This window comes from Aptenodytes patagonicus, chromosome 10 (genome assembly GCF_965638725.1).
Source record: "Aptenodytes patagonicus chromosome 10, bAptPat1.pri.cur, whole genome shotgun sequence".
In the NCBI taxonomy this organism is placed as follows: domain Eukaryota; kingdom Metazoa; phylum Chordata; class Aves; order Sphenisciformes; family Spheniscidae; genus Aptenodytes; species Aptenodytes patagonicus.
The window spans coordinates 11,940,466-12,066,155 of NC_134958.1; the positions used below are offsets into that span (position 1 = coordinate 11,940,466).

Genomic DNA, 125,690 nt, shown 5'->3' on the forward strand with positions numbered 1-125,690 from the left:
CCAGGTGCTTCACCCCTTCCCCACCCATCCTGCCTGTGCACAGAGGTGGCCACCTCCTGGACACCGGCAGCAATGTTCTGGCATCATCAGGCACCTCTTCCAGCCCACACCTGCTGCCTTCAGCAGGGCTTACTGCTAACGGCAAGTTAAAACAGAAATGAAGAAGAAAGCACAAAGCAGCATTGCTCATTGCCCACTTGCCATCATGACACAGGGCTTGGCCACGTTCCTTCAACTCACTGCTGGTTATCTTATCTTAAGATAATTTAAACCATCCATCTCCCCCATTTTGCCCCAGCAAGTGGCCTCCTTGCCCATGGTTTTGGATCTGCTTTGTCCCCCCTGTGAGCCCAGGCTGAGGTTGCTGGCCTGCGGTGGCACATCCAGACGTCCTCTGCAGCAAGGACTGCTTTTCCTTACAAAACCAGCAAGATCAGTAAGGAGAGCACATGAGTTCTTGCAAGTGCTCGCAGGCTGATGGCTTTGGCAGATATCTGGGTCTTTTCTTTCAAGCATATAACTAAAATATGGAGCACAAGTGGCAGGAAAGCCCAGGTTTGATTTGGGCAGAAGGTCGGACTGGTATCACCCAAGAGATAGTTCCCGGAGAACTACAGGCCAGTCAGTCTCACGTCTGTGCCTGGGAAGATTATGGAACAGATCCTCCTGGAAGGCACATGGAGGACAGGGAGGTGATTCGAGACAGCCAGCACGGCTTCACCAAGGGCAAGTCCTGCCTGACCAACCTAGTGGCCTTCTATGATGGAGTAACTACATCAGTGGACACGGGAAGGGCTACAGATGTTGTCTGTCTGGACCTCTGTAAGGCCTTTGACACGGTCCCCCACAACATCCTTCTCTCTAAACTGGAGAGGTATGGATTTGACGGGTGGACTGTCCGGTGGGTGAGGAATTGCTTAGATGGTCGCATCCAGAGGGTAGTGGTCAACGGCTCAATGTCCAGATGGAGACTAGTGACGAGTGGCGTCCCGCAGGGGCCCGTATTGGGACCGGTACTGTTTAATATCTTCATCAATGACATAGACAGTGGGATCGAGTGCACCCTCAGCAAGTTTGCAGATGACACCAAGCTGAGTGGTGCGGTCGACATGCCAGAGGGACGGGATGCCTTCCAGAGGGACCTGGACAAGCTCGAGGAGTGGGCCTGTGTGAACCTCATGAGGTTTCACAAGGCCAGGTGCAAGGTCCTGCACCTGGGTTGGGGCAACCCCCAGTATCGATACAGGCTGGGGGATGAAGGGATTGAGAGCAGCCCTGCCGAGAAGGACTTGGGGGTGCTGGTGGATGAAAAGCTGGACATGAGCCAGCAATGTGCGCTCGCAGCCCAGAAGGCCAATCGTATCCTGGGCTGCATCCAAAGAAGCGTGGCCAGCAGGTCGAGGGAGGGGATTCTGCCCCTCTACTCTGCTCTGGTGAGACCCCACCTGGAGTACTGCGTCCAGCTCTGGAGCCCTCAGCATAAGAAAGACACGGACCTGTTGGAGCGGGTCCAGAAGAGGGCCAGGAAAATGATCAGGGGGATGGAACACCTCTCCCATGAAGAAAGGCTGAGAGAGTTGGGGTTGTTCAGCCTAGAGGAGAGAAGGCTTTGGGGAGACCTTATTGCAGCCTGTCAGTACTTAAAGGGGGCTTATAAAAAAGATGGCGGCAGACTTTTTAGCAGGGCCTGTTGCGACAGGACAAGGGGGAATGGCTTTAAACTAAAGGGGGGTAGATTTAGACTAGATATAAGGAAGAATTTTTTTACGCTGAGGGTGGTGAAGCACTGGCACAGGTTGCCCAGAGAGGTGGTGGATGTCCCATGCCTGGAAACATTCAAGGTCAGGTTGGACGGGGCTCTGAGCAACCTGATCTAGTTGAAGATGTCCCTGCCCACGGCAGGGGGGTTGGACTAGATGACCTTTAAAGGTCCCTTCCAACCCAAACTATTCTAGGATTCTATGAAAACAAGTAAAACCAGGACCTCAGCAGGTCAGGAGCTACTGGCCAAACCCCAAACCAGGCGTGCTAACTCCGACTGCCCCACCGCAGCAGGGAGCGTGGCTGGAAATACCATCCTTTCACACAGCTTGTCCATAAAACATAAGATTTTAGCCCAGAAAGCAGGTGGGGAGGTGAGGAGAACCCTTCTTCCACACTAGCCCCATGTCTGTGGTCTCCCATCTCCTCCAGCCTTTGCTGCTGCTGTGCATCACCTGAGGATGGGGCCACCTGCACATTTCTTGTCTAGCACAGGTAGTTTAGAGGATTGCACTCCACCTGAGAAGTGGTTTATCCCCACAAACATGGCTGCAGTGATGACGAGAAGGTGCCATGGACTCTACTTGGCATCAAGAAACTGAATTCAGCCCTACCCTTGAGCATCCACTCAGACCCAGTGCTTTCTCTGGGCCTCTTTATTTTAGTCCCAACTGAATAGATTAAATTAATAACACCCACATTAATTTGCTGTGCACATGAAGGGGCTGAGGATTTCTTCTCCAGCTGAGGGCAGGAGCCCTGCGACCACCCCAAGCCCAGCACTGGCTCCCAGCCTCGCTGGCATGTCCACCTCCTCTCCACTGCCGAGCAGATAACAGGGCAATTGTGATAATGAGCCTCTGCCCTTCCAGCTCTGCTCAAAGCATTTAACAAAGCCAGGCGCTAATGAACTAGGCTTCACGGCGCCCTGGAGATGGGTTATTGCCATTTGAGGTGGAGGGAAACCAAGGCGGGAGCAGGTGGAGTGGCTGACCCCAGTGATGAGGTACCTTGGGCTGGATGCAGGAGCCAGAGCTCCCTGCCCGGAGCAGGGAAAGGATGGCAGGTAGACATGATGGCGACCACAGCTCTCTTATGTGGTGCCTGTGGCTGGAGAGACGGGTTTGCCCACATTTGGGGGAGCAGGGGGGACTCCCCACCCATCCCAGTCCTGACTCAGCCCTGAGCGGGTGTGAGGCAGTCCTGCCTCCACGGCCAGAGCTCCCGACCCCCATCTTGCTGGCATTGCCGTCCTCCTCTGCATCCTGCCCTCCGAGTTTTGCAAGACTCCAAACGCAGCTGCTGAGGCACAGAGCAGGACTCACGGGTCCCCTTGCAAACGAGCTTCCTCGGTTTTGTGACTCACCAGCCCAACCTCCTCAGTGTCACTCGTGACTCCGTTTCACTTTGCTGGAGCAGCTCGTGCCACCTCTTATCAATGAAGAAAACAATGGTCTGGCAGCACGTCCCACCCCGAAGGGGCAGCCTGACCCCGGCTGCAGACGCGTGCCCGACGCCTCTCCCCGCAGCATTTTTGGACCAGCCTCCATGTTCTCGTGCAATGAGCATCCTCCCTTAATTCCTCTTGCAGACGACAGGTCCCCCTGCAGCAGCTGCTCCTGCGTTCCTGCCGGCGGGGTCGCGGTGGCTCTCTCTGGGTCTGCCTGCAAGGGTGAGGACAGCTGATAAATCACAAGGATGCAGCCCCCGCGTCGCATGCTCTTACAGCATACATGTCCTCACATGCATGTTGACAGCATGCTAAAAATATTCACTTTTTCACCGATTAAAATTTTCCAGGAGAGTCGGAACCACAGCCCACACCCTATCTGTAAAGCCAGAGGTTTCCCCTCACCCCCCCCGAGCCCTGCCGGGAAAATAGAGAATACTGAACAACATTTCTGGTACTCTGGTTTGGTGGGTTTTTTTTTTTACCATTTTAAAAGCCTGCCTAAAATATCAGCTTTTTTCAATAATTCATTTTGTGATGGCTGGCACCGTCCCGCAGCTGAGCTTGGCACTGCCGCACCCTGCCTTGCTCTCACGCACCGGCTGGAGAAGCCTGTGGCTGAGCTGGGATGCTCCCACTCCCCACCCGAAGCCCTATTTTGATGGCTCGGAAAATTAAACAAAGAAAATGTTTTTAAACCAGCTCCCACCTGGCGTTAGGCAGCAGAGAGCTAACACCAGCTTGGCGACAGCTCTGAATGATGATGGCCTGTCACCATTTTCCAGTCAAATCTTTCAGAGGTGCATGTTGTGCCAGGTAAAGGAGAAATCTGAAGGATGCTTACAACCCTCCGGCCACTGGCCAGGCCCCTCCATGCCATCGCCGGCGCTCGTAGCAGCATTTTCTTTGCCCAGTTTGGCTCTTGGCTGCGGAGGAAGAGCAGGGGAGGCCACAGAAGGTGTTTACACAACAAGGGGATCGTCTAGGCGAGACTGGAGCCTTTGCCAAACCTGGAGCTAAGCTGATACGAAGGAGATGCCATCAGTGTGTTTTTGCTAATTATTGCTAATAATTACTTGTGCGTAGTTGCTTTTAGGAACTCCAGTCCTGGCTCAGCCCCTGCTGCTCTTGCAGCCCTGTGCAAGTGGAACAAACAGGGGGGTCCTGCCCAAAAACCCTGCGGGCAAGAGGAGAGGGAGGGAGAGTGCAGTGCCTGGGCAATGCCCTGACTGTGGCGGTGGGCATGATGCATCCCCTCCCCGCTGCTGTCCTCTCCCCGCTCACACCAGTGATGGCCAGTTAGACCCCGTCTGTCTTCCCTTCACTTTTCCTTGTGCGTTTGGTGCCTCGGCCTCCTATCAAAACCCAGATGCATCACAGCACATCTATTCCTTCCTCCCCGCCCTGTGCGGGATGTCTTTCTGCTGACATGGCAGTCATTTCTCTGTCAAGGTGCCTTGACAGCACCAGGATTTCTCATTTCAAACCCTGGTGTGTCGCAGGGTGATTCCCGGCTCCTCCATTATCCCCTGGCCCTGCAGGATGGGGGCAGCCAGCCCTGATGGATGCTCTGGTATCTCTTCCACCTCTGGTTAGCAGAAGCGGTCTCCTGTTTTTCCTCCCAGCACTTGCCATACCTATGCAGAAGAGCATTTAACCTGGGGGTAACGGGTGTCGAGACTTTTCTTCTCCTTTCCTTCTTATCTTCTCTGCTGAGAACAATGGAGGCAAGGTTTGCAGAGGGAGGTAATATCTTTTTTTAGACTGACTGAAATAATTAGAAGAAAAAACAGGCAGGCTGTTGGGTACATGAGCCCTCCGGCAGGCCTGAAATAGAAGCAGAAGTCTGCAAAGCTGAATACCAGTGGAGAACAATAGCTCCGAGCGTGACTAGTTGCATTAACCAGTTCTGCCACCAAAGACCATTCCCCAGCTGTTTCCCTTGGGCTAAGGAACTGCATCACCCCTCTGCCACAACCTGCTGTCCTGAGACCACCCCACTGCCAGGAGCCACCGCTGCGCTGCAGCCAAGGGAGCCACGATGCCACAGGGACCATGAGCCCCAGGCACTGCTCCACACGGGCTTCATGATGCCCAGAGTGCCATGATGGTACCCGTGAGGGCACCTCTCGCCTCTCTGCACCCTGTGCCCTGTTCTGCTGCTCCTGGGGCCCTGCCTGACCCCAGCTCCAGGGACACTGTCCCACCCTGTGCCCCAGGACCCTGGACTCTGCCTGACCCTGGGGCCCCTCCGACACCGCAGGGGTCTGACCTGATCCCTGGGGGCCCTATCTGATCCTGGGGACCCTGGGGATCCTGGGGACCTCTCCCACCCCAAGCTCCTTGTCCCGCCCCAGGGACCCTGTCCTCCCCGTCCCACCCCACGGTCCATGTCCCACCCTGCAGCCACCGTCTGTCCCCAGGGACCCTGTTCATCCCACGGACCCCCTCCCTTGGGCTCAGTCCCATCCCCCCTTCCCCCAGACCCAGCCCGTCCCGGGGGCTCCCAGCCCCACGCCCGCGGCGAGTGGGGCCGGGGCCGGGGCCGGGGCCGGGCCAGGCGGGGGGGGCCGGGCCAGGCGGGGCCGGGGCCGGCGGCGGGGGCATCCCCGCCTCCTCGCTCGCAGCGCAGGAGCCGCCGGAAACCCGGCGTTGCTGCCGCTGCTGCTCCCCGAGAAGTTGGTGCGGAGGCGAGAGCCGCGGGGCCCGGCACTGCACGGCCCGGCTCGGCACGGCACGGCCCGGCTCGGCATGCCCGCCCGCCCGGAGCCGAGCGGTGCAGCGGGGCGGCGGCGGAGCCCCTGAGCGGGCGGCGAGGAGCGACCGGCCCCGGCCCGCCATGGAGCAAGTGAGTCCGACCGGGACCGGACCGGACGCGACAGGGGGGGGAGCCCCCGGGACGGGGCTGTACGGGACCCCCGGGGCGGGACAGGAGCCCCTCGCCGCCGCTGCCGGCCGGGGAGGGGGACGGAGGACCGCACCGGCCACTTTGGGCTTCTTCGGAGTCTCCGCCGGCGCTGGGACGTCCCCGGCGCCGCTCCGCCCGGGTCCGGCAGCGGGAGGCGGCGGCGGGGGCAGCCCCAGCACGGGGGGCAGAAATGGAGACCCAGAGGATGGGGGTCCCTTTTCCCAAGCAGCCCCCCGTTGCCTTCTGTGCTCCCCCGGGTGCTTGGAGCTGCTGGCAGTCGCTGGGACAGAGCATCCCGAGAGCTCTTTGGGTTTTTAAACTTTCTAACCGGGCCGGGTGAGGCTGACGGGCAAATGTTGGCGCTGCCGGAGGACGAGTGCTGGCAGACTCGGGCTTGTTCGAATGCCACGCTTGCTCAGGCCACCTTGTGCTGACTCTTGCTGGGGTGTTGTGCTTCCGTACTGGAGCTGGGCCTCTGTCAGACCGCAAGCTTGGCCATGTCCACATACCTAGCAGCCTTCCCCAAGTCTGTCCTCCTCCTCCGTGTCTGCCTGGGACGGGTTTTACTCAGAGGAGGGCAGCGGTGCTTCTCCTGCACGTGTAGGTTTTCACGTCCATGGGATCACACCCCAATAATCCATCCCCACGCGGATTGATTAAGATGCCACAAATTTGTTAGCAAGTTAAACAGGTCGTTTTCTCCCCTCATCTGGCCGCCCAATTATTCCTGCTTCCTTTCCTTAAATGAGGTTTTGCTCCTCATGCACAAAGAAAGCTCCCGGTAGGGCAGACTGCCGGAGGACTTCAGGCTCTAGTACATGCAATGCCAGTAGCTGTGGCTTGTCTCTCCCCCTCCGCCCCCAGCCCCTTATTTCAGCTCCCAACATTTTGTGACAAGAATGAGAGCTTTTTTGAAACAGCAGGGTGATGACAAAGCGGCCCAAGTTGGTAGTGACTGAGAATTGTTATTATCCGCTGGCATCCATGAAATTAATCCACAGCCAAGAAACTGCTTCCAGCTGGTGTCCCTGCTCACCAGGCACCCGCCGGCCAAAGGGGCTTCGTGATGGCCTCTGGGGTTCTGGGGCGAGGAGGGCTGGCAGGGCTCCGGCTGCCCCACTGTCTCCCCAGTACCGATCGACCGGCTCACTGGACGCTGTTCATTAACGATAAATGAATCCTCCGGTGATTGCTTTCAGGAGGGGGCGTCAGATGCAGTTTCCCAAGTTCCACATGGATCAGAGCAGTTTATTTCCAGTGAGATGGTTTTGCTCCTGCAGGTCAGGGAGAAGTGGAAGCGCTAACAGCCGGGCTTGGAAGATAACGTGGAAAGGGAGAAAAAGAGTGGAGGTCTGGAGATGCAGGTTGTCTCCTGGGAGGCATTCATCAGTGCCTTGCTAGAGGGGAGTGTGCGATAAATGAGTTGCTTGCTTTAAATGAAGTTACTGTAACTGGGTAAGACGCTTCTGTGCACTATATGTAACTTGTAAAAGCACCACCGTGATTCAACTGTTGGGGTTTTTTTTTTGTTGGAAGACATGAAAAGTATGTGGGTTTGTGGGCCCTTAAAATACAGGGCCAGGGGAGGGAAAAAAATAACTGCCTAACTGTTAAATAAAAAGCCATCCTGTCCCCCTGATTTGACATCTCTGCTGAGCTGTGAAACGTGAGTCTAAACCAGGCTGGAAGAGTGAAACTCATGTTTCACTTCTAATGCCACCGTGATACAAATTGCAAAAATGGCTCGTATGGATTGGTTTTGGGAGCGATGCCTTTGGCATGAGCCAGCATCGGGATATCTCAGTTCTTCCTTCATTTGCACTGGCTCGCTTGGCTGATGTCAGGGGGTTTCTTCTCATGGATTTACACCAGCATCAGGAACGAATCTAGCCCAAGAACATCCCAGGAAGGATATCTTAGTATTTCTTGCAGAAGGAATACCCACATATAGCTGAGTTAACAACAGCAACTCATCTCTTTGTGCCGTGCTCTGGTTTTAGTCGTGGAATTGCAGGCAGAGAGCGCAGGATGGACACAAAGCCCTGCTCTCGGTGCCCTTCCCTGGCCAACCTCCCCTCGCCAATTCGGGGCAGGGGTGGCATAAAAATAATCTGCAAAAATGTCAGGCACCGTCTCCGAGACTCTTCTTGCTTTCACAGGAACAAACGGTCAAGTTGCATCACCTGGTTTTTTACGCCCTTAACCTGCAGGCGAGGGATTACAGCAACTGCACCCCCATCTTGCGACGTGCTGTGTGTGTGCATGGCGGGAGCTGCTGATCCAGAGCCCGGGCAGCGCAGCAGCCCCCGGCACCCGCAGAGCACAGGATCGCACCCGTCACATCTATCTTGTAGCGGGGACTGGAGGAGGCACCGGGCAGCTCAGGCTCAGGTGACTCCTGCGCAGTGTGGGGGGCAGAGCCCTTTGCTCATGGCTGCTGTCATCTGCTGAGACCAGCACTCTCCATCTCATCTCGCCTTCCCTCTCCTGGGATGCTCAGCTGGGGTAGGCGGGGGCTCGGAGTCACAGATCCTCTCTGCGGATGCTCCCAGATGCCGGCACAGCCGGGAAGTCCCGCCTGGTGTGGAGGGAACCCCATGCATGGCTCCTTCCAGCTGGGTGGCTCCAACCAGGGCTCCCGAGTGGCCTGAGGAGAGAGTGAACTGCAAGGCCACCTTGCAATGCCATGGAGGGGAGGTACCATCCCTGGAAGGCTGGAGAGCTGGCCAGCCCACGGGGAACAGGCAGCCTCGCAGGCAGCGCAGGCTGCCAGACGAGCCCTGCCCTAGCTTTGCCGCTCTGCCGTGCGCAGAAGTACAGGCATGAGCCTGAACTCCAACAAAAACGGTTACTGGGGCAGGTTGTTTTTTCAGAGGTAGATGTTAAGTGCTGTGTCTTCACAGGGAGTACTTTTATTTTAAAACCAGAGGAGACAGGGTAGTTTTCACTCTGCAGAGCACCAGGAGAGGCCACAGATAGGCATATTTGCCATGTGATTTCAGATAGCCTTTCTGCCAGGTGGGGAAAAAGAGCAGGAAAAATTCATCTGCAAAGCAAAAAAAACTTAAGGAGTAAAAACATTTTGGCAGCTGTTGGTCTGGAGTCACTCAAATAAACTCTTCGTACAGCTACATCCATGCAAAACTGCTACGAGGGAGGTTAAAGTCCGTGCCCAGTTATCTAAAAATGACATCAAAAGGGTGCTCGATCAGGAAACCAGCAGGTCTATATTTGTGCAGCAATTGATGTTTGCTGAAGTCGCAGATCACAACTGAATACAACTTCCTGGCAACCTAAAAAGTCAAGTTTAAAAAAAAACATGCAGTACCCCTTGTTTCCCGGAAAACTTTTTCATGCTCTGTCATCCTGTATTGTGGCCATTTCAAACACAGCTCGGTACAATCAAAATAACTTCTACAAAGGGCACCAAGGATGTTACAGATTTCCGCCTGATTTTCTTTTAGGTGATACACGGTTTATCTGAGTTTCTTGTGCTTGGTCTGCACCTGAGCCTACCTGCAAAGCCAAGCCTTTTCCCAACCTTAGTGGTGATCAGGATAAATGCGGGTGCATGGGGTATTTAATCTGTTTTTCCTCTTTTTATGGGTGCAAGTTCCCTCTTTAGAGTAACAGCTCACCCCGATGGCAGCTGCTGTCCAAGGGCGTGTTCGTTGGGAGTCTGGTGCATGAAAACAGATTTATTAGCAAGGATCTCCTCCGAATTTTTGGAGCTCATCCGTACTCACTCACTCTGTCCTCACTCTCTTCTGGCCACAGGAGTGTCCAGCTCTGACTCCTTTCCATGCACATGGGATTTTCTCATGTTATGAAACGTGATGTCTGAGCTCCAGCCGCTCCGGTTTGTTTTGTTTGGGGTTTTTTTCCTATGAGAAAAGGCTTCATTCAGCAGCTAGCGAGGGCCATTTGGGGACGGTTGGGGCTCTGCCGTCCCGTCGTGCATCCTTGGTTTGTGCAAATGTGCTGCCTTTCTGCAGTGGGATTGCTGCTACTACAGTCGGGGACATGGAGGAAACCGACTCTGGGGGGACAGTAGGGTTCCTGGGAGGACACTGGAGGATTTGGGGTTGGCCTCTCCTTACAAGTCACAAGATTGGCGAGGTGTTTGTGTAAGGGGATTTGGCTCAGTGAGGGATTCCTCTTGCCTTGCTCTGGGGAAAGAGGCTTACTGAGGGGTCCACGGGGTGTTGGGAGCAGTGGGGTGCTCTAAGGGAGGCAAATGGGGATCCTGCCTTTGCAAAGGCTCTTCCAGCCCACTGGAGGAGAGGAAAACTCTCATCTTTAACTGAGTTTGCTGGTGAAGGCAGTCAGCTAATAAGCCTGGCTGCCCCTGCTCCGTGTCTTAGGTTTCCTGTCTCCATTTGATGAGAATATTGATATTGGATATTTCTGATGGTTTTTTCAAAGCAGGGAAGTTATGCATGTCCTGGTTTTTACCAGGCCTGGGAAGCCAGCAGCCTCCCAGTGCAGGATGCTGGGGCTCCCCGTGCTGCTGCGGGCAGGTGAGAGCAGGCTGTGACAAACAGCAAGGAGCTAAAGGCAGGACAAAAAAAACCCCACTCTTGGTGTTGCCTTCTCTGCTGGTCCTTCCCTCTGCCTACAAACCACCCAGGAGCCTGCCGGGAACATTTTAGTGCAGATGTGATGAAGTCCTGGCCCTTGTGCTGTGGATTTGCCCACGGGAGTTGGTTTGGGGGCGATGACCAGGCGTAGAGACCTAGAGGAGAAGCTTACAGAAGTGGCTGTGGGCTGAAATATGAGCATTGCTACTGATGCCAGCAGGATCCATCCCACTGGGGTTCATCAGAGAGCTGGAGGAGCAAAGCGGAGAGGAGGGTGCTCGTTTTCAAGGAGCACTTGGTGCACAGCGAGCAGGGAGTACCTCCACAGAGAGGGGAGCAGAGCCACTGGGGAAACAGAGGAGCAAGGTGGACTTGCTGCCATCCCAACAGTGTTCCCAGGGGTGGCCAGGGTCCATGTCCACTCCCCAGTCCTGTGGCGGCTCTGGGGTGGCGGCTGGTTGAGTTTTCCTCTGGAAGATGCCAGTCTTTTCCCTTGTGATGTAGTGGGGAGAGACCACATGTGGTGGGTGCTGAGGTCTTGTCTGGGCAGGCTTTCTGATGACTTTCATTAAATGAATGGAAAGTGCTTTTGACGTAATTCCTTCTCCCTTCTGTCCTTGCAGGATACAAAGGAAGAGGTCTCAGAGAAACCAAAGTCTGCTCCAACTGCGGAGAAATATGGCTGGATTAAGAAAAGCAGTGGGGGGCTCCTGGGATTGTGGAAGGATCGTTACATCCAGCTACGGAAAACGCAGCTTGTGGTCTTTGAGGATGAGGTATGGTCACAGCTAACAGCCTTGAATGAGGGGCAGGATCAGGCCCTTGGTGACACACGTTCCTGTGTTTTTCACTCTTCCCTCCAGCCCATTCCTTTCAAAAGATCTTCTCCAGTTATCTCCAGGAAGGGTAAATGCTATAAAGAGGAGACAGCAGCTGCATTTTAGAGTATATTATATATTATAAATATTTTAGCCAGTAAATATTTTGACAGTGCTATTGCCAAAAAAAAAAAATGGGGGCAGGACATCCTGTGAGAAGGCGAACAGAGCAAAGCTTTGGGCGGAAGCAGGATATGTGCTATGCGTTTTTGGCGTTTAAAGGATAAAACTGGATTGTAGCAGGCTGACTTCCCACCTGCCACTTGAGGGAACGGCAGGCAACCTTGCAGCTGTTTGGCACCCCTCAAGCAGCCCAAATTGTTGCTAGCCAGACTCTTCAGTGTTTCATTTAGCCACCGATGGACACAGGGTGAGATTGTGAGTGCTTGCTGTCCTCCTTAAGCAGGGACACAGTCTGGATTTGGCTCATCCTTTCTCTTTACTTGAGCCAGTACTGAGCGAAGGACCCCTGGGAGCCTTGTCCTGGACTTCCCTAGATAAATTGCGTGCCTTAAGTTCATGGCCTCGTTTGGAGCTGTTTCCAGTCAAATGAGAAATAAGAGCCAAGCCAAATCTGTCCTGCATCTTCATGTGAGAAGAATGGAGAGTGCAGGGCTGGTCCTGCTGGGCTGCAAAGGTGGCTCTTTCCTGAGTCAGGCCCTCGGTTCCTGGGCTGGAAGGGGCTTCTGCAAGAGCAGAGTTTGCCCCAAAAGTTAGAAATTACAGTGCAGAGCACAAGCTACAACCCAGAGAAGTTTGAGATTAGGGGTGGTTAAGTCTAAGCCCTGCTGGTGTATGGTGGCTTGAAGTTCGTGTGTGCATCAGGATGGAGGAGCATTTCTCACTGTGTGTCTGCACAAGGACCACGTGCCTGTGCGGTGTCTGACACAAGGGGATCTGGGTCATTTGTGGGCATCAGGATGATATAAAACCAAAATCATGTAAAGCTTTGTGCAGTGTGTCAAGGGAAGAAGAATGGGGAAATGTTTCAGCAGCTGCATTGCTGTGATGGTTTCAGGAACAACAGGACAGACAAATTAGTTTGGTTCTGTTTTTTTTAAAAACATACTATTGCCTAATAAAGAAGATTTGCTTTAAACAGTTTAGGTTAAAGAGTATTACCTCCTCCCATGCGCTGAACCCTCCTGCTCTTCCTGAATCCCAAAGCTTTCCGGAGGCGTTTGTTCTTCATTTTGAAATGTCATGAAGAGTGCAAGAATAATGAAATGAGAAGTTAATGTCAGGTGATGAGCAGTTTGGAAGGCAGGCAAAGCGGTGGGGGTTTCTCTTACACAAAGAGATGCAGCCTGGTCCTGCAAACTGTTGACTCTTTGCAGATTGCTTCCCAGTGTCCCGGACACCTGTTGACTCCAGCTGAAGCTCCAGGAACTCACAGATTCAAAATCTATAAACATGACGTAGGTTTTTTCAAAGGGCATGCCTTTAAAAACAAGATATATGGAGGCTCTCATTACCACAAGGGAAAAGGAGGCTTTTAAAGTAAGACTAATTTTCACAGATGTTCAGAAGAAGGAAAAATCCCAATCATTTAAAGGGTTATTTTATTATCTCAACAAGGAAAATGGCATTTGTAACAACCAGGCATAATGTTTTCTGGTAGCCTGCGGATTGTGGTAACATCCTGTAATAAATTGCATCTGTAAGCTACAGTAGCTACAAGGTCCCATTATTGTAAATAAGGGATCATGTTAATATCTATAGGCTATTAAACTGGCTTACAGTGAAGTCAAATGTCTTAGGAGAGGAAATTGCTACAAAATTATCTGGTAGCACAATAGGATAGCATGTGATTGTGCAGACTTACTACAGGGGAACTAAAGGAAATGGCAATTTTCTGCACTCAGGAGGGGTCCCGTTGCCACAGAATTGAGGCAGTTCATGTTTATTACTGTATTTATCTTCCTTTAACGTGAGTTAGGGCAGTGTTGCTATCTCCATCTTACAATTGGGGAACTAAGTTTTTGAGATGAGAAGGGCCTTGCCCAATTTCAAAGGAGAGTCTGTGGCGCAGCATGCTACAGTGGCTTTTATTTCTGGAGCTCAAGCTGCCATTTTCCCCTGGACCTTCTCCACATACCTGCCCTGCTTTGTGTGACCCTGAAGACGGACACAGCATCCCAGACTGTCATCAGACCGAAACATTTTAAAATGGGATTATTCACTGCTTGCTGAATTGGAGCCCTAGAAAAAGAAAGGAGGTAAAGCCTCAGGCAACAGAAATACAAGCACCTTTCCATATGTATCCTAAGTTAGACCTAAATGGGTTAAATGGGAGGCAGGTCAGCTTCCATGTGGGAGGGCAGGTTTAGAGGCTGAGTATTTCAACCCGTCTGAGCCCATCAGATTTCCAGGAACTGAGCTAGTGACTTGTACACTTGGTGCTTTCATCAGTCCCTCCTGTGTTGGAGCCCTTCACAAGGAGGTGCTAATATTGCCTTTAGCAGTGGTTTCATATGCAGGCACGCTTGTTTATGCAATTGCATGAGGCTGGCTGCACTTGTAGCTGAGGTTTGTGTGTGCAAAACAAGAGCAGAGGGGATGGCCAACACAAGATGCAGGCAATAACGTCGTACCATGTCACCAGAAAGTACACTCTGAGCAGAACACAAATACTGTTTTTATCATCATCAATAGCAATCTCCTGGAATGTGCTCCTGACCTGCCCTGGGAGTGTGTTTCCCATATTGCATCTGTTAGTCAGGCTTTGGGTTTGGTTTAAAGCGGAGCTACTTCCCGAAGGCAAATGGCAAGTGGCTATTGTGTTACCTGGAGCAGATGGGGGGTGAAAGTCATCCCACCGGGCTTCAGGTTTCTTTCAGCAGATGTGAAATGAAAGGAGATGGATTTCTTATTATCTGCTGTGCCTCTATCTACAGCACCCCACATCTGTACCCTCACGTAAACTAAGAACCAAGCGGGCAGGTTATTTTCTAATGGGGTTTCTTGTCTTCTCTCTGTATATTCTTGCAAGAATAAAAATTACGCCTTGCAGAACCACAGAGAGCATCTGAAGAACAGGCAATCCTATGCAGAGAGGCTACACAGATCAATATCATCACTCCATGGATTAGAAAGTATCAGTCTTGGGTTTGGTTTCTTTTCCCTAAACAGTGCAGCTAGTGGTTAGAGTTGTTTTTTTGTTGTTTTGGGTTTTTTTTAAAGTGTATTATTTGACAGGGAAAAAACCTACTAGGTAGAGAGTCTTCTAGAGACCAAAGGATCCACTCAGCATTTAACAGTCGTGCAGTTAACATCTGCATTTTGCCCCTGGTAAAGTGATAGCAATGTATACCCAAAAGTGATTTACTAAAACGCTTTGAGATCCCCAGATGGAGAAGTAAATTATCATTTCAGGCAGTCTAGACATTGTACACTGAGGGTCACAGCCTCTGTGTATCAGTGAAGTGAAGAGGTCTTTGCTGGAAATTTTACCTTCATATAAATACAAATTTCAGTGGGTCTTTTTTCCCCTTTTTATCAACTTTTTGTTAAGGAGATTGTTTGCCAAGTGTGATTCTTTGGTTAAGCACATGCATTGATAAGTTTAGGTGTTTAGTAATTTTCTTCTTAAGGGCCAAGCTTACAGACACATACATGTTTAAGTCGCAGCGTCTGCTCCACAAATAGCTAATGGAATTAGTTTTCTGCGTTAAATCATGAATGTAGCGGGTTTTGTACCAGGATTTTAAGCATCTTATTGATTGTCCCTTACAGCAAGCACAAAAGCAATTTAAAAAACAAGCCCTAAAATCCGTAGAGGAAAAGAGAAAGGTGGCCTGAAGGGAATTCCCTGCCTTGATTGGCAGCAAATGCAGCACCGTGGGACAACCTTGTGAGCTGTGGGCTGCAGGGAGGTGCAACCACTGAGTGAGGACTCAACCTCTGTGTCTCAGAACGATGTAAAAGGATTGCTTTAACTTCTTTGGGACACTACAGACCAAATGGAGTGGGAGCTTGTCCAGAACATGTGTCTTAGACCCATGTGTTGGGGCAGGCCTCTGGAAGCGACCTTGTCTCTGCATGATGCTGAGTATCCTCCAGGTCCCAGGAGGTTGAAGGGACCTGGAGACCTGTGGCAGGGTCGGGTCTTTCGGTCTTTTAGTGGTGCAGGACAAACATAAAGGATCTCTTTGTGACCCAGGTAGGCTAACAGAGAGGGGATGGCCACGTGCCAAGGGTAAAACAGAAACAAAAGCCCCATTCTGGCGCTCCCTGAACTCAGATGCTTTTCCTTTGCCCTCAGACATGGAGTTTTCTTATCTCTCTGGATGCTTTCTTCCCCGCCCTCCCTGAAGAGGATAACTTACTTGAGAAGTTCAGGTCTTTGAGATGAAGGAGCCATAGCTTGCACAGTCAAGCCACTGCCCCTGGGAGGCAGGGTCCTGCATGTCCCCATCCTCGCTGCTCTTGTTCCCTGGCCAGGCCAGAGTCCCCCAAGCCTCCCCAGGGAGGAGAGGGGCAGCTGGATGCCAAAAGGCAATGTCATGGCAAAAACACAGCTCTCCACCCTGCCAAGTCCTTCTTGTCCCCCAGCTCGGTGCTCCACTGTCCTTAGGAAGTGGAGGATGGCTTGCATGGCATCAGAGGGAAGGTTACCTTCCAAGAGGCAGGAAGGATGGCATGGACAAGGAGGGTGACACTGGGCCACTGGGCTCTGCTGCAGACAGAGCTGCTCTTGAGAGCGGGGAGGGTGGGCAGGAGCCTTCATGCTGGTCTCCAGTCGGAGCGCTGCCAAGCTGCCTACGTCCTGAACCCAGCAAACTTTCACATCGGAGCTGGTAACCACACCGGCTGTGTGGCAGTGCTGTGATGTGGGCAGTCGTCCACCAAAGGCCAGGATGAGATCACCCATCCCCGAGGCATGTATTCCTGACCTCACCCTTCTCTGTCACTTATTGGCCACTGAGGGGTTCTTATTTCCATCCCTGTCCTTTTGCAGTGACATTGCAATACCAGGATTGCAGTAGGAGCCTTGTGCCTTCAAAGGGCTCAGTAACATCAGCAGGATTTTATCCGCTAGGTTTTAGGTTTGGGCAGGATTAATCTCCTCCTCCTAGTATACATTTTCCCAGTTCTCTGGTCATGTTCACCTACTCAGTGTTAAATGAAATAAACAGTAATGTCATTAAAATAATAAACCTAAATTAGATCCAGACATCCCTCAGTGGCTCCGAACTTGCTCTGCGTACCGGCATTGGCTCTGCCGGGCCCCCATCCCCAGATAGGAGGGTTAAAAAAACCTAAACACAGCCTGAGCTCTGCACAGCGACTTAAATGTCAAGTGGTAACAGGAGGAAATTCCCCACAGCCCACTTCCCTCTGAACTCTCCATTCCCTGCCTCCAGCCACGCAGCAGCTTCCTGGCTACGACACGCTTCCTCATCCCACACCCCCTCTCCGCTACAGGAATTGCTAAATACAAACTCATATGGGTACAAGGAGCTGCCTTGGGAGCGGAGCCTGAGCTGGGGATGGTCATGGCCAGCGGTTTTAATTTAGGATGGTAATAGAGAGGTTCATGAGGCATGCTGACTCTAGCACTTTACCGGCAAGAACTGCGCTGCGATTCTCACTGCTTATTTGTGTAATACTTAGGAAAAGGGAGCTTTGGTCTCTTCTGGGCTACTGAGACATGAAGAATATTATCTGCCCAGCATTACGCTGTGATTCCTATTAGGGATGGTGCTCCGCAGCTGAACTGAGCCACGTACCACGTGTGGAATTTTAGTTATGTTACTGGGAGAAATGAGCCAAGATCGCAGCCAGCAGTCATCAGTGGAGATACACCAGGGATAAATACTCCCCACTGAGACGCTGGCCCTGACAGTTTTGCTGGCTGTACAGGACCGTATTTCCAATCCTAAGCATTTTGACAGCTCAGAGCGTGGCTGCAACAGGAGCGTGTCCCCGTCACACGTGGGTCCCACTGACCTTGCTGAGGCTTGGCATGGCGGCAGGGCTCGCCTCTTATCTCTGCTCTGCCTTGGGCTTCCTGGGGGGCTGCTTGGACCGTCATGATGCTTGCGTCGTCTTCCCTGTGAAAAAGCAGAATAACATCTCCTGCATTCATTGTGGCGAGGAGGCAGTGTCGCCACGTGAAGGAGAAGTCTGGGGAGCACTCTGAGATCATGCCAGGAAGGTTTATAAAAGTGCATCATGTTATTTCTCCTTCCTACGCTGGGACTGACAGCACATTCTCAACCTGTGGCTGGGGCAGGATGATGGGCAAAGACCTTCCCGCCTTGTTTCTGGCTGCAGATCCCTGGATGAGGCCAACAGAGATGGCAGAGGCTGGTGTTACTGTCCACATGATATTTGCTCAGCCACTGTGGACTACTAGCCACAAATCGGCCTGTAGCTTAAAGACTAGGGTGTTTTCTTAGTGAGATGTCAGCCTGATTTATGGGGGCTTGCTGTCTGCACGCAGGTTATTTTTAAGGCAGAAGAGCTTTTAGACAGATGCAAGGGGAAGACACGCAGAGTTTGATGGTATATGATTGATTTCAGTACCTCCTATTCATAATGATGTTTCATTCCCTCTCTGCAGGACGAACAGAAGTGCATAGAAACAGTGGAACTGGAGAGTTATGACAAGTGCCAGGAACTGCGTGCGCTACTAAAAAAGAAAAACCGTTTCATTTTAATCCGCTCCCCGGGTAAGAAGGTAGGATGGCCTTTCTCATCACCCTCAAGTCTGCAGACTCCAAAATGAGTTCCCGGGCAGCTGCGCCCAGAGCAGATGAAAGGCGCTGAGATTTAGCTCTTTGGCAGCTGAGAGAAGCGACCTATAGCTGTGAATGGTCTACAGTGTGTAAGGAGGAACGCTACTGTCTTGTAGACTTTATTCTTGTGGTGGGGAAAGGGTCTTCCTGCAACTCAACTTCTTCCTCTTGATATTTTTCCAGCCTTATCATTTTCTTTCTTCCAGTACTCCGTGAGCAGTGGAGCATGACCATTCCCTGTGGTTCCCCCATGTGCACTGGGTGAGGAAGTGTCCCTGTCCCAGCTGCACATGCTGTAGCTTTGCCTAAGTTCCAGCGAAATCAATGATCCCAATCCATGTACTGAGACAGTTCCTGGAGTTGGAACCATTGATCTGAGAAACTCCAGTGCAAAGCTACTTGCAGCTGAACAGTTCCTAGGAGAAAAGATTTATTTTGCAGAATTCATAAACTCTATCTTTAGTGTCCTACGCAGCGTTTGGTTAGATCCAGAACCTAACAACCAGGCTGGTGTTGCAAAGAAGTTACGCATCCATCTGGGCACTGACTGTATGCAAGGACATGCTTGACTGACTTACTTCCTATGTAGGTTCATCATCACTACACATCTTTGGAAGTTCTTAGTTCCTACTTACATGCTATCCGTTTCAGCATCTTTATAGGCTAGGATGCTTCTGTTGTTGCTCTGAGGCATTGCATTTTGACTTACATTCTAATTTAAATGTGATTTTATTGGCATCAGAGATCTTATTAAATCCCTGCACGCAAATCTGAGAGGTTGTGAGGGACAAAACATATTCATTTCCATAAGAATGTGAATAGGCAAAAATACCAACGTGCCTGCATTCCCTCATCTCCATTTTGTTTAAATAAATGGAGATTGTTTAGTCCTTGTTGTCATTGTTGCTTATTCTTTCACTCCAGTCACTTAGTGTTTATTCATATAATAAGACCCCAGCTGAGTTCAGAGCATCATTGTGCTAAACTTCATTCAAAACAACAAAACAAGGACTGTCCTGCCCCAAAACACATGGACCAGGGTGGGGGTGGAGAGAGAAGGTGAATGATGTTCGTTTTGCAAGTAGGCGCAGTCTGTGTTGGGGAGAAAAGTGATATTAAGCATCATGCACCAAAGTGATAGCCTGGAAATTTGCACCCTGGGCTGGTGAGCTCCTGCTCCGCCCTGGATCCCAGAGCAGTGAAGCTCTTCAGTCTGAGTGGAGGTTTAGTGTTTGGTTTGTAACTTGATTAATCAGAAATAATGTCAATTTTAGATTGAAAGCGGCTAACCCTGGCGGGTTTGGTGTGTTTTCTAGGAGGTGGCTCAATAACTACAAGTGCACTCCTACTCCCAGGGAGGCGAAATAAAAGCCTGTGTGCTCAGAGATGGGCAGCATAGTAGTAATTATTATGATCTGCAAGTATGTTACTTGGAGAGGCGAAGTGTGTAATAGCTGTGTATGTCTCTGCACTGCTGCATGAATCAACACAGGGTGTGAGACCTGTTCCTCAACCTTTCCTTTCTTGCTGGGAGAAAGATATGCCCAAACTCTGCCCCAAAAGGGTAACTTCATCCTTTTGGCATGTTGGCAAGTTTACAGCTCCCCTGTTTTTCATGCCACTGACTAAATGGAGACCTAGATAGAGGCTACTTTTTATAAGGCTCTTTTGGTGAAAGCAAGGGCTTTTATAAATGAAAAGTTCCCTGTTTGTAGCTCCCCTCCCACCCTCCTTTTGGCTGGGAATCTGGTGAGGGTGTTGACACACAACATACTTTGGCAGATGTTAGAACAGGCTTCAGTTAGGAGGCCAATGTACACAACTGTCCTTCTTCTGTTTTGAAATTGCAGCTGTGGCGATATATATCAGCTAAACATTTTCCATTTGGGAGGCTTGCTGCCATCCACAGTTTAAAATCACCCTGTGAGCTGCGTTGCCAAGCCCTGCCAGATCTTGCTAGGGGTTTTTTGCCCCCTCTTCTGAGCGCAATGCTGAGGAATGCAGAAAGCCAGTGAGTTTGTGGGACTTATGAACAAGCTAGGAAAGGCCATTTCTGTTTCAGTGCACAAATAGGAGCTTCCCTGTTGAATACAAGGAGCCCAGGTTAGCTGTAGGGGAATCCTAGTTTAAATCTTGGATGGGATATTCTTGAAGAGCAGAGGACATGAATCAGTTAAAACTACTCAGTGGCTAGAGTTGCACCCAAATAAATAAGTTGCCTTGCTAAACAGTGGTCTTTGATGGATGTACCCCAGATTCTGCTTGCCCTGTTCACAAGGATGACATTTGTGTTAAGCTGTGACAATATGAGCATATCACACGCCTGCACTGGTATAGAACTGAAAGCAAGCACTGCCCCCTGAGCTTCGATTCTTCAGCAAAGGAAGCTGGAAGTATGCAAAAGAGCTGTTCTGCTGAGAAGTCTCAAATGCTTCATTCCACCTGCAGCAATTAAATGAAAACTGTTGGATGCAGAGAGCTGAGTTTGTAAGAAAGGGCAGCAGCCTTGGCCTGGAGACTTTAAAATGTACTCACGATGCAAAAAGCAGTGTAAATGATGCTTGGTGTAAACTGCCTAGAAACTACAGAGATTGGCACAAGTCTGGTATTCAGTGGGTCTGAAAGCCTTCAGCTGCAGGGAAGTCTTAAGAATGGGAAGAAAGAGGGTGGTAGTAAGGGAAAGAGTCCCCGAGCAAGCACTGTAGCTCCCTACGCGTCCTTTCCTAGCATGGCCAGGCACAAAATTCACACCTGCGGTCAGGGGTGGAAACTTCCATTGCTTATTTTTCCCTTGGTCGACTTTGGAGGTACCTGCAGCTGCCTTCACCAGGGGCCCAGCCTGGAAGCTGCAGTAGATTGCAGTGAGGCACGTTTGCCCTGTGCATGGAGGAGTCTGCTCCTGGGGTCTGCCAGTTTGGCAGAGATGCTGCGTTATTCCCAGGGATGAGGTAGCTCTTGGTTCAGCTGCAGAAAACCACAAGAATCCCCTAACTGACAGTCCTCTGGCTTCCACTTTTCCCTCCATGATCTAACCTGACAAAGTCATGTAGAAGGCGGCAGGAGATAACCTCACGTCTGGCAGATAGACTCTGGTGCACTCTTGGTAGTTTAAGATGTTACCTCCCCAGCTCTGCTCTGGCTTCTGCTGGAGGTGACCACCCCGTACTAAAAGTCAGCAGAAGGGAACACGTTCCCACACCTAAACCAGCAGTTCACAAGCAGTTCACAGTCCAGTTTAGCCCAGCCCCACTGAAGTGAAGCCAACACCAGGCTTTGCACTGAAACAGCTAAGGAGCAAGCACAGGTTTCTGTCGCCAACCTCTGCTGCAGATCAGCAGCATCTAGCAGAATTGCTCAGCAAAGAGCTAGTGTTGGTAAAGGTCTTAAACTGCAGCTATACAGTTCTCCAGAGCTTGTCTGTTAAATCATTTAGTGCAGGTACAACAGGCTGACCCCAGGAACACTTCTCTTTCCTGGAAAGCAGGGTCAGCATAGCCATAAGACTGTCACTGCTTGAAGAGACTGATGTCTCCGAGAAGACATGGAGCAATCGGGGAGACTGTGCCCACTGCTGTCACAGACAGTGACCCGTGTGTGAGTCTCTTGTTGCATGACATCTAGCCAGTGATTCAGCAGGAGCTGACTGGTCGTGCTGTGCTCTGAGTTAACCGACAGTAAACTGCGTAGTCTGTATTCATGGCTTACAATGGTCACTATCACATTAGGTTTAGCCATGACAGCTTTTCCTGGCACACCAGCCTGTTGTTTATGGCATGACTCAGTCTCAGCTGCCTTAGCAAGAAGGAGAGCAAATGTGCCTGCTGCTCTCTTAGAATTGGTGTCACTGACACTCTACCTTAAATTGCTGCTGGAGAACAGACCCTGCTTAACGTTTTGTGGGGAGTATCCATCTTCAGGTGCAGGCTCTGATATCTCTGAATACTCAAATGAGTAAAAATACAGACAAGATAAATTCACTTGTTTCTTGTTTGTAGAGGACCTGGGGGTCTCAGACTAGTGTACAGAGCCCCAGTGGCAGGCAGGACTGAGGCCAACTTCTCCAGCTCCTTCCTGCCTCTTCTCCGCAGCCATCTGCTTTATAGAGAGCGTCCACCCTGCTCTGGGTTAGCCTCCTCTCCCCAGTGCCATGGCCGAGGATGTGAGCCACAGATGAATGCAGACAGACAAGGGACTGCAAGGCAACAAAGAGACTCTGGCTGGCAGCATCCCGAGCACCAGCTTCAGAGCCCCAGCAACACGACGCTTCCTTGGTGTCGGTGGATATTGTTCTAAAAAGGAGAAAAAAGTTTTCAAACAAAGATAACTGGGTGTACTGGGAGGAACCTGCTGCGAGCCTTGATGCTGCCCCGCTGTGTCACAGCCCCAGGGACTTGTGCAAGCAGGGAGCAGGGCTGCAGCAGCGTGTCTGGCATTGCCCGTGCTGCCTCATCACAGGGAGCAGGGTCCCACACGGAGTACTGCTTGTCCTCCCCTGCCCAGCCCATCAGGAAACTGGAGGGCTCCTTCTGCTGATGCCTTGGGAGCATCTTTCCACGAGTCCCTTTCCCCCACCATCCATTGTGTCTGCCTTCGGTGGCCGCGGCAGTTGGTCAGCGTTACATTGTGCGGCAGAGGGTTGCGTGCCGGAGGGACATCTCAGCTTCTCATTAATGATGAACCATCCCCCCGAGCCTTCACTCTGCTCTGCCACAGGGTTACTGACACCAGTGCTTAGTCACAGTCTCAGCTCCGGGAGGCCGGAGGCTTTTGTCGAGAATGAGGCACAGAAAGTGGCATTAGAAGAGGAAGCTTGAAGTGAGGCAGGAATTCTTCCCTTGAACAACATGTACAGAGATTTCTAAACCCTGGTGCAGGCTGCCAGGTCTTTGCCAGGCAGTGCAGCAGCTCAGCTGCTCACAAGTAGAGCTTTCTCATAAGCTTTTATAATCACAAAGCTTTGGGGCAAAATCATTTCCAAACAAAAAAAGTTTTTAAGCACACACAAAAACAGGTCTGCTTGGACTAAAACAAAATCTGGCTGTCACTCTGTTTTGGAGCCTTGCCTTCCCTTAGGTTCCCTGGTTAGCGTGGCCCTTCTGCGCCCCAGACGAAGGGCTCTTTTTGCAGCGGGCTGTGGTTCAGGCCCTAACCTCTCCTCTGAGCTCTCAGGAAGACATGTGGTCCTGTCACCTTATGTGCAAACTAATCGAACAAATAATCTTTCCCCAAATTGCTTAACTCCCTGCTTGCCATGCTGGTTGTGAGAGTCTGGCACTTTGTCACTGTGATGCGCAGATGTAAAACCATGGCATTGAAGCGAGGAGTAAATGCAGAAGGGGAGGGCAGTCGGTTTCTAGCTAATCAGCAAGAGTGGGTGTAAGGAGATCAGGCTTTAGTTCTGCAGAATTCCTGATGGTACCTTCAGAAGTTGCTGAGACCCAAAACAGTTGCTGCTTTATTGTGCCATAAACAAAACAGGGAGCTGCTAAGAGCATTCGACTGTCAGTCACTGTTAGCTTTGTCACCCTCATTTTATATAGTCACTGTTTTATATAGACACTGCTGTGATTTCAGAATGTGGGGCCTCATTTACGAACAGGCTGGTACTACAAGTGCTCTTGAAGGCAATGGGAAGGTGCAGAATACCTATAGGATGTTAAATACCCGAAAAAAATATTCCAAATGAGACCCCACTAGTATGTGTTTTGGATGAGCCTCTCTGTATCTCACCTCCCCAGCTGTAAGAGGTGGATAATTGCAGTTGCTCTGAAAAGTAATTTGTGAAGCCCCCAGATACTGTAGTGATAAGCAGCAAAGAAAAGATTGTCAGGGGAGTCAGTAATTCTGTTTTCAGGGCAGGGCTTGAGCAGAGTGCAATCAATAAGACATATTGACCCACGAGGATAAAACACACGATGGGATAGCTCAGTAAGAGGTGCCACCCCTCTCATTAGGGATGGTGCTAGGAGGAACATGCACAGCAGGCTGCCCCGGCAACACTGGGATTGTCTAATTTTTAAGTGCTTGATTTTGCAACTTTGATGATGTTCTTTAGCACAAGAGCATTTCTGTGTGCCTGTGCAGTGCGGATTAGGGCACCGCATGGAGCTGTTTGGATCCAAGCCAGTCTGCCATAGAGCCACCTGTAACGTGAAGGTGATATTTCTCTCACCTGAAGTGTACTTTGGGGCAAAACTACGTAATACTGGTGAGGCGCTCAGAGAGCACAGCAGTGAAATAAATAACACCCTACCTATTGTTCCTGATGCGGTCAAGAAGAGATTCGAAACACTGAGCACAGCCATGGGACTGCCCTGGAGGGAGGGGAGAGCTAGCTGAAGGGAGGACAGGCCATACAATCACCCATCGCTCCCTCCTTATTTGTGTCCCGTGCTTCTTGCCAGCTCCCTCTTGTATGGCCAACTCTTCCCATCTTCTTAGGACAGCTGTTCAAGCCCCAGAAAGTATATGTCTGTAGCATTCACTGCTGTATTTCTTCATTTGCAAACAGAAAAAGATATGGTTAATTTTCTCACTTACATTGCCCTTATGCCTCATCACGTCCGTGCTCGGCTGAATCAGGGTTAGTGCAGCCAAGGTCAGAGCCCCAGATTCCTGTATCAGTTCTGTTCCGCAGAGCCGCAGGAACAGGGAAGCAGGCAGAGCCTGCTGCATGCAGCCTTCCCGTTGCTTGCAGCCTTGGGGGGAAGTTGGAGATAAAGTACTTTATTGCATCTGAACCAGCACAAAATGACTTGGACCTTCAGTCTGACTCTCTGTGCACAGTGTGACCATTCGCTGTACAACTCGCCACTGCTCTAAGAGCTATTCTGAGCGTTTTGCAGAAGGAGGAAACTCTTACTTTCTTACTACTTTAGTTACTAGTTGCAAAAATAAAACTACAGCAACAAGCTGTTCAGCATAACAAAATCCTGTTCATGAGAGCTATGAAGTGAAGTACTTGCCAAAGCACAAAGGAATCTGTAGTTTAAACACAGTCTGGAACTGGATGTTATATAGAAACTGAAGTGATACACAGAGAGCAGAGAGTTACCTCTGTTCCTGGCAAGGAATGCTTAGGCAAAAATTGTCTCTCTGCTCTTGCAGGTTCATGATATCAAATTTCAAGCTCCAACTTTGGAAGAAAAGGAATCATGGATAAAAGCTCTTAATGAAGGGATCAATAGAGGCAAAAACAAAGTATTCGATGAGGTAAGAGGAACAGTTTTCAAACTCCTGTATTTCTGTGTCGATTCTCATCCACTGCTTTTTTAGTTAAAAGCAGAACTTGCCTGAGCCCCTGTGCTCCCTGTCCTTCCTGCATGCCAGCCATGATCGAAGGAAAGAGAAAGATGGTATTCAAGGCAAACCAGGTCTTATCCCCGCAGGCTGGGAGCTTTTAGCCACTTTGGTTCCCAGCCCAAGAAGGGAGAACATGTAGAGAGCTGTTTGCACCATCCTATGTCTTGCTGCTTTTCCCTTTCTTCTGGCCAGGGTTAGATGCAGGGAGGCAGGGACAGCTGGTTGAGTAGACGGTGTGCTGGAGGGCTGGTCTGTGCTGCTAAGAGCTAACATCCCATCAGGAGGCCCACGGGACACAAGAGCTCACCAAAATCAGTGTGAGATGGTCTGGTGGCTTCAGTGGGTTTGGGATCAGCGAATGCGGGGGTGTTCCCCTTTCCCAGTGGAAGCGCCTGTGCAGAAAAGCAGCTGCAGCACTGAGTTGTGTAGAGCTGGGGCTCCAGCCTGGAGAGACGTGTCTTCCCCATGCTGCCATGATCCTCAGCACCAAGCAGCCTGGAAACGGAGGCATTTGGTTAGGACATAGCCCAGTCTTCACGACTGGAAAAATCTGAAGTGACTCAGTCCACCAGCTATTCCACCTGCAGTCTGGAGAGAAGTCTGGTGGAAAGTTACTCCGTGGCCCCGGCCAAACCTGCCTGCCTCTCAGCTGGCCCCAGCACACCTGCAATCCCAAATTCTCCAAGGATGAAAATTGCACATCCTAGAGCCTGACTAACCTTGCCCTGCTCCCTGTTAGCTTGTAAATCAGTCCTGAACTAAACCAAAGGAGCTGTATCTATTCTGCAGTTGTTTCAGTAACTGAAAGGAAGTGCACAAAACCACCATCACAGGAATGACTCAAGAAGAAATGGGCAGGCTAACGAGGGGACGAAGCAATTGGCAAGATCTGTTTAGCAAAGGAAACTGAAGCAATGAGTAAATTTTTGAGAAAAGGGCTAAGTGCTGCAGATATGGTACTAGAGATGCAAACTCTGAGAGCTTGGGCTTTGCTTTTATTCAGCAGAGTGCAAAAGCAGGAGGAGAGGCTGGAACATGCTCCTTTTTTGCCAAGGCAAATGGCACTTAGTGTCAGGTTTTTGCTGGTAGTGGGGTGTAGCGTTTCTTCGGGCCCTTGGACCAAGTGGGAAGCAGCACGTGGAATTTAAGGGACCAGCTGGGACCAGCAGCCGCCTGGAAAGATAAAACCCAGCAGCAGAGAGCTTAGCAGCCAGGTCTGCTCTCATGTTTCAGCAGGTGGGAGATGCAATGTCCTTTAATGCAATGCTGCTCAGCCCTTGCTGGAGTGACCCCACGCCGGCTTGGAGCTGCTTGGAGGGGCATGGCATGTGGCTCTCCGGTGGGCAGTGAACTCTGCACACCCCCGCGGCAGCACAGTAAGGTGGGATCTCAGGTCACCTCCCTGCCCCGTGGCCTGGGTTATCCTCTTTATGAGGACCCGGGTTCTCAGAGGGAGCCAGCCTCTAATTCTCATTCATTCCAGCAAGGATCAGACTTCAGATTTAAAGTGTTTCCGCACAGTCCAGGCACAAGCTAACAGGTCAAACCCTCAGCTGGCTTGGATTAGCTGTTCTCCGCTGAAAGAGCTGTAAAACCACTCTGCCATATCAGCCAGGGACTGGGACCCATTTTTCCCTTTAAATCCCTATTTCACCCTCTCCAGCTTTCCTATTGTACAAACTTGTGGCCAGCAAACCAAGGACACGCTGATGTTTCACCATCCCCGGTCATTGGTGCTGCCCCTCTGCATGGAGCAGTCTCCAGCCGTCAGCCATCGCAGCATGGGTGGGTGGGTGGTCACAGAGCCAGCACAGAGAATACCTGCCAGGGGGCTGGGACCTTCCTCCCCACATGCGGGAGGCAGTGGATTTCTCATCTGATTCCAGGAAATAAATGTATTAATTCAGCTAGAGTTGCAGTTAATCCAGGTCACTGCTCACACCTTCTCTTCAGCATCCTGCAGTCATTAGAGCTGTAGAAGGGAAGGCCTGTAACGAAGCGCTGCTGATACAGTTCACAGTCAGGTCACGGTTATTAATGAGCTTTCACCTCTAAGATGGCAACAGCAATTTCGGTGCTGTGCTCTGCCACATGCAGGAGCCGGTCCAAGCCCAGGCTGCAGCGAGGACAACAAAGCTGCCTTGTGTCCTTCCTTCCCTGCCCTTTAGGTAGAGGGGAGGTTAGCCATCGCAAACCTCTGAAGGTGGATGCTTTGCTTTGGAGTGTCTTTTAGATAAACACGGCTCAGTATAGGACAGATACCTTAAATATCCGTCACGTACATTCAGGGCTTTGCATGCAGGCTGTAACTAAGGTCTGAGGCAAAGACTGTAGTGGTGAAATATTCAAATCCCTCCTGGATCCAAACGCTCCATCTCTTCATATGTGACAGTGAGAACTTTATAGACGTATCTTGAGAAATTAATGACCCTCTTCCTTTTTTCTTTCCCTCCTCTTGTCCCTTTTAAAGGTGAAAGTAGACGAGAGCCTTTCCTTGGACCACGTAACTCGGGATAGAGTGAAAATGACCCATGGACGCAGGCCACCCACGAGAAGTCACCTAAAGGAGGTAAGTGCACCCCCCTGGGGTGAGCCATCTCCCCATCTGGGATCACCAAGAGCTGCTTCTTCCACTTAGGTACAAAACCCCAGGAAAAACCCCGGGTACAGAGACCCCAGAGAAAGCTGACAGGGGAAACAGCTTCCTCTGGGAAAGACTGCGCCAGCACCTCTCTAACGAAGCTCCAGGTTCCCATAGATCTGTAGTTGCTGCAACATGTTATGATATATTTAGCTTTCCATAACTCATGAGCTGCTTCACCGTCTGGTGAGAGCCATTATAGTTTCACTTTAATCAGAAGAGACCGAAGCTCCTATATTTATTTTCTAAGAAGTGATGATTTTGTAGCCACAGTGGTCTAAAGGTAGAAGAACTGCACAGTCTGTGGGGAGAAGCTGTATTTTTTGTTAAGCTAACTGGAAAAAGCAGACAAGCTTTCAAGCTTACAAGCCCTTCCTTAGGTCTGAAACAAAATACATTATTCTCCCAGGCAGTTTTATGGACTAGCCTGTCTACTCTTAACTGATTTTCTGGATCTGTCACTTAAAAAAAAAAAAAAAAAAAGAAAGAAAGAAAAAACACCACAAAATAAACCTGCAGTTTATTTCTATGGGAGAGGTTCTTACTAATGTTTGATTCCTGTGATTTATGAAAAAGTTGCCACAGACAGATTGATATTTTAGCAGAGCATTAATCTCAACCAAGAAGGTTTTTAAAGCAAACCTTCTTTTTTCAAACTTCCAAGACTCTGACTTATGTGTCTCTCAGATGACCCTCGTGCAGCAAATGAGATGCCCCGAGACTTTTTACTTTGCACAGAAATGGAGGAAGAGTGTATCTTCTAGAGAAATGCATGGGAATGAATCACAGATTCCCATCCACTCCTCCAGAAAACCGCAGAAGAAAACATGACAAAAGTCACAGCAGCAATGAAGTGTGGATTCTCTGTTGCCTAATATGGGTTCAGGAAGGTAGGAGGCCCTTCCCTAGGCACTAAAAAGATCTCTCTCCCCTAGTCATCTCACTAAATTCACAAGATACCTCTGAGGTTAATACCTATAAGACCTCTCACCTTCAGCCAAATTCAGGTGAAACTGGCTTACAAATTCAGAAGGAGGAATGAGGGGAAAGGGAGGGGATAGAGCCTGCAGAAAGATGTGTATCACAGCTGCTGGCTGCAATATCGTGAAGGAAATGGGATGAACGATGATTTTCAGTGTCAAAGCAGGCCAGGTGAAGACAGGTCAGGGCCAAGCTGCCAGGATGCCGCTTGCCTCCGTCTCTCTGATGGGCTGGAAAGGCAAAGAAAGACTTTAACTAAACTCCCTGCACTTCAGGAGTCTGGCCCTGGCTGCAGCTACGCCTTCGTGTGGTTTTGGGTTCCCTCACACAGGAACTGTCACCGCACTTCTCCTCCCTCTGGGGCACTGAGCTTACACGCTGCAATGTCTTTACTAAGTCCATCCTTTTTAGGACACCTCCCCCCCCCCCACTAGAGTGATTTGCACACAGCCTGTGGTTTGAAGGAGGTTTAACCAGCTGAGGCTTGGCCCCGGTAAGACAGGGATGACATCACGTTGGAGGAAGCAAGCAGAAGGCAACGGCATTACAATAGTATCCGTGGCCAAGCGATCTAAAGATCAACTTGTTTTATATGTTCAAGTAAAAATATGACAGTCCCAAAAGCAGAAAGCAGGTGTGCTTTGGGTAGGCACGTTGTAAATGAAGGGGGTAGAGGGATCCAGCTACCACAGGATAAAGAATTAAAATATGGCAGAGCTGACCGCTTAACACCGACAGGAAAACCAAGAAATAAGGTTATTGTGGAACAGGCTTTGAGACGTTCTTCTCAAAGGAAGTAGCAAAATAAGTTCTGTGCTTTTGTCCTAATTCTTGACTGCTTATGTTTATGGGCTTTGATATTCTTGTACAAGTTGCTGCAGTATCAGGCAGAAAATAACTCGGAAGCAAAACGCTCATGATGTTCACAGAATGTGTTGGTCTGGGGAAAAAGCGGGGCTATGCAGGGGGATGGAATGCTTCACTCGATGCTTTCAAGATTTGCTGCAATGTATGTGACTTGACCCAATTTTCTTCTTTGTTGGGTGAAATGTTTGGGACTCGTGATTATCATAGCTCATTAAATTTTAGCACAGCAGATCACATTGGGTTTCACTTATCAGATTAACGCTGGTAGAGCTGGCTACTGCTGTTAGAGGGTAGCACAGGGTGATGCTGCATGGAAGAAGCACAAGCTCCATAGATTGCTCTTGAGCTACAGAAACAGCTGCTCTTAAGAGCACCATTTTTGTTATCAGTCAGATTCTTCTTGCAGTTTTGACAGATGTAAGTATAAACGGGGTGGATGTGTGAAGCAGCAACCCCTTGCTTGCCAAGCTGGTTGTGAGGGTCTTGCACTTTAACTTGAAGTTAGAGCATGGAGCACAGGACTGATGATGGGATAGATATTGAAAAAGTTCTCGTTTGTATTTCAGGCTGCCAAGTCTACATCAGATGGTATCCTGCGACTAGATCTGGATATAGTAGGCAACGGACCGCCAAGCTTCGATTCCACTATCAGCGAAAGTGACAATGTGCCACCTCAGAAAGAAACTCCAAAGCCACCTATGCCACCTACAAAACCCACGGGCACAAAAGAAAACCAAGATGCAGAGAACAATGTTCCTGACCAGGAACATAAAAAACCTCTGTCTCCTCCGTTGCCTCCAGATAAGAAGCTTAAGGAAGGCATAGCATCAAAGGATGATGTAAATGCCAAGGAAGAGGACTCTGTAAGTCCAGAGGAGAACGTGGAAGGGTCCCAAGCACCAAGTGAGGAGAACAGAGAGAACCTCATTGAGGTCAGCAACAGGGGCATAGCAAAAGCTCCAATTCCTCTTCCTAAGAGCGTGCCAGACAAGCTAAAAGTACCTTGGGACCAACCAGTCCCTGAGCCTAAAAACACAGAAGACTTGAAATCAGCAGGAGATAGTAGCAAAGACAACCTTGCTGAGATTGCCGCTGCAGATGTTACAAAGCCTCCTGTTCCTCCTAAGGTTCTGTCAGAAAAAATGCTAGCCACAATGAACTCCAGCCACGGTGACCTGGAAGCTGGGGTTTGGGAAGACCTGGAGTCTGGCAGCTCCAATCCCCCAGTGAATGGGATCTCAGCCAGCGAGGTAGCAGAGTCCACATCCCCAACAGCTGAAACTGAAGAAGGAAATAGGAGAACCTCTGCCGAGAAGGAACAGCAAACTTCAGCAGAAGAGACAGAGACTTCCTTAGCTACAGAAACAGGCCATGAGAGTGGAAAAGCAGCTATTGAGAAGAAAGCGTCTGTAGAAAGCACTTCAGGTCTCAAACTTCGCAGTTCTTCTTTGGGAGACTTGCTGTCTGATTCCAAAAATACACAGAGAGCACTTCCAGGCCAAGGTTTCCCCAAGGATTCCCATCACTGCTTAGCTAAAATGGAGGAGAAGGTTGCTAATGAAAGGGAAAAGGCAGAAAAACTTCTGCAGAAGGTTTTACGTGAAGGGTTGGAACAGGCCCAGGAGGGGAATGGACCCCCAGTGATGGCAGAGACATTGCTCAATGAGGCAGTAGAACAACTTCGGCAAGCTACACAGGTTTTGCAAGAAATTAAAGGTCTTGGAGAACTGAAAAAAGAAGCAACACAGAAACAGAAAGAAAAGCAAAAGGATCTAGTGACTCTTTATAGGAGAAGTGCTCCCTGACATACTCTTCAAAGAGACTTCTTTCTCAAAATCAAAGCTAAACATTTGCCATTTATGATTTGTACCATTGCTAGGCCAGTGTTTAAAAGGTGGTGTTTTGCTGTGCATGCACCATGTTTATGGGACAGAATTGAGCTTTCAGTTATAGCATCTTTCTATCTTTCTTCATGCTGTACATACCAGTCCAGTTCTAATCCTCTTAGCACAGCAGAAGGTTACAGGACATTGAACGGTTTCAAAAATGTGAACGCTCTTTAAGGACTCTGTCCAAAATCCTTTCAATGGATCAGGCCTCAAAAATTACTGGTAATCAATCCAAGCCAGATTTTTGAAAGGAGCAGAGTGGCTATTCTAGCAAAAGCCCCTGTCTATCTGTATTTACAGACAAGCAGATACCAGATTACACTGGCATCTATCTGGTTTTCCCAGTTAAATCATTTAAGGATAAATGTAGTCAGTGTTTGTTCACTTGCTGGCAAGGTTTCCCAGACCACCTGGCCCAGTGACATCTAGGAATGTAAAGATAAATGGTTTAATCTTCTCCAAAGATACTCATAAAACCACATCCACAGTTAAAAAGTGACCTCACACAGAGGCAAACAAAACTGGCCAACTCCTAACTACAAGTAACGTCCTCAGATCTGGAGCAGCTGTACAAAGGCACTCTTCTGAGCCTGGCTGTGCAGAGCTTTAGGTGTGCAAAGCACTGTGTAAGTGAACGCAAGTCTCAACGCACCATTGCCAGGCAAGTATTAATTGTTCCTGTTTCATTAATAGGGAAATTGAGGCAAAGAGCAGGTTACACTTGACCTTTGAAGGAGTGTCTTCTAGCAGCACAACACGTTGATTATTGAGGACCATACCTATCTGGTAACTCTGAATCCCCTCATCATGTTGGGAACAATTAGCCAGGCATTTGGAAAACTTGTGTCCAGGAGATCCCCAGGAGCCTCCTAGGAGAGCTGTCATTAAGAAGCTTTAGGGATGTGTGTTCCCTTAGCTGTAGGCTCACCCTCTGTGTTGTCTTGGGATGTTAACTGACAGGAGCGTGCACATCAGGCAGCGAGTCTGGATGAGATCCCTCTTCCTATTTAACACGTCCCTACCTGCTGTGTCCTGGCTAGCCTGAGCACCATGGTTTGGCACAGATGTCTGTAATTGGAGTACATGGTGGGAAAGGCATTTTGCACGCACAACTTTGGGGCTGGTCCCAGTGGCTTAAGTATATTAAAATAAAAATGCATCGCTACAGAAGGGTCTGAGGAAGGCATTGCAGAAGGCTCCGGCACAATTCCCACAGCTTCCCTGCCCACCTGCTGAAAGCAACCGCAGTTCCTGTGGTCTTTAGTGATTACAGCTGTGATAAAATCATGTCTTTGCACTGCTGCTGTATAGCCCCGTACCTGAGCTGGGTCCCCTCCCCTATTCTCTATAGTTGCTCTGAGGAGAATCGTATGAGAGCCCGAAGGGCTTCTCCCTTGCTTGAGCCAGACTCTGGAAGCACAAAAAAGGGCAATCTTCCCAGTCTGGTTTTAAGGAGTGACACGCTACCTAAGCTCTTTTCTCTCGTTTGCCAGCACTGCCCTCTTAGCTCACCCATTTCTTTTTCTTCTGTTTGTTCTTTTATAATTTCCCAGGTTCCACAAGGCTGCAATGGGCTGCAAACACGCCCCATAGCAGCAGCCCAGTAAAGCGTCATCTGCACCTCTTCTTAGGCTAGGCAGTGGGCGCTTCAGGTCTGAGCACAGAAATGTTGGCTTTGGGCTTCCAAATATCCTGTTTTTCACCACCCAGAGCCACCAAGACAGATAGTGACTAGAACTGATGTTTCTGCCTCTTTTGATTAAAGCAGCCTTGGTTTCAGTGGTCTGTCCCCCTCTCAAGACAGCCATAGACTTCGCATGGGAAGTCACTTGTTATTCTCTCACGTGGAAAGTTCTACACAGTCAAACACTCAGGGCTCAGGTGCCAAAAAGCTTTGCTTTGAGACAAAAAGATTCCTACGTCCTAAGCCCACTCCCAGGCACATAGCCTGGAGCAAACTCTGGATCTGTGTCATTTGCTGCTGTAGATTCAATGTGAACCATGGATCTTGTTTGCCTTTCCAGACATACTTAGGACAAGGGCTAATAACACAGACAATATTCAGTGCCTATCTGCTATCTAAATGTATTTTTCTGCATGTGCACTTTTGTTTACCGAACACTGTGTGGTATGAATGTGAGCTGTCAGAACCTGGTGTGCACTGGAAGTCGAGGGACATCAGCTTCAGAGAGCAGTCAGACTTTTGCAAGATGCAGTTCTATAACAAGAGATAAATTAGGTGGGGAAAAAGCAGTTCACGCTAACCGGAAGACACACAAACCAGGGCAAACTCTGGGTACAGGTTCATATCGCAAAGCAGAAGCCAGTCCTAAACTCCAGGATGGGCAAATCAAAGCCTGGAACTGAAAACCCAGGAGAATGAAAACAGCTTATGGGATAGCGCAGTCCCCTAATTTATATACAAATGCTTTTGCTCTCGCAGGTGTTTTCTTGTGGCGGTGTGTTCTGTGGATACCCGTCTGGCAAAGCGCTGATGAAAATACCCAGACATCCCTATCTGTTACAGCCAAACCTACAGGATGTGCTTGTATTTACTGTATATTTTTATATTATACTGAATATCCTAATGAATAAATGTCTGACATTTTACTGAATACCCATCAGTAGGAATCTTAACAGATAAAAACCCCTATATCTGTTAGGAAATGGGCAAGTTAAATCATTTTACAAGCTACAGCTAATTACTGGATTTGCTGTACTAACACAACTTACTAGATTTGTATTATGTCTTGTAAATAGGTGTAACTTAAGTGGAATCTCTGTAGCACCCAGTAACTCTACTGCTGAAAACGCTATGTTAGAGACTCTTTGGTTTTAACTATTTTTTCTAATAGGGTTAGCAGTTCATCCTAAAATGTCTAGCCCGGCCGTAAGCCTGATTTACCTGCACTTTGCAGGAAAAAACGCATCATGTTCCTTCTGCAGTTTTCCCACTTGTTCTTCTCATTCTGATCATGAGCCAGGCCCTGCCTAGGGCTGGAAACTGCCTTCTGGGGTGTTTTTACATGCTTCTCTGAAAATGGCAGTGCTGGTCAGAGTCAGAGACAGGATCATGGTCTGCTCTGACCTCATACAGCAACTCCCATCTTCAGTGTACATCCTGCCACCATGCACTTTTTAAAAAATCTTCCTTTAAGCTTACATTTAAACTTACATCTAATTTCCGGCTGCACTAAGGCTGGTTTTTTGTGCCTGAAAACCCTGTGGGCATGGAGCGCTGGGGTGTGAGTCTGTGTTTTGGGCTGTGCCACCAGGTTACATGTCTGTGACAGGAAGGAAGTGAGTTTGCAAGCAAGCAAACGTGGATGACTATCTGAAAAGCAGCTGCTGCAGCCCGTGGAAAGGCAGCACTTTGTCTTCTGCTTGTAAATAGGTTTGAGATTTGGCAATAAACCCCTCTTTTAAATATCAGCTGTTTAAGAGCCATTTGTCCTAAATAGGAGCAAAGAAGAGCCACCAGGACTGGCACATTGAGGCTTTGCTCTGGAGGAGGGTGCGTTGCACAGGCTGTGGTCAGGCTGGGGGGAGCTAGATGCTATGCTAACCACAAGCCTGGAGGAAGCAGAAGCACTGGGGGCTGCGGCTGGCACAGAGCTGGAGCTGTGCAGTTCCTGAGTCATCCCTGCCTGCCAGCTTGGCTGCCCTGGCCAGAAAGCACGGCCGAGGCCACGATCTGCTCCTGCTCCTTCTGGGAAGCAGTGGGAAGCATCCTCATTGCTGGAGACCTCACCAAGTGCAGTCTCCAGCAGTGCTGTCTGGGCTGCCCTTAACATCTTCACGTGGACTCTCTGGTGTCTAGAAAATGTTGAGCTCACTCAGAAATCATCCCCTTGGTGGTGAACAACACCAGAGCCTCGTTCCTCTGCCCAGATGCCAGTAAGCTACAGGAAGGTAAGAAGCTGGTATCATAGTGACTGCTTCCCTTCTGCGAAAACTGGGTAGAAACTGGTCAGTAGGTTCAAAAGTTACGCGGAAGCAGGGAAAAGAGTGCAAGTATACGTGCCATCCTATTGCACAAGCTTGGCTTCATTTGGGTAAAAAAATGTGCTTAGCAAACTGTCCAACCCCTTGCTGGGAAGGGGGCTCTTCCTCAAAGGAATCCCCAAGACACAGCGTTGATTTCTACAGATATACTGTAGAGAAAGGCACTCTTCCCCTTGCACTAAGAAAACAGACAACACATCACATTTTGGCCTTAAATTGATGTTGGTAAGGAAGGGAAGTTTCTAGCACTATGTGAAACATGATTTAAAAAAACACAAATGAAAACATACCTAGTACTGGCATATGAAACATTTGCCTGACTGCTTTTATTTCAATGGATAGTCATGGGTTACTAGTTTGAAGAGACTGTGTTATTGTGTAATCTGAAATAGAAAATGCAGGTCCTAGGTTCCGTCTAGTGACCCCACAGAACTCAGTAATTTGCAACTGAAAAACAGCAGAAAGAGCTCTTCCAGTCCCAGGGTGCCAAAAGATTTACTACAGCATTGGCTAGTCTACTCCAGGCTAATTGTTCTTGCTATTAAAAAAATGTGTGTTTTATCTTAAATATGAGTCATCAACAGTGAAGCTCTCCAAGATTTTCCCTTTCCAGGTTAAGAGTTAGAAAATTTGCAGGCACAGAAGATATCCACTGTGTTTAGAGAATGGAGATCCCCGTTTTGTTATGCTATGCAAGTTCACATACTTCAGAAAGCCAGTGCTTAATTTATTCCAGGAAACTTAGTCACTGTGTTCTTCTAGCACCTTACCTCACGGCTAAGCAACCCACAATATTCCTGTGACAACCGCTGATGTGATGTTACAAAGCATTAACGATTTCATTCTCAGCAGCCATCCTGCTGTCTGAGGTCAGCGCGAGGTACTTTAAGCCATGTATTTCCCAGCCCCTCCTGGGTACCAGAGATCCAACCCTCCAGCTTCACTTCAGAGAGCAGCTGGAGGCTTAGCCCTCGCATCTCCTGCTGCGCAGCGTTAGTCCCCTCTGCCTGAGCTAGCCCAGCTTGGCAGTTCAGAGACTGTAAAACACAACATATGAGGAAATGGGGAAGGAATCCTACCTTAGTGCATCTTTACTAAAGATGATACGTAAAGCACATGTATTCATACCTATAGAAAAAAAACCAAAACCGTGGAATATTGCAAAATGCCATTTGTAAGAAGTTACTACAGGAGGGATGGCTGTCAACAGCTTATCACATTGACTGGGTAAAGGGAAAAAACCAAAGTTGGCTTAATCTGCAGCAAAACAAGATTGAAGACTTCTATTTAGAAAAGTCTTCCAGGCCCAGGGTGGATGTATTCTAGAATGGGATCCACAGGGGGACCTCCATCACTGGGATTTAAGAGCAGATATGCAGGGAAGAGGGGTACATCTCACCCTCTTCCACATGGAAAGGTGGATGAAACTGTTGCCTGAGGTCCTTCCCGGCTACATGGTTTCCGCAGGACACTGGCAGAAGCTGCAGCAACCGGACTCGGGGGCTAATAAACCCCACAGGCTATTCAGGTCTTTAACCCTGTTTTCCCTCTCGCTGGGGAGCTGTGGGATGATAAACGTGGTGCCCTAGAAATCCCCTGCAGACCCTGCTCACACCTCCTCAGCCTGGCCTGCTCTCCCCAGCTTTCTTCTCTTCTCCTCTTCTGCTTCAGATTTCAGTTCTCGTCTCTCCCCACTTTCCCATCTCATGCCCCTTTTCTGCCAGAACAACTGATTCCTAGAAAGCTCAGCGCTGTGTTGATAGAAGCTGTCCATAAGTTTTAGTTGTACCGCTGCCAAGAAAACCTCCTTACTCCTCGCCCCCGTCAGATTCACGAGCTGGTTTCTACATCCCCATGGAGGGTAAGTTTACGCTTTGGAACATGGGCATTTTTCAACGTCAGGAAATTAATTTTAAAATTATTTGCTCAAATAAATGAATGAATGGAATCAAAATACTGGGAACCCAAGCTAGAACTACCTCAATTTTTTTGACTAACACCACCATTGGCAGTTCTTTTATAGCATCTTCCAGTATGATGAAGACCTGAAGGTGTTTTGTGGCCATGAATGAATTGGGCCTTGTAGTGCAGCCAGGAGAGACGGTGGAGCTTGTCACTCTGCAGAATGAAGGCAAAGGCACAGAGCATTGAAGAGCTGGGCTCCGAACCCATTCTCCTGCAGCAGATACTTTTCTTTTTAATTGGTGCAGTAGTGACCTTTTGCAGCAAACATTAGATAACCTGAACATTAGATAACCAGATGAAGTGCTCCTAAAAAAAACAACAAAAAAAAGTGCCAATTCGGAGAATTTGTCCTTTGATGACTTCTCTAACCCTTAGCAGGGATAGGAATGGACCTCCAAATGCTGCTTTCTTTGGGTGATATGACAGTTAAAGAACAATTATTCCTAGCCCCTAAGTGGATAAGACATAATGTGCAAATACTACCGATAGCTGTTGAATCTACTATATTGTTCATTTAAAATAAGAAATAAGAACTTGAAGTATTTTGGAGATGTTCTGGGGGAAAAGACAAAGCCATCTGGAGCAGCGACTGTAAAAGAGTGTACTGGAGAAGAGGTCAGAGGAAGGAAGAGGGCAAGATGTGGGGAGGTAATGCTAAGTACTAGCTGCCATTCATGGGTAAGGATGTGACATATATGCAACGCAAACAGATCCAAACTCTCCTTCCTCTCAGAACTACACAGCAGGGTCATATCCAGAAATGAGGATATTGGAAAGCTCGTTGCTGGCTTTCCCTTACCCCTTATTGAAACATTTAATTCCCTCTTGGTCTCTAAATAGTTTCAGATGCTTGGTGAAGTTTTAAACTATATTAATTTTTTCCCTCCCACCCAAAAAAACTCAAGTAGTTTTGGAGGAAAATTATGTTTTCCTTCCGGAGAAACCTACCTTGCACATAAAGAAATGCTTCTTAAAGGAGAAATGCTAATCAGTTTTAGATGCAAGTTATCTAGCACACCACCACACACTGGGATATTTATCACTGCAATTGATAAAACACTAGAAGATCTCCAAAAGTCCAACAGATATGCAAGCCAGCATGACTAACTAGGCGAGGATCTGTGCAAACAAAACTGCAAGTTCCTCTGCTATTTCATTTGCAACAAGAAGTCAGTTTTGAAATACTGGCAAAATACTCTGGGTTTGTTTAGACCACATCACCATGACAGCAAAGCACTGCCCAGTTCTTCATGTATTGTACGTTTTTGCAAGAAACAGTGGTGAAGGGGAAATGAAGCCCAAAGAAAAAAACATGGCCAGATGTCATACGGGAGATCACAGGAGATACAGATCTGAACCTACGTTCTCCGGTGCCAGTCCCCAGCACATGGATAACCTTCCCATCCAAGCAACAGAGCCTCTGATCAGCTCTTTCTCTGGAGCAACGCTGCATTTTCAACAGCATGGGCTGAATTCCCTGAGCAAGGCAAATAAATTTCACTTGTTTTCGACTGCCAAGGACTAATGAACTTCCGAAAGGTCATCAGTTCAAACAATGGTTATGTACTCGAATGACAGGATTGCTCTCAGCTTGGCCACACTTCTGCCTTTCTATCCAGGCGGGTTCAAAACCACCCACCTCCAAGGGTGGAATCAGGGCCTCACGGGAATTGCTGGAGAGAAATTTTCTGGCAAAATGTTTTCAGGGCAAAACAGCAACCCCAAACTGTTAGCAGAGGACTACAGATGTGGAAAAGTGTTTTGGTTTAAAAAAATGTACAAAAAAAGCTTTGAAAATTTGACATTTCAAAAGGGGACAGTTTTGTTCTGCAGCATGAAAACACAATTTCAACACTTTAGTTAATTTACAATTTTTAAAAATTTACCCTAACAGTTTTTAAAAGTATGAAATTACATATTTTGATGGAGCTTATGTGGTTGCTTCCTGTCTGCTTACAGAAGTTTTAAATTTTTTTTTTTTTTTTTCCTGCTGTAGATAGGGGAAGAGAATTCAAACCCTTGGGAAGGCTGGGAAGATTGGAGAGCTCTTTCAGTCCGGCTCTAGGCAGACAGAATAGGATTCCTGTGCATTTCAGTCCTCAAAATGGGGCACAGGGATCCAGCCCAGCTCCTCTGTGACTGTTTCCTCCAAGGACCATCGTTTCATCTTCAGATGAACCAGTCACACCACAGGCCATGGTCCATTTGTTTTGGCTCAAGACAACAGTAGCTGCACAGGTACAGGGTTGTTTTTTCAAACGAGTCTGTCACTGCCCAGAGAGAAAATGCCATTTTCTCAGACAATCACAGTAAACTTACAGATGTCGAAAGAAGCAGTCCCTAGAACTCCTTTAAGGAGTCCGGTCTCATTCCTGTGACAAGTTTGCGTTCAGAAGTGTCATGTTCTTCTGGTAAGCAGCTCGTTTGGAATTAAAGTATTTTCAGTGCTAAACACAAGAGATGTAAATTTGGGGGCTTGCAGCCAAAGCCACCATTCCTATAGAATAGAAAGAGCACAGGCTGTTGTCTACAGCTCTGCATGCTCCTGCTCTGCTCGCTGCGACATAGGCAGAGGGCAACCTCCGCAGCAGCCCCGTCCTGGTTAGACATTGTCCCCATGGACTATGAGACATGTCAGCAGAATAGAAAGACTTTTTCAGCCTCCGAATCAGGACCTTTGGAGGAGCCCTCCCATTCACCACAGTGAATTCACCACAGAAATTGAAATGCAACCACTGCCCACCCCGGTTTCCTGGCATCTAGCAGACACTTGCATCAGCTAGTTATCACCATTCTTGTACTACCCAGAGCTCCTGAATCTTGCAACGGACTTCTTTAGGGAAGAACATGGCATCTGCATACGACCCCATTAATACCATGGGAATAGCATCTGGGTTTGAAGAGGTAACGTCCACAGATTGGTTCTGCACAAATGCACTGATGAGGGGAGCCAGCCCTTTGGGTTTTGACCCCAATTTCTAGATTCAGCAATCACCAGCAAACAACAGAGGCCAACAGTTTAATTATTGTTTTTTTTTCAGAGCGGCTAGGTGCTCGACTGAGTTACTGTGGCTGTAATTCAACTGTGTTACAAGCCATCTCCAGCAAGAAGGCACTGGAGCAGCTGGTAATTGAGGGTTGGCTCCCGGAGGGAATTTTCCCTTAAAAGGATAACTACATTGTCATGATGAAACCAGCTTGCTTCCACTGCCCACAGAGCTTTTTGCAAACACGGCTGCCAGAGCTGGGGGTGGTGGCGAGTAGCAACAGCAAACAGCTAAGAGCAGCAGGGCAGTGGCTGCTCCTTAAATGCTACAGGAACTCCGGCCTCTGAGCCATGCTCTCCCGTGAAGGGCAGCAGGACATGCAGGCAGCCCCAGAAGGTCACTTCAGTGCCACGTAACAAGAGGCCAACTCCTACCATCCACTCAAGGTAAAAAGAAACCTAAGTGAGGGATTGCAACCAAAGAAACCAGCCTCACAAGAAGCGCTTGCACTCAAAATCAGCAGTATTTTCAGAAAGGGGCAGGCAGGATGCCAGCTGAAAGCATACCAAGGCCATGCAGGAATTTTTCCAATTAAGCATTTTTTCCACCAGAAAATAACTGAAACCCCAGCTTTTCATTTGAGAGTCCATGGAACAATTCTGATCAAAGCTCTTTATACGGAATCAAGGCAAATGACAAGAGAGCCGAACCCTAGTGTGGCCTCTTGTCCAGCAACAGGTTGCTGAGAGAGCCAGGTTTGAGGCCAAGCCCCTCTCTGTAACACTTAGACCGATCATTTGAACCTCAGCTTCCCATAACCCAGAGGAAACTGCCTTAACTCTGACACAACCCCTGCTCCAGGCCCGAGATACCTCCTTGTCCTCTGGACAGCCCACCCACCTGGAGCTTTGCACTGTGCTCTTCCGTGCAGTGCAGGAAGGGCTGCACTGTGGTTTTTACATGGAATGAGGCTGAAATGGGAAAGGCTGGGTTTGGCCCAGCGGTAGTGGCAGGCACCGGTTCCCACCTCACAGCTAAAGCCTCCCTATGCAGATCTTGGGTGAGGTTTTCAAATATGACTCATGCTCGTGCGGTCTCTAACACATTCAGAATAAGCCACCCATCATGCTGCAAGAGAAGGAATGAGGACCCAGTGATTCCCTGCACCCTGAGGAGTGGTCAAAATATGCGCGAGTAAGCAACAGCCAACTCTCACGTGAGCAGAGACTCCTGAGCGGGCGGTGCAACAAAGGCTTACACAAAGTAAAACACCATCCCTTCCTCTGAGGACTAGCAGCCTACAGAACCCCGTGCAGCTATAGTCCTTATATTACAGTGGGGAGTCAAGGCACGGGACAGAAGCCCAGAGAGCCGGTGAGACAGATTTCTGGTCACCAACAAGCCATTGTCGCTGGAAGCAGGATCTCCTAGCACTGAGCACCATTAAGAGGCAGACCACCAGGAACTCCCTCCAGACCACAGAAGTCAGCTCAGGAGCTGCAGTAACTCTGCAGCCATTCCCAGCTCTGCCTGATGGTTGCTCCATCTGGTACCAGCCCGTTGTTACCTCTGTGAAGAAAGTGTCCCCTTGAAATAGTCTCATTTCGGGAACTCCAGAAGCAGCCATGGAGATTCAGCACACTTCCTCTTAGCTTTAGGGGTAGAAAACTTTATTTTCTAATCAGTTTTTCTCTGTAGAGAGAAGTATTAAAAGCTTCAGTAGGTTAAGTGTGTTAGTGCCGATAAACAGAAACTCATCCAGAGATTAACAGCAGAAAGCTGTAGAATTACAGGTGTCTACAGGCACAGACTGGTTGTCATTTGGCTTTCCCTTTCTATGAGTAACAGCATGAAAATGAGTCAGGCTCTATAGCTGAGTCACAGCGAATGAACATAAACTTCCTCTTCAGACCAGGAGAACCTGCGCAGGTGGAGGAAGAGCTCTGTATATTCTTCTGCCCTAGATAAACACAGCATGGTGTGTCCATGGAGCTGTGCAAGTCCTGCTCCAGGGCCTGGGATCTGCAAGCCTGTCCCAAAGGAAGACCCTGTGGTGGAAACATATGATAAACATATGACAACATCTGCCTTCTGTTTCCTGTGCTCTGTACAGATTATCTCGCTCTACAGATAACCCCGTCCTTCTCAAAGAGAAAGCTGGGGTTTACGCTTTTTAAACGCTGCTGAGACCAGCTACAATTTGAATCAGCTCATTCTATATCTGTTCTCAGACCGCGTGCATCACTACATCTCAGCATCATCCGCTAGACACTCAAGCAGTGCGATTGCACATCTGCCCAGGGTTGTTTGTTCCCTCATCCCTCCTTCTATGAGCACATTGCACTGAAGCCAGAAGCAGGACAGGCAAAGCGCTTTCTGCATTCACGTCTGCTCTCTCCAAACAGAGCGGAGCTGACGCCCAGCTGAGCTCCCCCACCTCCTCTCCACTGATGTCATTATTTTCCGTGTTGCTTGTTGTGCTCAGAAGTGAGGAAGCCCCTGGAATGCAGCAGCCCGTGTAGGAGCTGTTTCTGCACTGATCACCAGCAACTCTAGCAGCAGACTTTAAAGGGAAGCCCGGTGGGCTGCAATAAAATAAAAGTCGTCAGGCTGCGATTTGACATCCGCAGAGCTCCTTGTAGAGCATGACTCCGGCTGCTGTCCCAGCCCCCTCCCCCTGCCTCCAAGTCCAAGACCATGAAATTACTCATTAGGCTTGGAACAAAACTCTTTTGGTGCACTTGCATGTGGCTGGAGGCAGAGGCAGATGTTTCGGGCTCTGGAAGAAAATTGCTGAGAGAGAGAAATTAAAGGCTTCCAAAGCTGCCTCCTAACAGAGTGCTTTCCTGCTCCTGTTGCACTCCATGGTTTACCATGGTGTCAGAGAAGAAGGGAGCAATGGCATCACATCTTCGTGACCCTTTGCTTCCACTTTGCTTTTATTAAATGCTCAAACACAAGATTTTTTGTTTCACTTCAAATTTTGCATTGAGTCCTACAGCATGGCACAAGAGCAGCTCGGGGCTGTGCCTCTGGCAGTAGGTTTCAGCACTTCAAGTCTATGGTTCTAAGATCTAAGATCCTACGTTTCAGCTGCACTTTTGTCCTGAAAAAGGCAGGGAAGAGATTGCCTTTAGGAGCCAGACGGTCCTCAGAGGCCCAGGAAGCAGAGGATCCTCCCTCTTTTTACACATGCAGGAAAGTAAGAATAAAAACACTGCCTGCAGGCATGTCAGCAAGGGGATTAGGATTCAGTGTCCGATTATTGCTTGGTTTATACGATGCAGCCATTCCCACCTCCCATAACCAAACACTTGCTCAGCTAACCATCGCATTTGAACCAGGGAGGGCTGGGACCCCAGCTCCATCACACCATTTCTCTTCTCAAATTCAAGAAGATTTTCTGTCCTTTAGATCCTTCCCTGCTACTCTTGCTTTCCTTCACACAGTAGCTGTTTTAAGACCATACTAGTCTTAACATTCCTGGTTTTGAAAGACCAGCCTCCACTCTTCCAGTAAGGCGTACAGTTCAAAGCAAGGCCAGGATGACCACTGTGACCTGATCATCACTGACAGATAGAGGTTGTCACACCAGTAATCTCCCAGCTACTGGTCAAACCTGGGACTCATGCATTAAGAGAGTTTGAACACAATGGGCTCATACAGACCTCCTTCAGCAAAGCATCACAGAAATAACAAATTTCTCCTCCCATACAGTATTTTTCCAAGATATAATTCAGGTACAAGTGATACTTAGCAGGTGTTTTTTTGCTTCTCAGGTATTCCTGCAGGATAGGTGTCAGCCCAGTTCTCCACAGCTGGAAGGAGAATATACTGAGTTGAAAGATGTAGTGAACTCGTGTCAGTCAGCTCTATGCAAAGGTCAGGGATCAACAGGAGTGACCTGATCGTCAGGAACAACCCCGGCCACAGTGCTAATTGAGTGTAAGCTTCACTTTCAAAGCCACATAGAAGCTTAAGCCCATTTATCTTTTCAAGGGATTTAAAGGCCTATCGGCTTTGGGAAGTGAGAGTGACAGGAGAGGGAAGTTCAGAATCACCAGTTGAAACTTCCATTTGCTGTTAACATGGATTGAACTATCTGTGTCAACCCAATGCAGCAGCATCTTGCTGGACAAGACTCGCTCACCCGCCCTCTGACGTTTCCTGGCTTCCTTGAGTCTTTTCCTTAAAAACAAACAAACAAACAACAAACCTTTCAATTTCTCTAACATGTGATTTCCTCCCAATCCCATAATACTGGATTATTCCTAAGCCTAGACCGAGAACATAATTTTGTGATACAGGCTGCTTCCTGAGCTAGGAGGAACAGCTCTGCTGAAATTCTGCGTTGTCTGTAACACTACACAGGATGAGCAGAGTCTGGGAAGACGGGAAAAATGGCATTATAGGCTCGTGAAATGGACACTGACAAAAACCTGAAGTGTTGAGCTCACTCAGATGCCATCTGTGTTTTATCCAGTCATCAGTCAGTCTCTGTTTAACTAAATATTTGACTTCAGAATTGGGCCTGAATTATTATTGGCAAAGCTTCCAAGCTCCACAGGTCCCTCTAACAAGCTGTTCCTCTGTGGAAGCCTTGCAAGGAGATGAATACAGCCTTTGAGGAAAGTGCTGGATCCCTTCTCAGGCTTCCATAGTGGGCTTGTGGGGTCCCGTTAGGTGTCCAGGGTTTCTGAAAGCTTCATATGTTGACTGTTAGAAGCTACAGGGCTGATGTTTGTGTGCATTGCTGGGATGTTCCCAGAGGAGTTTTGGCTCCGCAGCATGTCATAGCAACAGAGTTATCAAAGAAAGCACCAAAAATAACCTAGTCTACAGGACAACTAAAAGCTTAGCCCAGACAAAAAATAAATAAGGTGGAGCCACACATGAAGCCACGTAGCCAGAGCTGTAACGTGCATTCCAGTCTAACGGGACATATCTGAAAGCGCAGTTTGCAAACCAGGACACAGAGCTGGTACGGTTAGTCCCTTTCATACCCACAGCGGGGACATAAAGCAGCACAGACATACAATTCCTCACGGCGTCAATGGCAGCTGTGTACCACAGTGCCAAAGGATCTGGTTTAGGTGCTGCCATGCAGAGCCCATGGTTGCTATCTCAGCACATTGCGCTGTTTGACACCCGGTCATGTAAAAACAGTCCATCAGCACTGAATGAGGAACGTGGTCATCCCCTCTCCCATGCAATATTCAATTTCCTGACTGTGGCAGCATATGCCAGAAAAGACAATCCTCCAGGGCTGGAGGCTGTTCCCCAAGCCAGGCTCCCCTACTGTGGGCAGCTCCAGGGAAGCAGAGGCTTGGTTTCCTGGACTACCGGCAGCTGCAGGCAGGAGGAGTCACCTTCCAGTTTTGCTTCCAAAGGAAGATTATAAATTAAAGTCCAATTTGCTAAACCTTTAGGTAAGCAACTGTTTCTGCATAAACACATACTGGTTTGTGGGCTGTATTACATGGCTAGCTGCAAATCTGACTGACTTTAAAATCACAGTGTATACAACTAAACCAGAGAGCAAACAGAAGCACATTTTAAAATGGCATGGATTTAAGCAGCCTGACTCATGATTTTTGAAAGCTGGAGATTGAAAATAATGATTATCCTAAACTAACACATAAAAATTGTGCATGCAAAGTAAGAGCACAAAATGCTATGCCAGAGAGCTTAACTTCTAAGGGCACGTAGCCGGCTTAGCTAAAATTATTCTTCAAGTGAAATAAAGTCGAAGACTTTAACACCTTTGTGAAGATGGGGTCACTATCTGGAATATATTGCAAAAAGAGCTCAAATTATCACCTCCCCCGTCGTTCGTTATGCTCCAACATTAGTGGAAAAATCCAAAAGCTGTTTTAGGTCTGTTAGGTAATAAATGGATCGCTAGGCAAGTGTTCAGCGTTGTTGATAAATCCTTGCTGCATTCTGTACTTAGTATCAGCAGAAAGTCTTTGTCCCTTCCACCCCTGAACACATACCTATTTAGTAAGGACAGAAGGAACTGCCTACATTGCTTTTTTTCTGCCTGCTGGAAATGCCCAAGCCCACAAACAGATGCGAACTTTCAGTGCATCTGCGCTACTTCTCTTCCGAGGTCAGCATTAAGCAGCAGAAGAGCCGTAGGTGATCAGTCCTGGCTGATTCAAGCTCTGGAAAAGGTGCAGACAATGACGTTAACAGTGGCAGGTTAAGTCCGGACAGCTTTCCATCCAAGGATCTCTTACAGCGTAACAAAAGACTAGCAAGAGCCAGAGGTCCCACCCAAGGCTGGGATGCACTATACGTCCGTACAAGCAGGGATTATTCTCTGCCCTATTCAGGGCTGTTTCCCCAGCCCCCAGGCACTAGGGTACCCAGTGGGAAGGGCTCAGCCCTTCTCAGTCATTCCTGCTGGCGCGGTTCCAGTTTGTCTAAAGACACTTAAATATTCATCGCAAGAAAGCAAGACTCCGTCTCGCCGGGTGCACAGACTGCTCTCCAGGGAGACGGGACACCTGCCTTCTCCACTCCCTGCTCCATCAAATCATTAATTATTTAAAATAACAGGAAAGAGCAAGAAAATCTCTCCGCACCAGACATGCTCATAGCCTGCTGTTTACAGTACTCTCTGGGGTCTTGTGGAGACCAGGGTTTGCATCTCCCCTCCGGCAGAAGCAAGGATCAAACCTAGCTTTCCCCCTTCCTCAGGGAGGATGCTCTACCCACTGAGCTATTGTACAAAAGAAGGGCTTCCCCTTTATCCAGACAGACCTTATGTTTGCTTTACCTACTGGAGAGGTTCTTTTTTTTAATTCAATTTGAATAAAAGGAAAACAAAAGACAAATCCAAAGCTCTGAGACAAGCAGCTAGTCACAGATCCCCACACAATCTGTGTTTGCTCAAGAGCTTAGGGTCTATGTCCCCATTTCACAGCTGGGCAGGCCAAGCCCAGCTCGTGGTCCCTGCAGTGGGTCAGCTGCACCAGCACAGTGCTTGGCTACAGAGACCCTCGGCAGTGGGCTTCGATGAGATGGAAGCCGCCGGCTCAGCTCTGCTGCTCCCAGCCCTGAAGATAGCTCTGGTGTCCCTGCGCAGGGTGTAGCTGTGCCCATGGAGGGATGTTTCTGAAGTAGCAGAGGGTCTCCGCATGCATCTCTGCACCCCCCCCGGGACACTGCCTGCCTCCCTGCATCTGCCACCACACGCACATGCCCCACGCTCTCTCGCAGGATCAGCACAGACCCGCACAAGGGTGTCCCCCAAAACTGGCCTGAGCCCAGGGAACAGCCTGCACCCTGGAGTTCATTGCTCACTGCAGCAGATCGTGGCAGGTGAACAGCACTGGCACCCTCATGTGGTCGCCGGGATCAGTGTGCTCGCAGCCAAAACCCGCGGTACAGCGAGGCTGGAGGGGACGGGGAGACTCCTCCAGGGAGTCCTGCTGAGGAGGAGAGAGGGGCCCATGACAAGGCCCAAGTCTGACACAGGTGTGTAGGCCAGCATGGTACAGGCAGGGAGTGCAAAGCTGATGCTGCAGGGACTAAGTCGAGAAATCAGAGTAGTGGGGCTGGAAGGGTCCTTGCAAGGTCACCACTCCTACCTTGTGACCAGCAGCAAAGAAACCCCCTTTCTGCAGTCAACTCTCCTTTGCTGTCTTGGCCACTGGGAAGCCATACACAGGAGAAACCAAAGTCCTGCCTACCACGATTTAAGCTCATGCCTCCCAGTCCTGCCCATCCTGGGTCTGCAGAACAGGTTATTCCTTTCGCCTCGCACCACCTTCCTATGTATTTGAAGGCCAACAAACAGCATTTACTCAATCAACCCAAAGTGTCACTCAACGTGTCATCCCATATCCGTGGCCAAGCAAACACAGGAAAGGCTAGAAAATGTAAGGAGTAGGGAACACTCGTGTGCCACACTTACCCTGACAAATTAGATACGGGGAGAAAGCTGTGGGGGTCAGACCCACGCCAGGGACCTTGCACAGGCAGAACTGAAATGGCTGCGGCAGAAAGAGTGGCCCCCACGGAGCTCCACTAAAGATTTGCTGCCAGAAGAGCCACTACCTGGTCCTTCATGAAAAGGCAGCATCATCTCTCCAGCCTGGAGACGGACAACACTGACAGGACCAAGCACCCAGTTTTGGAATTTTTTTTGCTGTTTTGGACCTTTTTTTCCCTGCCTACCTCAGACCTCCCCAAAACAGATCTGATTTTCCTCCAGCCTCAGCTCAGCCACTGCCTGGTTCCTTCCCCCTCATCCTATCGAAATGGAAAAGAAAATAAAAGACAAAACCAGACCCAGATACTGAAACAGAGAATTAACTAAAACTCTGAGTGAAGAGTGCTTTTAACTCTCTCCTGCACCCACTGCCGTGTCCTGGCCATGTGGTAGATGAGAGCACCTTATCCCCAGGAAATGCCAAACCCTGAACCCTGCTTTCAGGGAAAAAAACCCAACAACCCACCCCATATTTCCAGCAGAATAGAAATCCCTCTCCTCCCAAATCGGTTTGGAAACAGAATTAAACCACTCACAGCCTCAAAGTAGCAGCACTGAGCCGAGCCACGCTGAGGTGAAGGGCAGCACTGGCCTAGGTAACAGCCGTGCAGCCCCCTGACCGAAATGGCGGTAGCTGGATTTCCCCCTTCAAGTCATCCCAAAACAGCCCGAAAACACCGTGTTTGTCGGAAAGAGGATTTATTTTGTTTTATTTTCCTTTAAATAACAGTTAAAGAGGCGCTCTGCGGCGGCGGGGCGGCGGCAGTCAGCCCGCCCGTGAGGCGGCGGGGCCGCGCCTGTCAGCCCGCCCTGAGGCGGCGGCGGCGGCGTGCTGGCGGGGCCGGCGGGCCGCGGCATGGGGGACGACCTGGCGTCGGGAGGCGACACCCGTGAGTGGGGGCGAGGCAGGGGCGGGGGCTGCCCCAGCGGGGCAGGGGCGCCGCGCCGTGAGGGGGTTTTGAACGGCGGGAGAGGGCGGGCGCGGCCCCGGGCTCGGCCTCCCGCGGGCCCGGGGGGGGCTCTGGGGCATGGCCGAGATGCCTTAAAGAATAACAAGACATATAAAAATCCACTCAGAAACAAACTAGGTGTATAACCTACGCGGGAATCGAGACTGCTTTTGCCCCAAAGCATCCTGTACCACTGAGATGCTGCAAATAACGCCAGTACCCCCCACTTAGGCGTTTTGGCCCCCTTTAGCAACCGGTCCCTGGCCGTACTGGGTTTTGTGTCCTGCAGCCTCAGGTGGAGCCCAGTGGACAGTTTTAGCACATTTCTTTGCATTCCTTTCATCTCCTTTGCTGCTTTTTAAAATCTCTTGCATAATAAACTGCCTGTGAGTTGGTGCATTGCGCTGAGGGTAAATCACTTAAATTGTTTTCCACACTGTTTGGGATAACTGAATTAATATTCAGTACCATAAGGTATGAAATACCCCAGAACCTGAGCTCAAAAGAGAAGAAAAACTGCTAAGTATCTACTGAAATGCTGCTGTTGGACGGGTGCATGCCGTGATGAGGAGTGCATTTACATCTACAGGGTTAGCTTTGCCAGTGTGGACACTAAGTAGGAAACTCAGACGGTCAGATTGTTTCCCATGAGTTGCTGAAAATAAATAAATTGCGGCTTCTACAGCCTTAGTGATGCAGGGTTTGTTACTGCATCTTCACAGGTAGAGGAAAGAATAAATAAGTCAAGGGGCGGTTTGGCATCTCTTGACAATGATGCTTTGTGTGATCATAAAATGTAAGAACATATTTCTGTCACCTGGAGAGCAAGGGCAGCAACATTAGCTTAACTGAAACATAGAATTTACTCCACTGAACAGAGATAAGCATTTGTAAAGAGGTAGTATGCGTGTAGCCATTGGTGTTAATAATTAACATAAACTCCACAGTTTTTTCCCAAGTTCTCCTGATATTTCCTCTCAGATGAAGGGTCCATGCAGTGTGGAAATGCAGTCCCGTTAACACACCAGACTAGATGAGAACAGTCTCAATATACTGTTCCTGCAGAAATCAGTGTCCAGATCCTGCTGCCTTCATTGTAGCAGCAGGTCCAACGCTCTTGAATGATCCTGTCTGGTATTAAGATTTGTGTTATTCGTGTTTTTCTTGAGCTAAATGTTTTTGTTTGAAGGTAAGAGGAACAGAAATTGGAGGATGAGGTTATACCTCTGCTGCCCTAAGAGTCCACAGCAGGGGTGCCTTTCTTCTGTGCCCTCCAGAAAGAAATGGGGTAGTGCTATTTAGACAGCAAGTCCCCTGTTTATCTCCTCAGTGTGGTGGAATGGGAACAATAATATCTTTTGATGCCTCTTGTATGGCATGTGGTTAGTGTCTAGTCAATATGTTGATACAAACTGAAGTTGCATTGAGCCCCTGCTACCCTCAAACTGCAGCCTGAGATCTGCAGAAACATAGAAGAGAGCAGAACACCTGAGCCAGCTCTCCAGCGGGCTGTGACAGGCTGAGGGTCTGACTCAAGCACTTCTCGAAACAATTCCCCAAAAGCACTAGGGCAGAGACTGAGTCCAACAAAAACTGACACCAGCCTGCCAAAAACCTTGAGAGCCTCCCTGTGGGGCTGCAGCAGGCCCAGAGTGACAGCCTTGCTCTCGTTCTTGGCAGGAAGGTTTGTTCGATCAAGGAGATTGCTGGGGCAAGGCCCAGCATGGAGGGTAAACACCCTTAAATTGTGCCTAACTGTGCAGGACAAATACTGCCGGTTGTGGTAAATTATGTGCAGAACTGCCACGGTCTATTAAGAGATGCAACACTAATCACAGGCCAGGCTAGCAGTTTTGTGCTGCTTGGCTGATTCAGGTTGCCTGGAGGGGGACAGCAGGACCATGTGTAGAGCAGCGGGGTGTTAGTGGAGGGATGGAGGAAAGGGTCTGGGTCACCTACCCGAGCCCTCACACTGGCACTGGGCCTTGGAGGATGCCAGGCCTAATGGATCAAAAGGTTTTGGGGCTGGAGCAAGTCCATGCAAACAGAGAAAGACACTGAATTAGAAGAGAAGCTGGTAGGACTGGAAGAGCACTGATGTGGCACAGGGGTACTCAGGGAAGGGGAGATAGTGGGAGAGGACGAAACCAGAAAACTTGCCAATGTCTGTAGGGCTTGGATTCTTCCTGGGAGAATCTTTCTTCAGTCATCCTTCCTTGAAGCCACCAGGGCCGGTGAGATGAAGGGGAGGTTTGTTGGGGCATGCTGCTCCGTGCTCCTTGCCAGCACTGTTTTAATGCCCGCTCTTCTGTCTCTGCTGCAGTGCTTCATTCAGAGAAGGAGTTCCATGATGCCGCAAAGCGTAATGACACGGCCAGGATGGAGGAGCTCATCAGGAGAGGGGTCGACATCAAAGCCAAAAACAATGTAAGTCCTGGGTTTTTCAACCTCTAAGCTGCAGGAAGTGCTGAGGGTGTGTTTCAGAACTGCAACTCCTTAACGCTACTCTCCTCATTAGCTGCTCAGTTGGTTAAAGCTTTAACATACACCACCCAGTGCTAATTAGGGCCTGTAGCAACTGAGCAGTTTCACAACACACTGGAACCCACAGCACTGTCATCCTGGCCAGACTGAAGAGTTGCAAGTGCTGAGGGAAGGTGATAATTTATGGTTCCCCTTGGAACCTGTGTGCCAAATACATGCGGCTGCAGTGAAAGGCTTTGATTTTTCTATCTCTGTACGCCAAGGCTGTGGGACTAACTCAGTTCCTGGTGCAGGTCTCCCCTTGTTGACCAGTAGGTTCCTGGAAATACGGGATTGCGCCCATCCCTACTGTTTCAATCTGTCCATCCATGGTCAGCAATATTTCTCATTCCTGTGCTGTCGTTAACTGCAGTCCATAACTGCAGTTTCTGAGTAGAAGGTGGCTAGCAGAGGTCACTATCTGCCTGACAAGAGAGCAAAAGAGACAGAGGGCTCTGCTAAAGAAAACCCTGCACAGTGTGGGAAATTCTGGCTCCATTAATGGCAAAGGAGATTTTGGCCTTCAGGAAGGCTGGTGGATGCACATGCACTCTGCATACCTCAGCCTTCCCTCTCTCCTTCCTTCCCGTCCAGACAGACCGGACTGCCCTGCACTGGGCCGCGGGTGCGGGGAATGTGGATGCTGTGCGACTGCTCCTGGATCACAATGTCCCGGTGGATGATGAAGACAGTGTACGAAGGCGAATCTCCCTTGCGTGTCCTGCAAATGTGTTCGGTGTTGGGGCAGCGCCGGGGACTGGGTGCTGGGCTGGCAGTTAACAGACTGCACCTTTGCCCTGTGGGTGGGTGGCAGAAGGCATTGCAGTGCTTGGGAAGCTGTGGCCTCTCTGCTGAGGCAGGTGCAGTGCCTTTCTGGAGCAAGCCTGGTTTTCAGATGTGTCTGTGCTCTGTCTTTTGGCCTTTTCCTTGCATGCACAGTGACCGGGAAGTAGGCTGGTAGAATCTGTGAGGTTTTCTGTATAGCATGGACATGCTTGTCGTCTTCTGGTCCTGTTGTTGGGGCTTGTGGGAAGACAGTGACAGCCAGCAAGTTCTCTCTCCCCATAACAACCAGGCTAATACACACCATTGACTAGGAAATGGCAGTCAAGAGGCAGGTCTCTGCTCAGCTGCTGCAACCATCTGTGGCAGGAATAATAGCAATTGGAGAAAGTGGGGCAAAAAAAACTCCAGAGAGAAACAAAAATATTTGGGAAACTTCATGAAGCTAGAGGGACAGCTTCCCTCCAGGGTGGGGATGGTGGTGGCTGCAGTTTAGCTGTAAGTATCTCTCTTCTCTTCTGCCCAGTTTGGAATGAATGCACTTCTCCTGTCTGCCTGGTTTGGCCACCTCTGCGTCCTGCAGATCCTCATCAATGCTGGAGCCAAGATTAACTGTGTCAATAGGGTGAGAGAGTCTCCCTACATGGGTCCATCACGCAGCTCCAGACAGTGATGGGGGGGAGAGGGAGAGGCTTACCTGTGAGCTAAGGTAATCGTGTGTGACAGCATCTGCTGTGGGGACTGCCATCTACACTTCTGCCTTATTCCTAAAACAGGTGTAATAATTGTAGCTATAGAGATGTACATGGCTTTCTCAGCTCCCATTTGTGCAGTGGTGATGTGGAAGGTGTTACAGGAATGGGAAATGGGTTTAGTGAATCAGCAGTCTGTGTATTTTAAAATAGACCTTGGTTGGGAAAAGGAACATTAATACTTCAGTCATAACTTGCTGTCTGCAGCACAAGCTAGTTTAGCCCTAGAAGTGCAGGGAGGCATGGAATGGGTCTTTGCTAATAGGAACAGGTTGCTAAAAGAGACTGTCCTGCAGTCTTGGACTTGTTAAACAAATGGTCCTTTATCTCCTCTCCAGAATGGCAGGAACCTGCTCCACTGTGCGGCTCAGAGGGGACACATCCAGGTGTTGGAGTTCATCATGGAGGACCTGGAGGACATGTGTGTGGATAAGACAGACCAGGTAGGAAGGCTCTTCACTGCTTTGTTTCATGGGGTCTGATCTTGCTCTGCTGAGCTTAGCAGGAATGTTGCCCTTGGTCTTGGGAAGAGGCTTAGAGTCAGATGCTATTCCCAAAGAACCAAGGGTATCCCCCACAGGCTCTGGCCCTCCTGTGGAGGGGGGGGTTAGGGATGATGAGGATTCTGGCTCTGATCAAGTTTTGGCAGCTAAGGCTTCCCAATGTAGCCTTTTGCAGAATGAATTCAGGAATTTCAGTGTCCTCTTGTGCAGCTGATGCTCCAGGGTGTATTGTAGGTAAGCAATAACCAAGGGTAACCCTCTCCCAGCATGCTTCAGTATTAGCTGATCTGTTCCTGAAGACAGCGTAGGAGCACACAGGAGCTGACACACACTCTTTTCCAATCCCTGGCCTTCATGGTTCCTAGAGTGATCCCCACTCTCACTCTGATGCTTGGGAGTTAAATGAGGCAACAAGAGATCTGCCTTTTCCCCTTTCCCCAAAAGGGGTTCTGACTCACTCGATAACTGGGGTCTCAGATATTAATTCCATTTTTTTATCCTCAGTTGCTTTTAGTAAACTATTTATTATCCTCTATTTATATCAAATAAACACTGAAAAGATCTATTTTCCAGTGTTTGGTGAGACCAAAGTGCTTGGAGTTATTAGCCCCCATGGGTAGTTCTGTTCACCTTGTTTTGTTAGGGTCATCGCAAATGTAAAGCAGAATAAAAATTAACAACAGAATAAAAGATAACTATTTTTGAAGTGCAGCACTTTTTCCCCCTGCAGACTGGGTTATCACCCAAGGCATTATTATATTGCTTGCAGCAGATGATCTAATCTTGTGCTTTCTGAGCCTTTCTTGGACTGTATTTCTTTCTGTTTCCTTTCAAAGATGGACAGGACAGCGTTTCACCTGGCTGCAGAGTATGGGCGGCTGGAGGTGGTGGAGTTCCTAATTCGGCTGGGTTGTTCTCACAGTGCCAAAGACAAGGTATGGGCATAAAACCACACACAAGGGAGGTAAAGTCCAAGGATTAGAGGATGTGAAAGTCAGGGAACAGGATACCAAACGAGGGTCATGCAGGCAAGTTGTCAGCCGTTGTAACTATGGTTGTGGTATGTCAGGGCTTTTCTTTCCTATCCACTTGCAAACCATTTGCACCTCAGTCTGTGTTGGATTTCTCTCCAGGATTTTCAGACAGGATACACAGCAATATAGGATACACACCTGGTGGACTGTGCTCCAGTTTAAGGTAGCTGGATTTCTTACCTCCCTGCTGCACCTATTAGAAGACTGTTTCAGACTCGTGCTACTGGTTACAGCCTCCTTTTCAGTCATGCTGGATATACTCTGCACAAAGTTGTGGTGTATGAACACTCAGTCCTGTGATACATGTATGTATGAAGTGACGTTTACTTTCAGGAAGAAAATACAGCATTGCATTTAGCTGCTAAAAATGGACATCTCTCGGTGCTGCAGAAGATTATAGATGTTGGAGTGGACCTTGATGAAAAGAACTTAGTAAGTACATTTTAATGAAATGAAAACCGCATCCGTTTTGCCCTTTCCCTCCCTAGAAATACTCTCCTGCCACAGTCATCAGGCTGAATAGTCAGTATTAACAGGAGAGGTTTAGAAAATAGCTGATTTTATCTAAAGTGTACGTGTGTAAATGCAGATCATACTTGCTGAGTATCATCGAAAGGCAACATCCTTCTTGGACCAATATCCAATTCTGAAGTATTGCCTTTTCTTCCTGTTGTATCTGCTGGACTACCTTATCACTCCATTTAATCTCCCGTTTTCTCCCTGACCCTTGTACATTCAAGTGCCTAAATGGTTATTGAGTGTGTTTTAAACTAAACTTCACTATGCTTTATAGTATTGACTTAGTCACTGAACATATGGACCTTCTGTTTGAGATCTCTCTTTGACAGACCTGCTTTGGAAAATTATGTGGCTGGAACATAGTTAATGATTTAGATAGCAAATATTGGCTTAGTAATGCTATTATTTATTCCAGGGCACACTCCCAATTAAGTTTATCAGCAATTTTTTTAGTCTTATTTGGTTACTGTCTTTGAAAAGTGTATTTGATTGTGATTAAGATCTGAAAGAAAAGGAGAACCGCCTTCTGCGGTAACTCTGGTAGTATTTGTCTTCCCCCAGATGAGCTGCCCTTTGTGCGAAGAGCAGTAATAAAACCAGACAGGAATTCTGCTTGTTTCTTGTAAACAAATGAGCTGCAGCCCTCAGAAGGGGGAACCAGTGGTCGAGGGCCACGGGCTTCTAATTCTGCCTATGGCTGTTTCTGGGCTACTCTAGGAAAATGGTTTGTCTTCATTGTCCACATGAAATCTTTTTTTGTTTGCTAATGGGCTGAAGAGGGGAAAAGATGATGAGCACGATGTCTATCTTGTGGCCCATGGGCCAGCTGTTTCCAGTGGCGTAAGGACAGAGCAAGTACTCTGATATGTCAGTGGCAGATAATTGTGTCCTTTATTTTCCTAACAATCACCCTGGCCCTCAGAACTGGTATTTTAACATGTCCTGCATTCAGAAGACGGGGTGGAGGCTTGCTCAAGGCTTCCTGAGGCTTGCTCAGAGGCTGCTCTGTCTTGGCCTTGTCTACAGAAATGCTGCTTGTTTCCTTTTTTGCCTTGTCCAGGAAGGACTTACGGCTCTGCACCTGGCTGCTGAGGGGAGTCACAGTGACTGTGTGAAGCTGCTCTTGGAAGCAGGTGCCGATGTCAATGCCCAAACCCAGGTGAGCTCTGTGGAGGTGATTCCATTTCCAGACACTACTTCGTGGATTTTTGCCCAGACCTGTGGCCTCCCAGGGATGGCTCCTGTTACCAGGTGAGGCCGTGCGGAGCCCAGTGCTTCAGAAACAGTGCAGGGAGTCGAGAGGAAAGTACACATGGTTTTGTACACAGAGGCGGGTGAAGCTCCCCTGGGACCAGTTTGGCTGTGGAGACAATCTCTATGAATTTATCAGTATGGGGGCATGGGGCTCTTGCAGGAGGGAAGCAGGGAGATCGCTGTGGACAGTCTGTACAAACTGCAGCTTCTGAGAAGAAACCCTGACTAATACCCATCTCTTCTGATGTGCCTCTCAGAAGAAGATGAACTGCCTTCATTACACAGCACTGCACGGCTATGAGGAGATAGCCAGGATCCTCATGGATGCAGGAATCCACACAGATGCTGTTAATCATGTAAGTCCTGCTCAATGCTCTCATCATTTACAAAAAGGCAAAGCCAGTTTGTGGAGCTGTTCAAGAGCACAAAGCAACTCTGCAAGGACCAGTGCTGCTGTGGGGTCTGTGCTTATGGAGCAGTATCCCCGGTCCGCCCCCAGTCCAGGCTGGCAGCTGTCTTAGAATAAGACATGCTGGGCACTGCATGGTCCTTTCGGTGCCATGAGCTAAGCTGTTCCTAAGCTCAGGGTCTTCTTTCCACAGCAAAACGCATCAGCAACACACATTGCGGTACTGCAGAACTTCCCAGCCATGGTGAAGCTCTTCATCGATGCCGAGTGTGACCTTGACATTCCAGATAATGTAAGACTGCAGCTCCTGTTCTTTGTCTTTGAAATGTGAACCCATTTCATGGGGGATTCGATCACCTTGGGGACAGGATTAAAGAGGAGTGCTTTAAAATAGGGAAAACTTGGAAGTGCAACTTAGGAAACATGAAACCTGTGAAATGATTCTGAGTGTTGCAGTGAGGTAATCGCTTGATGGCATTCAACACGTGGGCTGTGCCACGTCCCTGGGACCTGTGCGCAGAGACATTGCATAGTCAGACTCTCTCCTCCCTGCTGGAAGCAGGGGGGAGAAATTTCAGCCTGGAAGATATTCTGCAAAATGTTTGGGGGGCTGAGAATGGGAGGCAAACCTGGAGGTAGCTGGTTGTCTCACCAAATTGTAATTTTGTGAATGAGGGGCCTTGCTAACACATACGTAACTTCTTTGTAATGTTTCGGTCAATGTTCTCTCTTGATGACACCATAAAATTGCCACATTTTGTATTTGATTTTAGTTGTTTCCATTAAACTATCCCAAGGTGCATACAGTTTACAGTGCATACACATTAGCCTGGCCCTGTGTCCCAGGAACAAAGAATTGGCAAAGGTCCTTTCCTCCTTTGGCCAAACTATCTGCCTATATAAATTGTTTAAATAACAGGAAATAGTATAGTCCTATAAGTGACCCTAGGGAGCTTTATGGAACTGGAGAGGTTCCTTCTTTAGACTGAAATGTTATCAGGGAGGCTTCCTAGTGCTGGTGCTGGGACAGGGACAGACCCGTTCTGCTCAGTCTGAGGAACTCGACTCCAGTTTGAGGTAGGAGGGTGTTTGGCCCTCAGTTTATAAAGGGATAGAGGGGAAAGGAGGGCAGAGCTGACAGTGTTCTTACAGCGCTTCCTCCTGGGATTGTTCTTTCTTATCCTTCCAGCCTCACACTTGTCCTTCTCTGAAATTTAGTCCTTTCACCCTCCTTCTGCAGAGGCAGCAGACCTCACTCCATATCGCTGCGGAGCATGGCAGGCAGGACATTGCTGAGATGATTCTCATTGCAGGAGTTAATCTGAAGCTAACAGACAAGGTAAATGTCTCCATGGGTTTAATAGATTCTGTGGGGTTACGGAGGGAAAATATGGATGGTCTTTGCCACTGTTTTTCATAATTTTCAAGGGAGGCTAGTAATAATATTAAAATCTGGATATTTCCAGGGCTAAGGCCTTGAAACACTGCTGGGTAGGTTGTTTTGATGTGTTTTCCAGGAAAGAAGTGACTCGTTCTTAGGAAGGTAGAAAACAGTTCACACAATGAGCCAACTTTTTCTTCTCAGAGTTGTTCTAGTTCCTTCTACTTCTGCTTGTGCTATCAGGCACATCAATATCAAAGATTTTCTCGAATAATGATAAAGAATATATCTCAAGAATTACAGCACACATGTTTTAGTAGGTTAAAAGTATATGCTTGGTATAGATCTGGCACCGGTGTACAGGGCTTTTGCCCTCTAATTAAATCAACAAAAGGAATTCTAGAGGAATCGGGCAAGTTGCGTGCAGCCTGAAAGCATGGTATGTGCCCAGAAAATGCTGAAGGGCAGAGATTAAAATAGTGTCTGCCATTCACAGTGGGATAAAGCACATACAGACTTGAAGCCACCTGGCTGAAACGGCCTTCAGCTGCAGTGAATGTTTGCCACCTTCCAGCAGTCTGTGGAACCGCAGTGAGACTCAGCGCAGGGAACACATTCACACTTTTCTGTGTGAAATTGGGTTTCTGCTCGCATCTGAGGCTAGAACCATTCACACTGGCATGCCTGATGGCTGGGCTGGCTCGCTTTCCTTCATGCAACTTTCAAATCTTGTTCCTTTCTGCTATATGCTTTTAGATACAAATACAAATCCTGCCCCCCGCCCAATCCAAAATCATGTTCATGTAAGGAGCGTAGTTACATTGTCATAGTCCCATCAGCCTGTGCTTCTCCTAGGAGACCATGTCTAATCATGAGTATGTGGAGCCTATAAAATTAATGAGGTTGTATAAATCACTTCAGTTTCATGTGTCAGCGAACCTGCTCTGCAAAAGGCTATAAAATGCCTTGGATTTAGTGCTGAGCTCGTCCTTTGACAGCTGCACCCATGTTGCTGGGAGCCTGAAAGCACCCTGCCATCCACTGTGGGTTATGGGATGCGTTCCCAACCGCTCCTGCCAAACGGGCAGATCCCCTGTGGCAACGGAGGAGATGCTGCAGAGCCTAGAAAATGACTCCCCATGCCCTGCACGCAGTAGCTCGAAGTTAGCTCACATCCGAGGTGTTTACAGGTGGAGAATAGGGGTCCTTCATCCTGGCTGGGTGAATTGCTCAATAGGCCATGCTGCCTGCTACTACAGACTGCCAGGTGGGCATGGAGACTGTACCTCCTAAGAGTGCAAGGTCTTTTCCAGCTCATTTTTCCCATTCTAATTTCAGCAAGGGAAAACATCTCTGGATGTCGCCGCCCGAGGCAATCACGTGAACTTGGCAGACATGATTATCAAAGCCGATCGGTTTTACAAATGGGAAAAGGTGAGCAGCTGACACCACCATCCCCTGTGCTTCCCAGGGCAGATGTAGCTTTATCCTCTCCATTGAGACTCCACATTACCAGCTGTTAAAAGGAAAAGAAATGCAGGACATCCTGTGACAGCCTGACCTCTACTTTCATCACCTTACTTAAGAAAAACAAAAGTCCTCACCATGCCAACAACATCTACTTAAGGCTTTCCTTATTTAAAAAAGCCTCTGTTGTTAAAAACCCCAGACTGTGCTGAAGGGAACAGGGGTTTTCAAAGATTCTTTGGCAGCTGTTCCCAAAGCGCTGTAGAAGGGAGTGGGATAAGCATTAGTTCCTTTTCCCAGAAGGAGAAACTGAAGCACTGAGCAGGAAAATGCTTGGCCCGAGGTCACCAAATGGGACGTGGGGAGTTTTTCAACTGTGGAAGGGAGACACCTCTTGCGAGCAGAGTGATCAGTTCTTGTTGGAGTCGTACAAGCAACTTCCCTCTCAAACTTCCCCACAGCTGGGGCTGTTCCTCCTGTGTTTCCCACTGTGGCCCAGCAGTCTTTCTCCTCCCATGGCCCCCTGAGCAAGGCGCAGCTGCTCAGCCCCAGTCCCCCATCTGAAACCCTGCCTACCCCAAGCCTGTGCCCAAACAGCAGAGGGCGTGCTGAAAGTACAGCCAAACACCACATCCCTTGTGTCTTCGTGAGACTTTGGGCATCCTCCCATACCAGGGAAGACAGTGCTGTAGTGGGGAAGGAAAAGGAAGGAAAGGAGGGCATACGCCTGTGGCTCAGGCACAGCTTCAGGAGTAATGCTGTGTCTATCAGGCCTTTGCGTGGGCTTCCCACGCAGCCCTAGGGAAAGTCATTTAGCCTCTTTGCAGTCTGGCACGTAAAGGGGGCTGAGCAGCTGCGCCTGTGTTGCAGGGGAGCAGGGAGGTTTAATTAAATGATCCTGCATAGGAGCCCCGGATAAAAGGCACTGTAGAAATGCAAATTGCGATCTGCATAGGCTTCCACAGCAAAGCTGTTATTAACAGTATTTGTTAACGTGCATGATTAGAACAGAGTGAAACAAGAGAATGAAGAGAATAAAAAAAAAGTGCTGTGCCAGAATGAACTCTCAGCGACCTGCAGAGCTGGGGGTGTGGGAGTCTGCAGAATGACAGGTACATCTGCAGCATCCTGGCTGAAACCCCTGTTCTGGCTTTGCAGGACAATCTGAACAGCGACTCCGACTCCTGGGTGGCAAAGCACTTGACCTTTAAGCAGGATCACAGGCTGGAAACACAGCACATTCGCTCAGTAATGTGGAGGTTAGCTACTAAGTACCTCAAACCTGGTGAATGGAAGAAGCTGGCACATTACTGGAAATTCACTGATGCCCACATTAGGGCCATTGAGCAACAATGGACAGGTATAAAACACTGCTGAGATATTTTCCTTCCTTCACTTGGACTGTGTTTCTAGGAGATAAGTCTGCAGTAATAGCAAAGCGTGAAGAAAACCAGCTGGCGTATTTGAAACAACCAAAAGATTAGGGTAAAAATCCTGTATTTAATTAATGTGGAGGTATCTACGTGCTGGAATTTGTCTAGGAGTAAAGCACACAAGCATGGGGGTTAGTGGTCCATTGCTCGTGGCTTTTGAGGTACTGCCAGACCTGTTAGTCCTCACTACAGAAATTAAATAAAAAATTCTTGTTCTGTAGGACAGAAGAAACTTGCTGGTTTTATTTTTTTCTTTTAAGGAGCTGAAGCAAGAAGGCAGTGAAGTCCCATTTAGAATTTAAGAGAGATGTTAGCGGAAGCAGGCTCTGAGTTTCAGAAACAGATCCCCGCTGGTTCGGTTACTGTAAGGACTCCTGTAGTTTGCACAACACGAGCAAGGGGCTAAGCTATGCTCTGAAGGCAGAAATTCTGTATTGTCATGAAAGGTTGTCTGACAAGCCCAAGCTCATTCATGGCCCACTCCATTAACGTTAATCTAGCAATCAATCACACTGCAACTAGGAATTAAGCTAAACTGTACTTTAGAACATCCTGGTAAAATCCAAAGAGGAGGGAGGGCTGTCCAAGCCCACCAATTCAGAAATCCGCTCCGGTCAGGGCTGTGCACTGTGAAGTGCAGGATTTCAGTTGTGGTTTGATCTTGCCAGGCACTAAAAGCTACAGGGAGCACGGCCACAGAATGTTGCTTATCTGGCTCCATGGCGTGATCACGGCAGGAGAAAATCCAATCAAGGGATTGTACGAAGGCCTTGTGGGGATCGGAAGAAGAGATTTAGCAGGTAATACTTTTGTCTTCCTTCAAATAACACACTGAGCACTGCCCGAGTTCTGTGGTTACACAACATACACAGAGGAAAACTTAAGTGAAGCCAATTCACACAAGCTGGAAGCCACCCTGCCCTGCCCCCTTGCTAGCATTACATGTCATTTCTTTCTCTTCTTTTATTTTGATAAATCAACACATCCTGCCACGGCTTTATGCCTTCTGCGCAGCAGAACGTTCTCTCTCCTTTTACAGAAAGCATTCGGAAAAAAGCAAACGCAGGCTCGGCCTCTCCACGGAAGTGCATAGCAATGTAACACCGGGAGGGCACCAGTGGTTCCTTCAACTGATGCATCCTCAGCTTGTCTTGGAGCTACAGGAGAAACACTTGCTCTGCTACTGATCAGAAGGCAGCTGCAACTTAAGGGCTTCTTGTCATAAAAAGCTGGCATCGCTGCCGCTTCCTTCTTGGTCTGAAATGACACGGGTGTCAGCAAATGCTAATGGTCTAAAATGCCTCTTTACGCAGAAGGGAGATTTTTGTCAGCTGTTGCGTATGGTCTGGGTACCGCGACAGAGTTCAGTGAGTGAGCCTCCCTTGCCATGCTGTGAGTATCGGGAAATACCACACTATTTTACTGTAACTTGTTTACATCACATTTTCATATGTAAATTTTTAATTGTCAATTTTTAAGTTATTGAGGGGAAAGCCTTTGTTTTCAGAAATGTTCTTTACTTACATTCTTTGGGGGGGAGTGTCTATCACTTGTGTCTTAGATGTGTTCATAACTTCCCTATTAGGGTGGGAATTTAAGAAGAAAAGTCAAGGCTACCGCTTGGTCCTTTTGGAACCTTAAGGGTTGTCATCTTTAATGTTTCGACTCTTCACAAAAAGTTTCAGAGAAGAACATTAACATATACTGTTTATAAATGTACACTAACATACGTGTACTGTTTATAAATCAAATAGGTAACTTCTTTAATCCCTAGGTTACAGCTTGAAAAGTATAAGAATGGTCATTGGTTACCTACACAGCTTCTCACAAGGACATACTGTTTTCTTAAAGAGCAATTTGTCATGTAATACTTTGTATTTATTTTTTACAGTGTTTCAAGGGGAAAATAATGTCTGTATTTCAATAAATCCAGATTTAACCCTTAAATTTGCAAGTTATGTCTTAGTCATTCTCTATTAAAAAAATACTACATAATTCTTACTTTATAATCTTTAGCTTTAGAGCTAAACCGGTGCAACCTTATAATTAAAGCTTAAGGTGAACTCAAGCAGAAGGTGCTGGTTTTCTTAGTTTCTAGAGGTGTCTGTAGAGGCAAACCAGGACTGCGGGAAGCTACACTGCTGTTCTCTTGCAGTCAAGACAAGAGACACTTGCTGAAATTGAAGTTTTATTGAAAACCATTTTTAAACAGCAAGAAAGTTAAAAATTCAAACACTTTATTTCAAATAGAAACTAACTAACTTACAACACAACATACGAAGCAAATAAGTGATGGCAACACTGGCACTTAAACGTCTTAAACCAAATATTCAACAAAAATATTTGTCAGCTTATAAGTACATGATCTGCATGTGGCAATATATACAGCTGAGTGAAAAATATAAAAAGAAATATTGTTCTGCTTAAGAACATGATAGTGAAGGCTTTGGTAGCAAAAGTGTCTTTGTTTTTAAAACTGTAGTCTTCAAAGATGCTTCCTTGAATTCAAAGACTAAAAATTAAACAGATCTATCCCATGACACTGTTGGAGGTTACTGTCCGCGGGTAGTTCACTGACTATTGATCCTGTTGGAATCACACAGTGATAATCGGCTAACACAAGGAAAAAGGCAGAGTGGGAACGGTTGATTGTATGCAGGAAGACCAGCAAACCGATTCCTCATTTTCACCGGCACTCCAAAAGCTACTGCTCTTCTTGCTCATTGCTGGTGTGAAGACTGATCTTTTGGACTTCCAGCTCTTCTGCGCTGACCATGGAGGGATCGATGGCTGCGTAACGGGTACCGTGGAACTGCAGTAAATGGATCTGTCGGACACGGAAAACAACACTGAAACAGGTGTAGAAGCATAAGGTTTTGGTAAAAGAGAAACATTCCTTCTGAGTAATTTTTGTGAGGATGAAATCACAGCTCTGGAGTACAAGAGTACAAATCCAGCCCTCCATGAACGTGGCTGCTCCCAGCCCTGCCCCGTGATCTGGGAGCCAGAGCGAACAGAGCTCAGGCAGGTTAAGCAGCAAGAGCAAGCACAGAAAAGGAGTCTCCTAATGCTGTTTCAGCTGTACACATTAGCAGATTGGGTTGGAATGCAGAGACTCACTTGAATATATAGGTTGACCTCAGCACTCCTGCAGAGATACGGGAAGTTGCCTCCTGTTTTGAGATGAGCTCTTCTGGCATTAGGATAAAGCTTATACATTTCTTCTTTTGCTTCAGTCGAAAGTGCGCTTTGGTCAAACACCTATGTAACAAGTCACAGCAGTTAGTTCTGAATCTAATCAGATTTTGCATATTAAATCAGACTGGATATATGCTGCTCTTAGAAGCAATTCTCAGCTTCTCTGTGGAACAGCATTAATGAAACAGAAAACAAGCAAACACATTAGGCATTGACAGCTAGAAAGCTAATGCTGTGATACGTAAACATATGTCTGTGTTATTGCACAGAATACCCAATTCATAATTAACACAGAAGAGTCACAGTGTTGCCCAGTCAGTAGAAGGCTTATCTAAATGTGAAGTTAGACGCTGCAAGTATTTATGAAGTTGCTAACAGAATATCCAGGCCCTACCCGCCAAGGGCAGGAAACAGTGTTTAAAAAAAAAAAAAAAAGGATTACGTTAAGATTAACTTACATCCATAATGGTTACAGGGATGTCTCGAATTTTATGAGGCTCTACGTAGGAGTTCTGGCAGTTGAGGGTAAGTCTTGAAGCGAGCTCGCTCTGGCCCAGACTCTCCAGCTTTCAGTAGAGAGAAACACTGATTAACAACATATTTCACTGCAGGAAGTTAATGCAATATTAACAATACAGCCAAAGAGAAGTTCGTTTTAAAGGGAAACATGACTGCACTTCAGACCAAGATTGTAGTTCCAACTTAGTATCTCTCTGCATGAGACAAATGCTTAAAACATGTTCCATTAGTTGCTCCTGCCTCCAGAGCATGGCCTACAGATGTACCCCAGCACTTTCTCCTCCTCCACCTCAGTTTCTTCACTACTTGTCTCTGATCTACATAAACAGAACTGTAAGGCAGACGGTCACAGGATCAGTTAAATGGCTGGGGCTGTGACGGTCAACACCTGCTAAGGATCCATTCCTTAATCCTCCCTTCTGGTAAGTAAAGGAAGAAAGCAGCAGAAATACCTACAACCTCCTGCTGAGTAAGTCTTCTACAGAGATTGACATCACAGCCGTTAGAGTACACAGCTACCTACCCTGTCCACCATGAAATCAATCCCATCGGCCATTTCAGGATCTAGAGGACCGGATGCAAAATTCCCAAGGACAATTTTTTTCAGCATAAAAGCAGGCATCAGCCAAAAGCTAAAATAGAAACAAGATGTAACAATATTCAAGCACCCAGGACTCCAACATTAAGAGGCTTTGTTGTAAGCGCTCCCTTTCCTCACACAGGCTTTGTGCTTTAATGTCAGATGAAATCCTGAAGAAGCTTCAAGAGCACAGAGGTGGAAAACCTTGCAGCTAGGTGCTTGAAATGCTCTGGGAAGCTGTTAGTCTTACATTGCAAGAGTGTATGTTAAACATAGTGAATAACACTTTCCTGGCTCTAAATGGTTTTGCTAGAAAACAGGCAGAGTTCTTAAATCTGACCACATGTCCACAGAGGATCACAGGATGACTCGTCTGTCAGATTTCACATTCCCAATTGTGAAAATTTCCATTTTCCTTGTGGTGTAGCTTTAAAAGTCACAACTATTCTATCCTGCACCTCCCTCACCCAGGCTGGAAACAGGTTAGACACATGTCCAACCAGATCAGCGTGACATTTCATTGCAGAAAAGTTAATGCTACGCATCTGACCGCTTGTCTCAGTCTTCCTTACCTGTTTGCTGTCCATGTCTGATTGAAGATAGAAGTGTCACTAAAGGAATTACACAGGATGAGAGATTGAACTCTGGGAGATTTGTGTGTGTATTCAGCAAATTTTTGAGCCAGAAAGCCTCCCAGAGAAGCTCCAAAAAGGTGAACCTAATTCAAGGAGGGAAAAAAAACCCAAACAGATCATGTTACACTTGTGAAATAAGTTTTCATTTCATTTCATAATAATGAAACAACGTTTCATTACAAAAATAAGTCATTCAAGTTTTACCCTGTCATCATAAGCCACTTTTTAAAAGAATCAAACTCTTCTATTCAGCTTCTGGTTTTATGTGTGACATAAACGTGATAAATACTGAAAAAAGGAAGTGTTCCAGATCACAGTTCAAACTTCTGTTTGCTCATCAAGGTTAAGAAAAAAGCAAACATTTTACTTTGTCTTCAATAGCTATTCCAATCCAAGATACTTTATTCTGGTGTTCTGTACTACATGAGTTAGGAAGGATAACTTCCACAGGATCTCATGAAAAACTAGTTAACCAATACAATTTAATAGGCCTAGAACAGCAGTTGAATTTAGGCCAAGTACGACAATTTTCTAGAGTATTCACCTTCAAAAATAAACTTGTTTCAAAAGTAAAATTGCAACACAGCCTCTTTATTTATAGGCTATGTTTTTGTGTCATATTTTATACACTTGCTCTTAAATGAGACTCTTTCAAACATTAGGTTTTTACTGCAACTATACATCCATTTCCCCACCTCTGAGCACTCACTTTATCCAGCTGAAGGTGGTCTAACAGTTTTCTGAATCCATCACAGAACTCAAGGTGATCCCAGTACACCGGATACTGCAACTAAAATAATATGAAGTTAGAAAAAGCCGGTCTCTGATCAGTACCTGTCAGCTGTCCGCTTGAAAGTCATACCGATTCTCACATTAAAGGTTTCAAGACAGCAACCTGCCTCTCCTGTATCACGAGACTCAAGCTCCTCAGCCAGAGAGTGTGAACACCTCCCCCTCGCTTGCACAAAAATACACAACTGAAAGTACTGCAGAGCAAGTTTGTTGGGGAAAGTACAGCATTGCTTCATTCTGTAATCAGTGGGAGGAGAGGCTGGAATTATTCTTCAGCAATTTTGTAGCACATAAAGTTGGCAGGTACAGAAATCATTAACTGCTGCAAGAGATACAGCAGTACTCCTAAAGCCATACTGTTTAGCAGAAATATTGTTGTACAAATCAATCGTTTCAGTTCAGCTCAGGAGCTGAGAAGCCACAAAAGAGCATGCTGTTAGGATTTTAAGAAGGAGTGACTTCGCATTTGCAGCTATGCAGGCTAAGAACCAGGTTATCCACCATCCCTACACGGAAACCCTGAACTAACCCATACGCTTGCCTCATGGCGAACACAGATCCAGCTGGAGGCAAAGATGACTGGTGTCCAGGGCACACAAGGGAGAAAACAGACCGAGAAGTTAATAATGTGTATGCACAAGGCTTTGGGTAAATGCTGCCATAAGCACACAGCAGATTTCAGCCTGGATCTGCACACTACATACTCTGGAGTACAACTTAGAATCAGTTTTTTTGTGGATTCTCCTCAGTCAACACTGAGAAGTTCATTATCCAACCTCTGATTAGAGCAACAGGCACAAATACACTAACTTGGACACAGGACTGAGAATACTCACAGCGATAACTCTGTAGCCCCATCCAGTCAGCGCCAAAATTTGCTGGAAAAACACATCTGCAGTTCCACTTACAGGAGGAAGAAATATGAGTGGGCACCGAATGCTCCTAGGTCCTGCATCATACAGTGACCAGACTTTACTGTCATCATCGTCTACTATTATCTGGAAAAAGAGAGGCACAAAGGGGAGAAGAAACACACAAGACAAATGAGGTTTTTCAGCCAGCTTCCAGGATTGCTTCTACAAAATTTCTGTCTTCTAGTAAATATTATAATACTCAAGACTCCTCTGAACAAGACCATCTTTTACTCTTCTTCACAATAGCTTTCTTCTCCAAGGCTGTTTACTAACTGGAATTACAATGTTTGTGTGAATACTGCTGGAAACAGAACTGCGACTGTGCACTGTCAGACCAAATGCTTCGTGTGTCCTGACATAAGCTGGATAACAAACACCACACCATGTGGAGTCAGCAGCAGCACAATACGTGGTGTCTTATGGGAACTCATCCTTCTGCGGACAACCAGAGCACAGCGCAAGTGCTGAAAGTAGTGAATTATGTTGGTTTTACAGTGACGAACCCCACTTCAGAAATTACACCTGGAAAAAAAATATCTCTTCCTTTCTGAGGAAGTGCTGTTAACTAAAGTTTGCAATGCTTTGCTCTGGATTTCAACTCAGAGGATCTTAGTCAGAACGATGGTACATCTGGATCTGAAAATTCATACAGAAATAAGTCACGGGAACAGCAAGACTGTGCCCCAAAGGTTCAGGTTTATGCAATATTCCACATGCAGAAAAATATGCTTGGGAAAGAAGCCACCGTGCCATGGCCCAGAAGAGACCCAGGAGGTCAGTTCAAGGTACGAGAGCAACAGCTGTAGGCTGCAAGAGCCAGCACTGCCCTAGGGCGCAGCTTTTTAAACAACCATCTACATTTGCATTCACTGGAAAAAAGATGTTACAGGTCTAGATACATGCAAGCCTACTGAATTAAGCAGCTAACACCACAAATTATTGATCTGCAACAGTTACAGCTGGCTGCCAGAAACAGAGACGCACACAACTCCCAAAGCAGCACTGCAAAGCTGACCTAGAAAGAAAAATGCTTCCATCATCTGGCAGCATCTCGGAAGCATCTGGAGTACCTAGGACATGCGGCTGGCTGAAGCAGATTATTCACACACGAGCTGCTATCCTTAATGAGCAGTTTCTCATACAGTGCCCATCTCAGGGCAGAAGTTAGAAGTCCTAGCACAATTAGTATCTTTAAGGGTATAGGAATTAGATATAGGTCTTCTTTTCTAGCAATGCTGGAGCCTGACTTGTTTTTACAGGGCCTGTTCTACCAGCAAACCCTTGTGTATATTTAGGATGCTCTTTCAACCCTCTACAACCCAGCAAAAGCGTGCAGCTCATACCAGATCAACAAGCACAAACCTCTGGGGAAAGCCTGCGTCACACAGCAGGAATTCATCTCCTCTGTATCAAGATTTTATAGCTTTTTGAATAGCAATATACAAGCACAATTTGCTTTTCCATCACCGCAGTCAAGCTTCTCGGGGAAATCAGAAGAGAACGGCGTATGACAGATTTGCTTGACTAACAAATCTCCCTGTAATAAAGCCAGTATTTCAGGCTCTGGGAGCATGTGAGAAATCACATGATACTGTTGTTTTGCAAAGTCTTTAAAAAAAAAAAAAAAAAGAGAAGAAAGATTGCATACCAGAGCTTCCAGACCACTGAAACCATTTAAAAACCTTGTACAAAAGCCCTCCCCCCCCCCCCCCCCCCGCCCCAAAACAACCCTTTGCACACAACTCAAGAGCTCCAGGCCTTGCCATTCTCATCTGTTATTCCATCAGTCGTGTTGGATCCGTTCAGGGTAGCTGTTGGTCGCTACTACAGAGTTTACCTTTGGGAATATTTCCAAAGGTGAAGCATATTTCTTGAAATCAGAAAAACAAAGTTATTTCATGTGAAGGGAACCGAGGCTGAGAGATAACATTTCCTTCCTCGAGCCCAGACAACGAACCAATGGGTTTAGACAATTGTTCTATTCAATTTCTAGCCACATACTGGATAGTTTAACTCCAGCTCCCAAACAAGGCTAAGCACCATGTAGGCAGACAGCAGCGTGGTTAACTGCTGATTTGGTAGGTCACCAGCCTTTTTCTTGTTCTGGTCAATCAATCAAGAAAGATCGCCTACAGTTTACATAAAGGGTAAAATCCGCACTGCATTGAAACAAGGGGCAGAACTTCCCCCTTGAGTTTGGCAGAGCCAGGGTGTCCTCTGCTGAAGACTTTTAGGACGGACTTATCTAAGACAGCAAGCGGTGTATGCAAATGGAGGCTCACAGGCAAAGCTAAAGACTTGGTTTAAAAATGTAATTTCCTGTGCTGTGCTTCCTGTATCTGACAAGAGCAGGAAAGGCGATGGAGCTGTGCATTTCCTGCTCCCGTCAGGAGGAGGAACACCTCAGCCTGTTTTCAAACAAACAGCTATGGCTCTGCTTCCTTAGGTCGATCTGACAGCAGTGACGCGTGCTTAGCAGCAGTAATGATGGTGAGGCATTCCTCCCTCCGTACTGCATGTGCTTTGCCTATACTTTTGGGGGAATAATGCAAGCAATTGTATCCCTAAACACCGCTTCAGAGATTAAGTACATCATCAAATTGTGCTTTTTTTTCCTTCTCTCTCCAGAAACCAGGACTAGTTTGTTTATTTCTACCTTCTTCACACCCCACCTTCATCACTGGGGCATCGCTTTACTTTTGAGTAGACTGAGTCACTTGAGAGGGTAAGGTATTCCCTAGCGTGAAGGTCACCAGCAGCTTCAGTTTACATGTGTCCCTATTTACAAAATCCTGAGTAGGCAGCAGCAGCTGAAGGCAGTGGCCCCTGGCAGTGAGCTGCAGCGTCACACAGCCCCCACAGCAGCAGCAACACGTTCTGTTGTAACCACGACCTCCAGCTCCTTTCATTTAGTGTACCGCATCCCACAAAGCAGCGCCTCAGAGCACCCACATGTCTTTCCGCTGAAATATTGCCTCCCGGCTTTGCTGGCCTGGTGAGGCATTGCCTGGAGGCAACAGCATGGCACAAATAGACTCAGCAGATCTGGTACTGGCTAGAAACAGAAAGAAGCTGGACAGTCTGAGCATGCATAGTCAACAGCAATGGATCTTTCTTATTTACTGAAGACACAAACTGGCAAAAATGAATGAAAAACCCTGAACGGAAAATCCTACAGCCCTTCCATAACGGTAATTTCTTAGAGAAAGCTACACACCACTCAGTGGAAATAATGCTAGGCACATTTAAGTGTTGTTCCTTAGGTCTGGGGGGACAGTCCCCTTCTGAGTGGCCCAACTGCAACCAACTTGCTGTTGAAAGAGGTAATGCTGCTCTTGCCTCTCCTGCCCCACCATGCCCGTGTTCCTGCAGCCCGCACAGCCATCCAGATTAGGAAACTGAACCAGCTGGAATTCAGGACGAAAACAAGCTATAAAACACCCCCAAGCAAGACAGGTCACTGACTCTGCTCAGCTCGTACAGTTACATGAGTGACCATGCTTGCAGGAGCAGCAGGCTGGGGTGTAAAGGCAAGACCGTCCTTCAGCCTGGCAGGAGTCTGGGCTGCTGCAGCAGGTTAGTCTGTAACCACAGCCCCAGCAAACCTTATCTGCATAGGTATGTGTGAGAGCTAGTCCAGGTCAGTAGCTACGTACTAGTACTGCACTCCGTGTCCTCTGCCGCTCGGCACGTAGAGAGCAGAAGTTGGAGCACTGCACACCTCAAACACTCTCCTGTTGTTCAGTGAAAGGAAGTGGAGAAATCCAAGCGAGAGGAGAAAGTGGTTGGACAGTGTGATTAAGCAGAAGACATCTAAAGGACATGCAGCGGAAGAAACCATTTGGGTTTTTCCACTGTGGTTAAGGCATCTTTCCACTCTCAGGAACCCTGCGTGCAGCCCGACTGCTGAGAATAGTCGCCTTCAGACGCTCTGCTTCAGCCTGAGGACGATGGGTAGGAATGGCAGAGGTGGCTCTGGCAGCACTGCCACACGGCAGTCGGGTCAGCTGCCCTGCCTTGGTGCAGTGCATGCCGGCAGCTCTGTGAGAGGACATGCACGTGGTCCCCAGCACGCGCTATTTCCTTAGAGTCTCCTCCTCATGCACGGCTGGCATCAGGATGCCAGGGACTGCTGCTGTGGCTCACAACTGCGAGCCTCTGCTCTCCACCACCACATGCGGAAGCGACCTCCGAGAAGCATGTGAAAATTAAGAGTGTGCTTTCACGCACTCATATGACACATGGGACAAGAGTTCAGGAGTTAAGCCAAGTCACTAGCACAGCCACAACGGTTCTGCATTAACCAAACAGCTTAATCTCCCCACTACAAAGCAAGAGGAGACATTTCACGCACCAAGTTGATTACAGCTGTACATACCTTTTTAAGAGGAACTGTGCTTCTGAACCAGTTATAGTCAGGAGAGACTTTAATCTCTCCCATGATGTTTAGAAAAAACTCAGTTTAGGTCAGCCTGAAAAAAGAGAGACAAAGTTAGAAATCAATACAACAGCTTTACTGTAGGCAGCACTCAAAAGCTGTGCCATGTACATAAAGCATTTGCAGGGTCAGTTTGCTCTTATCAGTTGATTGTACTACCTCTGACTCACGCCAAGTTTACTTATCCTCAGCTTTCATCACAAACCATTTAATTATTCTCCCAAGAGGCAGTCACCTGACTGCCTTTACTGTACCGGCCTAATTATGAAATGGTGATGCTTTTGTAACAGCATTCCCATGTAACAGTTGTAGAGAAAGACAACTGTGTTGCAGGCTATAAGTGGCTTAAAAAGCTAAAGCACATTTTCAGTTTGTTTTTAATTTATAAAGCACTCAAAATTTGTATCTAATATTCATACAATTCACTCCGCAGTTCAGACAACAGACTTACATTATTTCATGAACCTACTGCCTAAGTATTCAGACCACGTTCTTCCGCCTCAGTATAACTGACCCAAAGGAGTCTCAAAGCACATCGGGTACATCAGTTGATCCAAGGCTTAATTTACAGAAGAGCCCTGAAGTTTTAATTCTATCCACACAGAAGCTGACTCTTGTCAGGAGTTACCAGCAAACATATCTTTGAAGCACACCAATTAATACAGAAAAAATTGACTCAGAGTTGGGTCCACACAGGAATGCCACTAATGCACTCTGAAGTCAGAATGTCCTAGCGTATATAATGAGAGTTTCTTATAATACCCCATTAATTTGTAATAAACACTTAGGTAACTTCTAGATTTAACTTTTTTTAAAGCAGCGAGAGACCATTAGCTTCCATTTATACAACAGATGGTATCAAACAGTTTTGAAGCTTGCAGACTCAATAGCTTTACCCTGAAAGCCAACTGCCTCAGGAGATTATTTTCATACATTCACACACAGCACTGAGCATAATAAAACAAAGCAACTTTTGCTCCTGTTACTTAACAGTTGCCAAGTATAAAACAATAGGTTTTGTTTCTTAATTGTTCATAAAATAAGACCTCAGTATGTTCTGTGAGTCACTCCAATTCATTTCTCCCTGCATGAAAGCTGCCAGTATGGTTTAACTAGCTTATTGGGTTACAGCTGGATTAACAGTTATTTACAATTTCCTCATCTTTCAGTCTTCATTTGCCATTTTCCAAGTACAGAAAACATGAATTTTAAAAGGGAAAGCACTTTCTAAATTGCAAGACAACACACATCTTCCACAGAGCAGGTGATACACCTTTCATGTCTAACAAGGGTGTCAGAGGTAGGAAATTCAGCTGCATGGCCGTTGTTTCAATTTTGCATGGCTTTGTTTTGGTGCTTGCATCAACTATTCTGCTCTTTGTCGTAGTCTGGCAGCAGGTGGAATTACAGCAGAGGTAAAAAAATATGTATTCCAACAACCTGCAAAGCAGAGCAGGCACAAAAATGCATTACTGGACTAAGGGGGGCAGCTGGTCACTAGAGAAAGGAAACAGCAGTTCGGACTACTAATTCCTTTCGGTAACCACAGAGTTTGCAAAAAGCTATTCAGCAAACCATGCTGTGACAAAATTATGGCAGAAATAAAATACAGCAAATGCCTTAAAACAACACATTTTCTTTGAGTATTGTATTACAGCAGGGCCAAGAAACACAAGTCGTGGTGAGGGCCTCACTACGCTAGGCACTGCACGGGCACAGAGGCACAGGAGAGAGAGACTTTCTGCTAACAATTCTGGTTGCCATAAAGGGTCGGCAAGCTCTTCCCACTGTGATCACCTCTCTTTTTCTGCCATCTCAGCCCTTCAGCACCGTTAAGCTAATTTGTGGGCTGGCACGTCACTTGGGAGTGCGAAGCTGTCTATCGTCAGGCTAGGTAAGGAACAGGCACAATGCAGACGAACTCTGTCCTGTCAGCATACCTCAGGTTGCACCAGAGCAGGTTAAGAGTCCATCTGAAACCTAAATTTTGAGCTTCCCAGTTCACCTGTTACCACTCATGGAAGCAAACCACTGGTCACCAGGACCTGGGCTGATTTCCCCCAGCTCCTTTCTTGTGAAGGTACATCTGCAACCCCCACTCCTAAGGATTGCCCCTCTTTTAAAACAAGACTAAACGTTTTTTCTGTGATTATAGATTTTTTTTGCTGAAGTCAATGTCCTATTACAGAAATATTTTCTTCCTTGGCACAGAAACGCAGCATTACATTTGCACACACAAATATTCATGTCAACTATGACTATGTGCTCTTCCAGCCACAGAAAAGCTGAACCATGAACTCGAAACAAGGAATCAGACAGCAAAGTTAACTCAAATCACAAAGAACCTGATGCTGTTCACAACCAAGCCTCTAAAGACCCGAGTTTCATTTTCAGTAAAACCAAACAACCTAAAGAACTCTAACCTCTTGAAAATAATTCCTCTAAAGGAAGAATCACCTACGGATGTGTTCAGAGCACTCGATAATATTCTCCTTGTAAGTTATTCCCACTACACTAGTAACACTTTCCACTCATTATCGATTTAGAAAGACTTTGATCCTGCCACTAGAGAGGATACCCTGCCAGAGCAGATTAGATGAGCGGCGACTCGCTCCTCTCCCCTGTGCCGGGTCTGCATGAGCCGGGGCCGCCGCGCAGCCGCTCTCCCACTATGCTGGCCACGCAGCGCCCACTCCCACGGGCCGAGAGACCTGAATCAGCAACACCAGCACCGAGAACTGAGGGGGCTGCAGGCAAACACCAGGAGATGCAGGGAAGACGCCAAGGCTACGGGTGCTTTATGAACGCCAGATGCAGGCAACAGGGAAGAAGAGTTACAGATAACTGGGACATGGCAGCAGGCACCTTCCCCTCTCCCCCAGCGCTGTTCCCACTGACACCAGTCCCTGCTCCTTCCCCCCTCCCCAACCACAGCCGGCTCCCTGTCCCTCTCCCAGCTTTGTGGGGAGAAGGGGGCAAAACCCCACTCAGCACCTCCAGCCCAGGCTCTCCTCCCCGCAGCACAGTCTGAGGCAGCCCCTTCCCCTGAGAGCCCCCCCGGAAAGACGGACCCCCCAGGCCATGGCTGAGCTGGGCTTTGGGCTCCCTGCGCGGCCAAGCCCCAAGACCGACCTCCCTCCCCCCGCCCGGGCCCCCTCAGGGGTCGTGATAACCCTACCCCGGAGCCTAAAAGATACATGCCCGACGCCTTCTCGTAGCCCCCCGACCCCTCAGGCACAGCCTCGTCCAGGGGTAACGCTGTCCCGGAGCCTGAGAGACTCCCCCGGTCTCCGCAGGGCCCACCCGGCCCCTCAGTGCTCACCCCCACCTCGGCCCCTCAGGGCCCCCTCCCCGGTCCGGGGCCCTGAGGGGAGGGGCAGGCCTGTCTCCACAGCAACGACTCCCCGCCTTCCCCCTTCGCTGCTCGGCCCTCACCGGCTCAGCAGGGCCCGGGGACGGCGGGGACGCAGGACCGCCACTCTCCTCCTCCCCCGGCGCGCCCAAGCGGGGGCACTCGCCGCCCGCCACTACTTCCGGGTGCTGCGCCCGCGCCGGCCACGTGACGGCGGGGAGGAGCGCGGGCGGGGCGGAAGGCCGCCATTGCTATCGAGGCAGGCGTAAGCGGTTCTGGCGCCATCGCTACCGAGGCAAAAGTCACGTGCCGCCGCGGCGGGGCGGTGATTGGTCGGCGGGCTGTGAGGGGCCGCGGCCGCCATTAGCGCCCCTCAGGCGGGAGTGTCCGAGGAACCGGTTGCTGCCGTTGTCCGCCGCTCGGCCGGTTCTTCACAGAGTTGGGTTGTTAACCTAGGAAAAAAGGCACGGCAGCTCTCTGGTGGTGCTTTATCGCGTTCTCTGCCGCCGCTCTGCTTGGCGCAGGCGTCACTGTGACCTGCCACTGCCATCCAGCGGGAGAGCACGTCATTTTTTTGATATATGTGAGAAATCCCGAGTGATTTCAGTGAAAGCACCGGTGAGTGAAACGGCGTGTGTTCAAGTCGGGATCTTATTTTTAATACAGTAGGTTTTATTCAGCTCCCTTGATCCGCGTGTTGTGCGGCGCTTGCTCGTCTAATACGAAATCTGGATCTTTTAATCAGCTGGGTCTATTCAAACAAAGTGTATTTTAAAAAAGCGAAATTCAAGGCTATGCTAAAAACTGAGTTACATAAGGTAAGTTAGAAGGTGTAATAGCGCTGCCTGCCTTTTGTACATAAAGAAACATTTGCAGGTAAAGCTCAGAGCTGAGAAAATTGTTCATTCAAATAGTTTTCCATAAGTAGGATTTTACTGCTTTATTTTCAGTACACCAAGTTTAAGGGGAAGCTCAGAGGGGCGAGTTGAGATCACCACCTATTGCCGTAAGCGGTCCAGGCACGCAGTGGACCGGCTGACAAACCTGTATTCACAGCAGCACGCAACTGGTACCTGCTGGAGACGCCACTGCTGTTCCCTCCGTGCTTTCGTAAGGTGTGATCGCAAGGCAAACCGCTTCTATGGACGCACGTCGTTATGTCCCTGAGCCTAACCTGCTGTTCCTGCCCAACTCCCTCAAAAAGCTCCTGGAAGGAGTGGTGGATTCAATGCAGATTAAAATCAGATTGGCAGCTGTCCGGCTGTAGGTGGTGATGTTAAACCTGTATTTTAAAAGGGTTAAAATCCATCCAGAGTTTTGCAGAAGTTAAAACCAACATGCAGTATTCCCGCTGTGTGCGGCTGAGCAGGACGGTGTGTGTCATCTGCTGTTAGCGTGGTCTAATGGCGTTTGCTGTAGGGCAGCTCAGGTGAATTGAGGAGAGCGGCAGGTGATGTGTTCCTGTCTCCGAGTCATTCCTCTAAAGACCAGTTGGGATCAATTAGCTTCGCTTAATTGGTATGTGACAAATAGGAGTTGAAGGTGAGTTGAAAGAAAGGGAGCGATAGATACCTGTCAGTCGTAGGCGCGTTCTCCATGAGATCTGCCTAAAGGACACGTTTGATTAGATAATGTATGTATTTACACATAATGTTCTTCCCTGCTTGAGATCGCTCCGTGAGAAAAGGCGTCATGTTTATCTCTCCCCCAAAGTTGCTTCGTTTCGCTTAGAAGTTTTCGGCTGCTGTTTCAGTTTGATTTTTCACGAAAGGCTTTTTTAAATAATATTTCTGGGGTCCAAGGGAAGTGTTTTTTTTATGTTGTATTTAGGAAGCAGAATTAAAAGGCAGGAATCGCCTGAAATAACGTGTGTCCAGGGGAGACTGCGGGAGCTCCCGGGGGGCCGCCGCGCCCGGACTACATTTCCCATGATGCAATGCGGCGGGGCCGCCGGCGCCCCCCTCACCCCTGGACTACATCTCCCATGAGGCCTCGCGCGGCCGCCGGGACTGTGGCGGGCGAGGCGCCCCGCGCCCCGCCCGCTGGGGGCGGTAGTCCGCGGGGTGTGCGCGGCGACGGCGGGCGGGCGGGCGGCAGCGCGCTACCGTCACTGAGGCGGCGCCGGGCGGGGGAGGGGGTGTTTACGCGCGGGTGGGGCGCGCGACACCGCCGCCAGTGAGGCCTAGTCGGCGGCGGGGGGGAGCGGGCCGGGCCGGGCCCGCGACCGCACCATGTCCGCCTGCCACAGCTGCGCCGCCGCCGCCCGCCTTTTGGGCTCCACGCTGCCCTCCGCGCGGAGAGGTAACTGCCGTCCTCCCCTCGCCGTCGCCCGGCCGGACGCTGCTCCCTCGGCGGGGCTGGGCCCTCCGTCCCGGGCCCCTTACGGGGCCGGAGCGCGGCGGCCCCTTCCGCTCTCCGCCGCCTCCCCGAGGGGAAGCCCCGTTCCCTCCGGCCGCCGCAGGGCTGTCACCGCTCCGCGCCCCTCCAGCTCGCTGCTGCCGGTGGGTCCCGGGAGCGGGGCCCGCCGGGTCACCGCCGGAGCGGTGTCAGCGGGGAGCAGCCGCGCTCCGGAGGCGCTCCCTGGGGCCGGGAGACGCCGCCGCGGCCCGGCGCCCAGCGGCGGCCGGCCTGAGGAGTTCCGTGCTGCAGCGCAGCGATAAGGGCTTCGGTTAGGCAACGGGTGGCTGCTTCGGCCTTTTTCTTTTTTTTCCATTAATCTTTTGCTAGTGTCACCCTGGGTGGTGTGAGGGGACGGCCGGTGGCGTGTCAGGATTAAGGGCAGTATTACAGGGTATGAAGGGAAAATTAGCCTGCACTGGAATATCTTTTGGGAAATGTAATGCGAGAATAGAGTTTATTTCAACAGAAGTGGCTTTCAGCAGCAGTTGTCCATTGTGTGTTACCCTGCAGTGCTAGTAAATGAGCTTTATTAGCTGACTGATTAAAACCCTGTGTTTTCTGCAGCCGGAACTTGAAATGTTTCTCATAAAAACTTGGGCTCAGTTAACAAAAAGTAATTATTTCCAACATAGTAGAAAGGTGAGGTTGTGCAAACCACTTACTGGCAGTTGAAGCGGAGGGAGGCTGTTATCTTTTTACTACTTTTGTCCTTTTCATCATGATCTTGTGGGTAGTGAGAGTTGACGTACCATGTGCTGCTTTTAGTGAAAGGCAGACCATCCCCAAATTGTGCTGAAAATATCTACTGCTGCCTCATTTGCAACAAGGTTTTGAACGGTTGTACCTTCAGCAATAACCTGACAAGTCAGAGATGATTTATTGCCTTCAAGAGGTGAGTTAACTCATTGCAGTTGACTTTACATCTCTGATGTCACCTGTGCTGAAAGGTTTAAACCGGTACTTTCAACTCCAGCCGCCTCTGGCCGTATGTAAACCCACCAAAACAATAAACTTTAAAGCAAGTAACATTCTGAATTAACTTCAGAATTATCTTTCTTAAAATTTATTTTTTTTGTCGGAACTAAGATTGAAAAGGGATATGTAAAAGAGACGAAAACGCAGATACAGAGTAATAAGATTATTTATGCGTCAGCTTTCCATGAAAGTTAAAAATCTTGTTTTGGTGTATTTTTGTTGTTGTTGTCACAGATTATGTCTTCTGCCAGGTACTTTGTTTGCTACTGCTGGTTGGTACAAACTTGAGAGTATTCAGAGTGCATGGATCAGTCTAGTCAATCAAGTGTTGTGTGGGACAGAGAGGAGACTTCTCTTTTGTCACGGTCTCCTGTCACTTCTTGGGCAATAGATTCTTCCAAGACATTTGAAGCTTGGCCCAAAAGTCAGTATTTCTTTCATTAAGTATCAATTAAAGGTTAATAAGATCTAAAGGAGCCTCCCATTATTTCTTAACACACTAATCTGAACACCCTGGATAGATGCCATTGCTGCTACCAACGTTCTAGTGTTAGGTACATGTCCTTTAAATTTACTGTTTCAAAAACCACCCAAGCCCTGACTGCCAGTTGTGTGTGTGAGCGAATACTGCTGTGTTAGCCAGCTGTTGCGTATTTGAACATTTATCAGTATCTGGATCATTCAGTGGAATTTGCCAGGTGTTGGGCTGGAGCATTGATTTTTCCGGAAAATCTGCCTCTGGGCTTATTTATGCAAGAAAGTAGTTGCAATAACTTTCTTACTGCTTCATTCCTTAATTGTACAATGATATTTTGTCAAAAAAATATCACTCAGACCTCATGATAAGCACAGGGATAAGGCTTTTGGTGTTAGTCACAAGCTGATGTAGCAGTAATATGATTTTTTTTTTTTCCTTGTTTAGCCTATCTACACCCTTTAGAGTTCAGCATGTGTAGCAGGGTGAGTTTAATGTTCCCAAAAGGCTGGCCAGCTAAGTCTCTTGTGAGAGGGAATTTAACAGCAACAAAAGCGTTACAGCGTGGGTGTAATGCTGCTGGCTAGCCTGGATCTGCTGCCAGCGTCCCGTCAAACACTGGAGGTGAAGCCCCACAGCGGCCGTGTCTCTGATCAATAGATGGGCACAGTCAGTAACGTGGCACTTACCAGCTCAGTACTTGACACTGTGTATAGTTTCATAGTTCATCCAATACAGGTTTCAGTGCGTTTTCTGTGTCACAGGGGTGCTCTGAATTAAAACCAGTGATCTTTAGTCCACGTGCAGTGCTTAGTGGTAAAATGTTTGAGTTTCTGTATTAGTGCTCCATCCTTTCTCCACAGGCCGAAATCTCCTTGTACTGCAGGAAAGTTGTGTGACTTCGGGTCTTGTTCAGGGGAGGTGAGGTGGTTTGTTTTTTTTATTTTGTTAAGGGGTCTTTTCTCAGTTCCCTTTAGAAGTGGTAAAACAAATCTCAGTAAAGCAACCATCTATGAGGAATAAGCCCCCAAGACAGGGAATTAATGTAGAACAGCTATTGCATTGTAAACGCTCACCACAGCTTATTCGCTACTGACAAGTGCACTTGGTGCACATGGTCTTCAGAGTTTTCTGCAGATTCAGTTGAAAGAACACAACTGCTTGTGAAAGTGAGCCAGTATTCTTAAGTTTACTGTGATATTTTCATAGTTTATCCTATGTAATCTAAAGTGTCTTGCTGTGTTGCAGTGGCATCCAGCAGAGGAATTTAAAATTGGAAAGCACATCGATCGTTATTCCTCCCTCACGTTTACAGACAGAAGTAATGCTATTACAGATTTTTAAAAGATTACATTTTTAGTCATGTTAAAAATAACTGCAAATCATCTTCAAGTTCAGGAACCTTAAGCAGCATATAAGTTAATAAAACAACTTCAAATCTCATTTGACACTGTCTTCTTGGTTGTGACTTTGCAGAAGCCTGTGAGAGTTTTCCTGGTAAATTTAGGCTCGTCCATAATGCTTTTCTTCTTTATTTTTCTGTTTTCCTGTTATGGTAGCAAGGTGAATTTTCTTAAATATCCTCTTTCAACTAAGATTCCAGCTCTTAGTTGTCAGTTACCTCTTTCAGAGCAAATGAACTGTACTCCTCTTGCCATTCTTACTGTTCTTACTCTTTTTCTAGAAGAGTATTTGGCGTTTTCTATAGGATTCTCTCATCTCTCTAACAGTAAAACCATGTGTTACCAGCAAGTTTTTAATTGTCATTGTTGCTATATAGCTCTTCCGTCGGTAAGTCACAGAGTTCTTATCAAAACCAGAGAGCAAGTGAGAAATTTGCCACTTCAAATGAGAGACATGAGATAGGGATTCCAGGCACTTGTCTATGTTGAGAGATGTTGAAATCACAAGCGTGACATATGTTGATTCACATCATACCTAGGCATGAAATGTAATCCTACCCGCTGTTGCAAGAGGCGGAAAAGGCTGTTTAGTTTCTCAATGAGGTTTTTTTCATGTTGGCAATAAGCTATTTCAACAAAGTTAAAATTACGCTGAATTTACTTGTGCCAAATATGACACTACTTTTCAGTTTTCCTCAGGACAACTTTTTTTGTCAAGCAGTACCTCAAATTCCTGGAAACTAGTTTTTAATAGAGTTCACAAGTGAAAGCCAAATCCAGACGTGCAGTCCGTGAGTCTGAGACACTACTTTGGTAATTTTTGCCTGATAAGGAGGCACTTCAGAGTTCTCTCTTTTACTTCAGGGGTTGAATTATTTCACAATGAGTGCTGGATGTTGATTCTATTTATCATTCTGAGGATCGGTTTCATAACTGGGATGTTCCCTATTCCATGACACAATGGGACTCTCAATTGTCTGACGTTAGAGGACCTGAAATTACTTTTGGGTCACTTTTGGACAATCCAGGCAGCTTTTAATGAGATGAACATTAAGGTGGTGAAGAGAATTTATTTTGGATAACTGAAATTTGGATGTTCAGAGTTGAGTTCTGTTGCTGAAACCTTTGAGCTCCATTTAATGTACATAAATTCTGGGGTTTGGTGGCATTAGGATTAGAACTAGAGTATTTTTAATGTTTCATTTTCATGTTTTCTTTTTTTTTAGGTATTACTTGTGGTCGTACACGCATCCCTGTTTTAGGAAAACTTGGGACTTTTGAAACTTGTTTCCTAAGACGAATTCCTCTTAGAAACTTTTCCGAAACACCAGCGTATTTTGCCTCAAAGGATGGAGCAAGCAAGGATGGTTCTGGAGATGGAAGCAAGGTAATGTCCGCACGTTAGGCTTTTCAATAGTTTATATAAAATGTTTCTTAAATGTTTATAGTAGATTTTTTCCTTACTTAAAATTAGTCTCGTCTTGAGATTTTTGCTAACTCTTGACATTCCCGATCCTTCAAATTGCTACAACTGACAGTGAAGAAAAAATAAATTGTACTGTGAATTTATTAGCAGACAAACCTTATAAACATCCCATAACACTCTTCCCGGTTTTACAAATCTTTTTGCATAGTGTAAAGGGACACTTGAAAACTTTGTAGAATGTTATAAATCCACCACAGGTTTCAGGATCTCAGGAAAGAGTAGTAATCAGAACTATTCTCCTTCAAAAGCCTGCTACTCCCAAGTAGGCTTTTTGAAGTAAGTACATTTTAAAATGTTTTTTTCAGCACTAATTTGGTAGTTGTATTAAACTAGACAAGTTTGTGAGGAGACTAGCTTTAGTCTTGTTAGTAAATTGTAATCTATTTTCATCCTAGTCTTTCTCTATAATTATAGTCAATAAACAGCTTCTTGAGATAAATGATTACCTGAGAATAAAACTGCTCTTTAGTCAGTAAATAAGATTTTGAGAGTTCACAGGAAATAACTTGGCCTTAGTATGGCGTGTTGTGACATCTGAGGAACTGTTCAGATGACACAGGTGTGCTCTGAAGGTTCAGTTTAAACTTTTTTAAAAAATAAGGAAGATAAAAAAAAATTAAGTCTTTTTTTCTTGAGAAGGGTTGCGAGGAGAAATTAGCAAGCAAGCAAGGTTTAAAAAAATGGGGAACTGACTTAGAAAAGGGAAGAGAGATCTTTGCTGTTTCCTAAAATATAATAGCTTTTATTATTAATCAAAGTATGAAGGCATAGAACAGATACAGATTTAAAAAATGTTAACCTTGAACACCACTAAGCAGGGTGACATGGAGAAAGACAAGTAGGTCTCTGTCAGGGAACTCTGCCTTAAGTAAAAAATAAAATATTTCCAAGCAATTTACGAGATGCTTGTTTTATAGGCCATATCTGCCCTACAGCCATCTGCCAGCATAGCTACATCTGTCAAGGACATGAGAAGAGCTGTGGCTTCAGAAACCCTTAGAATCAATCCGGTTGTGATAATGAAATTACTCTCTCTATGATTTGTTTTCTTCTCTGGGGTTAGAATAAATTACATTGAAATACGCTATTAAAACAGTTTAGCTTGTTATTGTTCTAGTGCCAGTCAAGCAGTTCTAGTGTAGATACGGGATGCCTCTGCCATGGGCATCCAAAATTAGCAGACCTGGGAAATGCAGATGTGTGGTACGCTTCAAAATGTTTATATTGTGGTGTCCTAAGTTTTCAAAGCCGTTAAAAAATCCTGACAATAGTTACTTTGTCATTCAGCTATTGCAATGTTCACATTACTGGATTCCATAAACATACTGCTAAATGCCTAATGTAACAGCTCCATTGTGTGGGGCTAATTGTCTGGAAATCTTTTTTAGAAGTCTGTCGGTGAGGGGGGTGGTAAAAAGTCAAGCTCTGGAAGCTCTGGAAAAGGAGGGAACCAGCTGCGCTGCCCGAAGTGTGGTGACTTGTGCACACACGTGGAGACCTTTGTGTGTAAGTTTTAATGAATACTTTCTTTTTTAAATAGGCACAGATGTGACTATATTTGTGATCTAACTTAGTCCTGATAGCTAAGTTTTAGCCTACCTAATTATACAATGTCAAAAATTTTGTTATGCTTAGTTTGGCCACGTTGGTGTAAGCATGTATTGTCTCTGTGGATATATTTGTGTAATTTCCTATGATGTGGGGTGGAGCAGAATATGGTAGTGGAATTTGGACCGCAACTGTGAATATGCAGTTTTAAAATAGTTTGTTACATTTTATGCAGTGGAAGAGATGCTCACATAAACAGTACCATTTAACTAGTGATATTTCTTTCTGTCCATTACATAAATATATACTTATATATATGTAAAGTCTGTTCTTTGTTTACTGAATAATAAAACTTTAATCCTGCATGTACTATAACCAAAGTGCTTATCCAGCAGAGGAATTAGTATACGACAGATGGCTTACTAGAATGGTCTTCTATGATGAAGTCAGATCCGTAATACGTTCCAAATAGGAGGCTGGAAAGTCCAAATAGAAAATCCAAAATGTGTCAGATGCCTGGTGTCCAGCAGCAGTAGCTACTTTTTTTGAAGTACAGTCCAAATTAATGCCAGTTATGCTTTAGGTTCTATCAGACTTGAAGACGTTTCTCCTTATTTCAACACTAATGAGACCAGCCTAGAAAATAGTTGTCAGAAAGCAAATACCCTTTGTTAGTTGGTGGGGCTCAGGGGGGAAGTATCAAGTCATAATCAGACTTGTGCACTAAGAAGCTTAAGACAAGGTCAGCATGAACTTGTTCAACGGTTGTGTTAATATCGCAGTTGGTGAAAATAATGAGTGGATGTGCTATTATTTGCTGCTACTCGTATAAAATACTATTTAATAAAAATGATCAAACATCATGAATCACAAGACAATTCTATAATAACAATATATTTATTTATGTTTGATAAAAGGATCGGTCCTCAGCTACTATTTTTTTTTTTTCCAGAAATAATAAGCCCTTTTTTTTGTTTGAAACTATAGGCAACAAGGTTTTCTGAAAAATCTGGCGCTAGTTGGTGGAATCAGAAATACAATCCTGTGTGGCGTTCAATATGTTGGCCTCTCCCTGGACTAGGTGTGGTTGAAAACAGTGGAAGGATTTTTAACCTCATTACCATCTTATCAGATGATTCATGAGTAGACAGAGACATTTTGAAACTCTCTCACTTCACTGGTGTGTTTGCTCCCCTTGTTACTGGAGTTTGTGCTTTTCTGTGGAAATACCATTCAGGCATTGCCCCAGAGTGAAACAATTGCTGTGTATCCTTGGAAAGCAGAGATATGATTTAGTATATTGTCAATGTCGCTAGGAATCTTTAAGCGTGTTTGAAAACTTTCTTAGGAAGAGGGCTTGTTCATGCTAATGTTTTCTCCCATAATGTCTGGTATATGCAATCTCAAATTCACAAGTAGTGATACGGCACTTGAATTGCGGCATCATAATGGCACAGGTACTGTAAACAGCTTGGGACCAGAAACCCACTTTTCACTTGTAAAAACAGTATTGCAGCTGGTCAGATTTGTCACAGCTTGAAAGTCAAAATATGAGGAAGTCTCCTTGTGAATTACTGAATGTATCTACTTCTTTCATCCTTCCACATTCTACTCTGAGGCTTTAGGGTTTTACAGCCTTTAAATGAAGTCTGTTACTAGTTCAAACTAAGCACAGTGTCACCAGGTAATGGAGTAGAGCAGACTTTTTTGTTCATCTTGAGAAGAGCAGTCATCAGTTTTCTGTTAATTGGTAACTTAAAAAAAATTAAACCAGAGATTGTAATTGCTCTAACTTCTCAGAAATTCCTGTGAGTCATGGTTAAGTTTTCTCTGGACCTGTGTCTTTCTGGTTTAGTCTGTTAACTTGAGCACACTGCTTCCCAGCCAAACTGTAGAATATAAAGCAGCTGGAAAACCAGAGAGCTAAGTTCTAATTGTCTTAAAAACGATTTTAAAAAAGAAAACAAAAACTAATCAGAAGAAACAATCTGTCCCCTTCTGCCCAAAATGAATGGGTTGCAGGTTGTATTAAACATACTGTAACTTGATTTTTCGGATAAGCCTTTTGATGTTGCTTAGTCAGGAAAAATGATGAATTCGCTCAATTCTGGTTTGAATTACTGAACTGCAGAGCCTTAAGTAAAGTATCTAAAGCCGAACGAAAATACACAATTAGCTTTTTCAGTTTTTGAATATTAGGTTTTTCAGTCATTTTGAGAGAAGTAGGGAAACGAAATACTGAATAAAAACCTTAATTGCCATTGAGTGGCAGTGTGACAGGCTGGTTGTCCAGTGGAGTTTGTTTTTAATGGGGCTTCACTTTGTATCTGCAAGTCCTGCACAAGGATTTGCTTGGCAATGGTTTTCCAGTAATTAACAATTAAGGAAGAATATGACTTAAACCAAAAGGAATTTTGCTTTGACACACTTTCTCAGCAGTTCCTGTATTGTTTTGGGTTGTGAGACTCTGTAAGGAGAGTTTTGTGATCAGTGAAATAAGATGTGAGCCTCAGGTGTAGAGTGAAATCCAATAGTTATAAAGCTGATTGACATAAGAAGCCTTATCTAGACACTGCTTTTACTGTCTCCACCTGATGCCATCAGGTTAGCTCCCATCCTCCAAAGCAAGACTGCCCTGCTACTGTACATACTTAATAGGCAAGAAGCTTCCCTGCTCTCTTTTTCCTGATGTCTTTTTACCTTATAGCAGTTTAATAGTAGCCCATTATCTCAACTCTACAAGTGTTTTTTAAGATTAGTCCTCCGATTGTTTTGGCTTCCTGTATGTAATTGTAAAAACCCGACCTTTTTCTTTGGCAAGGTCAGCTCGTACGGACTTCAGAAATCTTTTTGCAAATGCAGCCTCTGTGGTAATGTTGCCTGAATCAAAAATAACACTTGACTTGCATTTTAGCACACTGTAAACATTTGCAGACATCTTAATGACAGTGAGGTAATTTGACATGAAGGCTCTTTGCCGTGCTTTTGTGTGTTTGCTAAAAGAACATATGAAAACATGCCAGTATTTAAGAATAGCAAAGTTGCTTGCAATTTTGAATGCTCAGTTTTAGGGAGATAGCAGTGCTTAAACTTGGTTTCCTTGCATTTCAGAGCAAATTCCTCAAATATTTTGTTCTGTTAAAACTCATTGATACTTTTTTCCAGATTGCTGTGTAGATGATAGAAACTGGCCAGTTTCACAGGTGTGTTTTGACAACCGAGTCTCCTCCCTAAGGCACCCCATACATCAAAGTTTCTCTGTAACCATGGACCCTATTGGTCTTGCTGAAAATGAGGAATATCTCTAATAACATTCCTCTGTGCTGCCTGGAGTAACTGATAAAAGTGTACTCTGCACAATAATTTTTTTCAGTGAATGATGTTTTAAAGATACACAATAGTATTCTTATAGCCTGCTCTTTATTTTCTAGTTTTTTAACCATTCCTGTGGATCTATAAAGGGGGCAAGTATTCTCATGGCTATTCCATCCTAATAAAGCTGACTATTAGCATTGCATAAGGAAGGACAACAGCCTCATGGCAGTGTAGTCATTAAGAATATCAGAGGTGTTTTGAGTGAGCACTGGGAGAAAGTTTGGGGTTTTTTCCCTACAATATTGTTGCTAAATAATAGTTATGTAAGAGGGGTGGGTGCATGCAAGGGGTTCCCCATTGCATTCCCATCAGGCAGATAACAGTGATTTGGAATGTTGCCAGGAGAACTTCCCAGCTGTTACACAAATTTTCTTTGGAGTAGAGTTAATAAAGCTGTGACCATCACAGCTTTATGTGCTACATTATTAAAATAATCTGCTGGCCTTATTTACAGTCATAAGGTGTGTTTAATATTAAAAAAAGAACCCCACTCCTCTCTTGCTGATACCAGCTCTATGGGAGGCAACAACAAGTTATAAATAAGCAGCTTGTTTATTGCTAGAGGTTGTTATTAAAATCAGCTGGTACTACAGTGTTCAAGCCATTTTCTAAATACTTTTTATGATTTCAGAAGTTTTGACATTGAAGTTTTTCATGTGGTTGTTTTGCTACATTTACTTTGCTTTTAATTTAATACATTTACTAATATATTTAAATCAGTCCTGTTGCACATGATTTGCATTTAATAGCATAGCAATATGGTCAGAAAAGATCTGTTTTGAATTACGGTTTTATTCTTCTCTACTATTTTCAATTATTTCAACTTTGCTTTTCTGAAGGAGGAAAAAAAAACACAAGTTCTAGTTTGCAGGCTTTTGAAACAAGTCTTTGCAGATAACATGATTTCTTGAGGCATGGTTCAAAAAGTCAGTGGTAGGAGGGTTTGGCTTTTGGAATTTGAAAGAAATTTGTTCTACTCTTGACAGTAAAAATAAATAAGCAAAAGATCTTGCAAAACATCAAAGTCCTGATCATCTGTTGAATACCACAGCTGCCTCTTTTTGGGATGAGCCCTTTGTGTGACACCACTGTGCTCCGTGTCCTGGGCTTAGGTGACTCGAGCATGCTCCATAGCATTCCACAGCCAGTGGGATGCAGAGACCAGGAGCTGCCACAGCTGTCCTTTCCTGAACCTGCTGCGTGCTATCTTTGATATTGTAGATTGCTTCCCCGCACTTTAGAGTAGTCTCTCCCTAACCACAGATTTTTTTGCCTGCTAGTTTGAGAGTTAGGAACAATTCCTGCATAGTTAGAAGCCCTCATTAATTTTGCATTGCTCTGAGATGCAAAGTTTCCTCTTCCAAGTGTAGTGCTACTGAATAAGTATGAAATAGATTTTTGCTTTTTAATCCCTTGTTTGGTTGCTGCCCTGTGTTGTGACTTTTTGGGCAAATTGCATTCCCTCTGTGTCAAATTTCATAGTCCAATAATTGCTTTTAAAGCTTCTAAGTTGAACGAAGGGGAAGTGTTGTGTAAACACAGAGGTGGCTGTGCTGTCTTACAGGTGCTTGTCCTGTGTATGATGAACTCAGGCAGTTGAATGAATGCTGTCTAAGCAATTCCTCTTACCATTTTGTTTTACTTTTTCTGCAGCTTCCACCCGTTTTGTGAAGTGTGAGAAGTGTCACCATTTTTTTGTTGTACTGTCAGAGGCAGACACAAAAAAGAGTATTATTAAAGAGCCCGAGTCAGCAGCAGAAGCTGTGAAATTGGCATTCCAGCAGAAGCCGCCACCTCCACCGAAAAAGGTGTGGTTCTTATTTTCACCCCAATAATGCTTTGCTTCATCTGCATCAGGTGTGTAACGGTCTACTGTGACAGAGCAACAAACAAGAAAGATGATTAGCTCAAGATTAAGCCTTTGAGAGCTATATGACCCAGCAGAGCACCGATAAAGGGAACAAGTAGATCCAATAAAAGTAGTTAGGCTTGTTTTCCTCAGCCTTTGTCTTGTGACCTTCATTTTCTCCTTGTGACCCTGAGGCTAACCTCAACCCTCACCAACCATGGTATCTTTCATTTCCTGCTATGGCCTCATATTCTGCGCCCTAATGTTAGCAGCTTCTTTGTGTAGCTGCAGAACTTTTATTTGGCCTCTTTCTGGGTGAGAACCGTGGCTGATTAGCTTGTGGTGGTGACCCATCCTAAGTCATTTGGTCTCCCTCTCCTGAACAGTGAGGGAGCTTATTGTGTTTCTCAGTTCCTAGTGGACTGTAGTGGTTTCTGAAGCTGCATGCGGCTCCTGGATAGACCTCTTGTAAGACATGAAATATTCTTGAAATTTCTGTTCCTCTTACAAAATTGGGTGAAAATGACAAGGGGTTCAAATGTTAGTGGGGGAGAACTGACAGACACAATATGATTGTGTAAACCCTATGCTTTTAAGTAAACTTATCAACAGGAATATATTTTGTGTTTTAGATGTTGGGTTTCTATTTCTCAGTTCTGTAGTGGTTGGTTTAGAGCAAAGTCCATCTTTGGCACAATGTACTATTTTTTCTTTTTTGCTGCAAGGTGATTTAAAAGTGTTACTAAGATTGAGTTATTTTTCAGATTTATAACTACCTCGACAAATACGTTGTTGGTCAGTGTTTTGCCAAGAAGGTGCTTTCAGTTGCTGTGTACAATCATTACAAGAGAATCTACAATAATATCCCAGCTAACCTGAGACAGCAAGCAGAAGTTGAAAAGCAGACTTCTTTAACACCAAGAGGTTTGTATGATGTTTGGTATTTCTGGTCAAATAAAACTTAACATTTCAGGGCCCTAACTTAAGAAACCTGAGAGGGGTTTTACCTTGACACTAGATGTTCTGTAATTGAAATGATCTAAAAGAATTTCTATTAAATTTTCACTGCATGTGAACTTCTGTGATTTATTTAAATAGTAATCCAGAAGGTTTATGATTCCATGGGTATTGCCTACTGTATTACATGGTTAGCATTTTTTACTGACGCATGTTATTAGGTATTTTCCTTTAACTTTTTAAATTGAGCCTCCTAAACTTTTCTTTCTGATCTCATTTACTGCTTAATGGTAAATCTGCTGCTTAATCTGCAAGCAACAATGCAGATTGTGAAGACAGTATTTTGTATAGGTAACTTGATGAAGAGCTAGCTTTCTAACCTTGCTTGCTGCAGTTGGCAGCATTTGTTGGTCACTATAGTATTGTTCCATATCTAGCAGGTGTAGATGGTTACTCTTGGCAGTACTTTTGCTACTGAGTAAGTGTGTAGCTATGTTGATCTAATTTATTTTTAGAAGTAGGATTAAATTACTGTCTCTGATTCAAAGTGTACCTTGATTTTTTTTTTAAGTGTTTTGTTCTGTCTTGCAATAAATAGTATGCTAAGCAAACAGAAGTCTTCTTTGTTTTTTGAATTTATGTAAAGAAGTATTTTAACTGAGTATTTTAATTAGTAGCACTGTTCTGGTAATGGTAGGAGAGCAGTTGTCTACCTGGCACAGAGAAGTTCCTGATCCCCCACAGGAAGATAGATTAGTGCACACCCAGAGGGACTGGCAGTGAATGTTTATAATGAATAGTACTTTGAAATTTGTGAAATCTTACATTGTAACACTCAGATATAAATGTGAGAGTTTAAGGAAGCCTTTTCAAAACAAAATTATATTATAGCATTTTTTCCCCCTTCTATAAGTGTTTTTAAAATGAAAATCAGAGGTAATAGATTGTTACTGTTTTAAGTAATAGGAAGCTTGCTGTCATTTTAAAAGCATGCAAGTTGGGTTTTGGGTTAAATTTGACAGCAATAAAAACTAATTCATGTGGGGATTTCTTGTTAGAAATGCATTCATACACAGTGATGAGATGTATTCAGAAGAGGGCAAGAGGTGGAGAATTTATAAGCTTTTATAAACTTATTTTTTATTACTGTTTTCATCCTCTCTCTTAGAATTAGAAATCAGAAGACGGGAGGATGAGTACAGATTTACAAGTAAGTGAACTCTCTCCTCATGTCCTCCTCTGCAATATCTACTCTTTTGATGTTAATGTAGAATAGTCTTTAGTGACCGCTAGTTTGAAATGCTGGGTAAAATCCTGTTTGCTTTTCTTCTGCAAGTAAATTTATGGCATTGAGTATATTTTTAACGGAGGTGACTAGGATCTGACTATTTAGTTCTGGGTGGAAAGCAAGTAAAATGTAAAGATACTTTTAAGGAGTTGGTTAAATAATTATCTGTCCTTAGAGTTGTCCTCAATAGAACAAGTGGAAATTGAGATTTATTTTTAATTTAGAACTGAGGTGTGATTATATTAATAATGCCACACAAGATAGGATGGGAGGTGGATAATAAGGGAAGTTAGGCAACTGTTTTCTGCAGGGTATTTGTACTCTTAAAAGGCACTGTCACCTTGAACCTCAGAATGCCTTTTTTTTTTTTTTTTTTTTTTAATCTGGGTGAGGTCAATTATGTTTATTTTCAGTCCACGGGAACTGTCACTGGCTATTGAACTTCTTCCTTAGTCTAGTGTAGATCATTTTGTAATCCCAGTTACACTTCTTCAAACCAGTTTTCTTAATCTTCAATATTCTACCCTGCAAGCCAATTAAAACTAGTGCTCTGAAAAAAGAAAATCCAGCTCAATCTCTGTATCTGTAACAACTGAACTAAGACAAGGCTTTAATTTTTGAGAGTAGACCTGTGCATTGCTTTTGTAATTGTTTTAATATGCTAGTTCTTGTACTTTCTCACCATAGAGATCAACAGTTTGGGTTTATTTCTTTTCATATGTTTAAAAAAACAAGTTAGAGTTAAAATGAATCCATTTGTAAGGACTGAACATTTCTTTAGCACTTGTTTTTAATGTAGAGGAATATTTTTAGATAATCACTGCATCATTAAAAATTCTTTTCATATATGCAAATATGTGCTTGTGCAAAAATATGATTGGAACTGATGTTTTTGTAATAATTGCACCATATTTCTGTTGCAGTCCTGTCTCTAAACTTCTGTACGGATAGATAGAATTGTAGGTTTGCAGAACAAAACAGAAGAACCAAGCTTTTATTGTATATTTAAGGTAATGGCAGACCTTGTCAGTCCTCAAACAGTACTACTATTGTTCTCTTCAGAACTACTGCAGATTGCTGGAATCAGTCCACACGGTAATGCTTTAGGAGCATCGATGCAGCAACAAATGAACCAGCAGATACCTCAGGAAAAACGGGGAGGAGAAGTACTAGATTCAGCCAATGATGACATAAAACTTGAAAAAAGTAATATTTTGCTGCTTGGACCAACTGGATCAGGTATACAGCTGCGTGTTTCTATAGGTGTCAGATTTTTCTTAGAATTGATTGTTAATGAGTGATTTTTCTCTTTTGTGACTATTCCAGTTTGGTGTATAAAAAGCTAAACTGAATTCCAAACTGGGATTTTGTGCTTTCATGCCATGGTAACAAGCTGAGCTAAATGGCCTTGAAAAGGAAGGAGGTCTAGTCATGTGGTGTTTTGGTTTTTTATGCCTATATTTACCGACTGATTAAAAGACACAACTTTCATTAAGCTGAAATAAAACACGTTTAAAGTTTCTCTGCTTTAGATGGCAAGTTGAGATGCTGTGGTTGGTGTTTCACCTCTGGGACGGATCAGTTACAGGGGGGTTAGAGAAATTGTATTTGTGTGTTCATAAAAAGCGGGAGTGTTTGTGCTGAAGTGATAGCATTTTGCAGACTATTTGGGAGGACATTTAATAAAAATAAATATTTTAATTTTGCTTCTCCACAACTTCAAAGGAGGAGCAATTGGACTTTGCACTGCACCCTGAGTATCTGCAAAGGGCTACTGGTTTATTTAATCTTTAATCTATGCAAGTATGTAGATTTTTGGTTTATAAATTGTGCGACATTGTATTTGTGATACTGTATGCATTTCAAGCTGCCTCAAATGTGTAGTATTAGTCTAATTCAGAAGTACAGCTTGCCCAACATAAAAACCACTATGTATGAGAACTGGCTCCCTTGGAAAATATATGAATATATGAACATGCTGGCATCATTCAAAATATCTAATGACAGTAATGATGATCCTATGGTAAATATTTGTGTTTGTGTGCTCTAGAGAAATGTATGGCAGATACAACATACAGTTTTTATTTTCTCAGGTAAAACCTTGCTGGCTCAGACTCTAGCTAAATGCCTAGATGTACCTTTTGCTATCTGTGATTGTACTACCTTGACCCAAGCTGGCTATGTTGGGGAAGACATTGAATCTGTTATTGCGAAACTCCTGCAAGATGCCAACTACAATGTAGAAAAAGCTCAGCAAGGTAAACTTTTTACAGGATGTTTCCTGAAGTTCATTCATAGACTGTGTTAATCTTGCCGAAGTGTTCTAAACTTTGAGACCACCAGTATTTCTGTAATTTGTATTCCTGTTTCATGAACCTGAATTTTAACACTTTAAATCAGAAATAATAAACCTGAAAAGAGCTCTAAACATATCTTGTAGTTTTTGTTCTTGTCCATAATTGGACAAGATTGGATACATTTTCACAATCTACAGTATGGCAGTAGAACAGATTGCAGTTATCTTAAATTATGTTCTTTCCTGTGTGTAAGTTCTTCCTTCTCTTAAAAAGTGGAGTCTTCCTTAAATCCATTTTCTGTAACTGCAGGAATTGTTTTTCTGGATGAAGTAGATAAGATTGGCAGCGTTCCTGGTATTCATCAGTTACGGGATGTTGGAGGAGAAGGTGTTCAACAAGTAAGTACTTCCGTGGAGTGATTTTTATTTTGTAAGCGAACAGCCCATCGAGCCTATGTATCATCCTATCATATGTCAAATAGCACGGGAGCATATAGAGTCATAGTTCTTCAGTTCCTTAATTATTAACCTTTGAAACACTCATCTTTCCTCTTTACTTTCTTCATTCCAAAAAAATCTCAAAAGCAACTCTAGACCGCTTCATAGAAATGTTTTAATTGAAAAACGTCTTTGCAGCGTTCAGATAGCAAGTTGCAAAATGTAGGTAAGAATAGATAACACATTCCACTTTTGACAAAACTCTTAAAGCAATTCTTTACTACGTGCAGCTCGTAATGTGCATGGGAGTCACATTAAAGAAAGATTTTTGTCTATCTTTGAGTGGGATTGTTTGTCTCATATGGAAAACTGATTTCTTACTGTTACTATAAAGGTATAAGGGATTAAAAAATGTAAGTACATCTGTGAAAGTAAGCACAGTATGGTGCGCCTTCTTACATGATGCTACACAGTGGAATTTTATATTGTTTACTTCTTCTCTCCTTCTTAGGGCTTGTTAAAATTACTAGAAGGCACAATAGTAAACGTTCCAGAAAAGAATTCTCGTAAACTACGTGGAGAAACGGTGCAGGTTGACACAACGAACATCCTCTTTGTAGCTTCTGGTGCTTTTAATGGTCTTGACAGAATTATCAGCAGGAGGAAAAATGAAAAAGTGAGTGCATCAGGCTGTACTTGAACTGAAAAATGACTATTTTAATTACTACTCATGGTACTCACTCCTAAAGGTCTTGCTATATTTGTAAACCCACTAAGATTGTTTGCAGAGCAGTGGTTTTCCATCTGTTACCTGGGAACCTGAGGTCAAGCCTAAGAAAGATAGCAAAGAACAAGCCTATTGTTAGTAGGCTTAAGTAGCTTGCAGTGGTCTCTGCTTCCACAGAGAAATTTTTAGCGTATGCAAATAGGAAAAAAATAGGGGGGGGAAGGTTGAAAGCTGTTGGTAGAGGACTTGCTGTCCATACTTACGTGGTAAACTTTTTACGTTATTGTCATGTCCTGTGTTTCTTAGAATATGTGAAACGGTTCTAGCAATTACAATAGGACTTCTTTTAGTTGGAGTGTACCACGTATGAAACTGGGAAAACTGTTGGATATCAGCAGAAAAAAAGCTTTTACTGATGATACTTAGATAGTTTGAGCAAATGGTGCTAAAAGCTATCATCATCTTAAAATACCGGGTCATGCAGTTCACTGTTTCGTATATTAATGTCTGGAGACCGAGTTCTTCTGGCTGTAGCTTTCTGACAAAATGTGCACCCCGCTTCTTAACAACAGAGGAGTGACTGAAATCCAAATTACTGTTTATGATAACTCATGTAGCTTTTCACGTAAGCATTGTTGCATGCATTTGCTTCACTTCTGAAGAGCCCTTTTAGTGTCACTGGTATTTGTAAACTTATCAGGACACATTACTAACTTTTTTTATTTTAAGAAAAACTTGCTCTTAGGCTGATGTATTAATACTATACTGAGGGAATTAAATGTTACAAGGAACTGATTGTGTGCAAGGGGTCTAATTTTACTATAAGTAATTTCTTGAGCTTGAATTAATATGTAATGACATAGTCAGTCCAGATTTTTTAATGCACATGGAACGTGATTTAGTTACATAAAGAAAACTTAACTGTTACAGTTCTGTAAGCATAACATGTTTGTTTTGCAGTATCTAGGATTTGGGACACCATCTAATATGGGAAAAGGCAGAAGGGCTGCAGCAGCAGCTGATCTTGCTAATATAAGTGGAGAGTCTGATCCACATGAAGATATTGAAGAAAAGGATCGCTTGCTGCGTCATGTGGAAGCCAGAGATCTCATTGAGTTTGGCATGATTCCTGAGTTTGTGGGACGTTTGCCCGTTGTGGTTCCTCTGCACAGCCTAGATGAGAAAACTCTTGTACGGATTCTTACTGAGCCACGGAATGCTGTGGTTCCTCAATACCAGGCACTTTTCAGCATGGATAAGGTTTGAATTTTTATTTGACGACTCTTCAATATTCTTGTTTATAAATACAGTGTTAAAGCAATCTAAAATATCAATTGAAATCACTTCTTCCCCCCGCATGTGCACCTCCCCACTCTGGGGGAAAAAAGTAAGCTAACTCATTAAAACCTGACTGGTTTAGATTGGATAACTGTCCTTGTGGGGCAAGTAATCTGGAAGTTGTTGAGCTGCTCCTCATGTTAACATTCAAGTGAATATCTGTGACCTTGCCTAATAGGCATCAAGAGCCTTCATGTACTGTAGAGGCACTTACAGTAGTTGTAGGTAAAGGGACGTAGTCAATACGGGTAACCTTAGTCAAAAAAAAAGTGTAGCTGAAGCTTTATGTCTGGCTTAAATGTTCTGGTCTGTAACAAGTGAATTGCTACTGTTTGTTATTTTCAGTAACGCTTGCACTGTCGCACTCAACACACTGTTGAGTTATAAATGAAATAATTAACTAAACTTACCATTTGTCTTTATGTAGTGTGAGTTAAATGTAACTGAAGATGCATTGAAGGCCATAGCCAGACTGGCCCTGGACAGAAAAACTGGTGCAAGAGGTCTTCGATCTATAATGGTGAGTACATTAAGTCTCATATTGAGTAAATGAGGCTACCTATGTTCGTGTGTATGGACCTAATCGTGACAATTTTCAGTCAAAACCTCACTTAGTTCTGGGTCTTATAAGGGTACAGTAAGTCTCTTTCTAAAACTGTGGGTATTCAGAGTTCTTCCAAGAAAACTCTCCAGCTCTGAAAATCACCTGCTAACCATGTTGGTATGTAGAAGAGGGCATACAGAAATATTTTTTCCCTCTATTTTCTTGTAGGAAAAGCTGTTGCTGGAGCCCATGTTTGAAGTGCCCAATTCTGACATTGTATGTGTGGAAGTTGACAAAGATGTTGTAGAAGGCAAAAAAGAGCCAGGATACATTAGGTAAAACCATAACGGAAGTATCAGAACAGACGAGTAATACAGCTAGACAGGTATTCTGATGTTTGCTATAGGAACAAGCACATAAACACAAAGCCATGCACACAACCTAAAAAGGATCCATTTCTCTGTATACAGTACACAGCTGAATTAGTGCCTATTCTGTCCTAGAGACTTTGGGTTTGTATTGCTTTAGTTTTTAAGCAGAAATTTAAAAATAAACTTATATATTAAGCTACTTTAAGCCTTTTGTGTGTGTGTGTATACCTGTAGAAATAGAAGTAAATTATAAGCATCATAAGTTAACAGTAAAAATAGGAAGTTTAATTACGACTGTACTGAAATTTCTGAAACTTTTTCCTTTCTCCTTCCACTTTCTACCACTGAGGTGGTGGGGTTTTTTTTAATGCAAGCTCCAGGCTGCTGCTGTTTTCTTCTCCATTGCTCTTGCAGCAGTGGGGAGCCACAAAGGCACATCTGTTGATTTGCTGAACTCCTGTTAAAATAATCAATTTTATGTAAAGATTGTATTATGGTAATGATGCAGTGGAACACTGAAAGCACTGGACAAATCTGGATTTAAAAAAAAAAAATCATAACTTTAGTGAACAAAGGATGGAGTCGGGAGGGGATGGGTCAGGTTAAAAACACAGGCCTGAAATTTGGGAACTCTGGCGTGGTTTCCACCTCTGACAACTTTTTTGAGTACGTGCTTTGTATTGATCTGTGTCTGTGCCTGAAGCTTGGCTCAGCACACCTAGTGTCTCAGAGGGAGTGGTTGGAGTGGAAAGTTTTACTCTTACAGCAATGGTTGCTTTAGGTGATTTTGTAGAGCACCAGCAGCCATGTTTGCTGAAAATTTAAAATTTACTAATTAAATCAAACAACTTTACTGAAAATCAAAAGGCTGTTGAATTCAGTAACGAGACTGCATACTGGTAGTAGCATGAATCTGCACAGCACCATTTTCAGATCGGAAGGTTGTTTAGCAGATGGGTGCTTGTCAGAACATTTGTCACTGGGGCACTTTGCAGGTGGCGTGTTCACCAGAAGCTATGGAAACTGTCTCCGTTCTTTTCCTCAATTTCTGAAGTATCTGATCAGTTCGTTTTAATTATAGGGCTCCCACTAAAGATTCATCTGAAGAAGAATATGACTCTGGCGTTGAGGAAGAAGGCTGGCCTCGACAAGCGGATGCTGCAAACCATTAAATACTGTCAGAATGCTCGCCCGCATAAAGCGCACTTGGTTATTTCCTTACGATTGCCTCTGGCTTCAGTCTGATACTAAAGGCATTGGATCTATCTCGGCTATGATACGTGATGAGGAACTTTATTAGATAAATCAGATCGTGTATTTTATTGCAACATCACATTGATTTATTTGATGGACGTTGTGTGGACTTGGATGGCATAATGTTCACATATGAATTGTATATTACACTTGTTCGATTAAAATGTATAGCAAATACAGCAGCACCTGGATCGCTCTTTCTGGAAATTAAAACAGCAATGCAGGTGCTGCAGATAGTTAGATTTTACAATAATGTTACTCTACAAATGGGAAATCAAGATTAATAATTAGTAGAGGGTGAATAAACTATTAGCTCCTCTTAGGACTGGCAGGGGGTTACGTTCGGGTCAGTGTTAGATTTCTGCTGGCGTTTGAAACCCGATGGGTGCTGGAGTGACTTGTTACATTGGTGGGGGAGGAAGCCCTTGCAACAGGATCTTGGAAAAACTGGGACACACTTTGTGACGCTGCTGGGAGATTTTGCTAGAATGTGACGCTAGTTTGTTACAGTAATTTGAATGCAATATCAAATAATACCCTTTTCTTCACCTCTCCATTAGGAGTAAGTTTCAGTCACCTTGAATACTGTGAAAGAAGGTGAAGTCAGTAATTCGCTAACTGTTCCAGAAGGGTAAACAAGATTTCTGGGAAGCGGTAAGCCATCGGAATTTGGACGAGAAGTCGACATAAATTTTTAAATATTAATGTTCTAATATAGTACATTTTGTTTAACGTATTGGAACTATCATGCATCAATTTTTTGGTGCCAGGTATTTGCCCAACCTATCTTATAATGTTAAGAGATGAAAGAAGTAAACGTGTAATATTTTTGATGTAATCGGTAGTGATTGTTCACATGAGACAGTGCTTTTTAAGTTATACGCTCAAATGCTAGTATTGCATCTTGTGGTTTTGTCTTTGATTCTTAGTCTCGCAGCAGAGCAATCCTCCCTCTTCTGTTCGAACCAAAACTAACTCAATCCTTTAGGAAAGTCTTTGTAAAAAACACTAAAGGACCTGTATGTTCTTGATTTGTTTCAGGAATTAAAATTGTTGCTTACAACTTTGTTTTGTCCTTCGGTGATACGTGGACTTAAGTTTTACTGACCCCTTTTTCTAAAATGTTAATTCAAGCTATTTAAATAAAACTTTCATCATTCTTTTCAGTTTAGTGGATGTTTTAGGACAGGAAAGGATACTGCAGATGCGTTGACCCTATTTTTGTTAACTTTTGTCATGTAAATTTTATGTAATACTTGTGTTCTTACCTAGAAGCAGCGTGACATGCAGTTGTAGCCAGATGCAACAGATACTTCCCTTAGGATTTCAGGTTTTTTCAGGTTAAATGACCCACTACTGGTTCAGAAAAAGCTGCGTTCAGAGTTGAGGATACTTCTGTTTCCCTTAAAAGGGGAATATGTGGTGAACTATCTGTAACTGCATCCTCGCTTTCCCTTTTGTAGAGTGAAAAAATATAACCGCTTTTACTTCTCAATCCTTTAATTCAAATCCTTTTTTAAATGGACTGAAAGAACGACGTTTTAGGCGAAACTGTTCAACAACTTAGTTTTGAAAGTTGTTTGGAATTATATAACCAAGAACTGTTTTTAAGGAAACAAAACGCTGTGTAACTTACAGTTTGTACTTCACCTCTGGCCTTTGAATAAAACAAAGCGAATATTCAAGCAGCGGAGAGTTGTCATCCCTGACGTCATCCCCAGTAATTTTGAATTTTATGGGTATTTGGAGCTTTTGAGGCTTTCTTTTTTTTCTTTAAGTGGATCTATATGAAGGAGAGGAGGTGCCGCGGCCCCGCTGCGGGGCAGGCGGGCTCTGCTCGGGGCGGGCACAGGCGGCTGCTCCCCGCGCTGCCGGCGGGGCGGGGCGGGGCGGGGCCGGGCGGCGCCTCCTCCCGGCCGCCAGGGGGCGCTGCGGCGCGGGCGGTGGTGGGCCGAGGGCCGAGGCGGCAGCATGGCGCAGCCGCCCCCCTTCGCCGGGCGCTTCCCGCCGCCGCCGTTCCGGCCCTTCCCGCCGCCGGCGGGGCCCTTCCCGCCGCCCGCCGCGCCCTTCGCCGGTCCCGCCGCCCGCCCGGGGCCCTTCGCGGTGGCGGCGGCGGCGGCGCCCCCGCCGTTCCTCCTGCTGCCGCCGCCGCCGGCCGGGCCTGAGGGCGACGCGGGGCCGCGCTTCCCGCCGGGCGGCGGCCCCTACTTCCCGGCGGCTCCTCCGTTCCCGCCGCGGCCGGTGGCTGAGGAGGAGGCGGCGGCGGCGCAGCGGCAGCAGGACGAACTGTGGCTGTCGCAGTTCCTGGGCCGGCGCCGGGCCGCCCCCCCGCCGCCGCCGCCGCCCGCCGCCGCCAGCCCCAGCAGCGCCCGGGAGCTGGCGGTGGAGGCGCTGGGGCTGGTGGCGCGATTGGCCGCGCTCTGCCGGGCCCTGCGGCGGCGGGAGGCCGAGGGGGATGAGGCGGGCTGGGCCCAGGCGCGGGAGGAGGCGGAGGCGGCGCGGCGGGAGCTGCGGGAGGTCGTGCGGCCCCTGAGGGAGCCCGGCTACCGGGAGGCGCTGCGGAGGAAGGCCGAGAGAGCGAGGAAGAGGAGGCTGCGCCTGCAGCGGAGGAAGCAAGAAGCCAAGGCAGCCAAGGAGGAGGAGGCGGCCCGGGCCGCCGAGCGGGAGGCCAAGATTGACCAGTGGAGGGCCAAGTGCATCCAGGAGGTGGAGGAGAAGAACCGGGTACGGCCCCGAGCGGCCTGATCCTGCCTCCCCCAGCTGCAGTGTGGCCTCCCGGGGACTCCTGCACGTCCCTCTGGGGTGCAGGGCAGCGTGGCGGAGCTGGGGCAGACCTGCTGATAACGGGCTCATGGCAGGCTGTGCCTGCCTGGCACCTGCCTTTGGCCCCTGCAGTTCAGTAGGTGCCACCTGGGTGCTGCGTAGGTTCGCTTGCTTGGAGACACGCTGTTTCCAATGCCTGCAGCCCTGCTTCTTCCTTAAAAGCCTTGGTGGGCATCTCAGCTTTGCCACGCTCGTGTCCTAGGCCTTGACAGTTGGGGTTTAAGTGGTTTCTGAACTCTGGGTTGCGTGTGGAGGTCTTCCTCTCTGGTCCCAAGCTGTCAGCTTGCCCCACGCTGCTCACAGGTACCCTGTGGTGGTCAGCAACATTTCAGTAACCATTAGCCTTGCCTGCTGGCTTCGTTCTTGTAAAACTTGTTGTTTGCAAGCTTTTCGGTCTCACCGGGAAGTAAAGCGGCTCCAAAGCAAAAAAAAACCCTCAAATTAGGCTTGCTGGGAAGGGCTGTAGGCACCTTTGTGCTGGCTGTTGGCTAAAGAGCTACCCTTCTGCCGGTGCTAGGTCTGCCGCTGGGATGGTACAGAGCAGCTTTTGGGAAAGGTTTCGTGTTCAGACTATGGCATGTTAATCGTCTTTAATTGCCGAGCTGTAGAATCGGGATGGTTTATGTTTATTGTTAATGTTTTTCCTAACTTTCTGTGGTTAAAGGTTATCAGGCTTTATGAATTCATTAGCCATTTGGCCCAAATTTATGAGTTGCTCGACATTCTTCTCTTGTTTCCTGAAGTCTATCGTGTTTTAGCTCTTTCATAAAAAGGCAAGGTTGGATGGTTGACTTAACTTGCTATGACTGTGTTACTAGGAAGTTATTCTGATCTCCACTGCTTCGCTAATCTTTTTGAAAGTACCATTTCATTCTTGTCTATGTGGGATATTTCACACATCATGCCTGGTTTTTTTCTTTCTTTCATAGGAACGAGAACTTAAGGCTGCTGCAGACAGTGTCTTATCTGAAGTACGGAAGAAACAAGCAGACACAAAGAGGATGGTGGACATCCTGCGTGCATTAGAAAAGCTTCGGAAACTGAGAAAAGAGGCTGCTGGCAGGAAAGGTTAATTACAAGAGTTTTACCAAACTTTTAATTGCGCACACAGGAAATAAGATGGTGCGCATGCCCTGTGCTGATCAGCAAGGTGCAGCTTGAAAAAGCTGTTTATTAGTGATTTTAGTTACGTTGTTATGCAAGAATAGCTATAAAATGCTGGATACGGTGGTTGTGTTCCTACGTTTCTAAGCTCTTTCTTGATAGAAGAGTTATTCCATTAAGATCGTTGTTAGCAAGGTAGAGCTCCTGTTCCTCTGAGATTTTGCCAGCTCTGCTCTCAAGTCTGATAACAGAGCCTCTTCTGAATTTGAAAATTTACCATTAATTCTCTTTCTGTTTAGGTGTTTGTCCATCCCCCTCAGCAGATGAAGCATTTGAAAATCAGGTGGAGAGTCTCAAAACGTTGCTCAAAAATCGCACAGAGCTGTATGAAGCTGAGGAGAGAGCATTAAGAGTTATGTTGGAGGGAGAACAGGAGGAGGAAAGGAAGAGAGAAATGGAAAAGAAACAGAAGAAGGAAAGGGAAAAACTGCTACAGCAGAAACTTGAAATTGATTCCAAGCTGTTTGGGGATCCAGGTAGATTCTGCATGCCGTACTTAACAGTATTTTTCCACACCATACCCCCATCTCATAGACACTGGGTTTAAAATGCAGGCACAAAAATAGTTGAGAAAGAAATCATCCACTGGAGTAATTTATGCTCTGAGGAAAAGATGGGATAAACGTAGTGTGCTGCTAACACATGCGATGTAAGAAGAACTGTTTAGCTCTTCAGCGTAGACTGCAGTATATCTCAAGCCGATTTCATAATGTTTTGCAAGAAGAGGTTGTAGATTAAGCTGAAGTGAGAATAAACAGAATAGACTGAAGACTTCCAGCACCCAAGAGATGCTTTAGTCTGGTGATTTGGTAAGTGCAACTCGGGTAATCTGTAAAGGTACAGTGTCCATATGTTCCCCTTGTTTAGAGGATGGAGGCAGGAGAAGTTTTGCTAGTCTTGACTTGCCTCTTGACGGTAAGGATGAGGGGATGTGCAAAACATGTAATAGTCCTTAATATGTTACATAGGGAAGCGATTTCAAGTTATAGCTGGGGAGCAGCAAATGAGTTAGCAAATTTGAGGCTTCTAAGACTTACTAGAATCGAAGGTCTTTCTGGTTTATTGAACGATTTCTATGTTTGTGTTTTAACAGATGAATTTCCTCTAGCCCATCTATTGCAGCCCTTCAGAGAATATTACTTACAAGCTGAGCATTCTGTAGCAGCTCTAATCCAGATCAGGTAAAACCAAACGAAGTCTTTATTTTATTATCAAAGATGACAAGTATCGTTTGTTGAGATTGTAAAGTTATGGTCCCTTTTGGTTCGTTAACTTCCAAATATGGTTATGCAGTGAGTTGTCCTGGTTTTTTTCAGCTAAGGATCAAGCTTCTCGCTTGATAGAGTTGTATCCAACAGATGCCTGTGTGAGGCAGAGTGCGCTTCCATGCATAACCATTCCATTTAATAGAATAGTACATACAGTTTTCACATTTGTGTTTTGAAAAACAAGCTTCAGAGTACAATTTACAGTGTTTTGTGTATTGATCAGTATGGAAAAATACCTACGTGGGTATATAATAAATCTTACTACCAAACTCACACCAGCTCTCCTCTCAAACAACGCTTTCTCTGTTAAAGGCATGAATGGGATCAGTACTTGGTGCCAGCTGATCACCCTGAAGGAAGCTGCATCCCTCCAGGATGGGTTCTTCCGAGTCTCCCCACAAATGACACTTGGGCCACTGCTGTCAGATAATTTAGTAATAAATTACTCTAACGTTGGAGGAATGTTTCATTATAATTGCGTGCGTACCTGTGAGAGGGTCCGAAGAGGAAGTCTCCTCCTCTGTTTCAGTAGCCAGATACTGGAATGTCTTGAAGAAAAGCGTAAGAACTGTTTTTGCCATCTGACTCCGCAGGGAAATACCTGAGCAAGCCCAGAGCTGCTAGGCCTCTCGTGGTACGGAATCACAGTCCCGCTGCGAGTTTTTGTTAATAAATCTCAATAAAGAAACATTGCTGACGAGGGTATTTGTGCCAGTATTAACATCCTGTTTTTAGTGGCTTTTATCTTTATAAGCCTAAATCCAGATGATGAAATCTCCAGAAATAAAGAAGTTAAAAAAAAAAAGAGAGATCATTAGTAAACATGTTTTTCTTCCTAAATGAAGCATGTCAAGCATCACTGTCAAAATAGTTCCTGTATTTTTGTGTGTAGAAACGAACCTATTACAAGTTTAAACAAATTCTGAAGTACAAACAAGACAGGGTTTTTCAAGGTTGATTAAAGCAGCTGTTGACATTTTACGTTTGTGGACTAAAACTGGTACCACAACATGGAAAAAATTCCCAGTTGTGGTCAAATAGGTCAGACAGCCATGTGAATATATATAAATTTGATGAATAAGCCTGCTGGAAAAAACCCAATAAAATCTGAAGTCTAACCTACTGTAATTTTTTTTGCCTATATAGCTATTTTTGTATAGGGACAGATGATGTATATAATATTTGATTAAAAAACACAGCTCTATTTTGTAAGTTGTTTTTTTGTACAGAATAAATACAGAAAAAAGGAAATTTTTTTGTTTGAAGCGTTTTTACTCCGAGAGAGAGATTTGTTTTAGCACTTGGCATCAAATACGACTCCAATGTGGAGAGAATTGCTGGCAAAAGGTTTGTGTGAAGGAACTTCTCCCTCCTGCAAGGCGACAGAGGCGTGTGATTTCAAAGCCTTCCATGTTCTGGAGTTTGCTCGAAACAGCGATGGGCCATATGGGTTTGGGGCTTTGCCGGTCTACGCAGATTGTCGTGGCATCTTTCCAGAGCTGCAGTCGTTACTCTTGGTTAGCCCTAATGCATGGGAATGGATTTAATCTCCGATTCCTTACCTCTTCGCGTCGCAACATCGTGTAATTCATGGAGGAAGCAACAGGTAATTGCCTAAATTCAGCACTTGGGCCTTATATGTAGCGTTAATAGTTTCTTGGCTGAAGCTTTGCATTGATTTCTGTTAGTAAGAGCACACGAACTAGTAATTTTTGATAGAGTTAGAATTAATCTGGGTGCAGAAGTTTGCAGTTCTTGCTCACGTGTGTATTGCCTACCTATAGCGCCCCAAAATACAGATTACCGTGAAGTCCTCTGGAGGTAGGGGTTCTGATTGGCGTGTCCGGACATCCTCCCATCCCTACTGTCACTTCTAGCACCTTGTTACTCTGAGACCTATGGCTGGGTCAGATCCTGGGGAGTCTTATCTGATGAAAAAGCAAAAGTTCAACTAGCGTAAAAGCAGTTGCAGAAACGACGCTTTCGGTTCAGGAAGCTTAGTGACCGGAGGGTGCTCTGCTTAAATAGTTAGGCTCCTTATCGCATCAGCATGTCTGATGGGACAGGCTAACTGCTTAAGCTACGGTAATCCTAAAACTGTCAACGTCAGATGCTTGTCTGACACTGCAAGAATTCGAAGAACTGAGCAGTAGATAAGCAGGCAGCGTAGGAGCGACCCTCTTCTCCCTCCCCGCGAGAAGAGCTCCATGATTTTGTCTGACGGTAAGGGTAACTTCGTATTGTCAATAAAAATAGGACATGAATACTGTTATAAAAATAGGGCTTGAAAATGCCAGCGGATGATGTACGTTTAGGTATATTTCAATCCCTCAAGCTTTCTGTGGTTTGTTCTACATATTTGTTCTTGTCTAATGGCGTCTGTGTTAAAATGTTTTATATTTTTAGTGAGGAAGATGTTGAAGCCACAGATGGAAGAGGAATGTTTAAAATCTTAACTCATGAAATACATGGAGACAGGGTATTAATTCTTAAAAAAACCTTGTGTTTTCAGATTTAAGATTCAAATTTGTCCGAGTATAGTATTTCCTACTATTTTTAAGTTTTAAAATACTGTTACAGCCCAGAAGAAAAGAGGGGTTGGCTATGAGTTTCTGAGACTCATTTGCATCCTGTTCCTCGCCTGGTCCCCGTGCAGTTCAGGTTTCTCATGCTTTTAAGGCACATCCTCTTCCTGATAAGAATTTGTTCATTTGCCAGCCTGTGTCTTTGATGGGAAAGCAGGCAGGGCTGGCGTGAAGCAGATGAGGTCAGAACCCTTGTGGGAGTTGCTTTCTGGTGTAAGTTGGTGTTTATGACTGACCCTCTTTTAGTCTTGTCTAGTAGCGTTTTCGTTGTCATCGCTCCTCACCCCAATGTACTTCTTTTTTTCTCAATAGCGGTTTTGGGAATTAACACTCGTGGGAGTCTTTCTCAGAGCACAGTATTTATGCAGTGAAATACAGTGAGATACAATAATCTCTCCGTATTTTCTTCATCGTGGCTTCAGGCACGTTCACTACCCATCTCCGTCCCTTAAAGTGGCATTTAAAACCAAGTAAAGCCGTTCTAGGTGACGGACGACGAGACAGTCTTTTCCTTTGCACCTTTGTACTGCACAGCTTGGGAAGAGCTGATTTACAGCGTAAGCTGCAAGGAGGGTCTGTCCCTCTTGCAGGCAGGGGCTGCACGGCCACGCCGAGGAGTTGGAGAAAGCTGGGGGAAGGTGGCTTTACTTAAAGATGTTTTCACGCGTTGTCTTCATCAGTGCTGACGTGGATTGTAACTTAGGCTGAGCCCTCTTAGGCTGGGGAGCAGATGGCCTGGCTCCGTGCAGGCTCCCAACGCGTTGCACGTGTGGCGTGTTAGCAGCAGTACATGCGTGGGAGCCGCAAAGCTGGTTAGGGCCTCTGCCTGCGCTACAGCCCCAGGTATTAAAGGCTCCTGGTGTAAGCAGGCGAGCGACAGCTCTTGTAATTCTGATAAGAGGAACTGAGTTGAACAGAGTGAGTGTGCGTGTCGCTCTTCCTTTGTGCTCTAGAGGCAGTTTGTTAGTCTTTTGCTAACGTAAGAAATGACCTTGAATGCCATTTCCCATTATAGACCCTTATTTTTGCATTAAACTAACAGGCAGCTTTCCTTGATACATTTGCCTGCTTATTTTCTTTTTGTGGAGTGTTTATCCTCATTGTCATGGAAGCCATTTCTTTTTAAAGGAAAAAAAAGATCAGTAAAAGCACTTAGGGATGTCACATCAAGTACTTACTGTTTGTGTCCTGAGAACGGCTGCTGAGAGCTGCTGCTTTGGGATGAGCAGGCACAGGCTGCAGGTACCAGAGCTTGTCGGATTACTGATCATTAGCTCTTGCCAATTGACAATATGTAAAGGAAGTTATTTTGCACGCTATGTCGCAGGGAAGCTGAGGACTCGAGGCTTCATGGAGCAAGTAGTGGCTTTTTACTAAATTGAGACATTTATACAGAGCTGATGGCTACGCTATTGCAGTAATATTTTCCGTGCCGCCATTCCTAGTTCATCAGAAATTTTTCTCTCCCCTGCTATTCCTGATCTAAAAAACGTCACCGCACTTCAAATGACTCGATGGTTCTTAAAAACTAATCTGGCCTTAAAATGGCTCGTTCAACACCCCTCTAACATCGAAGCTTGCCTGATGCACCAGCCTCCCTGTTTGGCTCTCGGTAAGCTGCTGCAGTGCTGGAGGGGGTGCCCCCACCCCAGCTCCCCCGGGCTGCTCCGTGTGATGGCTTAGCAGCACGTGGCCACGTGCTTGGGCTCCGTGACCACGGGTACTCTCAGGTCACGCAGAGAGAGCAGACCTGCGAGGTGTCCTCCTCAGCTGCGGTTTCTGCCTCTCTAAGTGGAAAAAGCGCCCAGTCTGTCCCCGACTTGGGAAAGGGAGTATGCGATGGGCAGCGGAGAGAGAGGGAGAGGCAGGAGGAGGGATGGAAAGCAGCGGGGCATGCATGGAGGTGGAAGCGGAGGAGAAAAACGCTCAGGATCTCTGCCAAATGAAGCTGTAAGCTTGGTCAGGTCCTGCTGGCTCAAGCTCAGAATAGCAAAGGTTAGTTCAGACAAATCTTCCTGGTATCAGTAATTAAGATTTTGCAAATCTGGGCATTGCACACAGTGGTTTTTACTTGGCTGGCACAGTCTCTAAGGGCTGTGTTCCTTTTCCTGGCGTCACTTGAAATAGCTCATCTTTCTCTCCTTCCACCCAACTTAAAGGTGCTAGTCCTGCCTTTTACAGTTTTGTTTCATCCCTTCCTCCGGCAGCAAGAAATCAGGCAGCAGCAATGAGCTACCTGGATGAAGTTCCCTTCCGGACGGCCAGGAGCCTCGACGGGGACTCAGGGGGAGAAAACACTTTAATCACCGCCCCGGCCATCAACCTCCCCGACTGCGCCGACATCCTCATGAGCACCATGGTGAGTCGCCTCTGCTTGCGTCCGTGCCCGGATTCGCTTCGGGGGGGATGCTCAGAGGAGGATGCTCAGAGGGATGTCAGCGGTGTTTGCCTTTTCTTGTGAAAGAAGGGAAGGGAACGGAAACCTCTCCTAATTGATCTCCTCTTAACTGGCTGGTTTGCAGGAGTGGGAGGAGGTGAGGACGATTTGTGGTGGGTGGGAGTGAGGAAGGGGTAGGTTTGGGGTTGGTTTTTTTTAATCCCGTCCAAGCAGGAGGGTTGGGTCTTTCTGGGATAGGAGGACAAACTTCAGGCTCTGCTCTGGGGTTGTTTTCTAGTCTGGAATCATCACCGTCTCATTTATTAGTAATATTTATTAAATATTTATTAATAAATCTAACAGAGATGTAAGCAGGCAACACTACCTGTGCTGGCAATATATATTATATATATAATGTATATATATTATATATATTTTTTATATATATATAATATCCTGTGGCACTTTGTGATCTTCCACATTGCTCAATCCTAAACTGCTTTTGGATCTACACCTATTGCTATAACAGCTTTGTCACCAATTTTAAACCCCGTCACAGCGATCCGAAGGAGCTGTCTGTGCTCTAGAAGGGGGTTGGAAGCCTTTCCCTCTACCGTTGCACTGAAGGCGTGGAGCTGGCTCTCCGGGCTTACGGGTGCTGTTAGCACAGGTCCAGTCGAAGACGATTTCAGAAATACTTTGTGTGTTTAGCCTTAAGTAGTCTCACCCGTAAATGGGGTCAGTGCACTTCATGGGGTGAAGGCGATCTGGGTGATCCCAAACAGCCTCTGCTCGCTCCTGGTGATGGGTGAACCAGCAGTAAACCCCACATCTGGCTTTTCGCTAGCTCAGCCTTGCTCATCTCTCCCCCAAAATGACACATCCCAAATCCGCAGGACGTGTTTAACATGAAGATTCGCCGTGTTGTTCATTTTAAGCAATTTCTCCGAAGGAAATTTTAATGCACACATTTTTTGCCACCTGTGTAAAGGCAGGTGATGGTCTGCATCCCCACGGACCAGCTGAGGTGGTCCACCACCCCGTCCTATCCCGGGAAACCCCCAGCCCCGGGTTTCTCCCTGGTCAGGGACGCGTCAGTGCTCCTCGCCGAGGCCGAGCAATTGCGCTGGTGGTCCGGGCTGATCCTTCTGGAGGCACGTGGTGGTGTTTTCCTCGGGGAGGCTGGTTTGGGTCCACAGCTGACAAGTGGCAGGGAGCAGTAAAAACAGCATTCCTGGGCTGTGAATGTACTTGCCTGCCCGTCCAGAGGAGACCTTGTTTGGAGAGCTCTGGGACGGACAAGGCTTGTTTGTTCCAGGAAAACCCTCAGATTTCAGTCTCAAACATGCTTATATTTTAAGCTGGACTACGTGGAAATGACAACTCTGTTCTGGGACCGGCCAAGCCCCCAGCGCCGCCGGAGACTCCCATGGCTGGTCCTGCCTCTGCCCAAGGCGGCATCTCCCCCCTTGGTGGCTCCCGAGCCCCTGTGCCTGATGCGGCTCCGCCAGGTGCCACTAACGGGTACTGTCCCCTTCCACAGCAGCCAAACTGACACAAAACCACCGCTGAGCATAAGACACCTATCAAAAGAATTGTATATACAACTCAAAATAGTAATGACTTCATAGCCAGATTTTTTTCAAGTATAAATTTGGGGATTCCCTATAGGGATGAGGCTGGCACTGCCCAATCCTACAGCCCTAGTGCCCGCAGCCAGCCCTGATGCTCAGGGAAATAGGAGTCAATATGGGAAGGATGCAGCCCTTAATGTGCCCTCGTGAAGCGCGTGGTTTGCTCCATGCCCTGTGGCCTGGTTTCAGATGCCCTCACCAGCTGCTTCTCGCTCTTCCGCAGCACGACTTCTCGCTGGAAAGAAAAGTGCTTTACTGGGTCGAGGTGGCCTCTCAGCAGCAAACCTCCCGGCATCGCGTCACCTCCGAAGTCATCCCCACGGCTCCGCCGTGCTGGCTGCTGCTGGTGGACCCCACCGACAGCTACGGGGGGAGACTGCGGGACGGGGCGGTACGGCGCTCCATCAGCCTGAGCGCTGCCGATGACAGCTACGGGCACGCCAAGGGCAGAGGTGCCTTGTCCGACACCGAGAGCGAGACCTGGCACTCGGACGAGGACGAGTACTCGGAGGACGACGAGTACTCCTCGACCTCCTGGGAAGAGAGCGACAAGGATGAAAAGGTTTCCAGGAGGAGAAACACTGTGAGAAGTGTGGCTCTGCATCCTGGCTTTTACCAGACCCGGCCAAAGACATCGCCCGGCTTGCTGGAGCCCTCGCCGGAGAACAGCGGCCACAACCCAGCCAGCCCAGACCCAAGCAAACAGGGAAGATCCATGTTGATATTTAACAACATGAAGAACGAGCTGGAAGCGGCCAGGAGGAAGCTGGCTGCTTTGGTGCACCCTTTGAACAGAGCCTTCGCGGAGAGCAGAGGGGTCCCGGTGCCACAGCCGCTCCCCCAGCGCCCCTGCACCAGCCGCAGCATCAAGTATGGGCCAGCCCCGGACATGTCCCAGCTGGGGACCTTGGTGCCGGCTCCTCCAGCCACGGCCGTGCCGATCCCCCCGATCAAACGGCATAAGCCCACAGTGCCGGTGAGATGTTTTTCTCTGGTAGCCCTTTGCTTGTCGCTGAGACAGGAGGGGGGTGGAAGACGTTGAATCGATTCTGTTTGCTGGGGTCTGGCCAGCAAAATGGAACCAAAAAGGGGCTTTGGGAACACTAAACCCGTGAGAAATTACTGATGAGTTTTCGTAAGAAGTGAAGGAAGGTGGGTTTTTTTCTGGGGTTTAAAGGCAAGCTTTCTGGGAGGACGTTACTTGCTCTGCCCTGACCAAAACATCTCTGTTTTTCCTGACAAGCAAGGCATCTTATTTGATTTTCAATTGAAACACTTAAAAAAACAAGTGAAATAAGTTTTTTTCCCTCTTTCCTCTCCATTTTCCCCCTCTAACAGATATAAACAGGGTTTATGGGGAAATGCCCCTTACAGCCATCACAGCTGCTCCTCCTGGCAGCCCCAGAAGAGAAGCTGGGGCTTGAGCAGAGACAAAACTGGGCTGTTTCTGCATCACCTCTGCCCTGGGTCTCCCTCATTACTTGTCCCCGTGCTCGCTGCCCTCCTTCACCCTGTTTTATAACTGGAAAAGGCCACTTCACCTGACTCCTTTTGCAATATTGGCGACCTTCTCTGTGGCAAAGGCTGTCTGTCTTTTCTTAAAAGTCTAGGAAACTTCAGATTTCACAGTCCTACTAGAAATACAAATCGTTTAATGATAGAGACAGTGATGTGAAGTGATGGAGTAAATATTGCTTTTCATCACCTTAAATCTGAATTGCGGCATGTTTTTTAAGAAATCACATCTCATCCAGCTACTTGAGAGATTTAGGAGATGAATTACTGAAAACCCGCAATTAAAACCATCGGACGCGTGAAAGGCCAGGTTATTTGTATGTAGTTGCATTAGACATAGGGTAATTAAGGAAAGATTAAATGCCCACGTGTATTTATACACTAAACAGCTGTTGCAACTAATTACTAATCCATCGCCCACCCTGCTCGGCTGCTGTTACAAATGGATCATGCCAAATACTAAAGCCTCATACTCAGGTGAGCATTTCTATGTGCAAGGTCATTTCTGAAGATGGCTTTGTAAGAGAAACCTAAATACATAGGGGCATAAATGAGGCATCAGGGGAGCATCCTCCTGCCCGGGCTGCTGCATCACCTGCCCGCAGGCAGCGCTGCCTCTCACTTGGCCGGTCGAGGACGGCATTAATTGCTGGAGACGTGACCGTGATTCCCAGGGAAAGGAAGCTGCTTTTGCTCACTTTGCCCCGTGAACCCTCCTGAGTGCTGTTTTCTCTGATCTCTATCTATAGCTGAGCCTGGATTTAATTAAGTCCAGTCTCCTTTGAAGCCCCAGGGGGTTTGTTCCACGTATGGGAATTTTCCTCTTCTGGAGAGAGCAAGGTAACTGCCGGCATTAGAAAGCATTGCTTCAGCCTGGGTCGTTTAACATTGTTTCCTGAGGTGGAGCAAGAAGACCATCTGCTGTTTTTTCTTGCAGTCCCTCAGCCCCTACGCCCGCCTTCCCCCTGCCTCCACGCCTGCCTCCACGCCTGCGCGACCTCTTGGTTCCCACAGATCCCAGCCGGATTCAGCGGCTGACCTGCTTTCGGCGCTGAGCCAAGAGGAGCGAGACCTCATCGAGCCCGTTATAGCCTTGGGCTATCCCACCCACAAAGCCATCCTCACCCTGCAGAAGACTGGAAGGCAAAGCTTAAGTCAGGTTGGTGGAGCTGGCACGGCACCGCGGAAAGCTTTTGGTAAAGAAAAACGTGATTTTCATGGAGGAAGGGATGGCTGTCTTGCTTGGGGTGGACTTGTGATGGATGGCCTTGGGTTTCCCACTTTGGTATCAGACCTCAGTTGACAGGGTTTTCCATGAGATCACGTCTGCACTTTTGCTGTAATAAAATAGCAGTGAGTCGCTCTCAGCCTTTCAGCAAGTAATAACGGCCGGGTAACGTTATCTCTTCAATCTGTTGTATGGAGCATGGTGTCCTTTTGAAGTACAAATTTTGCCCCCGTATATGGAAACTTTTTGCACATCATTTTTTCCCGGCTGTTTGATTCGTATGATTATTGCCATGGCTCATCCTGTCAGAGTGGGACTGTACAAATACCTCAGAGATTTGTCTGGGCTCTCTCCAAAACACAAGCTCCCCACGTTGGAGCAACCAGGGACTCCATGCAACCACTGCGGCTGTGTCCCAGAGCTCTTTTCCTGAGGAACCCTCTATAATAACCTGGAATTTATTTAAAATAATTAACATACAACCTCTTCCTACCCCTGGTATCTGAGTACATCACAACCTGTTGTGCTGCATCCCAATTCCCAAGGTCTCTGCTTGTCCAGATGAACCCCCCCGTGGTCCAGGTGGGCTCGGAGCATCCATGCCGTGAGGGATGCTGCTGGCTCTGACCCTCTGGCTTGGCAAGCTTGGGGCTGGACCTGCCCATCCCAGTGGAGGATTTAATAGGGCTAAATTATCCAAGTAGCTCTTGCAGAGAGAGAAGGGGCTTGATCGCAGCTTAGCAAGAGGGATGTCCATGAGGCTGTCATGCCAGAGAGCAGGAGCAGACCCCGGGCAGAGGTATGAGCAGACACGGCACCAAGCAGCCGCTGCCGGGTGCCAGTCTCCTTCCCATGGTCCCAGGGAGCTGCCTGTGCTGCGTGGGCCAGCTCTTACCCATCTGGTCAGTGCACAAAGCTGGTCTGTGGCTGAGTCATCCTGCAGCTTCTGGCTCCCTCCTGAGTCACCCCTGGCTGGACCAGCCTCCCCAGACCCTCGCTAGTGTTTCAGGTGAGCGTCGCTGCAAGACAAGGTGGGAAGGGAAGCTTTATTTCTTCAATTCATAAATGTTTCATCTAGGCAGAGGGAGATGGGCTCACGTTCTTTGCGCAGAGCCGTGCAAGGGTGTCTTGTAGCAACTGCTGGCTTCAATATGAAGAAGCAGTGCATCTTATTAAGGATGGAAATGGGTACAGTCTGCTCCCTTCTGCATAAACACCAGGACTCCCATTCCCTTGGAGAAGAGATTAATGCACCAAAATACAAGGTCTGCCTTATATCCTGTGCATATCCTGTGCCTTCTTCACCAGCGGTTCCCATCTTTCCCATTTATGCCCAATACAGCCAAGATAAAATGTAAAGCCTAGCCCTTGGTGCATCTCTTACAAGTACAAAACTACCAAATAAGGCTAAACCTTCCTGGAAAATATGTTTCAACTCAAGTTAAAAACAAGAGCTGTGGGCGCTCTTCATTGCTTGCTGGTGTCACGCGGGGTTTCAGTGTGTGACGATGACAGCTTCAACCGTGAAGATTGATTGTAATACCAGATGGTAGCCAAAAATTGCTCAATTTCTTTGCAGTGTCAAGTCAAACTGGCAGAGCCCACCCTGATGGAGAAGGCAAGTCTGCTGCCTTAAGGAGGCGATGCCTTCTCAATTTTGGTGGAAGAACCTCTCTAAAAGGCTCAAGCAGGGTTAGTTGCCCCAACACACCAGAGGTTCATCATCTAGGATGTCATGGCCAAGGGCTAAACCAAAAATGCATCATTGCATTTTGATCAGTGATCATTGATCAATCAAAAATGCATTGTTGATCCATGGAGCTCTCAATGTACATGTGAGCTGAGACATGACAGATGGCTGCAGCTGGTCAGCATCCATCTTCCCAGTTAGCCATAAGCACAGGGTTCAGAGCAGGGCGTTCACCATGGGACACAGCCCACTGCGTCAGCCACCTCCTGGCCATGCACGGATGGGGAACCTCTTCCTATGGACTGTTGGACTCTTGTGAAGTCAATAATACAGCAAAATATATGCTCAGCTGTGCTTCCATAATGTGCTCCTGCCCCTTTCCTCCTCCAAAAGAGCTTGCTGTCTTACCCCAAGTGACAATCTAGATCTTCAGCGCTTCCTACAAGCCTTGCATCAGCTGTCCCCACTGGCAGTGGCTCCTCGAGCCTCTCCAATGCTTGTAGAAGCTGTGTTCTCAGTGGTGGCATTGGCAGCCGTGAGTTGAGCAGGGCTGTCTACTGCAGTGCTGGCTGGGGTCTCCCTGTCCCCCGGGGAGAGCCTCTGTCCCTGGAGGCTTAGCGCCCGAGGGGTAGTGCCCACCGGGTTTGCGTGTCCCTGGCTTGAACCCTGCTGCAAGACTGGGGAGGTGTTTACCCTGTTCCTCCACAATGAAATCAGCATTTGGGTCTTTGGTGGTGTTTGCTCGTGGTTTTTTCCATGCCAGCAGCTTATAGTCCATGGTCCAGGTGGGTCAGTGAAATGGTTGGTGGTAAGGCTTTGCTCTTCTTAAGCAGGCAGTTTTTGGAGCACCTGAAGCGGGGACCTCATGGGGACGGGCCTTACCGATGGGCATCGGCTGAAGTGGTACAGGGACATGAAAGATAAAACCCACCAGAGGAGGGATTTCCTTTATGTCACTGCATGTGCTTGTCTTTGATGTGAAAAGCTACATTGCTGCCCATAACATCAAGTCGCAGCAAATGAGGGAAGAGATAAATCAGCACATTACTGATCTACCAGAGCCTGGAGGTCTCTTCCCACACAAGCAGTTTGTGATGAGGTTATTGGGTTGGCCGTGTAGCGGATAAAGCCAAGCTCTCCAGGGGTGCCTGCACTGGAGGAACTTCACGTCTAAGTGTGATAAGGAGCCTCCTTGAGAGCTACAAGGGGGAAAGGAGCTTCAGGAGGGCAGTGGCACCTCCTCCTCCTTCCCAGTGAGCGGTGGGGCTGGTACCGGACCCAGGGGGTTAGCAGGTCATAGTATTTAAAAACCTGTTTTTGTTTAGTCTTCAGGAGAGATATATATACACACACACACACACACACTTTTTTAGTGATAAAAATCATTGAGTTGACAACAGCACCAATATCATGCTGGGCTTGAACAGCACACCAGGCTGCCAGGACTGGCCATGAGCATGACGAACAGTTGTCCCTGCTGCGACAGGGCAAGAAAATACAGCAATGATCTGGGGTGTTTAGTTGGTAAGGTAGCGAGGAAAATAAAAACAGGTTATGAATGCCAATGACCAATGACTATCTAATCTTTGAGTTAATAAGCTGCTCCTTAAGGCTGATATTTCTTAAAATTCTTACTCTGCTCTTGAGCCAAACTAGATCAACTCAACGTTTGAGGGACTTTTTTTGCTTTTTCATAGGTTTTATGGTCTTTTACTGAATCCTTCTCCTTGGCTACAGCGGTGCTGGGGAGGGTGGAGGTCTGTGCGCTGGTGGATCTGGGGAGATATGAATCAGCTTCTCCTTGGATGAAGACAGCATGGCTTCGGGGAGACCCGTGGGATGTTCTTATTCCCCATGCTATTGTATAGCTCATTTATTATTGTCTGTCCCATATGTTTTTGGACAGTGAATGATTCTCGTGGTATTTAAAAGATACCGGTGGGAATAGTGCTGTCAGCACTCCAAGAACAGCAAGAAAAGCCAAAAATAACTGTTTACTTTCAGTAATGACAGCACACGGGTCTCCCCTGGGGTGGGTTTTGTGCTTGGACCCTGGAGTGAACCCATGGGCGCCCGAACTCCGGCGCATCAAAGGGATGCCGGGTCAGCCGAGGGTAGACATCTCACCAGGCTCTGCTTCACCCCCAGCCTGGAAGTCATCACTTTGTATCTCAGATGATTCAAATGTTTGGTTTGCTCCTCGTCCTCCTTCCGCCTTGTTCCTGTTCCCACCCTGGGAGGGTGGGGGGGACCAAGACATTGTCTTCTCACGGTGGAGTCCTGCTGATGGACAGGCTGCCCTGGCTGAGCATCAGATGGGAGCCAGAAGGACAGTTGTGCCCCAGGTCCTCCCCACGAGCACGTCCCTGGAAGGTGGCAAAGCGGGCTCCTGAATGCGCTTACACCCCATGTCTGCGAGGTTGGATTAACCCTGGTTGTCTTCTTCTGCAGTTCCTGAGCTACCTGGGTGCCTGTGACCGGCTGCTGAAGCAGGGCTATGAGGAAGGGCAGGTGGAAGAGGCCATGGAAATGTTCCAGTACTCAGAGAAAAAGGTCAGAGCGGGGCGGCACAGCCCAGCCCTTTGTGCTGCCTCCTCCGGGCTTGCTTTTCCAGTGGGCTGCACGCTCCCCTCCCCCCCCCCCCGCCCCTCGCGCAGCCTCCCAGGAGGTCAGACCTATTGCCCTGCAAGCAGTGAGCCCACACTCGCGGCAGACTCCCGGGGCAGTGTCACCATAAGGACCCCCTGGGAAGGACACCCGCTCCGTCGCTCTTCTCCATCCATCCTCTCACCCCGCCATGCAAGCACGATGCTTGCTCAGCCCCTGCACGGGGAATCCCCCACCCCGAGCCCACCAGCACCCGTGCTCGCTACCTCCCTCCCAGCTCCCCCTTTGCATTCACCCCCCAAGGAGAAGAATCCTGGTGGCACACCAGGTGTTGGTCTCCATCACCAGTCTCCTCCTGGGGGTAGTGAAGAGCTGGGGTGGGAGAAAAGCTGCTTGAAATTTGGGCTGGTGGTGTTTGACGTGATGCCAACGGCACGTAGGATTGCCGGCTCACCGCTCATTAGGGCTGTGGCAGTGGGAGGGCGCTCGGGTCTCGGTGTCAGGCGGGGGGTTATTTATTGAGGACGCGGCTCCAGGAGATGTTGTGGTGCTGGGGCCCAGCCTGAGCAAGGGGGGAAGCAGGACAAATTAATTCCAGCTTGCGCTCGCTGCCTTTCCCCAGTCTCTTTATAATGCAGGCAAACACTTGCATGGAATTCATATTAAACTTTACAAGGAATAAGTGAAGCTAGAGGCTGATTTTATGAAATATGTCTGATTTAAAAAGTTGATGTAAAGGCACACTTTTAAATGCTAGCAGTGGTATGTCTGCCCTCGCTCTGCTGTCGGCAGTGGCACCAGGAGTGCCCTTCAGCAGTAATACAACCCTGCCAGGTCATCTGGCTGCAGCCTTGTCACCCAATGCTGTTTCTGCTGCAACTCTACAATAAATCCATCCTTGAAACCCCATGATAACATGACTCCTTTCTCTTCCTTCTTCCTCCAGGCAGCTGAATTCTTGCATTTGTTAGCTCAGTTTAACGATATGGGTTTCCAGCAAAATGAAATCAAAGAAGTTCTTCTGCTTTGTGGGAATCAGAGGGAGAAGGCACTGGAAGAGCTCGTGATGAAAACCCAGTGACCAGCATCCTGGACCCCAGTCACAGCTTCCCCTCTCCAGACCGGACCATCGAAGGACTCGGGTGGGTTGGCCGCGCTTACCCTTCTGCCGCTCCATCCCCACCCTGAGCAGCACGGCTCACCGGGCACAAAGCCTCAAATCACTGGCTTGGTGTCTCATCTCATTTTATGGACATCCATCATCAGCATGTTTGTCATGTACTAAGGCAAAGGCTTTATAGCAGGAGTGTTTATCTCTTCACCCACACATCTCCACCCTTGATCATCTCAGCTGTTTAGATTAGATGTAATAAGATCCAAACCGCCTTCGGCTTAGATTTTGCAAAACCCAAACCACAGTTTTCTCCCTCCACCTGGGGTGATGGGTGTCATGTTTTCAACTACAATCAAATGTGGATTCTTAAAAGATTATATATATCAACAGAAGAGATTGTTTTCATAAAAACTGAAGGCTCCTGAAGAAACATTTTTTAGTCCTTGCTTGGGAAGAGTCTCAGCTGACTTAGTCACGGTTGAATATTGTAATTGAAATCCGATCCGATCACATTAGCTTCTCCTTTTAAACCAGAAACTTGAGAAAAATACACAATTCAATGAGGGTAAGGAAAGAAAACAGGCTGCCCTTGCTCTAGAAATACATGAAGTTTATCCAGTGCAATGAAAAATGGCTTACGCAAGGGTTTGTGCTCAGGGAATTTCATGAAATCAGAACAGAGAGATGGGGAACAGCTCGGCTGCCCTCGTGCTCTGCCCAAATCAGGAAAATTCAGGGGATGCTTCCCTAAACTGTGGAGACAGTGGCTCCAAATGAAGTTAAGCACGAATGTCAGGATCGGGAAAATCTGGATGCCCAGGGGAATTTTTGTATGTAACTGAAGGACAGAGAATGAGAGATTCAGATCACCTTACGGGATGTGTCTCTTGGCTTGGCAGTGGAAGAGTGGACAGTGTTTTCACACAGAAGTATATTATTTTCCTGTGAATTAGATACAGATGTAATTTCTTTGAGTAAAGATGGTTGGAAGGGTTCTTCTGAAATGTATTTGTGTCTTTCCCTGTGAAAATGCCAACTGGCACAACCTAGCAGAGAAAATCTTTAATTAGTTGCATTAGTACCATTTTTCCATTGTATCCTTCCAAACGATCTCCCAGCCCAATGTACTGCCATCGAGTTAAAACACCGTGTCCCTTCTCTGTGTATCTCTAGGTAGGTGCCAAACACCAGCAGGAGGGTACAGCCCTCCATGGCTGCCTTCATCCTCGCCTGGATGCAATGAGGAAACTTGGCATCCAGGTTTTGGGGGACTTGACCTGTCCATACCCAAGGATGCTTTATATTACACCTTCTCTTCTTTAATGGTATTGAAAAGGAAAACGTGGCACCTTGTATGGCCAAGGGAGATATTTGTGGGGAGCTCACAGGCTCTTCTTGGAGCTCCCAGCCCTGTTTTTCCTCCAGCTTTCCCTTGGTTATACAAGCTTTTATTTTTGATACAGCCCTTATAAGGCAAGTCCATTCTACAGACAGCTTTTCTTTACGTTCATCCTTGCCAAGATGATGTCACCTTAAAAAAGAAACTTGCAAAAGGTTAAACTGTGATTAGATAGATCGCTTCGCCTCGAACTGTAATCTTTGGCGGAGTAAACACCATGAAGATTGAAAGGGGAAGATAACGGTGCTGTGCTGGTGCCAGTAATGCGTAACGTTGAGGGCTAAATTCTGGTGCAGCGAAGCACATTTGCAGCGTCGTGCCCACTCACTGTGCAAAGGCTGAGCAGCCTCTCGCTCTCGTTAGAGATTTGCTTGGTCCTGGCTCATCATTTTTTCCCCCTGCTTGTAGAGGTAAGAACTGTACCTTTTTTCCTCCTTGTTTTTTCCTCCCTCCCTAAAATTATCTTGTGTTACTTTCTGTATCATGGTCTGGATTGATGGATACAACAGATTACTCCTCTCTTGGGACCATCCATGCCATACTCAACAGTGCCTGCCAAGACCTGCTCTTTCCCCCATGCTACACTTAAAATCTTAAAACCTTTTGCATTTTGTTGGCAAATATCTTTGTAAACCCCTGAACTGTTGAAAAACCAGCGTGTGAAGGTGGGGGGAGATGTTGTATCACTTGGTGGTTTCAGAGCTGGAGGGAAGGGGAGAGCCTGCCAAGTTCAGCTGTCCCGGGTTAGCCACAGGAGCCCGTCATAAATATTTTAGTAACAGAATTATTTTAACTTTATTTTAATGGAGGGTTTAAGCTGTTTGTTCAACTTAAAACAGTTTTAAAGCAGCGTGCTTCCATGTGCTGCTTTCAGTTAGGGGAAGACAGCGTGAAATGTTAATTGGCTTCGTCTAGGAAGGGAACAAGGGTTTGACTTGATGGGCTTTCTGCTAATGGTCCCCCCGAGGATAGTAACACTGCTCAGCTAATGCTGCAGCACAGTGTAGAGCTGGGTGAGGTCCACCAGTGTCCCCTGCCTCCCCCGTGCCACCATCAGACCTGCACCTCCACCGGCTGCGGTCCCCATCCCGGGGGTGACAGCGGGGTGGTGGCCTGGCCCAGTGGCAGAGGGCAAAAGGGGACAAGGGGCATCGAGTGGTTTTCAATCTGGACATGGATGCGAGCTGGGGTTTTCTTGTGTTTCTGTGGTTGTGTGGGTTTTTTCTCAAATGCGGGAACTGTTTTGAAAATGCTGAGAACTTGGCGAGGGTCAGCAGCGGAGGTATTTGAGGCATCCCAGCTGGTATTCCCTTCCACTCCGTTTCGGCCAGGACGGCACGGGCAGCCCGAAGCCTGCCCCACAGACGGAAAACCAGCTGAGCCATGGTCTGGGTTTGCTGCTGCCCTGGTGCCCGCAGGTCTCCCAGCAGCACTGCGGTCGCAAAGGGGAGCTCTACGTTCTCCAGCTGTCCCCAGAGCTGGTGCTGAGGGCTAACAACCTTTGATAGTAGGGGATGGTATCTCATGAGAACAGCTCATCTGGTTACGGAGCTCTGCTAATGGAGAAGACCTCTGCAAGCCTGGCATCGCCATGCAATGGTGATACTCTCTCCTCTCCTCTCCTTCCCTTTTTGCACCCTTTTGTATTTCCAAGGTTTGCCGTGTCCTAAAAAGACCCTGTCTTGGCTCAAATGAGCCTCTGATGAGTGCCAGCACTTGCCACCCCGTTGAGTCTGTGCTGGGGCTTGGCAGAGGAGCCTGGAGGAGACGATAGCTGGCTAACACACTTGGTGGGATGATGGGTGGTTCCCAGGTCCCAGAAACCCCTCAGTGCATTAAGCCCCCAATGCCCAAGAGATGCTTTCCTTCACCCCTCCATCTCCCCTCTCCCCTCCTCCTCCCAGGACCCTGCTGCAGCCGGGAGCAGCCGTGGAAACCTCCCTGGGGAGCGCGGGGCTGTGTGGGAACCATGCTCCCACATACGGCTCTGAAACAGAGCCGCAGCTGAAAAAGCATTCAGCGGGCAGGAGTGAGCCTTGACATGGATCCCTGTTAGGAGGTATTTTCCTTCAGAAGAGGGGGGGGGAAAAAACCAAACCCCAAGAGTAATGAAAAACACAGGGGTTTTTATAGCTGTCCTTTTAATTCCAGGATATAACAAATGATTTCCCATCGGAGCAGAGAGGAGGTGGGATGCTGCACGCCTCCAGAGTGCGGTCAAAATAAATAAAACCCATGTTTGCATCTCTTTGGTATCTGTCCTCTGCACAAGCCATGAAGCCCTGCACACAGTTGGCTCGTGAACCCACATCTGGTAGGACTTTGCACACAGCCCATGCAGTGCAGGCAGCAGCCCCTTTCCCTCTGGCAGGGTCTAGTGTCACCTCCAAGGTCCAACGTGATGCATCCCTGGACCTGAGCATGACTCCGCGGAGGAGGAGAGGAGCCCGGGGCGGTGGCGGGTGCAGAGCCAAGGCCACGTGCAAGGAGAGCATCTCAACATGGGATAGGGGGCCACCTATGTCGCAACGTTGTGGTCGCGCCTCGGCAGCCGCAGGAGGAAGGTCTGCAGGGAGCCGCTGCGTGGGAAGCCTGCCCGCTCCTTCTTGAACTTCCAGGTCTCCTCTTCCACGGAGTAGAGGAGCGTCAGCATCTTGTTTACGGTGTAGATGGTGTCACCCCTGATGACGGCGGTGAAGAGAGCTCCTTTGCTATTCAGGAACTGCCCGGGCAGGGCGGTCCACTGCCGCGACGTCAGGTTGAAGCAGTCAATGACGCAACGCAAGAAGTCATCTGAGGGGCCGTTGCGCATGACGTAGAGGTTGTCGCGGTGGGCCACCATGCAGTGCCCGTAGCTCTGGTGCCGCTTGAGCTCGGTGACGGGAAGCCATGCATCTCGCTGGGTCTCATACTCATAGATGACGGTAGTGTCCAGTGGCTTCCACAAGCAAACGAAGATCTGCCCCATGGCTTGGGCACAGGGTGCTGCTGCACTCGGCTGTGGCAGGTCGGAGACGAACGTCCAGGTGCTGGAGGCCACTTCGTACCTTTCCACGGACTTCAGGGAGATCTTCTCATACTCCCCACCGATGGCATAGAGGTAGCCCTCGTGGCCTACCAGCCTGACGTCATAGCGCAGCTGATGAGGGCTGGGGAACTCACTCCAGGTGTTGGCATCGGCATCGTAGCAGAAGCTGCTCTCCACCACCTGCTTGCTGGCCCCGTAGACACCGCCCACGATGTAGATCTTATTATCCATGGTCGCCATGCCAGCTAGGAACGTGCTGGCGCTCAGTGGCAGGCAGGAGAGGGTCCTCCACGTGTTGGTCTCCTCGTCCAGGTAGCAGATGGTCCTAGAGAGGTCCTCCAGGAACTCAAAAGTGGGCGTGTGGGCTCCTACCGCCACAAAGGTGCTGGGCAGGAGGGTCTCCACATAGGCCAGCAGGTCATCAGAGAGGCAGTCCAGGTACTCCACCAGCTCGGCGTAGCTGTCCCTGATGTAGAGCGCGGCGCAGTGGAAAAGGTCCAGGAGACCGAATATGGCGGCAGCTTGGTACAGCAGGATGCAGTTGTCAGAGTTGATGGAGTGGATCAGGTACTTGGCCAAGGGCTTCACCTGCAGGAAGGCGGCACACTCAACTGCTTGGAAGGTCTCCTCGCTGCTGAGGATGGGCCTCTCACCTGCCAGCACCTGCAGCATGGTGAGGAACCCGGCTGCGCTCAGCTCCCCCAGCCCAATCTCCTCCTGCGTGCTCTCCTTCATGCCCGAGCGGAAGAGGGCACGGAAGTACTCGCTGCTCTCCACCAGCAAGGTCTTCTCCACCCAGAATGACTGCTCCTCCACCCGGATACACACCCTCTCTGGAGGCCCTGCCCAGGAGCCTTCCTCCTCCGGTGTCATCCTCACCCGGGGGCTCAGTGGCTCTCGGCAGGGGGGGCAGCACCCGATGCCCCTCTGTGCCGTGTCCCGCTGCAGCCCCCTCCTGCCTCCACCACCCTTTGATGCCTTTGCTGCGCTGCCCGGCAGCCGCCACGCTGCTGCCTTGTAATATAAATACCTTCGGCTAAAGATAGCCGAGCTCGTGACCGGGGCCTTTCAAAGGCATCTGCCGAGCTCAGCTGCCCACCCAAAACACAGGCAGGGCTCCGGCGTCACTGGCCGTCGTGGTTCACGGTGGAGATGCCTGTCCCTATCACGGCTCGTCCCATGGAGGATGCCCGGCCACCCTGGGGGAGACAGGTTTCACTCTCCCCCCTCTCGGGCACCCTCCTTGCGACGCCCTAAAGGGACAGTCCCCACCCCAGGGAGGGCAACATGTTTGCGTGGCTGGGAAGAGCATGTTGCTGCACTATTATTTTTTTTTCCCTTATAAACGTGGGTTTTGTGGCTGCAGGGAGGTGACCGATGTCAGCAAATCTCCGTGCCGTTCAGCCTGACCATGGGAAAGGGGCTTTGCCGCCCTCCGAGCGTGGCCACAGGCAGGGAGGGACCTTTATGGGGCCGTTCCCTTTGCGACCCTCCCCAGGTAGGAGGCATGGAGCAACCTGGGCGACATCTGTCCCTGGCGCAAGGAGCCATAAACCAGCCTGTGCTTCACCTGGGGATCCCGTGGCAAGAAAAATGAAGTGCAGCAAACCCCTTCTCTCCGGAAGAGTCCCCTCTGGCCACAGGGCTCGCCCCGCTCCCCTGTAACTCCCGGCTGTGGGCAGAGACAACCGCCCCCCACGACTCATGTAGAGGTTGACGGTGAAGAAGAGTTATTTGTGGCACGTCGCTTGTTTGTGTGCTATTCACAGCTTTTTCTGGTTAGAAATCCCATTTTGCCTCTGCCATGGGGTGCCGAGGAGGGCTGGCAATGGGGCCCCCAATTCCTCCCATCACCACCTGCAGCTGGTCTTTATTTTTGATGCATAATTTAATCCAAGCAGCATAATGATGCATAATTTAATCCACCTTGCCAAAGGTATATTTTTTCCTTCCTCCTTAGCCCCTCATCCCAGCAGCCGGGAGCTCCTGGGGCACTGCGTGATGGCAAAGCCATTGCCCCAGGATCGTAGCCCCAGCAGGTTCCCCAAAAAATCTCAGTTTAGGGAAGAAGGTGAAAGCGTTGCACTTGTGTTACTGTCATTGATCCTTATGGGTACCTGGCTTAATATACCACATTTA

The 125,690-nt window shown here is 47.1% G+C and overlaps 7 protein-coding genes across 11 annotated transcripts; 5 read left to right on the forward strand and 2 right to left on the reverse strand.

Moving 5' to 3' along the window:
• The first annotated feature begins 5,943 nt into the window (after nucleotides 1-5,943).
• Nucleotides 5,944-35,429, forward strand: PLEKHO2 (pleckstrin homology domain containing O2). Its single transcript, XM_076348048.1, has 6 exons — nucleotides 5,944-6,059; nucleotides 11,323-11,475; nucleotides 18,146-18,262; nucleotides 25,428-25,532; nucleotides 28,093-28,191; nucleotides 30,678-35,429. Exons 1-6 carry the CDS (start codon nucleotides 6,051-6,053, stop codon nucleotides 31,914-31,916), a joined length of 1,722 nt encoding a protein of 573 aa, XP_076204163.1. The 5' UTR covers nucleotides 5,944-6,050; the 3' UTR covers nucleotides 31,917-35,429.
• Nucleotides 35,430-49,766: 14,337 nt separating this feature from the next.
• ANKDD1A (ankyrin repeat and death domain containing 1A) lies at nucleotides 49,767-63,900 on the forward strand. Of its 2 annotated transcripts, XM_076348051.1 has the most exons (15): nucleotides 49,767-49,849; nucleotides 52,233-52,336; nucleotides 53,027-53,125; nucleotides 53,742-53,840; nucleotides 54,306-54,410; nucleotides 55,307-55,405; nucleotides 55,838-55,936; nucleotides 57,084-57,182; nucleotides 57,535-57,633; nucleotides 57,880-57,978; nucleotides 58,927-59,025; nucleotides 60,406-60,501; nucleotides 61,693-61,894; nucleotides 62,636-62,767; nucleotides 63,007-63,900. In XM_076348051.1, exons 1-15 carry the CDS (start codon nucleotides 49,816-49,818, stop codon nucleotides 63,066-63,068), a joined length of 1,527 nt encoding a protein of 508 aa, XP_076204166.1. In that variant the 5' UTR covers nucleotides 49,767-49,815; the 3' UTR covers nucleotides 63,069-63,900. The 2 variants fall into 2 exon arrangements, with proteins under 2 accessions (XP_076204166.1, XP_076204165.1); XM_076348050.1 differs by lacking the exon at nucleotides 53,742-53,840 and having other exon boundaries at nucleotides 49,791-49,849.
• A 242-nt stretch (nucleotides 63,901-64,142) lies between these two features.
• Nucleotides 64,143-76,565, reverse strand: SPG21 (SPG21 abhydrolase domain containing, maspardin). Of its 3 annotated transcripts, none has more exons than XM_076348052.1 (9): nucleotides 76,479-76,565; nucleotides 72,984-73,077; nucleotides 68,528-68,689; nucleotides 67,609-67,689; nucleotides 66,837-66,982; nucleotides 66,208-66,316; nucleotides 65,624-65,731; nucleotides 65,088-65,228; nucleotides 64,143-64,794 (listed from the first exon to the last, which is right to left on the reverse strand). In XM_076348052.1, the coding sequence occupies exons 2-9, from the start codon at nucleotides 73,044-73,046 to the stop codon at nucleotides 64,672-64,674; spliced, it is 933 nt and encodes a 310-aa protein (XP_076204167.1). In that variant the 5' UTR covers nucleotides 73,047-73,077; nucleotides 76,479-76,565; the 3' UTR covers nucleotides 64,143-64,671. The 3 variants fall into 3 exon arrangements, with proteins under 3 accessions (XP_076204167.1, XP_076204168.1, XP_076204169.1); XM_076348053.1 differs by lacking the exon at nucleotides 76,479-76,565 and adding an exon at nucleotides 76,366-76,448; XM_076348054.1 differs by lacking the exons at nucleotides 68,528-68,689; nucleotides 72,984-73,077; nucleotides 76,479-76,565 and adding an exon at nucleotides 67,772-68,455.
• A 2,006-nt stretch (nucleotides 76,566-78,571) lies between these two features.
• CLPX (caseinolytic mitochondrial matrix peptidase chaperone subunit X) lies at nucleotides 78,572-100,804 on the forward strand. Of its 2 annotated transcripts, XM_076348055.1 has the most exons (14): nucleotides 78,572-78,696; nucleotides 82,875-83,035; nucleotides 84,523-84,640; nucleotides 89,711-89,865; nucleotides 90,671-90,830; nucleotides 92,032-92,073; nucleotides 93,214-93,390; nucleotides 94,245-94,409; nucleotides 94,758-94,846; nucleotides 95,397-95,561; nucleotides 96,573-96,872; nucleotides 97,378-97,470; nucleotides 97,723-97,829; nucleotides 98,947-100,804. In XM_076348055.1, the coding sequence occupies exons 1-14, from the start codon at nucleotides 78,627-78,629 to the stop codon at nucleotides 99,035-99,037; spliced, it is 1,893 nt and encodes a 630-aa protein (XP_076204170.1). In that variant the 5' UTR covers nucleotides 78,572-78,626; the 3' UTR covers nucleotides 99,038-100,804. The 2 variants fall into 2 exon arrangements, with proteins under 2 accessions (XP_076204170.1, XP_076204171.1); XM_076348056.1 differs by lacking the exon at nucleotides 92,032-92,073.
• Nucleotides 100,805-101,090: 286 nt separating this feature from the next.
• PDCD7 (programmed cell death 7) lies at nucleotides 101,091-105,625 on the forward strand. The gene is made up of 5 exons (XM_076348057.1): nucleotides 101,091-101,843; nucleotides 102,872-103,010; nucleotides 103,346-103,582; nucleotides 104,200-104,287; nucleotides 104,687-105,625. Exons 1-5 carry the CDS (start codon nucleotides 101,091-101,093, stop codon nucleotides 104,802-104,804), a joined length of 1,335 nt encoding a protein of 444 aa, XP_076204172.1. The 3' UTR covers nucleotides 104,805-105,625.
• A 931-nt stretch (nucleotides 105,626-106,556) lies between these two features.
• Nucleotides 106,557-119,095, forward strand: UBAP1L (ubiquitin associated protein 1 like). Its single transcript, XM_076348705.1, has 6 exons — nucleotides 106,557-106,597; nucleotides 109,167-109,318; nucleotides 111,194-111,946; nucleotides 113,423-113,644; nucleotides 117,855-117,956; nucleotides 118,957-119,095. Exons 1-6 carry the CDS (start codon nucleotides 106,582-106,584, stop codon nucleotides 119,089-119,091), a joined length of 1,380 nt encoding a protein of 459 aa, XP_076204820.1. The 5' UTR covers nucleotides 106,557-106,581; the 3' UTR covers nucleotides 119,092-119,095.
• Nucleotides 119,096-122,639: 3,544 nt separating this feature from the next.
• On the reverse strand, nucleotides 122,640-124,538 carry KBTBD13 (kelch repeat and BTB domain containing 13). The gene has a single exon (XM_076348706.1). It carries the CDS (start codon nucleotides 124,422-124,424, stop codon nucleotides 123,042-123,044), a length of 1,383 nt encoding a protein of 460 aa, XP_076204821.1. The 5' UTR covers nucleotides 124,425-124,538; the 3' UTR covers nucleotides 122,640-123,041.
• Between the last annotated feature and the right edge of the window lie 1,152 nt (nucleotides 124,539-125,690).

What these genes read in the sequence shown, in the direction of transcription:
- UBAP1L (XM_076348705.1), top strand. An exon ending in ACATCCTCATGAGCACCATG is followed by an intron (nt 109,319 to 111,193) that starts GTGAGTCGCCTC and finishes GCTCTTCCGCAG; the next exon opens with CACGACTTCTCGCTGGAAAG. An exon ending in TCCAGTACTCAGAGAAAAAG is followed by an intron (nt 117,957 to 118,956) that starts GTCAGAGCGGGG and finishes TTCTTCCTCCAG; the next exon opens with GCAGCTGAATTCTTGCATTT.
- ANKDD1A (XM_076348051.1), top strand. Translation starts at nt 49,816, where the DNA reads ATGGGGGACGACCTGGCGTCGGGAGGCGACACCC. An exon ending in ACATCAAAGCCAAAAACAAT is followed by an intron (nt 52,337 to 53,026) that starts GTAAGTCCTGGG and finishes CTTCCCGTCCAG; the next exon opens with ACAGACCGGACTGCCCTGCA. An exon ending in GTGTGGATAAGACAGACCAG is followed by an intron (nt 54,411 to 55,306) that starts GTAGGAAGGCTC and finishes TTCCTTTCAAAG; the next exon opens with ATGGACAGGACAGCGTTTCA.
- CLPX (XM_076348055.1), top strand. Translation starts at nt 78,627, where the DNA reads ATGTCCGCCTGCCACAGCTGCGCCGCCGCCGCCCGCCTTTTGGGCTCC. An exon ending in GTTCTGGAGATGGAAGCAAG is followed by an intron (nt 83,036 to 84,522) that starts GTAATGTCCGCA and finishes AATCTTTTTTAG; the next exon opens with AAGTCTGTCGGTGAGGGGGG. An exon ending in CACTTTTCAGCATGGATAAG is followed by an intron (nt 96,873 to 97,377) that starts GTTTGAATTTTT and finishes GTCTTTATGTAG; the next exon opens with TGTGAGTTAAATGTAACTGA.
- SPG21 (XM_076348052.1), bottom strand. Translation starts at nt 73,046, where the DNA reads ATGGGAGAGATTAAAGTCTCTCCTGACTATAACTGGTTCAGAAGCACA. An exon ending in GGGGCTACAGAGTTATCGCT is followed by an intron (nt 67,690 to 68,527) that starts GTGAGTATTCTC and finishes ATATTATTTTAG; the next exon opens with TTGCAGTATCCGGTGTACTG. An exon ending in CAGACATGGACAGCAAACAG is followed by an intron (nt 66,317 to 66,836) that starts GTAAGGAAGACT and finishes TTTCTATTTTAG; the next exon opens with CTTTTGGCTGATGCCTGCTT.
- PLEKHO2 (XM_076348048.1), top strand. An exon ending in TCCGCTCCCCGGGTAAGAAG is followed by an intron (nt 18,263 to 25,427) that starts GTAGGATGGCCT and finishes CTGCTCTTGCAG; the next exon opens with GTTCATGATATCAAATTTCA. An exon ending in AAAACAAAGTATTCGATGAG is followed by an intron (nt 25,533 to 28,092) that starts GTAAGAGGAACA and finishes TCCCTTTTAAAG; the next exon opens with GTGAAAGTAGACGAGAGCCT.
- PDCD7 (XM_076348057.1), top strand. Translation starts at nt 101,091, where the DNA reads ATGGCGCAGCCGCCCCCCTTCGCCGGGCGCTTCCCGCCGCCGCCGTTC. An exon ending in CAAGCTGTTTGGGGATCCAG is followed by an intron (nt 103,583 to 104,199) that starts GTAGATTCTGCA and finishes GTGTTTTAACAG; the next exon opens with ATGAATTTCCTCTAGCCCAT. An exon ending in GCAGCTCTAATCCAGATCAG is followed by an intron (nt 104,288 to 104,686) that starts GTAAAACCAAAC and finishes TCTCTGTTAAAG; the next exon opens with GCATGAATGGGATCAGTACT.
- KBTBD13 (XM_076348706.1), bottom strand. Translation starts at nt 124,424, where the DNA reads ATGACACCGGAGGAGGAAGGCTCCTGGGCAGGGCCTCCAGAGAGGGTG.